Below are 141973 nucleotides of genomic sequence, written 5' to 3'. Positions count from 1 at the left end.
AAAGGGGAATCCCTAAAATGTCTCATAAAATAGATTTTAATTGTACACAGAGATAAATCATCAAATTAGATTACTCAGGGCACATCACAACATTAAGAAAACATAATGATGGTTTATACTATTAACAATTAAACATGTACCATCAGCTTGAAACCCACGCAGGTCACTCCGGCCTAGTTCTCAAGCCATACATGTGTGTTAGGTGGGTTATTCTATTTAAAAGAATCCTAAATACATGAAGTTTGATCGAAAACTAGGAGTTGCATAAGAATAGAATGGTATATACTTTTACGAGTCGTAAATGACTCACGCTGTTTGATTGAGTTTACATCCGGACGATTATTTTAAAGGACAACTTGCCTTTCTAGTATTGTTAGAATCAAACACTTTTGCTAATTAGTGTAATTAATTAAAGTCATCAGTAGAAGTTGCCATGTTTCGATACTTGGGCTGTAGTGACGTCACATTGCACACATTGGGCGGGCGCTTAAGTCGTGTGATAAGCGATATTGGCAACACAGAAATCAGAGCAAAACGGAACAAGAAAATCATGACTGTTTCAAAATACGCTGGCGAAGTTACGTCTGAGACCATAATGGTCTCAGGTTACGTAATAAATCGGATTAACTACCATAGCAATAGGTGAAAACAATAATATTTTGAACATATTGCGCCGCACGGGAACCAGCTCCTTTTGTTATAAGTCACACATGTGTGAAGTGGATAACCTCCATAGGAAAAACTAGCATTGCCCACTTAAATTTCGAGGATCCAGAGGATACATGCCTGAGAAAATATGTAATAATTAAAGAAATGGAGTTCAGACAAACTGGCATTATAAATAAAGGAGAGAATAAAAATCAGAACCGTTCGGATTCGAACCACTGACGATTACATGTCGTTCATAGGTCTGTCACACTACGACGGACTGGATCAACGTACATCACCGAATACAAACATATTTTATTCGGTGGAAAAATCACCAGTCCGGCAGAAGATTCGGTGGGATTTTGGGTCCGATTCCCGTTCGTCTCTCTATGCGTTGTGGCCGCTAATAATCCTGCAGGCGTCTTATATCCGATCGTTCAACGTCCGACAAATGACCGGATTTGGGGTCCGATTCCCGTTCGTTTCTCTATGCGTTGTGGCCGCTAATAATCCTGCAGGCGTCTTATATTCGATCGTTCAACGTCCGACAAATGACCGGATTTGGGGTCAACGTCCTACAAATGTCCGGATTTGGGGTCCGATTCCCGTTCGTCTCTCTATGCATTGTGGCCGCTAATAATCCTGCAGGCGTTTTATATTCAATCGTTCAACGTTCGACAAATGACCGGCGAATCCGTGGCATGTGGCACCAACAGGGACGTCCACCCTATCAGAAAAGTGGGGGAGGAGGGGTGTTTGAGAGGGTTTTTGACCCCTTAGAGGCAGTGACGTAGCAAGCACTTTTTCAGAGGGTGAACAAAGTGGGGAAAGACAACTTTTAAGGGGAAAACTTTGACGAAAATGGTCAAATATTGGCTAATAAGTACAAAAGGGCTACAAATCTGATATATCAGGGCAACCAGCGTCCGGGGGCAATAGACGTGAGAAACCTTTGGACAATGAAGGCCCAATTGAAGCCATTTGTCATTTTTGGATCAATTTTAGCACTATTATTGGGTACTATTTTAGTTTGAAACAGCCGCAAATTGGTGAAACGAAAGCCTAATTGAAGCCATTGAAAAGTTTTCACCATTATGATTATTGTATAATATAAACAATTATTTTAAAAATAACACGTGGATGTCCATAGCAGAAGCAAAAAGGAAGACTTGTCCATTTTTCAAAATGAAGGTGCAATTGAAACCATTTGCATGGGCACTGTAGGGCCTATTTACATTATTAGGCCTAGGCCTATTGTGTAGAAATTTAGTTTTAAAATGGAAAATTTGGAAAATTGTTTTTGGTGCATCATTTTTACACTATTATTGCCTTAAACAAAAAACAAAGAAGGCCCGAACTGAATTTGCAAAATTTAAAATGTTACACTGATCCACTGACATCACTTAGATAAGACTTCAGACTCGTAATTTCAGGTAATACATGCATGGATTGATATGTTAAAGTCAGTTATAGACCTAAGTCCGTCTTAATACTGATTTTTGTGACAAAATGTCACGGGCCCTACATATCGACGGGCCGGCAGTATTTTTTCACAGGCTTTTGGACTAAGGAACCACATTTAAGCACTGCCTATAATAATCACAGGCCTATACTTAGGCTTACTACTATCCTGGGCCTACTCAATAACGTACAATTTAACCTTTTCCATGTTTTCTCTTCTTTTTTTCTTTCTTGTCAATCACTAAAACTGGTAGGAATTTGATATTGCGTCCTCTACCCTTCAGAAAGTGCCCTCCTCAATACTACTTACATGCATGGTCCTACTAAATTACGTGCAATTTAACTTTTTCTCTTCTCTTCTCTCTTCAATTTTTCTCACTTTCTTTTCTTTTTTCTCTCCTTTCCCCCTTTTTTCTTCTTGTCAGTCACTAAAGTACTGGGGCAATATGATACTGCGTCACACACCCTTCAGAAAGTCCCCCCCCCCCCCATGATCGATGCACATGTTCGCCATAGGCCTACATCCGGCACAAGCGCCTGCGAAACCTTGCAAACACCTGCGGTATATAAACGAAAGAATAACGAACAAACCCAGGGTATTATACAGAACAGTACGAACACACATCGGACAACTTCCGAACATGTGTATTCGGCACACTCCGTTTCAAGTTTTGTGCATGCACAAAACTTGAAACGTATTGTCGACGGACTAAACAAACATCACCTAACACGAAACGCATTTGGCGGATAATAGCAGGACATATGAAGAACATAAAACGAACACTAACGGATTTGCTAAAATACCATCCGTTTTTATACGGAAGACCGATCCGGTGTAGTGTGACACTAACACGGTCTGGGTCAACGTACATCACCGAATGCAAAAATATGCTATCCGGTGGTGAAGGCCTCACAGGAACGTATTTGCAACGAACACGGGCCGAGTGCAACGAACAAAGAACAAACATGAACGAAAGGAGAACGAACAAACTCCGGCAATATGCAGCACCATACGAACACACATCGGATAAATACCGAACATGTGTATTCGGTACACTCCGTTTCAAGTTTTGTGCATGCACAAAACTTGCCGACGGACTTAACGAACATCACCTAACACGAAACGCATTTGGCGGATGATAGCAGGACATAAAAAGAACATAAAACGATCATTGACGAACAACAACGGATTTACTAAAATACCATCCGTTTCTTGTACGGAAGACCTATTCGGTGTAGTGTGACAGAAGCATCAGCTCACCATCACACGCCAAAAACAACTCATGGCGGATCTGCTGGCGAATTGAACATGTGATGATTTTATTCTCTCGTAAATGTCTCACGGCCAATGTAAATTAATTATAATTAGAGAGGGCGGCCTATCTGATGTGTCCTAGCAGGACATCAGTCAATATGAGACATAATGAGCTCCATTTCTTCGGCTTAAAATTGATAGAAACCCTTCCTGACCGTTATTACTAATATTGTTTTATTATAATTTGTGAAAGAATAAAAAGTTTATAATTATTTTACAGAAATCGTAGCTAGTTAAGCATGACTCTAAATTATGATAGTGCCAGTTCTGCATGTTTAAAATAGTCTGATATCATGGATATGGTAAATTAGGCCCATATACATGTAATTCCTGCAACATATCAATAAAAGACAACGAAAGCATGCAGCATTTTATATATTTTTTACTATTTTTATTTTTTTAAATTATTTTTTTGTCCACTTATTTAACTATTCAGATGATGTACATTACACCTTATATTTAAATTAATTAATGTAAAACACATTTCATTGGAAGTAAAAAGGTATACAAATATGTACCCATCTTTCTTTTCAATTGATAAACTGATCTATAGTGTAAAATTGAAAGTCATGAGCCCGGGGGCATGAGCTTCTGTCTGCTTCTACCATTTAGAGGTCTTATATAACACGCACATCCCATTTCCGAGGACCTCTGATCCTATAGAGAATGTGTTGTCATGACAAGATCGTGCAAGTCAAAAGTCAGCTATGACCACGGTTTTTGACTTTGACATAGAATTTGCATTTCGAAGACATTGTGTCTAGGTCCTCGGTGTGTCGTCCCGGTGTGTCGCTGTGCTGTTCAGTTGGAATCCTCGGAAGTAATTCTACGGTATACTCATTACACACCCACCCCCACCCCCAATACACGCCCACCACATGATATATACGCCCCTTGCATTGCTCATATTTCCTAGGACCTGAGAAATTACATTTTAGGAAGTCAAAAGCCCGGGTCAAAAGGTCCTGTTTTTCGGTGTGTTGTCACACCAAATGCCTACCGGTAATTGAAGGTATACCTTGATCAAGGGTGTAGTAGTTTATAGGACCTCGTATACGATTTGGAGGACATTTTAAGGTCCAGTGTAAACTGTTGTCATCCGCAAGTCCTCGGACGTTAAGTAATAGAGAGCCTGCGATTTCCAAACGTAGGTATTATAATACGCCCATGCATGTATTCGAAATTACTCTCATGTGACGGGATTTACACGGACGTATGATACGTACGTTTGGAAATCGCAAGCTCTCTATAATGCATACGCGTATAGGCACCCCACACGCACCGCTTTAACACCATCTCAAACTGATAAATTGTTTCGATCTGATTCCTGAAATAGCAGACAAAGTGCTTCAAAATATATATTTTCTATAAATAACTTATAAATATCATATAGGCTAAGCTAAGACTAAGAGACTTAAATTATTATTTAAACTTAAGATTTATACAAATCGTTTATAACTTATATAACGCTCCTCTTCTATTCATTCTCACTATTTCTTAGACATCATTTTGGCGAATTCTGTAAAAAAAAGTATAAAATGAATTAAACGTAGTAAGTGACTTTTTCATTTTAAGCCGTTTATCATGTTATCTACACCTGGAATTTGAAACAATTTGAAATGCATTTTACTGGATCAAAATAATATACATGTAATTTAACTTTCAATACGAAATTGTAATTTGGATTATAGTGTCCCTTCGTCTCTGTAAATGTTGAAAACTCAAACTCGTACTTAAACACTACCTAAAACCGAAACGGCCACAGGATTGCGCGCTGTTTTGAATGCTTGTATGGAACGAGGAGATTAACATTTAAAACTTGTACTGTATATACCTGCAAAATTAACTCTGCCATCTCCGTCAGTATCAGCTACCTTGATCATTTCATCTACCTCCTCATTGCTGCAGTTTTGTCCCATTTGTTTCATCACTTGCTTCAGCTCTTTGGCACTGATGGAATGAACAGAACGTTGATATTTGTAATCAAAGGGCTACACGGAGATGGGTCTTGAAATAAAACCCGTTTTTCTTTTTTTCTATTTCCAAAAGCTTAAAACAATCAACTCCAATACTCACCTGTCAATACATTCGCACGCAACCCCACACTTGCCAGCAAATACCAAACGCAACAAACAAACAAAACCCTGATTACCTAACAAGCAACATCCCCTACCTGATATATCCATTACCATCTTTGTCGAATGCCTTGAACGCTTCTTTCAAATTGTCTTCAGTGTTTTTACATCCCATCATGACCACGAATTCATCGAACTCAATTGTACCACTGCCTGCAAATCAATGGATGATTTTGTGAGTTAGGATCAAGTAGGTTATGATAATAAACATGGACAGGTAATACAGTGCGTAACGCATTATGTTTGATCCAGATTTCAGATTTAGGTTGAAACACTCACAGAAAATTGCATCACAATCGATATTTCTGAGGGAAAGAGAAGCACTTTTTATTATCGTTATGGATTATCATAGACCCTGTTCAATTCGGACATCATGCAGTTATTGTTGCCTACATGTATGCACACAACACAGGGGCACTCACAATAGGCAATTGACCCCTACTGGTAGCGCTGTGTTGTAGAATAGGAGATGAACTAGTTAGCGTCATATATCAAAAGTATAAAAGCTATGATTTTAGTACTTGCTCTAGTGTTTCAATTACTTATTCTTTTCAAAATATCTGAATTTTCAACCCGGTACAAGCTTTAATAACGGGGGACCATTCATTTGTTTGAGAAAGAAATCCTACCATCTATCCAAACTCCCGTGTTATTCCAATGCGCATTTTGTTTCACCAGGCCGCCCTGGCTTGGTCGCATTTGGAAGATGGGTGTCACGAAACCGTAATAGGTACAAATTTAGTACTTTTTGTCAATCAAGTATGGTTTATTATCTACATGTCAATCTTTAAATCATTAGCATAGTCCATAAAATAACATGGGACCGTCTTGATGATTAAATGACAGCAAACCAGTGACAAATACCCCAAAACTCGGTCAGTGGAGCTCCGCCCGTACATGTCAATAGCGTCATTATCGATTGTATTAGTCGACCGTAGCGGACAATTCGATCGCTCATTGGATTAATATTATCACGTGGTAATAAATTTGCATTGGACAATCGATTACTATAATGGTTTAGTACTGCATATCTTGGTTTATTCTTCACTAAGCGGGTTTATGGCTGGAAAGGTCACGGTGAATTTGCCGTGGACATAACTGCACTATGACATTTTTGTCATATTCTATTTCAGAGAGGTTGTCAAATTAGAGCGAGCGAGATATGATGGGACCAACGGACTCTTGAAGAAATAGCAGTGAAGTTCAACGAATTATAGGAAGGATGCATGGAATTACGCCACGATTCAAGTGTATGTATCCCTGTATTGTTCATAAATCCACTCTCTAGAAGATATGCTATATTCACGTGTGATAATACTCGTGTACAAAAATACATTTGATGATCTCCAGCAAGCAAGCAAGAAAGAAGGAAGTGAGGGTGGGACGAGGAAGAGGGAGGAGGTAGGAGGTAAGTATGGTAAGAGGGAGGAGGGAAAGAGATGGCGAGAGAAAGGATGAGTGAGAGGCTAGGGGAGGAAGAGGGAAAGATAAATAAGGAGCAGGAATACTTCAGAAAAGGGGAGACAGAGGGAGGGTGAGAAAGAGGGAGGGAGAGAGAGAGAGAGAGAGGGGGGAGGGAGAGAGAGAGCGAGAAAAAAGGTTAGAGAAAGGAAGATAAATAAATAAATAGATAAATAAATAAATAAATAAATAACTAAATAAATAAATAAATAAATAAATAAATAAATAAATAAATAAATAAATAAATAAATAAATAAATAAATAAATAAATAAATAAATAAATAAATTGACAAATATAGAAACACGCATTAAGGTTAGCAACTATTTTAAAATGTTGCGATTTGGTAGTTCACAAGAACTTGCGAATGGTAGTGAGCTTTGGCAAAAAATGCATTGATCATTTCATAGCGAGTGTATAGAAGAAAATTTCAAATATCAAACATATACCTTTGTAGGTCCTGTGGTTCTTGATTTATGATCTAAGGAGGGCTGAAACAACAACACTTTTGTAAAACGTACACCGTACATAACTCGTTAACAAGAAATCAAGCAAGTTTTCAAAGTATATGATTTGTAGAATGAACTTTTGCAAAACATCAAAGTGTTATTTTTCAATGATATATATTGATTTAGATAATGAAAATCGTTTTTGTTTTGGCTGCTTCGACACCAACAATACCTCTACGTCTACCCTAAAATTGCGGCGTAATTGTACAAAACAAACAACTAAGCAAAAATACATCTCACCGTCTTTATCTACTTCTGCAATCATGTCTTTCAAAATTTTCTCATCAGCAGGCTGACCCAGTTGCTTCATTACCGCTCCTAACTCACCAGTCGTAATCTTACCATTGCCATCTTTGTCAAACATGTCAAATGACTCTTTCAATTCTGTCAAAATAAATGATCCACATTATAATTAGCTCGAATCAATCTGGGTTATTAGAGATGTTGCAATTTTCCATACGATTTGCCCTTTGGCAGTCGTTCTTTCGCACGTCCACCCCCACGTACGCGTACATAGCCTACTACATGATGAGGCTGTACATCTCAATTCATGAGACTGCGCAACATTCGTCACATAAGGGCGACTGTCCAATTTTAAATGTCCCATTATGACCTTCGACCCCTCGTGGGAAAAATGAAACCAATTTTGTCACTTGAAGTGTACATGGTGTAAGGATGTCAATAAAACATTGGTTCCACTATAGATATAGCAATAAAACACCAAGCCTACCTTTTATTTGCTCTGGTGTAAGTTTGCTCCCAGCCTAGAAAAATAAAATAGAATTATAAATTTTTTATAAATATAATATATCTAAGGCCGGGATCTAATGTTATACGGTTAAGTTACATTTGTTAAACCACATTGTTAAAAACAATAAAGGGAAGTTTAAAGATCTAAACCAATCATAGTGCAGTTATACTGCACAGCAAACATGATTCGACCTTTGCAGTACTTAAACCTGGTTAACTGGAAATTATACAGCAAAATCAATCGATAAAGTCTAGCCCAGCCCGCGCCCATCCTCCACATTGAATGGTGGACTGCACTTGTGCCCAAATATGGCACTTGTCAATCAATAAACACCCACTTGAAATCCCCTGGCTCGCTCCACTGACCAAAGTTATGGACAGATATGAGAGTTGGTTTTGCTGTTATTTGTCACTTACATATCAGGGAGGTATGAACATTTGCAGATGCCCCACCTATACTCAGTTTTTAGCATACATGTAATATATACATTATTCTTGATTGACAGCAACTACAAAAAATATCCGTCAAGTGGTTTAGCTTTAATGCCCTTCGGAAGAGAGCGGTCCACACGTGAGTAAGTCACTAAAAGTTGCATTCGATTTACACAGGGAATTTTGCAGGCCATGCGTGCCCTGCCTTACTAAACATGCTAAAACACCAAAGTGCGAATATTTCCAAACATCTAAATTAGCAAAAAATTTAGGACATGTTACAAAACTATATTTTGTAGAATTTCAGGGAGTACAAACAATATTAGCCGGTTATTTTTCATACAGTGACGTTAAATAGGCAATGCCCTATACCTACAATATACACTGTTTGTAGATGTCACACGTCAGTGGTGAGAGGACTGTGTATTGTGTATAGGAAAATGAACAGTAACTGCAGTATGTGCTAATTTTAAAAGTACATACAGGGTGAGTCAAAAAGTGCCAGGGTGCGAAAAATTCATCTTTATTTTAGAAACAGGTTAAACTTTTTAGGTTTTGAAACGTTATATAAATAAAATATCCATTAGTAACCTTGTGTGAAAAAATGAAGTTAGTAGCATTTACCGTTCTGTTTTTATGACACATTTTATAGCGATACCCACATTTAATGTTTGTCCACGAGACCACTGCCATTTTCTTAACCATTGGCCCTGGTATAATTGTTTAAGTAGAAGAAACATTGTTTGTCATGTTTATTGTTATTTTTTTTACCTCTTCTTTAAAAATGTTCATTCTCTATAAAAGAAACATACAAATTTGTGGGCGGGTTTTTCAAATGTCGTAAGGAGATGCATGCAAATTAAAGTGGAGTGAATTATTACAAAATATCCAGTTAGTTGGACATACTGGGAATAGAAAAATTGGAGTCGGAGTCGGGGAAGGTAAGAAGGACTTAAGTAATGTTAGAAAGTTTGTTTGAACTGAAAACGGAATTGAAAGAACCTTGATTTAAGTAAAAATTAGTTTCAGATTTGGTGTCTTTATTGCGCATTGTGTGTTCTCATTCAAAATATATTGTGCCTCGTAGACAAAAAGTTAAAAGTCTAGCTCATAAAATTTTATTGAGTGTAGCATTTATCTACATTTTGAACAGTGGGAAAGTTCAACTTGGTTGTCACGTAAATATCGATTCTTTGACATATTGCACTTTTGACGATCAATGCAAACACTGCCATCGGAGGTCCCTGGTTCAACCATCTCTATTTCCACCTCCTGATTGCTCATACTTCCATCACGTCTTTACTTAAGGGCTGGGGTATGAACGTTTGGACAGTATTTATTGTGGGACATTAGAGCACATCAGACATATCGAATTGCATTTTGAATACGAAGAATGTCCTTCTGATATCAAATAATTTTGATTTTTTGAAATTCGCAATGTAATACACATTTTATGGCAAATCATTAAAATTGATATTTAACAGTACTCGAAGTAAACTTTATAAATCTGATGATTTATACTTAAAGTGTATGTAGGTGAGATGAAAAGCCGACCATCAATTGAAACATTTGACATTTCGTATTGAAGATATGGATTTTTTAAAAAAAACAAAAACAAAAAAATTAGGTCTTTTGGGGAAAAATCCATATCTTCAATATGAAAGGTCAAAATTTTCAATTGATCGTCGGCTTTTCCTCCCAGCTACATACACTTTAAGAATATATCATTAGATTTATATAATTTACTTCGAGGAATGTGAAAATATCAAATTTTAATAATTTGTCATAAAATTTGTATTATATCGTGAATTTCGAACAATTATTTGATATCAGAAAGACATTCCTCGTATTCAGAATGCAATTCGATATGTCTGATGTGCTCTCATGTCCCACAAAAAATACTGTCGAAAAACGCTCATTCCAGATCCCTTCACCCATGAAGACAAATCACTACTAGTAGATACACGTACCAAGCAAAGGGGAATTTAGTTGTTATTTACTTTTCAAAAAACACAACAAATCAATTTACATCAACCCAATTTACACATTTTCGCACGTTCGTGTGTATTTGACCTTTATTGTGAGAGCATGTTGGTGTCATGATTAGAAATTTGGCCCTGCCCTGGAAAATTCCCCAAAGTGCACAATCTGGTATGCCCACGCAGAATTTAGGAAGCTTAGGAGTACTATGAGCAATTGAGCATTGTATGCAGGCTATTGCCTTATAATCCTGGTAGACGTCTAGACCGGGGGAGGGGTCTCCCAGATTAAAGGTATACGGGAATGTGCCACGGCCGTTGTGGGGTACCTTTTCAGCGATTGTGGTATCGATGAGCTAGTTGAAATTAATGCGCCTAATTGGACGCATTTGGGCAAAAGTGCACATATAAAAATAGCCTTGGTCGAAGGCTTGGGGATTAAAGTCACACAAATCACATGATATAGGCCTATCCATTGCTATAGGCATACTTAGCATCCTCTCCAGTCTAACATCAATCGCACGCGCACTCACTGCACATTGATCACATCTACATCATGTACTTAGGGGCTGAGCAATAATTATGAGCCCCCGGGGGTAAAATTTCCCAACGGTCCGCCAAAAATCACTTCCCCCACTCTCGGCCTGCCAAAAATCGCTTGCCCCCCTCTCGGCCCACCAAAACATCTTTGCCCCCACCCTTTACACATGCCAAAAAATCAAGAAGGTTGGTCGTATGCAAAATGTGGGATATGCATTCGAAGTAGAATTTATTTCTGTGCAGTATGACACCTCATTTGTTGCAATGGTCCCAATTTGCAAACCTTAATACTGCATAGATATATGTTGCGAGCGCAGCGAGCAGGAAAATTTGCATATTAAAGCGTTCCTGTACTGTTTTCCTAAGCATTTTAGAGCGTTTTATTTAAAAGGCGCCAAATGAATGTGTGCCAAAATCGCTTGCCCCCCCTCTCGGCTGGCCAAAAACTGCTTGCCCCCTTTCGGCTCGCCAAAAATGTCTTGTCCTTTCGTGCCCCATAAGTTCTTATAACGATAGGTCGTACGCACAAACATTACATTTCTGGGATCTGTGGGACCAGACGCATAATTTAACATGTTTGAAAGTGTCATTGGAATAAAATTAATTTTTGCCCCCAGCACGATTGTATGGGGTGATTTGGGGGTCTTTTTGAGTGTCGCGTTCTCAAAATATTGCTTGGCAGAAAACAGATTCGAGGTCAGCATACCCAAATTAACAAAAATAAACAGGTTGCCAAATTTTAACGCAACTTGCCGCTAGGAACGTGATTTGTGCAAAATAGAACCAGTCTAATACTTCAGAATCAACAGTGTTCGTGGGCTAGCGCTAAAAATCATAGCTACGCCCATTTAATACGATTTTGACACAAGATAAAGCTCTGTACTTACCATTTTAATTTCAGATTCGATGCCTTAAAACTATCAAAAGCGCACTAGAGACGTGGAGAGTAGGTCTTCGATGAATGAAACTATTTATAAACTCAACTTGTTGCTATCTCTTGCCTTTTATCGTTCCAATATCTGTGATCGTAACCGAATTCACCCAGATTTGGAATGTGTAGGATGTTTGCATTGATTATTTAAGCTTATTTATGCAGTGATTATTTATTTTGCGATAACAATTTTCAAACAAAGAACAGCTTCAAATGACAGTTGAAATTATTAACTACTCTAATGACCATGATGACATTCCAGGATGGACCATTAATTGTACATTAATCATTCAACTCTTTACACACAATAATTAGTGATCAATTAATTCATAATATTGAAATTTAAAGGCGTAAAAATGCACGTTGCTTAACCTTTAACTTGCATGTCTTCATACAAAGTCGTGGGTTGCCATTCAACTGAGAAGAAAAGCCGAATCACGAATCAAATATGAAACGAATATTTAACACAGTTCCAGGGTCATAAATTCTTTTGCCAAAAGTTATTAACGGTTCAGTGGTTCGGCATATAGGTAATAATTGTTCTTATTTGAGGTGACGCTTTACCTACAGTCCTTTATTGACAAAAGTTTTATTCGATGTAAAATAATTAAACAAATTATGATACGCATCTGCGTGTACCATCTTTCATGTGCTTTAATATTTGCATGTTTATGGTGAAAAAAAAAGAAAACGGGGAAATCATTATTTTTGCACATACCTCAAGAAGTGCATTTAGTTTCCTTGGAGCCAACACATTTATTTATTTTTTTGACAGTCAAGTCAGCTCAATCAATAAGGCGTTCGACTATGGTGCGAAAGGTTGCGGGTTCGAATCCTGGCGATGGCTTAATTATGCTCTCATGGAAAAACTGAGTTAGCTTGAAATTCCCCTGGACAAGGAACTGCCAATTGTCTCGTTGTAACCCATACGAAACTCGAGGAACTGATCCTGGTTGCGAAGGCCAATTTGTGGAATGTGTAGGGTGTGCGCTCTTGAAGCTGCAGAGTCCCTGAGTTGTTGTTAATTGGTTTATGGAATGATGTGGGGTCGTAGTGGCCAGTGTAAAGTGTGCTGAGGCTTTTAATCACTATTAATCACTGCGCCTTTTTTCCTTTTTTTTTTTTTTTTTTAAATAAAGACACTTGTGTTTTTATAGGCCTACCTTCCGTTTAGCCTTTTTAGAGCGTTTTGTAAATGTAAATGTAAATGTGTGCTAAAATGGTTTTCCCCTTTCAGCTGGCCAAAACATAACCCTCATCGCCCCCCCCATTTTACTCTTCCCCGTCAGAGCTCAGAAATGCACAATCCTTATACTGATCAGGAAGTCGCCCGACCTGGATGACGAACAATTTTGGATTTGTCTACATATTATTGAAAATATTGTAAATCTTTTTAAATACTGACCGGTCAGCGGCACCTTAAAAACTTAAAAATTTAGGTCATTAGGTCAGTCTAAGCAAGTGATCTGAAAAGTTCGGAAAACAGTGAGTGGTCATAAAGCTAAGGCTTAATATTTGCATGTTTCTATGGTGAAAATGTAAACAAAAAAAAACCAAAAAACTAAATCGACACGAATTGTCACCGTATCATTTTGTTTATCAATACAAATAGTATAATCTATTACGCACATACAAACCCACGTCCCAACACAGGGGTGCGTGTGGAATGCACGAGAACAGATCACGACACCCGTATGTATATAGGTATACAGATCGGCTAGATGTGGTTAGTTCGGACGGTATTGAATTTGTCCGACAACCCAATATAACTTAGTTAAACTATATTTCTTACCAAAACCCTAAACCCTAATCCTAAATAAACTCCACCGTAATATTGACATTTAACCTGAGCCTTAATCCACCACTTCCTATTAAACACTAAACATTTGGGTTGTCCAATAATTTAATATGAGCCGGGGGGGGGGTAATATTTCCAAATGGCGTGCCAAAAATTGCTTGCCACCCCCTCTCGGCCTACCAAAATCGCTTGCCCCCCCCTGGGCCTGCCAAAAATCTTTGCCCCCTGACCATTATTCCAAGAAGGTTGGTCGTATGCAAAATGTGGGTATGCATTCGAAGTAGAATTTATTTCTGTGCATTATGATACCTCATTTGTTGCAATGGCTCCAATATTGTTGTCGCAGCGTACATTTAATTGAAGGGTAACCCAAAATTTGAAAGTTGCAGTAAAATCCTATTACCTTGTATTCAGTAGCCATTGACGAAAATCTGTTCAGCTCTCATTAGAATTAGATAATTATTTTTGTTTCATGCTCTTGGAGGGATCAAAACATGTGATAATCAATAACAATTGACGTAATGCATGTAATGTCGAATTGTAACATTAAGATACAATATTTTTTCTGACCAAAAAGGCCCTAAATGGTTTACAATTATTGCAAGTTGTTCTTTCAGTGGAAAAGTTATAATATTATTCAACATTTCCTGATTGGGAGGTGTTACCAACTGATGTAAACCTTTCCGCTTCTTGAGATCGTCTTGTCCCAAAAAAACCCCATTAAACTTGTCATGTTTTAATATGGGATTAGGGAAATAATGACAATGTGAATAATGATTTTTTTATTGATTATCACATGTTTTGACATCCTCCAAATTCACGAAACAAGAAGACTAATCCAATGAGAGCTGAAAACATTTCCTTGCATGGACACTGGATACAAGGCAATATGATTTTGCTGCAACTTTCAAATTTTGGGTTACTTTCAATTAAATGTACTGCGACATTAATATTGGGACCATTCCAACAAATGAGGGGTCATAATGCACAGAAATAAATTCTGCTTTGAATGCATATCCCACATTAGGCATACAATTAACCGTTTTGGAATAATGATCATTCATTAAGGGGGTACTACACCCCTCGATAAATTTGTATCTATTTTTGCATTTTTCTCAAAAACTAATAACACAGTGGTAACAAAAGTTATGTATATTATAGGCGGGATTATAGGGGCAAGGAATCCAATTACTACACTGGAATTTCAGTGACCCAAGACAAGTGGTTGGTTATTTATGATAAGAAATAAGGTACCGCTAGGATGTACCTCATTTCCTATCATATACTGAACCGCTTGTCTTGAGTCACTGAAATGTTAATGTAGTAATTGGATTCCTTGCCCCAATAATATACATAATTTGTGTTACCAGTTTGTTATTAATTTTTGAGAAAAATGCAAAAATTGCCACAAATTTACCACAGGGGTGTAGTACCCCCTTAAAGGGGAGTAATTACTTTTTGATAGATGTTTACTTTGAAAACTTGCTTGATTTATTGTTGATAAATGAGGCTAAAGGTGATGTGATTTCAGCCCTCTTTACAACATAACTCAAGAACCACAGGACCTATGGTATATTTTGTGATATTTGAATCCTCTACACGCTCGCTATGAAATGATTAATACAATTTTTACCAAAGCTCACTACCATTCGCAGGATGCTGCGAACAACTAAATCGCAGCAGCTGAAAATAAGCATATGTGTCTATTAACGAGTTGCTCTTACAAGAACAAATTTTTCGAGTAGTTTGTAAAACTTTTTCATTTTTTCTTTTTAACTTACGAAATATATGTTACCGTGAAAATTCGTTCTTGTCAGAGAAACTCGTGAATAGGCACATATGCTTATTGTGGAATTTTTACGGCATGAGTAATATAGGGATATTATATATAAGTATAGTTTATTTGGACCTTCCAACGAAGTGAGGTTAGCTCAATCAGGGATATCAGGTGAAACTACAATCCGGGACAAAGTTGTTGGATCACTTTTAGCATGTGCTTTGTAATTGACCTCCCTTAATTACCCCTATCAATGTTGAATCCTTGATTTCGTTTCTGATGTTGTACTCATCATTGACTGGGGGAAAGGGATTGGGGGATAGGTATTGGTTTAAGCTCTGCGTTACAAATAAACATGTTTCATAAGTGAATTCCATGGTGACTGTGAATCTTCAAAAACACCTTCTAATCTAACATATGTGACGTGTCATGTCAAAAGGAGACACTTTTGGGCAGGATCGTAAATGGAGAAATAGCCAAAAATCTGCTGGTGGGTGATTTTTTCACAATTTGGGTTTGTTGCTAATTTGTGATGTTATTAATGTTAAAAATATTGTCTGATAGTTTCAGACCGGAATGTAACTGGCATCTTGTATTTTTTGAGACATTTTTCAAGTTAATTCCCACTCTCAACATTGTCAATAATATTTTTCAATTTCCAATTTTATAATACCATAACTTCCGAACTCAATATCTTTGCTTAGGAATGTCCAAATTCATTTGGGAAAACGGCGTTGTGGAGCAAAATATCTCTATATTTAAGATATGTAAAAACCTCAAAATTCATAACCTGCCCAAAAGTGTCTCCTTTTGACATGACACGTCACACATTTTGTCCTGGATTGTAGGTATCGTCGGTCGGTGCCCTCAGAGGTCGGATTTCCCTGAGTGTACATAATGCGCCCACCCTGTTTCATCACTTTTTAAAACACAGTTCTGTAACCAATCCTGATTTTGGAGATAAGCAAGTAATGCAATAGAACATAATGTGATGTTATTCTTAGTTTTATTCCAAAATTTTGGTAAGAAACACGTTCTATATACATAAAGGCGAATAATACACCTTTGGTAAGAAGTCATGAGGCCTGTTTTTAAATAAGCCTACTGGTTTATACAATTCTACCTTTTTCAAAATCATCGGCAGACTGTTAAGTTTTAAGCTTATATGGTTACTATTGCATTCATTATATTCATGGTATTGGCAAAGGGAAAACGTCGAAATATTTGAAAAGTCTTGATGTTGAAAGCAAATACGTAGGCTATTATAATACCGCAGCCCCGACCAGGGGATAATAGTCTATGATCGCAATTAACGAATCTGTTGTCAATAGAATATATCATTGATCACCAAAGGGAGATTCAATGTCCAAAATATTCATGTCAATTTCCACCAAAATACTGATGTACAAAATAATTTTGCTGATGATGAGTACAAATATGGATCAGTCACGGGAACGGGGCATCTGTCCCTGCTCATGAAATCCTGCGCACGCCACTGGTTAAATCAAAACTGCAGATCTGAATGCTTCGAACGCTAGATATCTGAGCAATGAAATGGGGCTTTTTACTATATACTTTGGTATTTAACGTTGAAGTCCATTTCAATGGCAAACACTTAATCGCTGTCTGCAAGTCTTTGCTTTCATGGCCAATTCATTTTGATGTATGACATTGGATGCATTATTACAGTAATGGTAATCGAAGAAACGTCAAAATTGTCACTGGGATTTCGGTCTGTGTGGAATATGGAAGATCATCTTGTACACCACGTAACCATCATCTATTTATTTTGAAGTCATCATTGCCACAAACTCTACGAAAGAAAAGGAATATATTCGGTTATGATATAGTTATTTGTCAAGGAAGTATCACATTGATGCACTTTAATGCCTCTCCAGTGTAGTTGTCGCATCTATGTGGACAAGTTCTACTTTTGTGTAAGATAATTTCAGGAGTTGCCGGAACTAATCGTAAATATATTGTCCTTAGAAGCACTTAACTTTTCGTACAAATATGGAAATTCTTCGTACTTTTATGGCAATTTACATAGCCTTTTAGAACATTTTTACGGAATAGTTATAATCATGGCAAAATTACATCACACTAATGTGTTTGTACCAGCGATAAAAAGCACTGGACACATCAAATTTTTACCATTTTCAGAAATCCATAATAATTGTTGACCATGAAATCAACATGAAAATACAAAGAAAGAAACTTTGAAGGGTTGCTTCTGTTGTCCCGGTCTGTTCTAAGGAGGTCATATTTATTTTTTACTCGCAGTAGCTCGCAGTACTTACCCTCATAGTTGACTTGTCCATCGCCGTCTATATCGGCTTCGCGAATCATCTCATCTACCTCTTCTTCTGTCAATTTCTCACCTAAATTTGTCATTACATGTCGAAGTTCGGCAGAACTGTGATAAAAAAATTTAAAGAATATAAATAATCGTCAACACCGTCTACTATAGACGAATCTAATTTCACGCATTCCTACACCTCAATGCCAGCCATAGCCGTGACGGGGACCCAAACATCTCACCTAAAATGTGAAATGATGCGGCCTTGAAGGGTATTTTAAACTGCATTCTATCACCCGTGTTACACGTAGACAAAAGAATGGTGACAGTTTACAACACAAAAGAATCTAACATCGAATTTTAAGCGGTTTTAATCCACCCAATTCTGAAAATCAATGTTTGAACACGTGTCATGTGTTAAAAAACCGTTACATTTCTTTCATGTGTCCGAGGAGTTCATAGATAGTAATTTTGAACACCAGAGTTTAAAGGATTAGAACATGTTACACTAGTGTTCTGAGGTAATAACACCTGTGTTCTCTACATTAACACTAGTGTTCTCTAAATAAGTTGAACACGTGTCATGTGTTAAAAAACCGTTACATTAATGAACGCGTTCCATGTGTTCTGGCCAATTTACAGTGTGGGGTAAATAACCGTGACATCGATAATCGCGTTAAAAAAGTATACCATGTGTTTTTTAATCACACGATTTCTTCTTTAACCCCCGTTTTATAGATAATGATAATCATGTCGTTATTGATGAAGATTATATAGGACTACCAGCAGCTATTGGTTAGCGCCCAAGTCTATGAAAACGTATGCACATACTGATATTCTCTGAATCAAATTCTCGGCAGTGCCATTAATATCATTTTCTAGAAAAAGGAGTGTATGTGTTAACTGTACTGATTCAAGCGATGTGTCACTTAAATGCCACGTCCCTTCTTTGTCGTAAGACTAAACAAATGCTCAAACTGGACAACATCGACAAAGTTGTCAAGTATATACCAGGGTTGAATGTGCATCCTAAACTACCAAACCACTTTTTTAGCTTCCTTTTATGGTCCTATAACACATTCAAGATAAAATAATAAAAAACACAATAAAAATAATTCCCGGCACTCAGACCATATTCAAGGTCAAAGGCAACACAGTGGTCAAAGCACACCAAATTATTCCTCTCATTTCAAGAATTCAGAAAAAGTATAGTTCGACCTACCTGCGACATATCGTTCTTGGGATATAAGCCAAAAAGGTCAAGTCTTTGGGGGTGGTCAGTTTTTATGGCCACACAGGGGCCAAAATTAAAAATCTTCGATTTCAACAAAAATGGTCTCAAATTCTAAGTAGGGTTATTATATATATATATATTTAAATATTGGTTTAAAGAACAATATACACCATTATGTGTAAAAGTTTGCTGAAGAGAATGACAAAGTTGCTTTTTTTCACATGTTTATTTCAATATTTTGAAAAACGAGACGAATTTTCAAGAAATAAAAAAACCCGGCTCTAATATGAAAAGCTAACTGAATTTTTATACTCCGAACTGATTTTTCCGTATGTTGTCACAAACAATGTGGGACCAGAAAGTATATTTTTGTAATGTTTTTAAAAATTGTACATTTTTGTTTATATCCGACATTACCATAGGAATCCTCGACTCGTTTCCATTCCAAAAATGTAAATGTAAAATTTTTTTGACATAAACTTCAGAAATAATGAAGTTGGAAAAGGTCCATGTTCTCTCCCATTAAGGGATCATTAAAATATAAATAACAATACATATCGTATTCTTCTTTACGCAGAGCTTACTATGATTTAAAAAATGAAATAAAATATGAAAAGGTTGTCCGATGACCTCTCGGTCTTCAGTTGACAAGTGATTTCATAGGACTATTATACTCACCTAATGAAACCATTTCCATCTTTGTCAAATACTTTAAACGCTTCCCTGATTTCAAATTCTGAATCTGTGTCTTTCATCTTGCGAGCCATCATTGTTAAAAATTCAGGAAAATCTATTGTACCATTACCTATGCGGAAGTGAAATTTAGCAACATTAACTTGACTATCATGACTATGATCATAATAAAAAACAGGTGAAATTTGACGTCTACATTCGCATGATCTGACTGTGGTTTTGCTGAACCATGAAATGGTCTCAACCTATATTAGTCTTTCTCCTTCCTTACTTCCTTCCTTTCCGAAATGCAACGATTACCCCACCCGGGGGTGACACTCATTATAAGTCCCGGGTCAATACTCATAATCCTTTCATATCTCAAAATGCCGAGAAGGTATGACCCCCAGAGTGGTATCGAATGAAAGAGTAAAAAGTAAAAAAATTTAATAAAATAATTCCCCCACCGAGGCGATACTCTTCATCCGAGTCATCTGGGTCAATATTTATATTCTGGGTGGTGTTCATATCTCGAAATGCCAAGAAGATGTGACCCCCAAGTGGTGTCAAATGAAAGCGAAAGAGAAAAAAGTAAAGAATATAATAAAAATGGGGACACTCACATACGACCCGGGTCAATGTTCATATTTTGGATCCTTTTCGTATCTTGAAATGTCAAGACGGTATAACCCCCGAGTGTGAAATGAAAGAGAAAGAAGTAAAAGATATAATAAAATTAATTTCCCCAGCGGGGGGTCCTCTTAAGACCAGGGTCAAAATTCATATTTCATATTTTGGGTCCTATTCATATTTCGAAATGCCAAGAAGGTAATGACCCCGTGTGGTGTCAAATGAAAAAGAAAAAAAAATGGGTAAGGATAGTAAAATATTTCCCCCACAAGGGGTGACACCCGGGTAGATAAATATTCCTTTAAAAACCCGGGGCAATATTTATATTTTGGGTCTTTTATACTTTAAAAAATCACGAAAAAAAACCAAAGGTGTGACCCCTGAGTGGTGTCACATGAAAGAGGAAAAGTTCGAAATATGTGACAGTGGTATATCTCAATATACTGCCGAAACCCCATGGTTCAGCTATGGTGCGGTAACCGCTCTAGTTGTAATATAATTTGTACAGCGTGTCCCAAAAGTAACTTAACATTGTGAATTTGCCATATCTCAAATATTTCATACTTCATACCAGCATGGAGAACATATTCACATAGATTGATCTTTTAAAATTATTCTGATACCAAAAACAGCATTATTGATGACCCCTTGACCTTACTGTTGACCCATTCCATGTCAACTCCAGGGATGTGCACCGCAGCACCTCTTCAATTTTTTTCTTTTTCTGTGTGGTGGTAGATATTAATGAGAAAGTAAAATCCCGAAAATTTGAGCTTCGTACTCTATTCCGTTTTCCCGTGGCATCAATTTGAAATTTAGGGGTTTCAGCATAAAAATGTGTCGTAACGCGAAAGACGACGTTTGGAGGTCCATAAATGTATAAAGGGAACCCTTTACAACTTTGAAAAGTATGTATCCTGGGAAACTTATTTGTGTAGAATTCAAATCTGGCATCAGAAAACTTGTAACTCCTTTACTTTAAAAGATATAGGGCCCTCAAAATGCAACTTCGTCCATCCAGGACCAACTTTGGGGTCAGAACTCCAAAAGTAAAAATAATTTTATTGTCCATATTTTTTGCCAGTCAGAGCCCTTTGGTAGGACATTACTCTTATCCAATATTGAGCCTATTAGAATACTTTTAGCTGAGATATTACCCATGCAAAACCACAATTGTACATTTTTTGTACATTTTGACCCCCATGAAAACCAATGTCAGACAATTTGATCCACCATCAACTTCAGGTATGTTAAAAATATGTCCTTGGACAACATTTCTGAGAGATATTGGCTTGGGGTCTCGATGGCTTCAACACATTAGTTAGGTTTGCATTCTCCATAGACTTGTACATAAGTCATTATACATGCGAATCAAAAATGTGTACAACTCTATGGAGTAGGCTAACCTAACTAATGTGTTGAAGCCATATGTTGTCCAAGGACATATTTGCAACATACCTGAAGTTGATGGTGGATCAAATTGTCTGACATTGGTTTTCAGGGGGGTCAAAATGTACAAAAAATGTACAATTGTGGTTTTGCATGGGTAATATCTCAGCTAAAAGTATTCTAATAGGCTCAATATTGGATAAGAGTAATGTCCTACCAAAGGACTCTGACTGGCAAAAAAAATGGACAATAAAATTATTTTTATTTTTGGAGTTCTGACCCCCCAAAGTTGGTCCTGGATGGACGAAGTTGCATTTTGAGGGCCCTATATCTTTTAAAGTAAAGGAGTTACAAGTTTTCTGATGCCAGATTTGAATTCTACACAAATAAGTTTCCCAGGTTACATACTTTTCAAAGTTGTAAAGGGTTCTCTTTATACATTTATGGACCTCCAAACGTCGTCTTTCGCGTTACGACACATTTTTTATGCTGAAACCCCTAAATTTCAAATTGATGCCACGGGAAAACGAAATAGAGTACGAAGCTCAAATTTTCGGGATTTTACTTTCTCATCAATATCTACCACCACACAGAAAAAGAAAAAAATTGAAGAGGTGCTGCGGTGCACATCCCTGGAGTTGACATGGAATGGGTCTGTTCGACTGTACATATGTGGGTATCAAACCACAAAAGCAAGCTCATTATCCCGGCTCATTATGTTCTTTGTTCAAGCACATAAATGATGTGCTTCCCTGAACAATAGAGTTGGTTCACTCACTGCACACGTTACATTTAGGTATGAACATTCATGGATTACATGGCCTAGCGTAAGCGTGACTGCTGTTTTAGATTATAATTAGGATATATTGACAATATTAAACTTTACTTTAAAACAGTTGAAGTGAGGATGAATTTCCTATAGATCAACGGATTCAGATCGTATTTGCCGAGACAAAGTCGGACAAACTCACTCAAGCAAAGTTTAAGGAACATTTTAATGTAAATTATGCACCCATCCGAAATACAATCCAGCAACTAGTGCAGAAATTCCTATCAACTGGATCTGTTCATGATCTACCTCGGGCAGGACGTGGAAGAACAGGAAGATCGGCTACAAACATCAATGTCATAAGAAGAGCGGTGGCGAAAAGCCCAAGACGATTAATACGTCGACTTTCAACGTACCGCGTACAACTGTTCAACGAATCCTCAGAAAAGATCTTAAGCAGTTTCCATCATATAAAATCCAGATAAAACAGAAAATGAAGATTACGCATTGAAAACAAACAAACAAACAAACAAACAATCAAACAAACATACCAAAATTAAACAAAACTGATTTTAAAACGATAACATGTTATATCGTGTTATCAGGCCTCAAATGACGAGACTTATTTTGCGTTTATAAAAGTGGGTTTTACGGTACGGTAGATATATGTTAATGTCATGCCAAAGGGTCATGACCACATAGGCATGTTTGGTATCATAACATTTTTAAAAGAATTCTCTACATATTGTGCAATTTTTGTAACAACACTATTAACCCAACGCAAGTTATGGCAAATTCACAATGTTAAGATACTTTTGGGACACCCGGTACTTGTAAATGGTCGGTTGAAGCATTGATGTGTATGACCTGAGACTTCTGTATAATCATGTTTTTCTTTGATATCGGACAATTGCCATTTACATAAACATGTTAATATTGTCAAAGATGTCAAAATCAGATAAATTTCTGAGGACATTTTCTGAACTATTTTCCTCGTGAATTACATTTCATCAATAACAATATTTCTTACCCAAAATTTTCACCAAGACAAAGATAATGTGTATCTCCTTGCATTAAGGGGGTTCTACACCCCTGGCCAATTTTATGCCAAATTTTGCATTTTTCTCAAAAATTATAGCACATGATGACAAGTAAGATATGTATATTATAGGGCAAGGACTACAACTACTGTACTGAAAATTCAGCAACTCAAAGCAAGTAGTTATTGATTTATTGATCAAATATTGGTTTTCCCTCATTGTTGACTGTAACCCCACAACTGTTGTCTGTGCTGAAATAAAATTTAGAGTGCAGTAGTTGTAGTCCTTGCCCCTATAATATACATATCTTACTTGTCTCCAATGCGCTATAATTTTAAAGAAAAATGCAAAAATAGGTACACATTTGGGCAGGGGTGTAGTACCCCCTTAACTGGAATTAGATTTAACGTGTGTACGTCCTGTATCAAACAACACGATTTCTCTCTCAGGCAATTCTGGATATCTTTCAACTTCTTTTTAACCCTAGAACTAGTACTAGTACTGTATAACTATAAGTCTCCTCTACCCAGTGATACCAAAATAAGTACAAACATTCCCCATATGTGACCCCTCGGCACAACTGAGCCCTGAAGTCGCCAGTCATCATTTTTGAGATATTCAACCAAAATATTCTGCTTGAAATTAGCTTTAAAATGATGTATATCATGTCTATAGTACTTGACATTTAAGTAGTGAAAAATCAATAAAACAGTCAATAAATCCTTTGTTTCCTATTGTTTATTGTTAAGTTCGATGGAGCATATCTCAATAGTGGCACTGGCGACATCCGGGCTCAGTTGTGCCGAGGGTCACATATAATGTCGCTATGACGTCATAATGTGAGGGCGCCCATGCAAATTTGGGAAAATCTGGCTACGTACAAAAGTATAGGCAAAATTGATTTTCGGCAAAAATGTTTCCAAAAATGCGATTTTCACCGAATTTTCTCCTCTCCTAAATATAAAAGGAAATGACTATTTTCACCTAAGAAGTAAAAAGTCAGTAGCTCTTGAATTAATTTCACAAGAGCGAAATGAAAATCATTGGGGCCTCACCCCCTCTCTCTATGGTCATCTTTGATGGCCGGTCCTACCCCGGGGTAAGGAGCTGAGGTAAAAAATTTATCACTAAGATGAGCGCAAAGGGTGTATCTACGATTAGCTTAGGTCGTTTGGGCGTAAACGCGCGGTTAAAGTAACTTTAACTTGACAGTTTGACACGTGGTTTAGGCAATTACTGTATTTTCTGATGCTATATAGCAGACAATAATACGTCCTATATACGTCCTATATATGTTCCTATATATATGGAACAATCGTTTAAACCATGACTAAGTCTACATGTACATTTTTCACGTGGAAAAAAAATCTTACCATCAGCATCTACTTCATTAATCATATCCTGCAATTCTGCCTCGGTAGGATTTTGACCTAGCGATCTCATCACTGTACCTAACTCTTTAGTTGTAATTGTACCGTCGCCATCCTTATCAAAGAGGGAAAATGCCTCTTTAAATTCTAGAAAAGCAAAGAGAAATTTATTGTTTAAATCTTTAAGATGACTTTATTCAAATTTTACATATAGTGTCAATTCCATGGTATTTATGAACTTGTAGAGTTATATGTTATATACTTGATTTTTAAAACCTTTTCTCTCCAATTGGGTGGGGAGGGTGTTAATGGGAAAGATGTTAAATATACAACTAGCTGCTTCTTACCAGCAATTTGTTCTTCTGTCAGTTGGTCAGCCTGAAAGAAAATTAATTGTAATATTATTATTAGAAACTTACTTATAAAGAAGTTAACCAGCATTTTACATCTGACGGTATAAATCTGTCCAAACGCACAAATACGCACATACTCGTATGATACGCATTCATTTATAATGATTATGCAAATTATCTAAGTCATACATTTCTTGATTTTGTATGTATGTCCATGTTCATGAGTATTGTTTGATATGACCCCCACCCCCCCCCCCAGGTCGCCAGGCCTTCTGGGCACCTCTCAAATCACCTCTTACTTTCGATTGTGATTTTGATGCTTAAGAATGTGAATAAAGGATTATCTTATCTTATCTCATTTTATCTTATCTTATCTTATCTTATCTTATCTTATCTTATCTTATCTTATTCTTATCCTATCTTATCTTTTCTTATCTTATCTTATCCTATCTTATTCTTATCATATCTTATCATATCTTATCTGTTCTTATCTCATCTCATCTCATCTCATCTTATCTTATCTTATCTTATCTTATTTTTATCCTATCGTATCCTATCTTATCTTATCTTATCCTATCTTATCTAATCTTATCTCATCTTATCTTATTCTTATCCTATCTTATCTTTTCTTATCTTATCTTTTCTTATCTTATCTTATCTTATCTTATCTTATCTCATCTCATCTCATCTCATCTCATCTCATCTCATCTCATCTCATCTCATCTCATCTCATCTCATCTTATCTTATCTTATCTTATCTTATCTTATCTTATCTTATCTTATCTTATTCTTATCCTATCTTATCTTATCTTATTCTTATCATATCTTATCTTTTCTGATCTTATCTTATCTTATCTTATCCTATCTTATTCTTATCCTATCCTATCTTTTCTTATCTTATCTTATCTTATCCTATCTTATTCTTATCCTATCTTATCCTATCTTATCTTATCTTTTTATCTTATCTTATCTTATCCTATCTTATCTTATCTTATCTTATCTTATCTTATTCTTATCCTATCTTATCTTATCTTATCTTATCTTATCTTATCTTATCTTATCTTATCTTATCTCATCTCATCTCATCTCATCTTATCTTATCTTATCTTATCTCATTTTGTCTCATCTTATTATTATCCTATCTTATCTTATCTTATCTTATCTCATCTCATTTTATCTTATCTCATTTTATCTTATCTTATCTTATCTTATCTTATCTTATTATAGGCCTATATCTTATCTTATACGCACTATGCACCCCAATGCGCACAGATACAGATTAAAGAACCCTGAAATTATTAGAAAAATAAAGAAATTGGAACACAATACTATTTGTTTCAATCCCGGTTTCAATGCCTAAACAGTACAAAACAATGTACATGTATATATAGCATGCTGCATAACCAGTAAACTGCGACATGAAATCATACACTTAACATGCTTAATGCATGTAATGCACAAAAAGTAACAGGTGCAACGGTGCAAGAGCGTACATGGTTAATAATATTTGGATCTGAAAGGCTCCAAGATCTTGTGGAAATAATCATGCTACAATTGTTATGTAACAATTACTAAATGTACTTACCATTGTTGTAATAGAAAATTATACTTAGATTCCACAGGCAAAATGATAACGTTTCGAATGGTAACACGATTTGAAGAGGATATGTTTGAAAATAAAACCCACGTGAACGGAGGTGTCGGTTTTTGAACACATGACCGCACAGGACTTGTTTCTTAGTTTAATAATTTTGCATAAAACTGTTGATTTAATATATTCTACCAGTTGATCGATAAAGTGTTATTGAATGTTGGTAATCATCATGATCAACCAACCCGTGAATATAGATTATTAATTACTAATTAAGTACCAAATTCGCGTTTAGATTTAACATAGACAAAATTGATCAATATTGTGGTTGTTAAAAAATAATGTGGTACGTAAAAATCCTATAATTTTGGCATTGGATGTGCCTAGTAGTGCGTGTTCATTCAAGGTTAAGTTATTGTTTGTGACCAAAGATACTTTGTTGTGACTAAAACTTAAAGTATTGGTCTGTTTGCTGCTGCAATGCGTCTAAACTGCATATTCTATCCCACAAGTCCCTACCAAAATCGTTTAAGCGAATTAAAATTTAGGAATAAGTAAAATACCCGGTTAAAATTCCCAGGTTAAAATTAGCAAATACTGTCAAATGTTTTGCGCTTGCAAACAAACACAGTAGCGTAAAGCTAACGTAGCTATGGTGGTGCCATCCAACGCTCTGCAGGGTCTATTGTTCTATTGTTTCCGATTAGAACGCTGACATATTGGAAAATGTTGCCAATCAATATTCATGAGAGTATACATTCAACGTCCAGTTTTCGAAATTGGGTGTTTGGCAGGTGTGAAATACATCTGATTGGGCGTTTTAATTACGTAATGAATAAAGGCATTGACATCATCGCATGGCTGCCCAGTGCTGTTATGTGTTTAGTTATTGTATAGGCCTAATAATTATTATTAAAGTTATTCATCATTCCTTTCTTTTCCCTTCTCTGTACTTATTCTTTCCTGGGCCTACACTTTATCACTCCCTCGCTCTCCTTCTCCCTCTCACCCTCCCTCTCTCATTCCCATCATTTTCCTTATATTTCTATTTATCTACTTGTCTTTATTATATCTTTTTATTTCTCCCTTCCTCCAGCCCTCTCTCATTCTCCATATCCCCTCCTCCTCTCTTCCTCCCTCCTCCCCTCCTAAGACTTCTCACAGGGGTGAATCTGCTCCTCTCCAACCCCCTCCCCTCTTTGGGTACGCCACTATTTCTATACCAATCTCCTTCTTAAAATAAAATTAAATGGAAATTTCTTAAAAACAACCTTTAGGCCTATACTTATACTTACATGTATACGTATAGCGATTACCATTATAGTGTAATATAAATATGTGACACGGCAGCCTTCATACATTCTAATGTGTAATCGATCAGCAAAAGCATTCAATTTATTTAAATGAGGCGCCTAAATTCAGGTGGGTGGTAAAGATGATTGAATCGACAGCTAAAGCCTCCTCCATAGACCTCAGACCATGGAGGTATTATAAGATGGAGAGGAAATAGATTACGTAACGCATTGAAACCTTGTGCCGATTTGAAATCTGACAAGCTATTCATCGAAAGGTACCTTTTGTTTGGGACAAAGGGCTTCCGCTATTAAATCAGTAAGCTGACCCGACAGTGTATTAACGCTTTACCTAGCAGGCTACTGTCAATAAGTGATCAAATGAAAGTCGCGTGAAAGCGCTTAATGGAACGAAAAGTACCTATTGTTATACATAAACCCAAGGGTGTGATTGAGTAGCCGTAAGCACAAAAGGCACACATTAGCCGCTAATGCATATTTCGTTGTCACCCCACTGACATTAGGTGCTTCATTTAAATAAATTGAATGCGCTTGCTGAATGATTACGCATCAAGGCTGCCATGTGTCTGCATGTCAATAGTACAATAATGGTATTAAATAGCTACGTCCCGGGAGCTACGTATACATGTAACATATAATAAGTATACCGGTATAGGCCTATATAAAAGTTGTTTTACAAATTGAGATTTTATTTTATTTTATTTTAAGAAGGGAATATCATAATCAGTGGCGTACTGAAGGGGCAGCTCTTCTGTGAGAGGTCTTGGGAGGGGATGAGGGTGGAGGAGGGATATGAAGAATGAGAGGGACTGGAGGAAGAGAGAAAGAGGAAGAAATAAAGAGAAATAAATAAATAGACGTAAATAAATAGAAAGGTAAGGAAAATTATAGGAATGAGAGGGACAAACGTAAGAGGGGATGGAGAAGTAAAGGGAGATAAGAAGAGGGAGTGATACTTTAGCAAGTACAGAGAAAGGAAAAGAAATGAATGACAAATAAATGTAGGCCTTTTATAATAATTATTATAGAAACTATAGAACCCCCCACACACACACACATAGGCCTAACACTAACAGCACTATAGGCAGCCATTCGATGATGGCAATGCCTTTATGCGTTACGTAATTAAAACGCCCAGTCAGATGTATTTTACACCTGCAAAGCACAAGTCACCCAATTTCGAAAATTGGACGTTGAATGTACACTCTCATGAATATTGATTGGCAACATTTTCCAATATGTCAGCGCTCAAATCGGACACAATAGAACCATAGACCATTCAGTGCGTTGCCTCAGACCCACACAAGCACCCATTTGGGACACGTCAGGACAATGGTACCACTTTACACATGACTGCCCTTACACATGACTGTATTGTGGTCACTTATTGATACTCGCCTGTCGTGTAGAGCGTTAATATGATGCCGGATCAGTGACCAATTTAATGGCGGAACCCTTTGTTCGAAACAATGGTACCACTTTAATGAATAGCCTGTCGCAACTTCTAATCGGCATCAAACGAACAAAAGATTATATAATCTATTGCGACTCTATTTCTATTTAAAAGCTCTTTGGTGCCATCGATATTGCGGAATGAATATCATGAACTCGGAGACTGCTTGTGTCAAACTACTGTATCAAACAATATGTCCCCTAATGGCACATCAATATCCCTTCTCAATTCGTTGCAAGACCAAACAATGCTCAAAAGTGGATAACATTGCCAAAAGTGGTGATGTCTTAATAATAATAAATAATAATATTTATTCCGTAAGCTAGGGGGTCAAATTGTACCCAAACTTGCGGACAAGAAAGTTCATGAATTTCGGTACCCTTTTGCGCCAAAATACAGCTTTAAGCCAACGTGAACATTGGGTCATCGGTTATAATATTTTCCTAGCATATTGAGCTAACACTCCAGCTACATAGGATACTAATGGAAATATAATGATAAAATGTTCGTAATTTTTCGTCAGTTAATTTTTGCAGAACGTTTTGTTTAGGCAAACAGGATCACCTCTTCCACAGGTCAGTCTCTTACACAACTTAGACATACCACGGTTACCAACACACGCTTGATTGTACATTGAGTATCCTTGGCAAAAGTACCCCTCTCATCCATTATTGACCGTCGAAAGTTCATCGTAGTTTGTGATGCCTGTTACACATTGGAACTTCGCACTGTATATGATACTGAAGAGGTACTTTTATGCTCGCGCGATAGGCATGATAGGGGAAATTATTTTATTTTGATTTACAAATATGGGGCATACTATAAGATCGACAGTGGTGGAGACGAGCATATTTTGTTTCGATTTGAGACATTTGCGCGCGAAGAAAATTTTATATTTTCAGACAATTTTAGGTACCCCAAATCCGTGGCAAATCCCCGTATGCCTTCAACCAGGGAGTACCCACCCACCGGATTTGAGTCTTATGAACAATGACCAGGTGGTTGCATTAATTTGATTTACGGACACAATAGTACAAGGCGCTATGGGATATTCCTTCATTTAGCAGTCAGAATTAATAGGTAAATTTTCACGGGAAAATTTTCTGGACACGTGACACCCATGGGCGCAGACATATTAGCATTATGGAATGTGACCCCGAGCACAGCGGGTGTTCTTCCAATGTATTTGAATTGGAAGAATTCCTCCTTTGAAGCAAAATAAGTTACTTGTCGCAAGTTAATAATATTATGGTAAGAGTTTCCGTAGATAAATATTTTTTTCCGTAGATAGATATTTTTGAAATTACGTTTTGATGATATTGTGAAGAAATTAAGATAACATAATATTTAATAAATTTGCAATTGACTTGAGTAGTCCAACTAAGATCACTTTCTAAGGTGATACCAAGAAGTTTCATATTCTGAGTGACATCTAAAACAGATCCATTGAGAGTCAAAGGATTGAAAGAATGCTCCCTTCTCAAAAAAATGATGTGCATAATATGACATTTGGAAGGTTTTGGTATCATTGTATTTTCGGATGCAGCAGCATTGACCATGGTGGAAAAAATAATCGGACCAAATGTTGTGCCCTGAGGCACTCCCCCCGAAATAGATTGACATGTTGATGACCTACCTTTGATTCTAACAGATTGGGTGCGATTACACAAAAAGCTACTAATGACAGGAATAATACTTGGGCGAATACCTATATCAATTAACTTCTGAACAGCAATATTGTGGTTAATCCTGTCAAAGGCTTTAGTAAAGTCAACAGCACATAAGGTTGCATAATGGCCAGCCTCATCAATACCTTTAAGGACAGTGTCTACAACATCCACTAGATAGTGAGTAGTTGAGCTGTCCTTCACATTACCGTACTGCTGTTTATCAATGTGAGGGTAAAAGTCGACAATAGTCCACTCAGCCAGAAAGCTCTTAAAGATCTTACCGTTGAGGCGGGTAAGGCTGATAGGCCTTAGTTGGTCAAGGCTTTTTTGCATTAGGTGTTTTAGGTATCGGAGTTATTGATGAGGTTTTCCATACTGCTGGGAACACACCTTGGTTTAAACAACAATTAAATATGTGAGTTAATGGCTCAGTTAGTTCAAAAGCAAACTCCTTTGTGACACGCGATGGAATGCCAGCCGGATGCGTGGACTTGTTAGACTTAATGTTACGTAATTTGTTGTTAACTTCACCAGGTGATATGCGCGGCGGAGGTAGGGTAGGGTAGGGCAATAAGCGGACAGGTTCCTAAGATCAAGAGGGGGTAACTGGTTATAAATATCAGCAAAATGATTGTTGATTGCTTCAGCAATAATAGGAGGATCCTTTGAGATTCCATCGATCTCTATGGTCTTTGCAGTGGATTTTACTCCAGCTATGTTTTTAACATATTTGTGCCATTTACCTGGTTGGTTACAACGTAACCCATCGATGTTCTTATTGTAAAAGTTGGTTTTGCGTTGACTATCTCGCGTTGCACTTTATTACGTAACTGCTTATAGGTGTCCATATTCCCACACATATAGGCTTTCTGACGCTGGTTTATTAACCGCTTTATGGATTCAGTCAGCCAGGGTTTGCCATCCTTCCTGTGGTAGAAAATGTTTATCCCACGAAAATAATTATTGTCATCAATTTGAAATCCCAGCCTTCCCTGAAATAGAAATAATTTATGATCATTTTATTATAACTAAATTGAAAGTGAACGGTTTCCCGTCACGTAAAAGTGATAACTTCTAAACAAAGTGCGTTACCGTATCCGTCGGCAATTGATGCTTTCTCTCAAACAATACTATTGATCAGTGACAGCAGTAATTATAAAGTGGACTAATTCATCAGGATATAAAACAGCCTGTCTCTAATTGGATCATATATATCTGCATTGCAGTAAATAACTATCCCATCATCCTTCTGGACTATATCTATTAATAACATCGAAATTATTTGTGTGAAAACAGCTGGTAAATTATTCGATCTGTATACGAGATTTCAATATTCTATAAAAACAATTGGGTTTGGCTAATACAGGGACAAACATTCACACCAGTTTATACAAACACCAGGTTAAGCTGTTCCGAAGATAACTACCTGACTATTAAAATGCAAGTAACAATGGCAAGCATACAAAACAGATATCTATGAAACACCTTAGGGGGCTGTCATTTTCTTCGGAAGGGGGAGGTCATGAATATACTGGGGGGTCATAGAATTTTTAGACCGAATATAGGGGGAGGGGGGTTATAATTTTTAACACCCAAAATAGGGGGTGTTATAGAATTATTAAGGGCTGGTGACTCAAAATCTTGGCGCGCTGGGCGCGCATTCTTTTAATTCAACAATCAAAATGTGCGCACAATCTTTCGTTATATAATGCAAAATTTTTGCGCACTCCGCGCGCCTTCTTTGCACACACGATCAAATTTTAACGCACTCCGCACACTTTCTTCGCTCTAAAGTTTTGGTGCGCTCCTCACCTTAGTTCCGGCAATGAATAATTCGTTTTGAGTTTGTGTTGTTGGCCGGCATCCACTACTCAAAATATTGGCCAGCCCATCCATTATGACACGATATTGGATAGGCAAAAGACAAAATCCTATCATTTATTCTCTAAATTCATAACCTTATTAATATACGCAACAAGTGCGATCCAATCATAGATAATAACTTTTAAATACGCGGACGCAAATGTAGGTCATTGAAAAAGTATAATGACCGCGTCTCGTGACGTAGCTAAAAGCACGCTCTACAATGACCGCGTTACGTGACGTGTTACGCGTTCGAACAATTTACGCGGACGCTGGTCGCCGTATTTGGAAATCGCCTGATTGCGCGCTAGTATGATTGGTTGCTAGTGGCATTTCCCTTATGGGCTATTCGATTTTTTGCAGGGAAAACGAAAGATACAGTTAAAATGATCTTTTGTTTCAAATTTAAAACAAGAAAATGTGACGTAAATTAAATTTAAAAAGTGAAAAGTGACGGTTATGAATGAGGTTAATGACTTTGCATCAGTTATTTTTTGGGTATTGTGAAATATCTAAACATTGTGCTTTGGACCTCGGAATATCCCTCGGGGTTGCGCCTCTCGGGATATTCCTCGGTTCCAAAGCACAATGTTTAGATATTTCACAATACCCTCAAAAGAACTGATGCACAGTCATTAACCTCTAAACAATGCTCGGCGTTAAAATAGGATCCGAAACAATGACCTAACCCCTTAATATTATTAGCATGTTTTTGCCTGGGATTGTTTGGGTAGAAGTAATGTTTGCTCTTCGAAGCTCTTTTCTCTTCCGTATCGACAAGAATGGTATTGGTAAGCAACTGAAACTGAAACAACTGAATGACACTATTACAAGAGTAGATGCAAAATGGGTGTTGATCCTGAGTGCCGCAAAACGCCCGGATGTACAGTCATGACAGTTCTATTCATTATATTCTGGAATACGGGTATTTCGGCTGATGCTTTAATCGGAGTAATCACGAATAATGGCGCACGATGACTAATACCTTTCGGAGGCAAAATAATAACTTTACTTGAGTGGTTTTTATATCACCGCATGGCCAGTGATGGCTGCCAATTAACCACTGAACCAATCAGAAAAGATGTACTATGAGGTTGTCACCACAAACCGGCTGGAACCAAGACTACATCGCGTTTCCATTGTGCGTATACCTCCACGCACATGTTAGCGCCGCGTCAGGCAATGCAAATCGAAAACGGATTTAGGCCCTTGGACATGACACCCCAGTAAACACAAAACCTTTTCGACATCATTCGCAAAAGGTTCGCAAATATTTTAACATAAGTGTTGACAAAATATTGGGCAAAAATTGTTCGCAAAAAATAGCTTACAATAACATTTTGAAAACATTTCAAATATATTGTTGTAGTGTGCTTTCATACAAAACATTTTAAAACATTTTAATGACCTTTTTATAACCCGACATTTTTATGTTATTACAACGTTTTTACCTAAACCAAAACTCAAAATATAACTTGTTTAAAACGTTTTTCAAACGTTATTGTGTTTTCTGTGACCTTCCTCGAGAAAAATCTACGGGGTTTCGCTGATCTGGCCTCAGGGTCCAACGCCTTTGAATATTATTTAACGTAACACGCTCCCATTTCCCAGTCTGTAAATGCGCCCACCATGTATCAGTTCTGTATCCGCGAGAGAGAAACAAAATAACGTAATAACGTAACAATAGAACATAATGTGGTGTTATCTATGTCTTAGTTTTATTTCGAAATGGCGCAAAATCATCGGCATGGAAGATTCAGCTTTATGTGGTAACTACGGTAAGTGGTATTCATGGTGTTTGGCAAGAGGAAAACGTTGAAATACGGTATTCGAAAAGTCTTGATATTAAAGCAACACATGGTTCAGTACGAAATTACGATACTGCAGTTCACGAAGATGTCGTGAAAATAATGTATCATTGATCACCAATGGGAGATTCAATGGCCAACAAATTATCTTATTTCCAAAGACAATTTTGGCCACAACACTGACGTACAAAGTAATTTTACTAACAGAGTAATAAAATAAGGAGGACGCTGAAGAATACAGCTACAAATATGGATGGGTACCATACCAAACAGCAGTATCCAGAGATTTTGGATAGGATTCCACCATTAACCATGTACATTAAGTTTATCATGTTTATTGATTGAATGCGTATATTAAGGGCTCTGCTATGAAAGTATGGACATAAGAGCACGTCAGACATATCGAATTGCATTCTAAACACGAAGAATGTAATACAAATTTTATGACAAATTATTAAAATTTGATAAATTAAAATTTGTTTATATATAACAGTCCTCGAAGTAAACGTTTAATTAATCATCTAATGATATGTACTTAAATGGTATGTATGGATATAAAGCCGACGATCACTTGAAAAATTTGACCTTTCATATTGAAGATATACATTTTTCCCAAAAAGACATAATTTTAAAGAGTTTCATTTGTAGGATTGTTTCAAACGATTAATGATTTTTTGGTAGGCAAATCCAGTAAAATTGTACTCACTTTCTGAGCTTTCGATGACCGGTTATGTCATCTTGATCACAGATGTCCAGGCTCACTGCACTTCCCGCCGTGGGACTTGGTAGTCTCATTCCCACAGGTTCTTGATTGGTTTAGCAGCGAATCGTAGACGTGATCTAGAGAATACATCCCAATGTGGGAATGAGACTACCAAGTCCCACGGCGGGAAGTGCAGTGAGCCTGGACATCTGTGATCAAGATGACATAACCGGTCATCGAAAGCTCAGAAAGTGAGTACAATTTTACTGGATTTGCCTACCAAAAAATTATTAAAAGACATAATTGTTTCGGTGTTCTGGGGAATAAAATCTATATCTTCAATACGGAAGGTCAAAATTTTCAATTGTGCGTCGTGTTTTCATCCCAGCTACATACATTGTAAGTACATATCATTAGATTTATAACATTCTTCGTACTCAGAATGCAATTCGATATGTCTGATGTGCTTTCATGTCCCACACACAAAAAAACCCCTATCCAAACGCTCATACCAGAGCCCTTAAGCAGCTTACAAATTAAGAATATTAACTGTTCATGCTGAGGCTTGTGGATCAACGTCTAGACGTTGTGCCTGTGCGTAGCGCACTATAATCACTGCGCTTTTTTTTCTTCTTTTCATGTGGTTGACTGGTTGTGGCATCTTTTCACGTGTCACAATATTCGGTTTTATACCGAAAATGTTGTTACACATTAAATCTTGGCATTGAAGTATATGCCATCTGCGCCAGGAATTCATAAGTCGGCAATCTTGAAGCATATACCAGGAATACAATAGGTTCATCTGCTGCACCTGGACACCTGCACATCTGACATTTTTGACATTTTCGTGAAATTTGGCAGAATAAATAACTAGACAACACTCTTCATAGTTACAAATCTATTGATGTTGCTTAACTAGTGAGATAATTAATTACTAGTAATTAATTTCGTCGTATGTTCTTTATTTTAAATTATCCGTTTAACATAACGACATATCTGCATGCTTTAAGCTTTGAGCAATGAAATAGATCTTTTTACTATTTTGGCAGAGAACTAGAAAGTCCATGTCATCGGGCAAACATCAATGTCTACAATATCTTTTGAGCAATACATTTTGATGTATGATATTGATTAGTCTGTGCGGAATATGGAAGATCCTTTTATGTACACCACGTAACCATCATCTGTTTATTTGGAAGTCATCATTGACACGAACTCTGTAAAAGAAAGGAAATATAATTATATTCGGTTAAGATATGAGCGCGGTCTTCATGGTCTTGATATTGATGTGTTTTAATGCCCCTCCAATTAATTAATTAATTATCGCGTCTGTGTGGTCAAGCTGTATACCTTTATTTAACACTTAAGAATATGGAAAGTGTTCACATTCTTACGGTAATTTACCCAGTTTTATAGATTATTTTTATGGAATAGTTCCGTAATCATGGTAATATTACAGCATAAATATCAAAAGGAGACACTTTTGGACAGGTTATCAATTTTGAGGTTTTTACATTATCTTAAGTATAGCTAGATATGTTGCTCCACAACGCCGTTTTCCCGGAAATAGGACATTCCAAGCGAAGATATTGAGTTAGTAAGTTATGGTATTATAAAATTGGAAATTGAGATATCGGCCTTTAAAAATATTATTAACAATGTTGAGTGTAGGAATTACCTTGAAAAAGTCTCAAAAAATACAAGATGCCAGTTATATTCCGATCAGACAATATTTTAAACATTAATAACATCTCAAATTCGCAACAAACCCAAATTGTGTTTGTACCACATGATGCAGTCATGTCTACAGTAGAATTCACCACGACCTTTGCAGGACTTAAACCCCATTAAAAGCTATTAAACCAAGATAACACTCATTGAAAACAGCTCAACTGATTAAATCAGATCTTCTCTGGTTAAATGCACACAACACATGTGTCTGTTTTACCTGTGCGGTATCGCAATGAGCTGGTATTATAGTTTCAGTTGGGTAACCGATTATAAAGCATACGCAAGGTAACAATCACAGCAGCAGATAGGTGTATCCCATCATGCTCTGCTGTACCACAGTAGAACTGCACATGCCATAGAAAGTGTACACAGAAGCCCTCACTTCAACTTTCAATTACTCGCTTATATCAGAAGAGTTAAGACTTTTGTTTGAAAAAATATGATCTCCAAAGTATTGTGAAACTATCCATAGCTCTCAATATCGAAGCCGCTCTTACTTATGTTTTGTATGTATTTGCTATGGAGCAAGCAGATGCATGATGGGATACTCCTTTCAGCTGCTGTGGGTAACAATAGTATGTGGCCTTTGTTCACGAAATGAGACAATAGTCTGCTTATTGTTAACCAGCATTCTTGAAAATGGGCAACATAATGATTGTTGACTTAACACGGTTTGGAAATAATTTCTTCATATTTTTTGGTGTTATCTGTCGTTTACATATCCTTCCTAAAACACAAAAGTGCGAATACTTCCAAACACCTAAATTAGCTAAAAATTTAGGACATGTTACAAAACTATATTTTCTAGAATTTCAGTGAATACTTTAAATATTGGCCGGTTATTTTTCACACAGTGACGTTAACTAGGAAATATCATATACTTCTAACATACACTATTTGTAGAGGTCACGCGTCAATGGAAAGAGCACTGTGTATTGTGTATAGGAAAACGGACAGTAACTGCAGTATGATAGGATTTTAAGTACTCTCGACACATCCAAAATTTACCATTGTATTGTTGACCATGAAATCAGCATGAAAATGCCCCCCCCGGTTGAAGCATAGACAGTAGATAGTCTATGGTTGAATGTATACAGGGATGTACAACGGTTTGGTGGTACCTTTTATGGCAAGCTTTCGGTGTCATAACGTGCAGCTATGCCAGCTATAGCTACGCGCAGCTTATTTAAAGCTACGTGTATCGCAAGCCAGAAGGGTCAGAACGTTGGACTAGCTACGCGCAGCTTCTTTCTCGTTACGTGCAGCTTATTAACCAATCAGATTCGCGGTTTTAAACACGTGGAGCTGATGTAAACATCCTCTCTCACAAATATTACGTTGTTAATTTTTGTAAATGAAAATATCTGTAGTATATCAGCACAAAAATGGTATAGGTGCTATTAAAGTAATATCTGAACAGAATGATGATTGTTCTATATTTAGGGGGCTATCATTTTCTTCGGAAGGGGGTCCCAAATATAGGGGGTCATACTGTTTTAGAAAGAAAAATAAGGGGGAGGTGGTCATAATGACAAAATGTAGGGAGTCACAAGATGACTACAGATAATGTGTTTATTGTATTCAAAAAGACTGATTTCAATACAATTTTAGTCTGTTGGGGTAAGGTGTATCGGTGGTGGGAGCCGGGGGTCATAACATTTTTGATGCCGAAATAGTGAGGGCCGCAATTTTATTGACGCCGACTTTTTTAAAATTTAGGACCCCTCCCGTTCCGACGAAAATGATGACCCATTACTCTCTCCATATTTACACAGTGGTATGTGATAATGATATCGCTTTCCCTGCAATATCTTTACACAGCGCTTTACATCAGAAGTAGTTGTTGTTTGACCTTCATATCCCATGCACGGCTAATACAGCCCGAGTATTGCTATTAAACACGGTGTAAACCTGGAAACACTAAATAAATATGCTTTGTGTCATTTTAGCCAGGCATTAGCAACATGTTCTCTTGACACGTGCTGTGATTTGGCCTCCTTACCCGCTCGTTATCTATGCTAATTCCGTAAATTAATTACACGATATAATAATTGTGAAAGAGGATACCTAACACTATACCACGCGCAGCTAACGACCTAACCACGTGATTAAATTGACTATTTTGATTGGTCAAACAGCTGCACGTAGCTTTAAATAAGCTGCGCGTAGCCATCTCCACGTAATGAGCCGCTTAGCTTGCCATATACGTGCAGCTAAATGACCAATCAAAATCTTCCTTCTAATCACATAATTGAGTAGTTCGCTGCACGTGGCATAGTGCAACTTATCCTCTATCGCAAATATTACGGTGTTGATATAAGCAATAAAATGGTATAGGTGCTAAGTAATATTTGAACAGATTGTTCTATATTTACTCTGTCCATATTAACACAAGCTACAGCGGCATGTGACCTTCGCTGCAATATCTTTACACAGCGCTTTGCATCAGTAGTAGTTGTTGTTTGACCTTCAGATCCCCTGCTCTGCTTTATACGCTGTACCATAAGACACGGGGTAAACTTGCAAACACTCACTATATTGGATATGATTTATGTATCATTTTAGTCGGGCATTAGCAACATGTTCTCTTGGGACATGCTGTGATTCCTTACTCGTTCGTTAGCTAATTCCGTAAATTAATTACAAGATAATTAATGTGAAAGAGGATAGCTAATACTATACCACGCGCAGGTAAAAACCCAACCATGTGATTAAATGTATGACTTATTGGTAAAACGGCTGCACGTAGCTTTAAATAAGCTGCGCGTAAATACCTGCACGTTGTGACTCTAATGGCTTGCCATACCTTTTTGGTATATATATCGATGGGTGGGGTTTCAGTGAAGACTAATGCGCCCAATTGACACAAGTGCCCTTAAAAGCGACCAATTAGGGTGATTTGGGGGGTGTTTTTGGTTGAAAATTGGTATACTGATGGGTAGCAAAAACAGCAAAAAGTAGTTATAGATTAAGTCAGCAACAAGTTTTGAAGACCCCCCCGGGAAAATGCGTGGCGAAACAAACTTTAAAGGGTTGGTTCTGTAAACGGAGGTCATATAGGCTTATTTACTCGCAGTACTTACCCTCATAGTTGACTTGTCCATCGCCGTCTATATCGGCTTCGCGAATCATCTCATCTACCTCCTCGTCTGTCAACTTCTCACCTAAATTTGTCATTACATGTCGAAGTTCTGCAGCACTATCATAAAATGATATTAAAGATTGTTAAATAATCGTCTATACCGTCTATTACAAACGATTCTAATATTGGTACCCTTTAGCTGCAGATGGGGTAAATAGCCGTGACATCCATAAACACATGATTATAAAACGAAACCAAAAAGAATATCACAAGTGTTTTATATAAATCACATGATTTCCTTTTTGACCTCGTTTTTTTAACAAGTGATTATCGATGTCATCGCTATTTCATAATGAAAAGTTTTGGCTACAAAACGAAATGCATCTACGCACAGTGTCCACCTCGATACACCCGAGTACACTGATTTTTTCAAGCACAGCGAGTTTAGCCTCTACACAGTCTGTGTTTATACTACACGGTTGAGTGCATAGCATTAAAAGAGCTGTGTGAGATCTAGCTGGTGACTAGTGGAAAATACGCATCTGTGATCGGTTTTTTTTATTAAACAAAAGCTAACACTTCCCGCTAAAAATCCCTTTTTTTTCATTCCGTCAACAGATGACGCAAGTCAATGTTTATAGCAACGCGAATGTGAAAAATCAGTTGAAAACGACCTATTCAAGCACAATTTTTGACCAAGATGTAGGTTTTAAATGTCAAAACCTCAAGTGTTCCTTACAATATTTTTTCAAATTTTATGTCATTAAATGAAAGAGCACACTTATATTGTCCAGAATCCTAGCTTCATTTCAATGAGCAAAGGCCACATCTCTTTAAATTGCAAATCTTGTGCAAAAAGTTACTATTTTCGCCTGTTTTGTCATACGTTTGTAAATTGAATGAACTATGACTGTGCTAAAGAGGGCTTACAAGCTGATATGACCCAATCTACGGCTGAATTTTTTAAATTCGCGATACAATACAAAATTTATGGCAAAATATTAAAAATATAAGATATTTTTAACATTTAACAGTCCTTGAAGTAAACTTTCAAAATCTAATGATATTTATTTAAAGTGTTTGTAGCTGGGATGTATTTTGGGGGAAAAGTTGTCCGATAAACTGTTGGTCTTCGATCGCCAATGGTTTATTGCATAGGACTATTATACCTACCTAATGAAACCATTTCCATCTTTATCAAACACTCTAAACGCTTCCCTGATTTCCTCCTCTGAATCTGTTGATTTCATCTTGCGAGCCATCATTGTTAAAAATTCAGGAAAATCTATTGTACCGTTACCTGTGCATAAAACGAAAGGGAAATTAGACAACAACATTCTCCCTGATATTCTCGAGATGGTGATCATGTAAAAAATCCAAGTGCCATTACGTCTACATTGACGTGCGACTATGTTTGTTGTAATATCTTTGCCCTTGCAAATGATCAGTTGAAGCGGCGATGACCTAAGACTTCTATACGATTATGTTTGTCTTAGATAGGCCTACAGCATAATTACAGTTTACGTAATCATGGTATTTTTCGTCAAAGATGTCAATATGAGGATAATTTCTGACATTTTCCTCATGGCATATATTTCTTAACACCACAATGTATGATTTTGGTCACATTTAAATTTTGTTATCCTGACCCAAAATGCTGAAATAATATGTGACTATCCACCACAACTGAGCCCGGATGTCGCCAGTGCCACTATTGAGATATGCTCCATTGAACTTAAGAATAAACAATAGGAAACAAAGGATTTATTGACTGTTTTATTGATTTTTCACTACTTAAATGTTAAAAATTTTAAAAATTTCAAGCAAAATATTTTGGTTGAATATCTCAAAAATGATGATTGGCGACTTCAGGGCTCAGTTGTGCTGAATGGTCACATATTAGTAATACCTGCCTGTATGTCTGCAATCATAGATTGATACAATACCGGTCTTTTCAAAGATACTAATCTTACAGGTGCGAGTGATCAGCATGATAAGGTTCAATGCAGAGGTACCGCGTGTATCAGTGCAGCGCGGTAGATTAAAAAATTGTTTTCACCTATTGCTATGGTAGTTAATCCGATTATTACATAACTTTGCCAGAGTATAAATACCATTAGTATACACTGGCGAAGTTATGTAGTAATCGGATTAACTACCATATAGCAATAAGTTCAAATAATTTTTGAATATACCGCGCTGCACTGGTACGTTCACACGGTACCTATGCATTGAACCATATCGTATATATACCATACCGTATACAAGTTGTGTCTATATATGGAACAATCGTTTAAACCATGATTACTGGTACATCTTTCACGTCGAAAATCTTACCATCAGCATCTACTTCATTAATCATATCCTGCAGTTCTGCCTCAGTAGGATTTTGACCTAGCGATCTCATCACTGTACCTAACTCTTTAGTTGTAATGGTACCGTCGCCATCCTTATCAAAGAGGGAAAATGCCTCTTTAAATTCTAGAAAAGCAAAGAGAAATTTATACTTGCTTATATCTTTATTTTAGCTAGAGAAGATGATTATTTTTATTCAAATTTTACACATGTCAATTCCACCATGGTACATGTATTTATGAACTAGTGCTTTATATGTTATGCGTATTTGATTTTGGGTGGGGTGTTAAGGGGAAAGATAATTATACAACTAGTTGATTCTTACCAGCAATTTGTTCTTCTGTCAGTTGGTCAGCCTGGAAGAAATTAAATTGTAATATTATATAAATTAGAAACTTAATTATAAAGAGGTCGACCAGCAAGTTACATCTGACGGCATAAATCTGACCAAACGCACAAATCCCGGCACAAATACGCACATATGATACGCATTCATGTATGCATTTAAGTTGTTTAAATTATGCATTTCCTGATTTTGTATGTATCTCCATGTCAATTCACATACAGATTAAGAACCCTTCAAATTCTCAGAAAAACAAGAAATTGTAACACAATACCATTTATTTCAACGCTTAAGGGGGCACTACACCCCTGGCCAATTTTTTTCTTATTTTTGCATTTTTCTCAAAAATTATAGTGCATTGGTAACAAGTAAGATATGTATATTATAGGGGCAAGGACTACAACTACTGCACTAAAACATCAGCAACTCAAGGCAAGTACTTATTGATTTATTGATCAAATATTGGTTTTCCCTCATTTTTGACTGTAACTCCACAACTGTTGTCTGTGCTGAAATAAAATTTCCAGTATAGCAAATGTAGTCCTTGCCCCTATAATATACATGTCTTACTTGTCACCAATGCTCTATAATATTTGAGAAAAATGCAAAAATAGGCACAAAATTGGCCAGGGGTGTAGTAGCCCTTAACCAATACAAGCAATGATTTTGAATACGAGGATATCCTTCTGATATACAGTATAGCATACTGTATGACCATGATAACCGACAGGAAACCATACACTTACATTAATGCATGTAATGCACGAAAGCAACAGGTGCAAGAATACAGGGTTTTAACAGTTGAAAGGCTCCAAGATCTTCTGGAAAAAAATCAGTTATACATGTAACAATTACTAAATGTACTTACCATTTTTGTAATAGAATTTTATACTTATATTCCAAAATGAATGATAACACGATTTGAAGAGGATATGTGTGAAAATAAAACCCACGTGAACGGAGGTGTCGGTTCTCGAACACGTGACCACACAGGACTAGTTATTACTAGTATTACTTTAATAATTATAACTAAAAAATGTTGATTTTATATATTTCTAGCAGTGATCGATAAAGTGTTATTGAATGTTGGTAATCATCAACCAACCCGTAAATATAGATTGTTAATCCTGAGTACCAAATTCGCGTTTAGATTTAACATGTACACAAATTTATCAATATTGTGGTTGTTAAAAGTTAATGTGGTACGTAAAAATCCTATAATCTAAGTGTAATTTTCACTTTAATTGTCAGTTTACAATACGGTTTGGCGTTGAATGAAATTATGCAAGCTGCAAAATAGTATTGCTACCATTGATGTGCTTAGTAGTGCGTACTCATTCAAGGTTAAGTTATTGTTTGTGACTAAAAGTAAGGTTAGACTGGTAGCTATTGGTCTGTTCACTGCTGCAATGCGTCGAAAATTACTGTATATTCTATCCCACAAGTCCCTACCAAAATCGTTGAAGCGAATTAAAATTTAGGAATAAGTAAAATACCCGGTTAAATTAAAATTAGAAAATACTGTCAAAAGTTTTGTGCTTGCAAACTGAACTAAATTGAATTTAAAACCTGTATACACAGTAGCGTAAAGGCCCGGGCGGGCGGGGGGGTCACTCTCATTGTGGCCTGTACACCATCCGCGATAATAAAAACGCGTAAAAAGGGTAGTTTTTCGTGTGTAGGCACGATACGCGGGTATCGTGTTTAGAGTGTCAAAAACATGAAAAATTGGAAAAAGGGTAGCAAAATTGCAATTGCTTTTAAATACGCGGAAATGAAAGTTAGGGTATGAAATTTGATGCAAGGAATAAAATCCCTTTTTAGGGTGTGAAAACAGGCGCGTACGCGCGTGATACCTGTTTAGGGTATCGTTTTAGCCAAGGGTTAAATCCTTGTTTAGCCGGGGTGCTTTTCCAAAGTTAATTATCGCGGATGGTGTACAGTGTCATAATTTTAATTTCCATATCCAGCTTTAAAACATCCTCGCAAAGACCAAGATCGGAAAAAAATGCGGAATAAAGTATTCATGCCTTGTTCCTGGTATTCAACAGTTGGGTCCAAATATGTGATGCGATCAAGCAAAATCAGTCGGAACTCAGAAATATTAAACAGCATTTACAAAGCTGCATTTTACATAAAATCCCCATTGAAATTGAACAACCAGTTCCAACGATATTATGAGCAATTAAAGAGTTTCCAAAACAGCAGGAAACAAAAGGAAATATTTTCTTTGGCTATATCTCAAAATTATGTCCGAGTTCCGACTGATTTTGCTTGATCGCATCACATATGGACATTGCCAAACTCGGGGTTATTCATACGAGAGGGGGAGGGGTGAATAATTATCTACGCAGCTAAAATATAGTTACAAAAACAGCAGCATAAAAAACAACAAAATTAAACGTCATATTTGAGCCGGGGGGGGGGGGCCTTCCAAAACCTTGTATGGGGGGTGCCACGCAGACTTTTGGACACTGAATTTCTCTATACCACTGGTGATATATAGGCCAAGACCCGTGGCAAAGTGTCGCCGAGCCAGTGTTTGGCATGCGAGGGGTCTCGGGTTCGAATCCCACCCGGAGCAAACAACTTCTTTCTTTGTTTTCTCTCTTTATTCCTTCCTTCTTTCCCTTCCCGTCGCCAAAAAGCCCCTGGCGGGTTAGGGTTAGAATAGGATCCGAAACAATGACCTAACGCCTTAATATTTTTTTGGCCCGGGATTGTTTGCTCTTCGAATCGAGTGTACGTCGCGCGCGTAAATGATGCAGTGCCACGCACATACCCACGGGAAATGAAAAACAAAATAAGCAGTATAAATGAATACGGAAGCAAAGAAGTGAACGACGTCGAAAGAATTTCATTTTGTAAAGTATAAACAACATGAAACATTACAAGATACGCAGGGATTAGATTATGGAAGGGTGACGATGGTAAAACTCAACACTGCGTAACGCGTGTGTACCTATTGAACACGTTGAACCTCATTATACTCGGATATGCACACATTTTGAAATGTAATTTTTGCCCGGAATTTTTGTTATTTGTTTTGTCTAAATTCAAACTATATTAAAACCATCAAAGTATTCATCTTTGTTATTATTTTTGTTTTCCAAGGGTTCTGATTGGTTAATGAATTTCCATATAAAAAGGGTTTCAATTGGCTATGGGACCTCGTGACTGTGAATGGACTATTCCAGAAAATCAGTGCATAGAGGAGTAACTTTTCAAGAAAAGAAATGACTGGATATCCGAGTTTGCTTTCTGAAAACGACTGGAATTCCAGCTGCCAATGTTATTTAAAAAAGCTTGGAAATGCAATTAAATGAATTAACTTATCACAGAATTGTCTGATTTTGAACTATTTTTCTGCTGGAAAATATCCCGGGAAAATATATTTGGCTTCGGACACTTGAATCTGGACTTCCAACGATCATGACTAGACAAAAAGTCCGGAAATCCGAACTCCTCTATAGGGGGGGGGGCATCTATTTTCTGGAATAGCCCAATTAGGACGTGACTTTTGTAGCAGTGACACTAAACATTCAGGCGACATGCTACAGGGAAATAATCCCGCCAAAACATCAAAGTAATCTTTTCCCACAACTAAATATCATAGTCAGGAAATGAATGATGCATCTGGTAGCTTAGATCATAACTTTCATTATACTTAGTTACAATTATCCCAGAAAATTCTTGATTTGTTTTTACAGAGTCTTGAATTGTCGATGTTTTTGATCAAAAAACATCACTCGGTGTATTTTGAAACTCGAGGCATTAACTCTTCTCAAATTAGCCCAAATCATAATTTATTATATGCACGTGTAGCAAACACCAATGGGAATAATTGGACGTTGTTTGCGGAGCCTAAATTTGGTTTGATTTTATTTCACAATAATTCTAAGGTGAGAATTTTTACCTGACATTTCCTTTTTGGATTTCCAATTTAAATTCATTGATATGTGATATTTTGAATAAATAAAGAGTACGCTTACCTTTCTGCAACACTTCCCGGTATCATTAAGCATCTGCTGATAACCAACATTTTAGATGAAAACAGTCCCTTCCTATCATTTTTGAACAAAATATGGTTCAAAAGTACGTACACTACGCGTATATAATGGCACAGCGAGGTAATGAATTTACGGTGGGGTATCTATTGTAAGCTATTAGGCTTCCCGCAAGTGACAAGATGCGTCAAGCAGGTGCATACATAAGGGCGGTATATTCAAACGGCATTGTCTGGATCATTGAGTATAGATTGCGCACGTATACAGTAACACGGATGTGTGTGGTCCTCCCCAGGTTTTGACATGAATTACAAATGACGTCGTGAGTGACCCAGCGTTTTCATTTTATTATTACAAAATTAATCGTCGTTTATCACGAATCCTAAGAGTCGTACCAGTTCAATTCATCAAAATTAATTTGTATTAAATGAAAAACAAACAGACAAGTAGAGTCATATGTCTTTCTATGACTGTATTCCTACCAAAATCTGATTTTCAATACACTAGAAACGTGTTGATATGTATATCTTTGAAAATCGCCGAATGTTAACCACAGTCACCGTGGCACAGTAGGCATCTTTAGCATTCATAGTGCAATTGGCAGTGGTTCGAACCCTGGTGAAAATTTTTTAGTATTTTTTATTCTTTTTACTAATGCGCTGTGCCGTTTTTCAAACACGCCCCTGAATGAAATTGATGGGCAAGTACCCTTAATACACCGCCCAGATTTGTAGCTAACCGCAACTTGCGCAAAATGTACAATAATTACAATCGACGGATTTAGGCCCGTCGACAAGATGACATGTACCTTCCACTATAAAAATCTACGGGGTTTCGCTGATCTGGCCCCAGGGTCCAACGCCTTTGAATTTTAATTTAACGTAACACGCTTCCGTTTCCCAGACTGTAAATGCGCCCAGTTCTGTAGCTTTCTGTACACGCGGCTCGCGCCCGTGAATTCTTGAGAGAAACAAAATAACGTGATAACGTAACATTGGAACATAATGTGGTGTTATCTATGTCTTACTTTTATTTCGAGATTTTGGTAAAAAAACAACACGTATTATATACATAAAGACAAAAATAATACACAAAATAATCGGCATGGAAGATTAAGCTTGATGTGATAACTACGATACGCGGTATTCATGGTGTTTGGCAAGAGGAAAACGTTGAAATAAGTCAATTTACTAACAGAGTTTGTAAAAATAAGGAGGACGCTGAAGAATACAGCTATATTGATCGGTACCATACCAAACAGTGGTATCCAGTGATTTTGGATAAGACAAAGTGATACCACCATTAACGTGTACGTAAAGGTTATTGATTGAATTTGTATATTAAGTAACTTACAAATTAAGAATGACTGTTCATGTGGTTGTGTCATCTTTCCACGTGTCACAATATTCGGTTCTATCAAAGATACTCAATTGAGTATCTTTGGTTCTATTCAGAAATGTTGTTACACGATAAAGCGCGACCTTTGCTTTTGGCATTGAAGTATCTGCCATCCGCGCTAGGAATTCAGACTTAATTGTATCAGCGTTTCTTCATAAAGTCGGCTATCTTGAATGCATATACCAGGAATGCAATAGGTTCATCTGCTGCACCTTGACACCTGCACATCTGACATTTTTAAAATTTTCGTTAAATTTGGCAGAATAAATAACTAGACAACACTCTTTATAATTACCAAATCCTATCTATGGTGGTTGCTTAATCATGTTAATTTATAGTGAGATAATTAATTACTAGTAAATAATTTCGTCGTATGTACTTTATTTTAAATTCTCCGTTTAACATAACAACATTATGTACTTTATGGTGTCGTATCTGCATAAACAACGATATTTTAAGAGAACAGAGACAACTTAAAAAAATCATTTTCTTGAAATTTTTGTAAGATTTGTCTGATACGCCGTCATATGAAACGGACGTCGAAATCATCAGTAGCTGATTCAGGTGTACGTATTGTCATTTTGGTATTCCTGTCGTCGATTATGTGCTACTAAAGATTGTACCTTTAAGGTAGGCCTAAAAATTGTTTGATTGGCGTATTATAAAAAAAAATAAGGTAGGTAGGTAGGGACTTTTTTAAAATGTTTTTTAGTATTCAATGACATTCTTTGTGATAAAAAGTTACCAAAGTTACCAATGCAGCTTTTAAAGCTGTAAATTGCATTTGATAAAAGCCTTGGATCTTTATTACTTCTTCTTTTTTAAATTAAATTTTGTATTTCCTTTATTTTTATTTTTGTAAAAAAAAAAAGAAAAAGGAAAGTCTAGGGTCGGGCATAATTTTAGGGTAGGTCGGGTTACGCCAATCAAACTATTTTTTTAGGCCTTACTAGTAATTGTTTGAATTGGAAGAACACGGTTTTAGAATATGTTCAGCACTTAAATTAACAATAATTTTACAATTATAAACATCTGATACATAATTATATTTGAATCTATATTAAACTAGTTCTATATTTGAGATGTAGAAAGCACTCAAATTGCCGATATTTGCATGCTTTAAGCTTGAGCAATGAAATGGATCTTTTCACTACGTTGGTAGAGAACTTGAAAGTCCATGTCATCGGCAAACATTAATGTCTACAATATCTTTTGTCTCACGGGCAATACATTTTTGATGTATGATATTGGATATACATTATTACAGTACTGGGATATCGGTCTGTGTGGAATATGGAAGATCATCTTATGTACACCACGTATTAAACCATCGTCTGTTTATTTGGTAATCATCATTTTCGCGAACTCTGTAAAAGAAACGAAATTTAATTATATTCGGTTAAGATATGATCGTGGTCTTCATGGTCTTGATATTGATGTGCTTTAATGCCTCCCCAGTGTAATTATCGCGTCTGTGTGGCCAAGCTATCAGCCAAGCTATATACCTTTATTGAACATGTTTAAGGAAATCTCTAAAGATGCCAGAACTGTTCGTAAAAATAATCTATCATGTCCTTAGACAATGTTAGAAACACTTCACTTTCCCTAAGAATATGGAAAGTGTTCATATTCTTACGGTAATTTTACATAGTTTTATAGATTATTTCTATGGAATAGTTCCGCAATCATGGTAATATTACAGCATTAATGTATTTGTACTATAGGAGATAAAGTGCTCTCAACACATCCAAAATGTCAGGACTCCTAATAGGAGAAACCGCCCAACCTCTTAATCGCATGCAACAACATCGCAGAGCCAGCTCTTGTAAAACGACTCCGTAGTTTTTCTTCATCTGAAAGCCAGCGGACACCATTTTGACACCAAGGATGTCCGGATTTTAAATCGGGAGCAGCGGTGGTTTGAGCGTGGCGTGAAAGAGGCCATCTGGGTGAGGGCCGAGCAACCATCACTCAACCGTGGAGGAGGCGTCCGGGCCAAACTTTCACACGGCTGGGACAGAATCATAAAGGACATTCCTCGCCGATTGTCATCTATACCGGAAGTGTCCGGTACTCAAGGTCATTTGCATCATAACCCAGCTGAAAACTGAAGGTTTCAGACACAACCATATAATATTGTTGACCATGATATCAGCATGAAAATACCCCTCTCTCCCTGGTTGAATGTATACCGAGATGTGTCGCGGTTTGGGGGTAGGCCTACCTTTTTATGGCAAACTTTCGGTGTCATAACGTGTAGCTAGCTACGTGCAGCTAAATGACCCCTGTTCTATAAAGGCTGTAAATTGGATTTTGACTATTTTGACTTACAGCTAAACAATTAACCTAATTGTTTTAATTTATGATTGGTTTAGTCTCGAAAATACAGAGGTCATAGCGTAAAACCGCGTCTACAAACATATATAATGTATAGTGTTTTGATGAAAGTTTAATTAATACGAAACAAGCGTAAATATACCAATACAATAGATTGGTCTTACAATAATACTTGTTTGTATATTCTTGGATCTATAATTTATTTGCTCAAACTCCATAATGGCGCATGTAATAATTTAGCTTTCATCAGAAGCACTCTATATGCTTGTAGACGAGGTTTTACGGTATAGGCCTATTTACTCGAAGTATTTACCCTCATAGTTGATTTGTCCATCGCCGTCAATATCGGCTTCGCGAATCATCTCATCTACCTCCTCGTCTGTCAATTTCTCACCTAAATTTGTCATTACATGTCGAAGTTCTGCATTACTGTCATAAAATGATATTAAGGATTATTAAATAATTGTCTATACCGTCTACTACAGACGATTCTAATTGGTACCCTTCAGCTGTAGATGGGGTAAATAGCCGTGACATCTATAAACACATGATTATAAAAACGAAGCAAAAAAGAATATCATGAGTGTTTTTGATAAATGATAATCGATGCCATCGCTATTTCATATGAATAGGTTTGGCTACAAAACGATTCTCTTATAAATGCATCTACGCACAGTTTCCACCTCGATGCACCCGAGTACACAGATTTTTTTTCAAGCACATCGATTCTAGCGCAGCCTCTATACAGTCTGTGTTTATACTACAAGAGCATTATAAGAGCTGTGTGAGATCTAGCTGGTAACTAGTGGAAAATACGGCATCTGTGATTGGTTTTTGTCAAAATCCCGAATGTTCCCTTCATCCCATCAGAAAATTCTTTATATCAAACGAAAACTAACACTTACCGCTAAAAACCCTTTGTTCATTCCGTCAACGTTTATAGCAACGAGAATGTGAAAAATCAGTTGAAAACGACCTATTCAAGCACAATGTTTCTTGATGTAGGTCAAAACCTCAAGTAAGTCAAAACCTCAAGTGTTCCCTACAATATTTTTCAAATTTTATTTCATTAAATGGAAGAGCACACTTATAGTGTCCATAATAGCTTCATTTCAAATTGCAATGGCCAATTCTCTTTAAATTGCAAATCTTGTGAAAAAAGTTACTATTTTCGCCTGTTTTGTCATATGGTTGTAAATTCAATGAACTATGACTGTGCTAAAGAGCGCTGATTTTTTTAAATTCGCGATATAATACAAAATTTATGGCAAAATATTAAAAATATATGAGATTTTTAACATTTAACAGTCCTTGAAGTAAGCTTTTCAAATCTAATGATATTTATTTAAAGTGTTTGTAGCTGGGAGGAAAAGCCGAGCATTATTTGTAAATTTTGACCTTTCGTACTGAAGAAAACAATGTTAGGTCTTTGGGGGAAAAATTAAGTAAAAGTTGTCCGATAAACTGTTGGTCTTCGGTTGACAATGGTTCACTTCATAGGACTATCATACCTACCTAATGAAACCATTTCCATCTTTGTCAAATACCCTAAAGGCTTCCTTGATTTCGTCGTCTGAATCTTTCGTTTTCATCTTGCGAGCCATCATTGTTAAAAATTCAGGAAAATCTATTGTACCGTTAGCTGCGTATAATACAAAAGGGAAATTAGACGGCTACATTTTGTTGTTAAATGGTTTATGGAATGATGTGGGGCCGTAGTGGTCAGCGACAACCTGTAAAGTGTGCTGAGGCTTGTGGATCAACGTCTAGGCGTTGTGCATGTGCGTAGTGCACTATAATATTGATATTCTCGTGATGATGATCATGTAAAGATACAAGTGACATTTGACGTCTACATTGACGCCGCGTCTACGACTATCCCAGCAAACACAAAACGTTTTCGACATCATTCGCAAAAGGTTATAAAATGTTGTCAGAAAACGTTTAAATGTCGGGTTATATAAAGGGTATATTAAGGGTATAAAACGTTTTCATAACATTGAAAAACATTTTTGATAATCTACTGCCCAGCAAACACAAAATGTTTTACAGAAAACGTTTAAATGTCGGGTTATATAAAGGGTATAAAAACGTTTTAATAACATTCCAAAAACATTTTTGAAAACCTGACACATTCTAAACAGAATATTATTTTTGGGTTGAAAAATATTTTGCGAAAAATGTTAGCCCAAAATATTTGCAATGACGTTTTAAATACGTTTTATGAACTTTGTATAACCCGACATTTAAATGTTATTAAACCGTTTTGAAGGAAACATTTTAAGAACATTTCTGTGTTTGCTGGGGAAAATATTTTAACATAATGTTATTTAAGTGTTGACAAAATATTTGGCAAAAAATGTTTGCAAAAATAGTTTACAATAACATTTTAGAAACTTTTTTAGAAATATTGTTGTAGTGTGTTGTCATACAAAACGTTTAAAACGTTTTCATGACCTTTATATAACCCGACATTTCAATGTTATTAAAACGTTTTTACCTAAACTAAAAGCCAAAGTATAACTTATTTAAAACGTTTAAAAACGTTTTTGTGTTTGCTGGGATGTTTGATGTAATATTCTTTCCCGGTATTCTTTGCACTTGCTAATGGTCAGTTCAAGCGCTGATATGTATGACCTGGCCTATAGCATAATTACAATATACGTAAACAAAGATTACGTATTCTCAAAGATGTCAATATGAGGACAATTTCTGACATACTGACATTTTCCTCATGGCATATATATTTTATCACAGCAATATTTCTTAAAGCCACAATGTATAATTTTTGTTACATTTTAATTTTGTTATCCTGTACCCAAAATGCTGAAATAATATTACTAATACCTGTCATACCTGCCAAAAGAGTTTCTGTCCATTTTAAACTGAAATAACAAAGTAAAGTGAAATGAATCCCACTACAGTTTAACAAGGAGTTCTATGGGGAATTTAAAGTCATGTCCAAATTGTCCTGTTGACTAACAATAACAACACATTTGGCTGTTTCCATTTAGGTGTAGGTTGGTACATATGTAAACGTTACAAATATGACAAAAATCAGGTTTGAAAAAATAAACCAATATTTCATATTATAAGATCGTACATTTTGGTTTTGAACTTAACGTTTCATCAAAACAAGATAATGTGCACTTCAGGGATCACACCACTAAATCGGGTCCAACCCTTTCTGACTGGTGAATTAAGAACCAGTGTTTAATTCGCTGACCATACCAGATGCATTAAAATGAAAAAAAAAAAACAAGTTTGAAATAAAGGCTGTTATGCCAATTTTTGTTGTGCTCTGTGGATGTTTTTCACATTATCTGAGCATAAAAAGATGAAAAATACTACTACAATTCTGAAATTTTATGAAGGTTTTTTGGTTCCATGGAGCAACTGATGTCACAACATATAAGCACTGAGCTCTAGAGTTTGGTATGGTTTACATCATGTTCGATGCACAACTGCGAAAAATCTGCTGGTTCTAGGGTAGAATATATCATAAACTTTTCGGAAAATGGTTTCTTGGGTACCTTTTAACACATAAAAGAATAGAAACTTGACTTAGTGGTGTGATCCCTTCATTGTACAATATAATTTTATTGCATTGTTATGATGATACTTATTACGAATGTCCTTACATCAACTCGAATTCGACGTGTTCCGTCCTCTATCAACTTCCCATTTTCTATGTTAGTTAAATACCGAAAGCAACCTTAACTTGGTAGTTGGACATGTGGTTTCTGCAATTATGTTTACTTTTCTGATGCTATATAGCAGACAATATAATGTGGGTATACATTCCAAGTTGTGTCTATATCAGATATGGAACAATCGTTTAAACCATGATTACTTGTACATCTTTCACGTCGAAAACCTTACCATCAGCATCTACTTCATTAACCATATCCTGCAGTTCTGCCTCGGTAGGATTTTGACCTAGCGATCTCATCACTATACCTAACTCTTTAGTTGTAATGGTACCATCGCCATCCTTATCAAAGAGGGAAAATGCCTCTTTGAATTCTAGAAAGGCAAAGAGAAATTTTGTAATTGTTAGGGAAAATATTCTATGTTTTAGCTGTACTTCCAAGGTAACTCAGTCAAGATGGCTTGATTTAAACTTCACAATTGCATTCTATTTATGGACTAGGAGAGGTTATTATTTTGTTATACTCAAGTACTTATTTCAAGTGTTTCCTATTTTTTACTCTGATAATGGAATGGGGGTAGGGGGGTATTTGCAAGATATTAAATGTTATTTATACAGCTAACTGATTCTTACCCGCAATTTGTTCTTCTGTCAGTTGCAGGTCAGCCTGAAAGAAAGTGAATTGACATTATTAAGGGTAGACGAGGTATTCTTGGTCGAAGCAACCTAAAAAAAGATTTTCATTGTCTAGATCAATATATTATTGAAAATAAATGAACACCTTGATGTTTTGCAAACGTTCATTCTACAAATCGTATAGACCACTTGGCATGTGACGTCATTGCCCGGCAGTATGCGCGCGCATTATGACAATTTACATTGTTCTTTGCCCTGCAGTGTGCGTACGCATCGTAGTCTGCTAAGGGCATGTGCATTTTAAATCGCCCGCCACATTTCATACAATACAAGAAAGCCATTGAACAGTGTAGCGGCTCGTTCGAGCATATCGATAGACGAGTCCCTCGCCTTTGTTGATAAACAGTGGTGTCAAGTGATCTTTACTTTGCAAAATCACAACTAACAATTCTACTATAAACAGTCCTGATGACTTTGTTCAAGAAAGGATTTGTTTTAATGTCTTAACCAGAAAAGCACAGAAATCTATAACCGGCAGGAAATTATATCAATCAAACACTGTCATGGGCGAAAAAAGAAAACCAATTGTAACACGGAGCTCCCGTTTAAACAAACAAACAAACAAACAAACAAACACGCAAACAAACAAACAAACAAGCAAACATGTGACATGATTTGTTTCAACGTCTTAACCAGAAAAGCAATAGTCTATAAGTCTATAGTCTATATCTATCGAACACTGTCATTAATGCTGGTAGTGCATAAAAGCAACAGGTACAAGCGTACACGGTTAATCACGTTTAATATGAATCTACCAAGAAAACGAAAAACAAATCAGTAAAATTAGTAATAGACTTACCATTTTTGTAATAGAAAGTTATACTTATGTTCCACAGGCAAAATGATTATAATACGAACTGAAGATGATATGTGACTATGAAACTCACGTGAACAGAGGTGTCGGTTAATTTGACCACCTGACCACGGGCTCGTGTATTAGCTGAATATTTATGCATTAAAAACTGTTGATTTATTATATTCTGGTAGTTGTTATTGAATATTGTAACCATCAACAAAACGGTGAATATAGATATATAAATAAATCCGCTTTTAGACTAAAATGTGTCAATATTTTGGTTGTTGAAAATTAATGTCTAGAGTATTTTTCTAGAGTATAATTTTCACTGTAATTGTTAAATTACAATACGGTATGACATCACATGAAATTACTCAACCTACGTAGTATTGCTATCACGATGGATGTGCTTAATAGCGCGTAACCATTGAAGGTTAATAGTTCGGTTATTATTTGTGACCCGGAGTTTGTGACTAACATGTTGAACTTGAAGTAAACGGCTCAGACTGGTAGTAATTGGTCTGTTTGCTACTGCAGTGCGTCTGCAAGTACTGCATTTATATCCCATAAGTCCCCACCGAAGTCTTTGAAGCGAATCGAATTTAGGAATCAGTAAAACCAAAACAACCATGAAAAGTTTTGGGAATGTAAACGGAACTCAAGTTCATTGAAATTCAAACATACTTAGTTTATACAGTATCGCAAAGTAGTGATAAGAAATGTTGTAGTCAATATCGCGGATTATTTCAGGCGGTGGTGGATGCGATATCGCCATTTTGACGTCGCCATTGGCTTAACATATAATCATGAAATCTTCCCAAAATTTGTTATGTGGTGTCAAAGCAAAATCATCTTACTCTAAAACCGTTGGGGTACGATTAAGTACCCCGCTGTAAATGTTTTTTTTTTCAATTTATAACTGCTAACCGTCTATTTTGAATGTAGCTGTCAGCCTTGTATTTTCGCCAGCCTCGAACGTCACGTGTCACGTGTCCTATATACCGCCTGGATTATTTGCTCCACAGCGACGCCCTCAATTCTTTTTGAATTTCTGCTTTTTGCTCGATTGTAATGCTCCATGATGTACTAATATCCTAAAAATACTAAGCCTGAAGTGCCTTAATAATAGTCAAAAGATATTAAAAAGTTTTTATAAATAACCCCGAGATCAAAGTTGCGTTTAGCTCCGCTTAGACTTCTTCGTAGTCCACTTGCCCATTGTGCATACAATAAAATCACACAATCACAGTTTTATGCTATAACCAGCGGTCTTCTTGTTGGAGATCCTAGAGTTCTTGCAATGTTCTGGACGACTGATGTATATATCCTTATTCACTTGTCCTGCGAAAATCAGCGAATTCCATTGTATACTTGCGTTTATAAATATCGTTGCGTATGAAATACTCACACGAAAATGATGCTGATTTCTCCAATCACTTATCTTCTTGCGCTGCTTCTCCAAAAATATATCTCCTTGCGCTGCTTTCTCCAAATATGTATCTCCTTGCGCTGCTTTCTCCAAAAATGGTGTTTCTTTCACCAATCGTTCTTTCTCCAGGGAACAGGCTTCTTTAACACTGCTCCGCTGTATTTGACAGATGTGTTGTTTTTATAAACCCAGCAAACTCCAGCAATTCGACAGAAGAACTTTAATCCTTTGATGAGGAAGTGCACATTTGTGTACTCGAAATCTGCTTCAATTGCCGTGTTAATAAAAATTCCTTTAAAAAGGAACAGGGCGAACAAATGAGGAAGTGTCAAGATAAAGGTGTAGTAAGGAATCAAATTTGATTTAAAAAAATGAATAGGTTCTTGTCAATTATTAAAGTTTAAGCTACTTAGAACATAATTTGCACTTGAATGAAAACATCCATTAGTTCATTCTGTTGAATGCCAATAGTGAGTCTCCCCATATTTCTACTTTTCATGTTGCCCCGGTTATTCGTTAACGAAAGTATTTATACCTAAAAATAATTTCATGCTGACATCTACAAAATTTATTTATCAGTTGAACAAGTTCACCCTCTGCATAAAATTCTTTTATTTTGAACATGTTGAATGCCAATAATGTACCTCCCCATGCATTGTATTTCTACTTTTTATGTCACTCTGGTTATTAAAACTAGGCTAGTACTTTATTTTCCGTCTTAGAGATGTGGCGATCAACTATTAACTCAAAATCAAAATGAAAATAAAATCTTCTGAAAGTAATAAAATATCTATATTATAAAGAGTATACTATTAATGAAAAATTTAGGCCTAAAACGAATTAGACCTATAACAAATCAAACTCAAATAATTTATTTTCAAATTACATACCTTAAAATCTTCTGAAAGACAAACGGTTTTGTCTCAGCCATTTATTAATTTCTAGAATATGCCGCAAATACCACCTTAAGATCTATGCATGACGACATCATAATTCATCTCTATTAGATTTTCAGTGTATAAGCAAGTAGAAGTAATATCATCACTACAATATGCCCCCAAAACAGAACTCCCCCACCCAACATAATCGCAAATTGACACGACAGCTTCATTCCACTTCAAATTTAATATTTCATCCAAAACGGTCCTGTGATACACTTTCCCCAATCAAACACATTTGCATTTGATCATCTTCTACTCTTCCCTGAGTAGATCATTATAATATCAAATCTAAACACCATGCCATGGAATTCACCATATCACGTCCGAACTCACATGCGGGCGCCCCATCCCTTTTTCAAAGGAATTTTTATTTATTGTCATTGCATGTAGTAGGCCTATTTAATTATTTTACTGCTAGCAACATATGGCATTTATTGAACATTGACTTCAACGTATACAGCTGTATACCACCATACCAGGTTCAACCAAGTTAGCAGATAAAGGGGAACCAGTTATTGACTTTTCTCCTGGTAATTGGTCAATAAGCAAACACTCATGGCTCAGTGCTAAAGTAAATATATTTTCTCTTTATCGCCTGCCTAAGTTTCCCCATTTAAGGGATGGGGTATGAACGTTTGGACAGTATTCATTGTGGGACATTAGAGCACATCAGACATGTTGAATTGCATTCTAAATACGAAGAATGTCCTTTTGATATAAAATAATTTTGATTTTTTGAAATTCGCAAATGATGATTTTTACTTAAAGTGTATGTAGGTAAAATGAAAAAAGCCGACGATCAATTGAAAATTTTGACCTTTCGTATTGAAGATATGGATCTCTTTCCCAAAACACAAAAAATTAGGTCATTTTGGGAAAAAATCCATATTTTCAATATGTGACCAATACAGCACGAATGGGCCGTAAATGTCGTATTCAATTTGTATTCTGAGTTACAGTGTAAAATGAGCATGAAGGTCACCAAATTGAAATACCTCAATTTGGTGCTACATGCCTCATTTTACACTGTAACTCAGAATACAATTGAGGACATTTACGGCTCATTCGTGCTGTACGGTCACATATGATAGGTCAAAATTTTTCAATTGATCGCCTTTTCCTCCCAGCTACATACACTTTAAGAATATGTCATTAGATTTATAAAATTTACTTCGAGGACTGTTATATATCAAAAATATGAAAAATATCAAATTTTAATAATTTGTCATAAAATTTGTAGGCCTATTACATCGTGATTTCAAAAAATGAAAATTATTTGATATCAGAAAGACATTCTTCGTATTAGGAATGCAATTCCATGTCTGATATGTGCTCTCATGTCCCCCCAAAAAAAATACTACCGAAACGCCCATTCTAGATCCCTTAAGTACTCTCTTTAATTTACTCAAGGTTGTGTTTGTATAAATGATTCAGTTATATAAACACAGCCTCGTGAAAAGGTCATGTTGACATAAATTAATTGACTGTGTGGTTCATGGGTTAAAGTATCATTATCTGATTCTATACGCTATAGTAAAACAACAAGCACATGCAAGCAAGCAGTATTTTGCCAGTATCAATAAAACTATAATGAGGCTATTAATGTAGCCCAACTGTACGTACAATCTGGCAATACCGCTCAGTCTGAGAGAAATGAAAATATCTGTTGCAATTTTCTGATTTGCATAAAAGTAATGCTAGTTCATGGAAGTTGTAAAACAATTATTTCTTTTAATACAAACATATTCCTTGGTAAGACAACTTTATAGCACTGTTTGAATATCAACATGAAGTAGTAATGACAAATTTAAATGGACACTATCGCCTCTGTAGTTTCCTGATTACATAGACAGCACGAATATTTCATTTTTATTCTGAAACGCCGTGAAGAAGTAAGTAGTACAAAACCCAGCGCAATATGGGTCGAAAATAGCTCAATTATTGGCTATGTAAACTGGTTAAAATGTAGGCCTACTTCTTTTTTAAAGCACGAAGACCAACACACACATGTGGAGTTTTACAATCTCCCATGACATTCTGTAATCAGCAAACTCAAGCTGTCACATTTTTATACTCCCATTCTGTCACATTTACTTTCTAGGGGAATTTCCAAAATGATCTCCATTTCACAATCCAAGGGATTTTCCCAAGATTAATTATACACATTAACCTTTCACATTACATCACTTCCTGGGGGTTTTACTATGGTGCAATACACTGAACTGGGGATTTCCAAGTTCCAAACATAGATCTGACTTTGCTTACAATAATTTGAGGGGAATCCCAAAATGACTTTACAGACCAACTATTGCAAGTGCAAGGGGGTTTCCCATCTCATGAAACACTTTCAGCTTGTAAACAAAGCTAAATAATTTAATTACTCAGGGCACATCACAACTTTCCAAAGAACAGTTGGGCCAAGAATGACAATGATCAAGTGCTACAGCTTTACGTGTGATATTTGATATCATGCAACATTATGTTGAAGTTTTAAAAGAGTTAAAACTTCAGTGAACGGCTCTTTTCAGAGCCACCAAACATTTACATTAGCAGATCGGCAAAGTCTGCTTGCTCACTGTTGACAAGGGGCAGTCTCCAGTAAACGGCTCTTATCAGAGCCACCAAACCTTTTACATCAGCAGATGAGGCCAGATCTGCTTGTTCACTGTTGACAGGTGGCAGTCTTCAGTTAATGGCTCTTTTCAGAGACACCACTAGGCAAGGGGCGGCCTACACGTCTCATTATTATGTACTTTGTCCTGAAATCAGAGCTACTCCTGAGTCAAGCTTGACAGTTCTAAACGGCGAACCCGCTAAAAACTTACTAATTAATTGTTATGAACTCCCGCTGTAAAAGCCTTTAAACTTTGCATTACCATTTATTCCAAATAATATTAATGTTCGTAAGAAAACTTTTTAGCCATCTGAACTTCTTTATGCCGTAATTCTTTATGTAATTATTATATCAACATTAACGAAAACATATATTTACAGTACCGAGCATCATCCTATGTGCAAGCTCTAAATTCATTTTTAATATCGTGCAGCTTTACAAATTGGAACAAAACCTTATTAAATCTTATGCAAGGATTAGAAGAATGGAAATGAGTTCACCCGAACAAAATATAAACCCCATGTGCGCATTGTGTTGAATAACGTTTCTTTCAAACTTGGAATGAAGTGAATTGACCACGGCCCTGCATTTCTTAGATCGCCTTGATAAAAGTTCGAAGCCCTGTCGTCAACAGAGGGCAGTAAACTCGAGGTAAAGAATATCCATATCGCGCTAATGAGCTAGACAGTAACCGTAGAAAAAGCTCGTTTCTGGCGAAAATTGACAAGTAACTTGCACACATTTCTAGATACAGTTACTATAAGGTCGTGCGATGTATTCAAACCATTTGTTTACCATTTCTTTTTTAGGGAGCAATATTTATTTATCATGAATATTATTTTCATGTTCATGACATCATAATTACTCGCATTTTGTTCATTTTTAAATTTTGAAACATTTAACGCTCAAACGTCATACAAAATCAATCACATATATTTTTCTTTATTTCACCAGTGTCCTTGCCAAGATTGTAGCATCAGACCATTTGCTTTCTCTAGATACAGCCTTCATAAGTGTTAGGTCACTTCTGTACAATTCTTATAATTTGTTTCATGCATACAAATAGCGATGCACGTTTTTGTTGTGTTTTTGATGTCTTTGAGGTTTTCATGTCCGATTTTAACGATAAAGCATTATTCCATATAGAAAAACAATATGGCAAAACATACAACAGTTTGTAACATTCTCCATGAACTTGACCATCTGTGTTTGGACTGTGATGTAATTAATGTGTGTAATGAGATTTTCTCTTTTTGAATCATGATGCAGTCATGTCTACAGTAGAATTCATCTCGACCTTTGCAGGACTTAAACCCCATTAAAAGCTATTAAACCAAGATAACACTCATTGAAGCAGCTCAACTGATTAAATCAGATCTTCTCTGGTTGTGTACAAGTGTCTGTTTTCAATGTGCGACATCGCAATAAAGCTGGTATTACAGCTTCAGTTGGGTAACCGATTATAAAGGAAACGAAAGGAAACAATGGTATGTGTACCATTGTTCACGAAATGACACAAAGTCCTGCTTTTTGTTAACCAGCATTCTTCAAAATGAGCAACATAATGATTGTTGACTTAACACAGTTTGGAAATAATTTCTTCATATTTTTGGTGTTATCTGTCGTTTACATATCCTTCCTAAAACACAAAAGTGCGACCCTCTCCAAACATCTAAATTAGCTAAAAATTTAGGACATGTTACAAAACTTTATTTTCTAGAACCTATTTAGAATAATTTAAATGTAGCTTTTACCGTTTTTTGTGGCATCCTTCAGAAGTGAGCGGTCCGATACCAATATTTTCGGTCAAATCTCCATTCAATTAACACGGGGAGTTGGCTAGCTATGCCTTGCCCTCACTCATATTTTACAAAAGTGCGACCATTTCTGAACATCTAACCTAGCTGTAATTTTAGGTCATGTTAGAGAAATATATTTGCTAGGAGTTTTGGAGAATAAATAAAATATTGGCTGGTTATTTTTCACACAGTGATGTTAACTAGGCAAGTGTCCATTCTCCCAACATACATCATTTGTTGAGGTCACACGTCAATGGTGAGAGCACTGTGTATTGTGTATAGGAAAACGGACAGTAACTGCAGTATGTATTATTTTTCATCACAATTTCTCATCAAATTCATACATTTCTGGGTCAAACGTCAGGTAAAACACTTTGTGGTTTTGAAATTTGGTTTAGAAATAACGCTAATAAAATCATTTGGGTTGATCAAGCAGTCTCTTTTTATGATTTTCAAGGCATATTGCATTATGCATAAATGATGAATCTGCATGTACATAATTTTTCACTTCAGTAAGCTCATCTTTTGACCAACGTTCATTATTGATCACGGGTTACATTGTATGCGATTGACATCAAAGAACCACATGTGTATGAGCTTGTGCATTGAATTGAATTACACAATGGTTATTCAGGTTATTGATCGCTAGATGGAAGCGAACATGATACATATTACGTAGGATTCCATGCCTGTGCGGGATTTGAACCCTAGCGACCAGAACTATGAACACTTTGAAGTGTTAGCACCTTGCAGGGCAGTGTGACTCATGCGTTATGTAATCGCTAATTTCTTAGTCAACCGATTCAAGCAAAGTTAGAGTATAAGATTGACACCACTCGGGGGGGTCATACCTTCTTGGCATTTCAGATATGAGAAGGATCCAAAATATGAATATTGACCCGGGTCTTATGGTGAGTGTCACCCCCAGTGGCAAAATAAATTTTAATACGTTCTTTACTTCCTTCTCTTTCATTTGACACCACTCAGGGAGTTAAACCTTTTTGGCATTTCAAGATATGAGAAGGACCATGAGAGGCCCTGCATGCCTTTATCGATTGGCTCCAAACAAAGGATTTGAACCGGTGAAGAACACCGTAATCATGACGCAGTGCGGTCCATTCAATCAACCTACATGTATTTGATCGTAGTGCATTTGTTATGTGTGTGAGACGAACTGTCGCAATAGATTGCAGTCATGCTTTTGTTGAATGCATTTGAGTGCATATTTACAGAATGATACGTCATAATGCACAACCTCTATTCTTTACAGCTCAACTTACCGTACTTTGCCTACATTCGACCTTGAATGATTTTTGAGTTGACACATTCATGAAAATAACTATAGATACTTGACAAGACCATTAGTAGCCCAGTTCTGAACCTTTTCATTGATCATTCATAACAATAGGTATCTGATGGATCAGTGAAGATAAGAAGGGATTATAATATATCCGTAACCTTGATATTATAGTACATCTCGAGGAAAAAGTGCAATGGACATGTTTTCATTTTATGAAAATTGAGTATTTAACCCAAAAATGAAAATGGAACAATTTATTGGAAATCTGTTTTAACAGATTTTTTTGACATCTTTTTCTGCACTGTATTATACCTAAATTAAGAAATTTGATAAATATTCAAAGAAAATATAGGTCATACAAAAATTGTGATTTTTACACATTTTGGGGCAAAAAGGAAAAATAAGCAAAAATATCAAAATCTGTCTTACAGTTTCATTCATCAAGTCATTGTTATGACTGCTTAATTTCTAATAAAATATTGAAATTGTGAAAAATATAGGTATTTATTGATTTTCATGTTTTTTCTTGCAAATATGCTAATAATATTCAAATTATGAAATTGCAAAATAAAGTTTCTACATAGCATACATCTTTCAAGTATGATGTTCAAAATGACAGACATCAAAAAGAGATTCGATGAAATGTAAAGGTGTAGTAACAATTTTGAAATGGACTGTCTGGTTAGGCAAAGTATGGTAAGTTGAGCTGTACTTCTTTCTTTTTCATTTGACACCACTCGGGGCTCATGCCATCTTGGCATTTTGAGATATGAAAAGGACCCAATCACCCAAAATATTGACCCAAGGTCTATGAGACATGAGGAGCGATACCCGTGCAGGGAAAATTATTTTTTATTATTATTGTATTCTTTACTTTTTTCTCTTTCATTTGACACCTTCTTGGCATTTTTGAGATATGAAAAGGGCCCATATGAATATTGACCCGGGTCTCATGTTGAGTGCCACCCCGGGCGGGGAAATATTTTTATTATATTCTTTACTTTTCTCTTTAATATGACACCACTTGGAGGGTCAGACCTTCTTGGCATTTCGACATATGTCCATTTCAGACCAAATGGTTGGTCAGTGAGTAAGTAAGTAAGATACACTAATGTAGGCCGATACCATCTCATGGTTCAGCAAAAACTACTAAATCACTGGCAACGTGTGGCCTAAAATGTCACATGAATATCCCCTACCCGTTGCAAGATATATAAATAATGAGCATGATGAGTGACCAGAAATTAAAATATTAGATTTACACTTAGAAAAAGTGGAATTATTAGCTTTCGTACGGAGTAACGATTATCTACCTCTTTTTGAATGGATGCGACCCAGTACCGCTTGGGGTGGGGCTGGTCAGGGATTAATTTGAATAAAAGTTATTTATCCGGCAGCAGATTTTCCAAGAAATTTGCTAACGTGATCGTTGGTTAGCAGGGAAAAGGGGAAGATGGCTGTGAATTTACAGAATATTGTCTTATTTTAATAGTATATTTTCCCTGCTTTATTACTGGCCAACCTCAGATTTACCAGGTAAACAAAATATAAAAAAATACAATATAAACAATGGACCATAATGCGGCGTTATCTACATCTTTATTTTATTTCAAGATTTTGGTAAAGAAATACGTATAGGCCTACATAAAACTAAAAACTATACATAAAATCATCGGCATGGCGCACTGATGATAGAGTAAATAATACAGCTACAATATGGATCGGTACCAACTCAACAGTCCTATCCAGTGATTTTGGTTAAGACAAAGTGATACCACCATGTGCAAATAGTTAATTGATTGAATTCGTATAGTAAGCAACTTTGGCTTACAAGTTCAGAACGTATGTGGTTGTGTCATCGTTCCACTTTCACGAAACAAAAGCTATGATAAATGTGTTTAGCAGGATGAACGCATGTATTGATCAAAATATTTGGCGTTTATTACATTGAAGCGCGGCGTTTGCATTTGATTTCAAAGTATCGGCAATCCGCGTCAGCCTTACACTTTAGCATCAGTGTTTCTTCATAAGCCGGCCATCTGGAAGGAATGTACAAGGAAGAATAGGTTCACCTATTGCACCTGGACAAAATTCTACGATTATCATTAGTAGCTGATGTATATATTATCATTTTGGTATTGATGGCGTCGGCTGATTGTCTCCATAAGTTAATGTTTTGGAAGAACACGGTTTTAGACTTAATTTACAATAATTTTACAATATAAACATGAGCTACATATCGCTTCTATATTTGAGATGTCTAAAATGAAATTATATTTTAACCTCTCTAAATATGCCTACCGCAACTTTGAAGATCTGTATGCTTTGAGCGCTTGATATATGATATGCAGCGAAATGGGTCTTGACTTCTTTTGTAGAGAATTTGAAAGTCCATGTCATTGAGCCAAAATTTATCGCTCTCTGCAAAATCTTTTGTCTCATGGGCAATACATTTTAATGTATGATAGTGAACACATTATTATCGCTGGGAGTTCGGTCTGGGTGGAATATGGAAGATCATCTTATGTACACCACGTAACCATCATCTGTTTATTTTGTAGTCATCATTGCCACAAACTCTGCAAAAGAAAAGAAATAAGATATATAAGATATCTGTTCTTATTCAAGGAATTATCACAATGATAATTTAATCATGTTAATGCTATTGTCTCTCCAGTGTAGTTGTCGCATCAGTGTGGCCAATTTTATTTTCAGGAGTAGCTGGAGCTTTTGGTAAAGATTTTTTTATCAATGTCTATAAAAACAATATAGAAATTCTTTATATTCTTAAGACTGTTTACTTAGTTTATAGAATATTTTTACCGACTATTTCTATAATCATGGACAAATAAAAGCACAATCAGCAATAAAAAGCAGTCGGCACTTGTATATCATACAATCAGCATGACAATGTAATGAAACAAACTGTAAAGTGTTTGTAATGTCCAAAGGGAAGTCATTTTTATATTTACTCGGAATATTTACCGTCATAGTTGACTTGTCCATCGCCGTCTATATCGGCTTCGCGAATCATCTCATCTACCTCATCTTCTGTCAATTTCTCACCTAAATTTGTCATTACATGTCGAAGTTCTGCAGCGCTGTTATAAAATGACATTAAAGAAGATAAATAATCGTCAATGCCGTCTACCTACTATAGACCTTTCTTATTGGACCCGTCAGCCGTAGATGTGGTAAATAGTCATGACATCGATAATCACGTGATTATAAAAAGGTTAAAAAGGATGTCACGTGGTTTTTTTTTTATAGTAGCAACCCCAGCTCTCTTTCTGTAGAGACGCTGTATTTTGGGCTCTGTAGTTTTGATATTTTGCTAGCTTCCTTGGTTTAATTATTTGTTATGATTTGGTTAATTTTATGCTTGCTACCCACTTGTGCTTACTGCTTATGTCGACTTGTCTAGTCGGACTCCGCTGATGGCTCTCCACACAACTCTGTTCTGCATGCAGTTCCTAATGTCTTGTTTCTCTAGTCCAGTATCCTCGATTAGTTGCTTGATGTAGTCCTTCCGTGGTTGTCCTCTTGATCTTTTACCATGCGTAGGCTGCCACAGCAAAACTCTGGAAGCTGCCTCTGTTTCACTTCTGACACAATGTCCAGCAAATCTCAGCCTTTTTGTTTTCAGCCTTTCGGAGATTGGGGAGAGATTGCCGTACAGCTCCTTATTGGTGGTGTGCGACTGCCAGGCAACATTAAGTGCTTTTCTCAGTAGTCTTGTGTAACAACCATCAAGCGCCTTCTTAAACTTTGATGTAATTGTCCAGGTTTCTGCACCATACATCAGAACTGATTCGACTGTGGTGGTGAAAAGCTTGGTTTTAAGATTTCTAGGCAGGCTGCTCTTCCATATCTTGTTCATGCTGTTGCAGGCCCTCCATGCTTGGGCTTTCCTGATGTTAAAATCCTTTTCACTGCTGCCAATCCAAGCCCCAAGGTATTTGAAATCGTCTACTACTTCAAGCTCGCTTCCATCCAGTGTTCGGATTGGGGATGCAGCCATATTACAAACCATTGCCTTGGTTTTCTTGGCGTTCATGCTGAGACCGACTGTTAGTGCTGCAGTCTCAACAAGATGGAGTAGCTCTTCGGCATCCCTGAGATTGTCGGCCAATAGTGCTATGTCGTCAGCGAAGTCAAGGTCTGAAATTGTTTGCGGGCCTATCCTCCGACTTTTCCTTGTTTTTAGCGTGAGCCCTAGACGATCTTCATTCCCAAGTAGTGCTTTCCTGAGAGCGTAGTCGAGGACTGTTACAAATGGTTATCAAATGGTTAGAAATGGTGCAAGTGTGTCCCCCTGCAGTACTCCAGCCTGAATTATGAAGTCGTCGGTGATTCCATCTGGTGTGGTAACATGGGCAACCGTGTTCTCATAGGTGCTTCCAATAGCCGCCACAAGTTTCTCTGGTACTCCATATGCTCTTAGGATGTCTAGCATTTTCCTTCGATGGATGGTGTCAAATGCCTTTTTAAAATCGATGAAGACCAGTGCCGCTTGCAGATTGTTGTTGTTTATCTCTTCAATAATTCTTCTCAAGGCCAGTATTTGTGACACTGTTGACCTTCCAGGGCGGAAGCCATTTTGGTTCATTCGTAGTACAGGATCCAGGAAGGGACGAATTCTGTTGAGTAGTAGTCTGTTGTAGGTCTTTGCCACTATGGATGATAAACAGATGCCTCTGTAATTCCTTCCCTCTCTGAGATCACCGCTTTTTTGTAACCAGATTCAATCATTTCCTGTATATCTATTTTGTCCCTGAGAAAGGGCAGTTTATCTGCTCGAAATGTCGGTTGTATTAATATTTAACCAACTTTGTCTACTATCCCTGTGGTTTTGGATTTTTAGTGCTGTAACAGTGCACACCATCATGGTTTACATACTGTATTAGTTTTTATCTTGTCTTTGTCTTGTTCCTCACACCAAGGTGGTATACCTGGCTCGAATCTTTCTATTTAAGCTTATTTACCCCATCACCAGCTGAAACGTGCCACTCAGAAAAATCGTCCAAAGCTTAGGGGCTGGGCAATAATTATGAACCCTGCTAGGGGAGGGTAAAATGGGGGGGGGGGGGGGCGGGGGGGCAAGGATTTTATGAAAAGCTCGACAAGCTAAGAGGGGGAACAAGCCAATTTTGCTACGTCAAGGGAGCAAACGCACATATTTGTGGGCACGCTCTAAACAGGAAAACAGTATGGAAGCGGTCAAAGATGCACATTTTCCTGTTCGCTACGCTCGCATTATATATCTAGACCATTTAAGGTTTCCATATTATTTATTAGGTTGACAGATATTTTGCATGATCCTGGTAGAAGGTAAAGATAACGAGGGAACTAGAGGGGGAAAGGAATTCTTGGCAAGTCGGAGGATGGGAATCAATTTTGGCAAGCTGTTTGCAAATTTTGCCCGGGGTTCATAACTCATATTGTACAGCCCCTTAATCTATCATTCTGATGGTCATGACAATTCTCTGATTTTACCGTCAATTAAATTATTGCTTCACTTTCGATACATTAAAATATAAGTGATCATTAAAGTATAAATACAAATGCATTATCGTATACTTCTCAGAGCTTACGAGGATTTAAATATGAAAATGTGAAAAGGTCCGATCTTGTCCGATGACCTCTCGGTCTTTAGTTGACAAGTGATTTCATAGGACTATTATACTCACCTAATGTAACCATTTCCATCTTTATCAAACACTCTAAACGCTTCCCTGATTTCCTCCTCTGAATCTGTGTCTTTCATCTTACGAGCCATCATTGTTAAAAATTCAGGAAAATCTATTGTACCATTACCTGTGTATACAAACGAAAGTGAAATTTGACGACTATACATTTTCCATGACATTCTCGTGATAATGATCATGTAAAAACACGAATAACATGTCATTGTAATATTCATTGTACTTGCAAATGGTCAGTTGAAGCACTGGTGTGTATGACACCCGGGTATGACATAAAACTTCTATATAAATATATTTTGTCTTAGATAGAGCACATTCAGGCCTACCATTTACATAAACATGTTATTGTTGTAAAATATGTCAACATGAGGTCAATCCTGGTGTTTTTCTCTGAACTATTGTCCTCATGGCATACTAGTATGTATTTCATCGATATGCTAGCAATAATATAATTACACGGTCCTAGTTAATAAGACGTACAATATGTACGGCCTGTAGCAAACAACACGATTTCTCTCTCGGCAGTTTGTCCTGGTGAATTTCTTTCAACTTCCATTCTTTCTATGTAAAGTACTGAAAGCAAGCTTAACTTGGGGGTTGGACGCGCACTTTCTGCAATAATGATGTTCACTCTTCTGATGCTATATAGCAACAAACAAAATAATATAATTAACTGTTTAAAACAATGACTACAAGGTCTTACCATCAGCATCTACTTCATTAATCATATCCTGTAGTTCCGACTCAGTAGGATTTTGACCTAGCGATCTCATCACTGTACCTAACTCTTTAGTTGTAATGGTACCGTCGCCATCCTTATCAAAGAGAGAAAATGCCTCTTTGAATTCTAGAAAAGCAAATAGAAATGTTTGTTTCGGAAAAACTTGTGTTATCTTTGTTTAGGCTGTACTTACAAATGTTTATTCATTGATGACTTTATTCAATTTTACACGATCTTTATGGACAAGGAAAGCTACAACTAGCTGATTCTTACCAGCAATTTGTTCTTCTGTAAGTTGATCAGCCTGAAAAAAAATTAAATTTCCATTGTTATGATTAGAAACTTTAACCCTAATATAACGAGGGATTGTACCAACCCCCTCTAAGATTTTTTATCCGTCATAAAAAACGCACACGTTCACGCCAGAACGACCTAAGCTAATCGTAGATCCATCCTTTGCGCTCATTTTAGTGGGTGGGTGGGTGGTTGGTGAGGCCCACCATTGGTTTCTATAGTAAAATCAATGATTTTCATTTCACTCTTGTAAAATTATTTCAGGAGTTACTGACTTTTTACTTGTTAGTTAGGTTGAAATATTATATTGAGGGGAAAATTTGGTGAAAATCGCATTTTTGTAGATTTTTTAGTCGAAAATCAATTTTGCCCATACTTTTGTACATAGCCAGAATTCCCCTAATTTGCATGGTCGCCCTCACATTATGACATCATATCGACATTATGTGGGGAATGTTTCTACTTATTTTGGTATCAATGGATAGAGAAGACCCATAGCTATTGCAACAACCACCCTCTTAATAGTCCGTGTTACAAAATATGGCTCAGTAGTTCTAGGGTTAAAAGCCTTGTAAGGAGGTTGGCTGTTAACCAGCAATTACATCAGACGGTATGATAAAAATGAAGTCTATCACAAAGCACAAATATGCACAATATATTTGAATTATCAAATAACAAAACAAAAACAAATTGTAACCTGATATGATTTGTTACAACGTCTTAACCAGTAAAGCACAATATATAATCTATAAGCCCAGGAAATTATATATATCATACAGTCACTATCATTAAGGCAAGTAATGCACAAAAGCAACAGGTGCAAGCGTAAACGGCTAATAACAGTTTATAACAGGAAAAAATACATCTAAAAATACTAATGTACTTACCATTTTTGTGATAGAAAATTTACTTATATTCCACAGGCAAAATGGTTACGTTTTGAATGATAACACGATTTGAAATGGATACGTGTGAAAATAAAACACACGTGAACACGTGACCACATAAGACTCAATTATTAGCTTAATATTTATGCATAAAAACTGTTGATTTACTATATTCTGCCAATTGATCGATAACGTGATATTGATTATTGGTAATCATCAACCAGGCCGTGAATATAGATATTAATACCGAGTACTAAATTCGCTTTTGGGTTTAATTTAGAAACAAAAGATCAATATTTGGGTTGTTGGAAATTAATATGGTACGTAAAAATCCTATAATTAAAGTGCAATTTTCACTTTAATTGTCACATTACAATATGGTTTGGTATTGAATGAAATATTTAACCTACGAATTATGGATGTCCCTTATAATAGCATATGCTCATTCAAGGTTAGGATATTGTTTGTGACTAAACATGCTAATAGTATTATGGCTTAGTATGGTAGCCATTGGTTTATTTGCCACTGCAATGCGCCTGCAATTACCGCACTTCTATCCCATAAGTCAGTGTCGAAATCGATGAAGAGAATCGGAATTTAACCTATTTATAAAATCAACTAGGGAAAATAGCAAAATACCGCAACAAAATTTGCGTTTGCTAAGGGAACTTCAGTGGAATCGGGCATTCTGAAGTTGTAGCTGCTTTATTTACTGAAAACGGTCGGCCCTTTATTTTAATATTTGGGGCCATGTGGCCGATAATGTGACCTATGGAGCTCATGTACATACGTTATTATACGGAAGTAACTAAGGGCCACGTGAGTTCGCTTTGTAACGCAAGAAGTCAGGATCTTGTGATCACAAATCCCGATTTCTTGTGTTCCTGACTTAGCGAGTTTGAAATAAAGAGATAGTAAAGATTTTGAGAGTGGATTAAGCACTTCCTTTCTCTTGACTGACCTAAAGCCTGACAATAAAATGGGAATGGCCTTCATTTCATATAGGCAAGCATGCTTATATAGACTTTTTAGCCTGGTCTGAGCAGTTTGTTTGAGCCTGGTCCCACCAGGACCCAAGCGTGTCTCCACACGGAGCGACCTTTTAAACAAACAAACAAACATCTGGGGGCAAAATTGACAAAAGGAACTTCTACGTGTCAAGGCTAATACGTTTGCCAAATATGAGCCCTGTCGGTGTTTAAATTTGCATTCAAGAAATATATCGGGCAACAATTAAACCAAACATTATTTAATAAATATTGTAAATAACATGACATTTCTCACGCATGATAGTTGGTGTAGGTTTACTTTTCAACAAAATCTAACCTGGCAATGAGACCCCTTAAAGAGATCATTGGTATTAAATAAATTAAATTAGGATCGATCCCCCGCAATTCGGTTTGTCCCCAATGCTAATCTCACGTGTCCAGCATAGGAATGAGGAATTTCAGTGGAGGATTCACGTTGGCGCCCCCAACCACCACCACACCCTAGAGCTCCCGTCCACAAATGGTACATTGCGCATTGTGAACATGGCAAACTATTATATAATTATTTTCTGAATCCTTAATATTCTATGACCAGATAATTTTGGAAAGAAAAAGGTTTTTTATACACCAACATTTATACATACAGATAAAACAATTTTTGGTGCTCCATAGAATTAAGAAAGACTGATGAATATCCGTTTGTGGTGATAACAAGATCAGATATGCAAACATGACAGCTCCGCCCAATGGTAACTGAATGTCGTAACACTGAAATAAAATGCGATGTCAATCTTTCAATTCCGGGTTCACACACATTCACAATGTTAATTGATAATGCTCTTTAAACTTTCAATTCCGGGAAGCATTCACGAGCAATCAACGTTTTGTTTTTCTACTTGATACATTATAGTCCCAGCAATTTTTAGAGCTTAGAGCTATCGGTTTTAGAATTACCTATCACATTATTATATTTTCAAATTACAACCAAAAAGGGTATACACAAATCCGGGAAGCGTTTACTGTATTTAGCCCTCTATTGACGGAAACGCAGATGTACCAGAGCGGGAGATTTCATTCGTAATTCAGTCATACAGTTAGGACGCTGGACTACCGATTGTTATTGTTCTGCAAGGCTCACTCAGTCATTTAATAAGGCATTTGGTATTCAAATGAACAAAATTTTGAGTTACACCTTTTCAGTGTAAAATTTTTTTTTCTCGGCCAAATGAAAAGCAATAATTTTCATTTTTTCAGTAAATGTCAGGAAAAACTGTAATGCTTGATACTGTATTTTGTATTTTTCAAATCTTAGTGTTAAACTTAGTCGTGAAATTCAGTCATTTAGTGTAAGATTTTCGATTTTGATAGGCTTCAACTCTGCCCGCGAGCCTTTTTTGGATCAATCTTTTAGCTTTTCAAAGTAATATAGTTCGCTAAAGAAGGATTTTTCCCAACTTTCTAACGCACATCACCGTGAGCGATATATCATAGTTTTGTCAGAATTTCCGTTTTGATTCCATAATTTTTGACTACCAGCTGAAAAATTTTCAAATCCACGCGTGAAATCTTAGGCTAATACTAACATTGTGGATCGATATCTCTGGGTGTCTGGCAGTGTTGCCAGAACTTCAATATAGCAAAGAAATTACCTAGTGTTTCAATTGTCATGAAGGTTACTGGGTATAGTGCCTTTTGTTTGTGTTTGTTTGAAATTGCTTAAACCCACCGAAAGTCATAATGAAGCAGCCAAAACAATACAAGGTTAAACATGGAAGTTTATAACAACCTATTATAATGACCTAAAGGAAAAATCATTTATGGCAACAATGAGCCTTGCATTGTAAGTCATGGTTAAAATGTGTTGAGTACCCACCCCACCCCCATAGGCCTACATAATATTACATACCGGTACCTTATGCCTACATTTAGAAAGCGCTAAATTATGACAAATAGGCCAATACAAACCCGAACTCAAGTCTGAAGGGTGTAATGAAAATGCCAACCCGCGATGGGGGGGGGGGGGGTGTCATTCAAAATTCACCTGGAGATAGGAGGGACAGAAAATTAAAATCCCCTCTAATAACACGCGAATTTTTCTAGGTTTGGACAGTGGATTTTCCCAAGGACCTCATCCTAGGTAAATAAACAAACAAACAAACAGACAAAATGGTTTTCATAATCATGGAATCCATAGCCCCTATAAATTGAAATTGCAGGCTATCACGGGAGCAAATTTCCAAAATTCACCTCATTTACCAGAATTGGGGATTTGGGCTACCAAATCGCTGGTCAGGCAATCCTGGTTTTCAATGGAAAAGGGACCTGGTTGACAACAATTGAAATATCGATTATTTCTGCTGGTTGTTCTCGAGATAAAGTACTGAGTTTGACATTTTCGGAGCACGAAGGGAAAAAGGGTAAAATAAAAACGGAAATTCTGACAAAACTATAATATATAGACCCACACGATGTGCTTTTCAGAGGTGGGAAATATCTTTCTTTAGCAAACTATATTAGTTTGAGACGGTTAAAAAATGAATTCCGTAAAAAGCTCACGGGCGAACTAAAGGCCTATAAAAATCAAAAATATCACACTAAAAGACAAAATATGATGCTTGAATTTTAACACCAGGATTTTTAAAAAAATGTATATCCAAGCACCAAGTTTTTAACTGACATTACTGAAGAAAAAAAAAATATTGCTTTATATTTGACCGAGAAAATAAATTTCATAGCAAAAGGTGTATCTCTGAATTGTGCTGATTTTAACATGTATCGATCGACTTTTAGCGCGACTATGCATTTCTAAAGAATTGGTAGTCCCGCGTCCTAACTGCATAGTGTATTGAAAATCACTGTTGTGTACAATTAAATAATGGATGGAACCATGGAGCTATTAAAGATGGAGAAGAAATAGATTACGTAACGCATTCAAACCTTGTGCCGATTTGAAATCTGACAAGCTATTCATCGAAAGGTACCTTTTGTTTGGGACAAAGGGCTTCCGCCATTAAATCGGTAAGCTGACCCGACAGTGTATTAACGCTTTACCTAGCAGGCTACTGTCAATAAGTGATCAAATGAAAGTCTCGTGAAAGCGCTTACTGGAACGAAAAGTACCTTTTGTTACCATAACACACAAGGGTGTGATTGAGTAGCCGTAAGCACAAAAGGCACACATTAGCCGCTGATGTATAGTTCGTTGTCACCCCACTGACATTAGGTGCTTCATTTAAATAAATTGAATGCGCTTGCTGATGATTACACATCAAGGCTGCCATGTCTGCAAGTCTATAGTACTGTACAGGGTGTCCCAGAATGATTTATACCGGGAAAGATGGGTTTTTTTAGGTATGAACAGCATGTTTATTGGTCATATTGTTTTGCATTTTAAGTTCTACATATATTTAGCTTTCTCAGATTTTTAGATTTTAAAAATTGGACGTTTCTAGTAGAAGTTAGAGAGGATTGCGTAAAAATGGTGAATTCCAAATTTTAACAAAGCAACATATTTTGAAAATCTGTAAAATTAGTAACCGTCCAGCACAAAGTTATTTGGAAAATGTTATGCAGTATATTGTTGTGTCCTGTTCTTACTTCTAATAAATAGTCGATATCTATCGTTTATTTATGATCTTACGAAGCAATCCTTGTATGGAATAAAGGATTTGCTATGCTTGAGTGACCTTTAACTATTCTTTCTTTGGCGGCAGTTTTGAATTGTTGCGGTGTGTGAGTTTCATCAATTGAAATGCCGGCAGAGATGGATTTTTCATAAAAGTATAGAGAAGGTTCGTCCTTAGTGTCACAGCTAGCATGCATTTATGTCCACAGTATATTGACAAGCCCACAGCTACGTCAGAGGATGATTTAAGGAAGCCCCATCATGCACTGTAAAAGTGTTATCACGCGAGTTTCAACTGCCACTTTACTTCTCAAATCCCATTGAATTCTGTGCAAAAGACGTTGTTTTAGAATTGTATGTGTGTCATTATTACTTGGTCGATTTCAGAACAAAAGTGATGTATGCACGACGGATAATTCACACCTTCTGTAGATATCATAAAATGTGAAATCGACCGACATTTTGAATGTGTTTTTATTGTAAATATATCAGTCCAAATTCAAATTTAACCATACACGTGTATGCAGTGGCTGTGGTGTCATGTTCACTTACACAGCTGTGCTAACCGCTAGTTGACTCCAGTGGGGTGCTGGGAAGTGGTTAAATCATCCTCTGCAGCTACGTGACGAAGAAGATTACTGTGGAGGATCCTTGAGGAAGTTACATCCTCTGTAATAATGACATTTTTGGGTAAAGATTGGGGTAAAAATCAACCTAAATATCATATCAAGAATTATTTAGCATTGTAAGCTTTACATCTGTGCCAAATTTGGTGTATTTCCTATAAAAGGATATATGATTTCTCCAATATATTGCACAGTGCGGCTGGACGATGGTGGTAAAGGATCCATGTGTTATGATGCCTTTGCACTGTAAATTACACACATGCAGTTTTCATCCATTTTCAGTAATAGCAATATCACGCAAAAACGAATCAAGCTATTTCCATGAAAGTCACAGAATAAGTAGGAGACATATGTAGCATTGTATTGCACTTATCAAGATTAGATACACTGTTTACTATATATTTTTGATATTTTGTTCAAACACGGTGTAAATCATTCTGGGACACCTTGTATAATGGTAATAGCTACGTAGGCCTATACATGTAACATATAATAAGTATACCGATACAGGCCTATATAAAAGTTGTTTCACAAATTGACATTTTATTTGATTTTATTTTAAGAAGGAGAATGTCATAAACAGTGGCGTACTGAAGGGGACAGTTCTTCTGTGAGAGGTCTTGGGAGGGGATGAGGGTGGAGGAGGGGATATGAAGAATGAGAGGGGATTGGAGAGAAAGAGGAAGAAATAAAAGATAAATAAATAAATAGACGTAAATAAATAGAAAGGTAAGGAAAATGATAGGAATGAGAGGGGACAAAACGTAAGAGGGGATGGAGAAGGGAAGGGAGATAAGAAGAGGGAGTGATACTTTAGCAAGGAAAGAATAAGTACAGGGAAAGGAAAAGAAAGGAATGACAAATAAATGTAGGCCTTATAATAATTATTATAGAAACTAAACACAACCCCCCCCCACACACACTAGGCCTAACACTAACATCACTATAGGCAGCCATTCGATGATGTCAATGCCTTTATGCGTTACGTATTTAAAACGCCCAGTCAGATGTATTTTACACCTGCCAAGCACAAGTCACTCAATTTCGAGAATTGGACGTTGAATGTACACTCTCATGAATATTGATTGGCAACATTTTCCAATATGTCAGCGCTGAAATCGGACACAATAGAACAATAGACCATTCAGTGCGTTGGATGGAACCGCCAACCTCGGGACACCGCAGTTTAACATCGGGGACACCGCAGTAATGGCGAGGTCGGACAAGTGTATACATTCACTCTACAACATAATACTTTGTGGTCGTTAGGGACAGGTCGTACCCATAACAATTGCGTGGGCGCGAAAATACTAGTGACCAAATTGAGAGAAGCGAAATGAGTGTCTCACGGTGTGTGTTACAGGGGCCGTTGAAGGGGTCTAGGGGCGGTGGCCCCTGTAGCTCCTACCATACTGCAGTTACTGTCCGTTTTCCTATACACAATACACAGTGCTCTTTCCCATTGACGCGTGACCTTTACAAATAGCCCTACGTTAACAGTATGGGGATATGACTAGTTAACGTCGCTGTGTGAAAAATAACCTGCCAATATTAAAAGTACTCTTCTAAAGTTCTAGAAAATATAGTTTTTAACATGTCCTAAATTTTTAGCTAATTTAGATGTTTGGAAATATTCGTACTTCGGTGTTTTAGTTAATGTTATAGGTAATAGTACATTGCCTAGTTAACTTCGCTGTGTGAAAAATAACCGGCCAATATTAAAAGTACTCTTCTAAAATTCTAGACAATATAGTTTTGTAACATGTCCTAAATTTTTAGCTAATTTAGGTGTTTGGAGAGGGTCGTACTTTTGTGTTTTAGGAAGGACATGTAAACGACAGATAACACCAAAAATATGAAGAAATTATTTCCAAACCGTGTTAAGTCAAAAATCATTATGTTGCTCATTTTCAAGAATGCTGGTTTACAAAAGCACGCCATTGTCTGATTTCGTGAACAAAGCCACACATAACATTGTTTCCTTTCGTTTCCTTTATAATCGGTTACCCAACTGAAGCTATGAATACCAGCTTTATTGCGATATCGCACATGAAAACAGTCACTTGTGCACAACCAGAGAAGATCCGATTTAATCAGTTGAGCTGTTTCAATGAGTGTTATCTTGGTTTAATAGCTTTTAATGGGGTTAAGTCCTGCAAAGGTCGAGATGAATTCTACTGTAGACATGACTGCATCATGCATTTTAGCTCAAGTCCGGACTCAATTATCCATTCACTCATTCAAATAATCATCATGCAACAGTGGTTATATTTATAAAGATTCAAGTAGGTTACATCACCATAAAGACATATTGGTTAAAATCCAAAAATGTCCAACGCTAATTTCCGCCCAACATCAGCCACAACACTGTAGCTCACTGTTGTACAAGCAAAGTAAATTTTACTAACAGACTAATGAAATAAGACGCTGTTGATGGAGTAAAAAATACAACTACAATATGGATCGGTACCATGACCCGGACGCTTAAATTCTTTCTGCAACCATAATGGGCCGCAATATATCACTAACCGCATCGTCCGAGGCAAGGTTCATTATTGTCAGGGTTAGGGGTTAGGGTTAGGGTCTTAGGGTTAGGGTTAGGGTTAGGGTTAGGGGTTAGGGTTAGGGTTAGGGTTAGGGTTAGGGTTAGGGTTAGGGTTTAGGGTTAGGGTTAGGGTTAGGGTTAGGGTTAGGGTTAGGGTTAGGGTAAGGGTTAGGGTTAGGGTTAGGGTTAGGGTTAGGATTAGGGTTAGGGTTAGGGTTAGGGTTAGGGTTAGGGATTAGGGTTAGGGTTAGGATTATATTCGTATTTATTAGTACTAATATACTAGTAATAGTATATTGTGTGTATGCACTTTATTCCGTAATCAATAAGTATCATAAACAAACACCTTTCTGGCACAACGAATCATAGCACAGTCGTGTAGGCATTAGACTATGGATACATAGGTTGTGGGTTCGAACCCCAGGTAAACCTTTGTATAATTTTAATTCTATCGATTTCTATTTATTTTATTAAGTAAGAGGAAATAATAATGGTAATAAACTCGTGTTATATCTAGCCTCATAGGCCTATAATTATATGTATGTACTACGTGTTATCGCATTGCGGCCCATTATGGTTGCAGAAAGAAATAACGCGACCCGGACGCGATAATTTTTTTCGTACATCATATTTGTAACGCATACGTGTAAAATCAGTTGATATTTACAGAAAATCTTATTTTTTTTAGTGAGGTTTGCTTTATTCTGTGTTTGAATATGATAAACGGGGGGAAAAATCAAAATTTACAAATATGATGTACGAAAACAATAATCGCGACCCGGACGCAACAGCTCTTTGCAGTGATTTTGGCTCATGATGCAGTCATGTCTACAGTAGAATTCAATTCGACCTTTGCAGGACTTAAACCCCATTAAAAGCTATTAAACCAAGATAACACTCATTGAAAACAGCTCAACTGATTAAATCATATCTTCTCTGGTTAAATACACACATCATATGTTTCTGCTTTTACACGTACAATGGAGCAATGCGCTGGGATTATAGTTTCAGTTGGGTGAACGATTATAAAGCGAGCGCTAGAGAACAATTGTGTGTGGTCTTTGTTTACGAAATGAGACAATACGTGCTTATTGTTAACCAGCGTTCTTGAAAATGAGAAACATGGTGGTTTGCAGACTTAACACGGTTTGGAAATAGTTTCTTCATATTTTTTGGTGTTATCTGTCGTTTACATATCCTTCCTAAAACACCAAAGTGCGAGTATTTCCAAACATCTAAATTAGCTAAAAATTTAGGACATGTTACAAAACTATATTGTCTAGAATTTTAGTAGAGTACTTTTAATATTGGCCGGTTATTTTTCACACAGCGACGTTAACTAGGCAATGTACTATTAACTATAACATTAACTAAAACACCAAAGTGCGAATATTTCCAAACATCTAAATTAGCTAAAAATTTAGGACATGTTACAAAACTATATTTTCTAGAACTTTAGAAGAGTACTTTTAATATTGGCCGGTTATTTTTCACACAGCGACGTTAACTAGGCATATCCCCATAGATATCCCCATACTTTTAACGTAGGATAAAAGATATCCCCATACTTTTAACGTAGGCTATTTGTAGAGGTCACGCGTCAATGGGAAAGAGCACTGTGTATTATGTATAGGAAAACGGACAGTAACTGCAGTATGTAAAACAATGTGATACAACCGTTGACATGATTAACATGTGCAAATAAAATGTTTATTAAGCAACTTTGGCTTACAAGTTCAGAATTCAGTTGTGTCATCTTTATACTTGTAGGAAACGAAGCTACGAAAAGGCGTTCAGCAGGATAAACGCATAATGTTTGGTCAAAGTATCCGCCATCTGCGTCAGCTTTCATTCATTCATTTATTTATTTCCACAATTCACATTAAAATAACAAAATACACAATAAAATATCATAACATCTAAATACCATCAAAGAATCATGAAGGAGATGGCCGAAAGGCCAGAGGTAGAAAAGTTACCACTCAGAAAACACACAAAAAAAAAAAACAGCGAAAAAATCCAATATACTGAACAAAAACCAAAAAAAATACAATGCCCGGCAATTAATCATATTTTGAAATTAAGTGTGTTTTGTACACGTTCCGGAAATGTTTCACTGAATACGATTTTTTTGCAATTTTTGCAATGAATTCCATAATATACTCTGCTAATTTTAGATAAGTTATAGTTATTAGCGTTTCTTGTTTGGTAATCATGAATTATAGATCGCATGGTAAATACTGTACTTGTACATAAAAACTCCCAATTCTAATATATAGGTGACATTGTTTTCTAAAATGTTATATTTTACAAACAAGGGGGCTGTGTGACTTCTATATTGACTATTGGCTACTGACTGTCCTTTAATCGCCCATTTTTGAAGTTTCAAAATTGTATCCAAATATGTTTTGCACGTGTTTCCCCAAATTAATATTCCATAGTTCAAATAAATAAGGTTGAATAAAGGTACAATACAGAGTATAAAGAATGCGATCTGGTACAAAGAATTTGAGTTTGTTCATTACACCAATATTCCAAGTACTCCCAGAAATTTGGTATTATCTACCCTCTCTAGAATTAGAACGATATCGTCTAAAATTATCTTAACATCTACATTATAGTCAGTTGTTGTTGAAACAGTTTTGTTCCAATTCGTGGAAGTCATATGTGGTGCTCCCAGTATTATATAGCCCTAATTGGTTGTACTAGCATTTACTGATAATTTGTTTGCTTTGAACCAATTACTGACATCCTTTAGTTCATTGTTCATTAATATATCTGTTTGTGAGTAGAGTATTGTAGTATCGTCTGCAAACAGAATACAGAATAAAGCTTTTAAAGATGTGTTAACAATATCATTTATATAAATGACATAATTGACATAATTAATGTTTCATCAAATGTCGACCATATTGAACAATGTATCAGGAATGATTCACATACTGCACCTGGATAACATATTCCACGCATATTATTAGTAACGGATACAGGCGGTGTATGTATTGTTATGTTGGGATTCAGATCTTCGATTAAGGGCTAGGGTGGCGCCGGCTGATTGTCACTATAAGAGTATGGTTTTAGAATATGTACACAGCAATTGCATTTACAATAATTTTACATTATAAACATGTCCTATATGTATTGCTTCTATATTTCAGATGTCTAAAATGAATTATATCTTAACCTCTCTACTATGTCTGGTAGACTTAAAGATGAAATCAAATTGCAGATCTGCATTATGCTTTGAGTGCATGATATCTGATGAGCAACGAAATGGGTCTTTTTTCACGGCAGTGAAATGATGCCACTTGCCCCAACATCTCATATGCACAGTTTATCCCTTACATATCATGTGTCTTGAATAGCTTGTAGCCCATCAACCCGGTGTGGTTAAGAGTCTAGGAAATAATTCATAATATCTCATACCCTAGTTTGTATGCCTTTATCTAATCCTGCCACACACGACAGGGACTAAATTATCCCTTAAATTTTGTAATGAGTTGTTGAGTGTAGTAATTGACTAGCCTTTTTTTTATAAACAAGTTTGTAATTGGCTAATAGCCATCACATGATGACAATTGTATTATACACATAACTGATTGGTTAATCAAAGCTAGGTAGACAGGTCATGGCCAACATATTGAATGTTTACTTTGTGATTAGGTATATCTGTATTGAAAACTACACAATGGGCGATTTACTTCAGAAAACTACATGGCACAAAACTAAGTCCATTATCTATAGTTAATTGAATGTTTATTCACTCTTGTAATAACCCAGCAATGTGTGTATAAACCTGTATAATATATTTTCTAATTAAAGAAATGGAGTTCTGTTACAAAATATTAATTGGTGTTAAGTATGAGACAAATATCAGCAAGACCAAGACTAGCTGATAATTTGTTTACTTTAGTGATATGCATCTTGCATCTGTATAGAAAATTATAATTTATATTCAACAAATTTAAGATATTGCCAACATGCAATAATAGTGGACATTTTGATACAATTTTCTTCGTAGTTATAGCCAAATTTGTTTCCTGTGGGTGCCTTTAAAAAATTGTCTTCCCGAGTCAAGACAAGTCATTATTTATTGTCGTATTAAAGTGCAAAGTAGGTTAGATATGAATATTAAATGTTAGACCAAAGTAGCTCAAAGTACTATCTGAGATTATATACCTCATATAAAGATTCCTGTCATCTGATTGGTTGAAAGTGCAGTCATTGAATTAACTATGCCCGCAAAATGAACTATGGACCGGTCTATGGAAATGAACTATGGACCGGTCACGTGCGTCACGATCAAACTGCGCGTTTTTCCCAGCGTAAATGATATTACGCACGCGTTAATGTTTTCACCCGCTATAATTACGCAGAAAGCGCAGATTGTAATCTGTGTGCCGTTCGCATTGAAACTATTAATTTCTCTTCCCAAAATCGATTCTTTTAACCAAACAGATGACAAGAATCTTAAGATTTGGTATATAAAACAAATATTGACTGCTTTTTATTCGGGGCATGGTTAAAATTATAGGCCCGCTCAAAACCATGACTATGCCACTCGGCTACGCCTCGGGGCATAGTCAATTTTTTGAGATCGCCTTGGGCCTATAATTTTAACCATGCCCCTCATAGCAGTCAATATTTGTATACTATATAATAATCACAGGTATAATAGTCTCAGGTACTATACACCTGATCCGTGACTTGTCTTTTTTTGAAGACAACTTCTTGTTACTACTTTACTTGAGAAATTGAAGTCCATGTAATTAAGCAAACATCGGTAGCTGTCTACAAAATCTTTTGTCTCATATTGGCAACACATTTGATGCTTGATATTGGATACATTATTACAGTAATGGAAGAAACATTGTCGGGTCTGTGTGGAATATGGAAGATCATCTTATGTACACCACGTATTAAACCATAATCTGTTTATTTTGAAGTCATCATTTGCACGAACTCTGTAAAGGAAAATAAAAATTATATTCAGTTAAAATATGAGACCAGTTGAGACCAGTTATCTTCTCGCATCTGCTTTGGCAATTTAGTTGTACTTTTATTGAAGAAAAATTCCTGAGTTGCCAGATTGTTCGTAAAGATATTCTTTCATGTCTGTAGAAAATTAAAGAATATAGAAATTCATCACATTATTTATACGGCTATTTACATAGCTTTATAGAATAGTTTAACGGAATAGTTCAGTAATCATGGTAAAATTACAGCACAAACGTGTTTGCTCCAGGGATAAACAGCATTTGACATTTCCATAAGGTACCATTTTTAATAAATTCCATAATTGTTGGCTATGAAATCAGAATAAATAAAATAAAATTTAATGTGTTGATTATGTCCTATGGGCGGTCATTTTTATATTTACTCGGAATATTTACCGTCATAGTTGACTTGTCCATCGCCGTCTATATCGGCTTCGCGAATCATCTCATCTACCTCCTCGTCTGTCAATTTCTCACCTAAATTTGTCATTACATGTCGAAGTTCTGCAGCACTGTTATAATAAAATGACATTAAAGAAGATAATAAAAACTATTGGGGCCCTTTAGCCTTAGATGGGGTTAAATAGCTGTGACATCGATAATCATGTGATTATAAAATGAGGTCAAAAAGGTGTTTTTTTTTATAAGCACATGATTTCCTTTTTTGACCTCGTTTTTTATCATCGATGTCAATCCTATCCTATCTACGGCTAAACATGCCATTAAAAAAAATCGTCCAAAGCGTAGGGGCTGTGAAATAATTATGAATCCCTGCTTGGGGAGGGTAAAATTGGGAGGAGGAAAAGAATTTTTTGACAAGTCGAGAGAGGGAACAAGCAATTTTAGCACGTCAAAAAGGAGGGTAAGCACACATTTGTGGGGCACCTGTTACGTAAAACCGCTGGAGTAAAACGCTCTGAACAGGAAAACAGTACGGAAACGTTCAAAATATGTAAATTTTCCTGCTCACTACACTCGCATCATATAGACCACTTTAGTCTTGAATATTGGGTTCCAAGAAATTTGGCATGCTATATCGAGATTTGGATCAAGCAATTCTTGGCAGGCCAAGAGGGAGAAGGAGGGGGAAGCAATTTTGACACATCGTTTGAAAACTTTATCTTGGGGCTTATCATTTAAATTACACAGCCCCTTATTTGTGAGTAGTCTAAGAGTTTATTTCGATACATTAAAGGATCATTCAACATGTTCAAATGTAAATAAAAATAGCTTTTGAGGGTTTAAAAATTGAAATAAATGTGAAAACATTGCCCGATAACAACTCGGCCTTCGATTGACAATGGTTGACTTCGTAGGACTCTGCATAGGATTATACTCACCTGATGAAACCATTTCCATCTTTATCAAATACTCTAAACGCTTCCCTGATTTCCTCCTCTGAATCTGATTCTTTCATCTTGCGACCCATCATTGTTAAAAATTCAGGAAAATCTATTGTACCATTACCTGTATATACAAAAGAAAGTGAAATTAGACAACTATATTCTCCTTAACATTTAAAACACAAATGACCACACGGGTATGTTCCCCGGAAAGACCCCCGTTTTAGATTTCGCAGCTTTGAAAAAAACCCTATATTCAGATATTTGAAGAAAATAGAGCTCCGAAAGACCCTTGATTTTTAAATTTTCAGCTCTAAAAGACCCCCAAATTGCTCATTCCTCATATTCCAAAGGATCCCCTTTCACCGGTACGTCGTCAGCTCCCAAAGACCCACCACCTCAAAATTCCGAGGAACATACCCACCGAATTTTTGATGTGCCCCCAGGATCATTCTCCTGTAAACTGAGACTCTCTAGATTATGATCATGTCAAAAATACAAGTGACATTTGACCTCTTTATTCTCGCGACTATTCTTTTTACTTGGAAATGGTCAGTTGAAGCGTTGATATGTATGACCTGAGACTTCTGTATATTATTTGGTTTTGATATCGCACAATTACCATTAACATAAACATGTTGTTATTGTCAAAGATGTCTATATGAGGTCAATTTCCATAGGACATTTTCTGAACTATTTTCCTCATGGCATATTATAGCAATGATATATTTACACGGCCCTTGCATTAACTGGAATTAGACGTTAAATATATAATTATGTCCTGTATCAAACAATCTGGCAATCTGGCAATCTGTTTCGGGTGGATTTCTTTCAACTTGCCTTATTTATATCGGGATTTCTATGTGGTGAAAACAACCTTAACTTAGTAGTTGGACGCGTGGCTTCTACCATTACGTTCTTCTTCTGATGCTACATAGCAAATAGCTGTTTTTCATAATTTCATATAATATAATTAATGTGGATATACGTTTCATCAGGATGCAAGGTGTTTACTACATGTACATTTTTCACGTGGAAAAAGGTCTTACCATCAGCATCTACTTCATTAATCATATCCTGTAGTTCTGCCTCAGTAGGATTTTGACCTAGCGATCTCATCACTGTGCCTAATTCTTTAGTTGTAATGGTACCGTCGCCATCCTTATCAAAGAGGAAAACGCCTCTTTAAATTCTAAAAAGGAAATAAAATGTAATCTAATTGTTTAGAAAATATCTTATTATCTTTGTTTTAGCTGTACTTACACTGTTACAAATAACTTCAGGTTTACTCAGTCAATATGACTGTATCAAAGTTTTACATAACGGGTCAATTACATGGTATTTATGGACTAGTAGAACTTACTGTTATACACTTGATATAAAGTGTTTCCAATGTTTTGCTTTATGGAAGAGGGACAAGATCTTAAATGTTAAATATACAACTAGCTGCTTCTTACCAGCAATTTGTTCTTCTGTCAGTTTGTCAGTCTGAAAAAACATTATTAGAAACTTTAAAGAGTTGTAAGCAAGTTGGTTGTTAACTAGCATCTACATGAGACAGTATATAAGATGATGAGTAATTGTTAAATTCTGATGGTGTTATTTGATAATCAGAATGAAAACTTATCTTGATCATGCATTTCCTAATTTTATGTGCAGGCTTTACGTATTTGATTATGTCCAAGTTCCAGTTAATGTATTGTCCAGGTGTATTGTGTGGTGCAAATGCCCAGTCGCTGTTGATGTTTAAGAACGTGTGTAAAGGTTTACATGATTTATCTTATCTTATACGGAGATCCACGCCCACAATCTTACCCCACAGCCACCCTACTCTCCCCTGTACACCACCACAAGCCCCACACTTACCCCAAGGCGGCGTAATAATACAGATAAAAACTCTGAATATTATGCTGCAAAACTGATAAGAAATTATCAGAAAAAGAAAACAAATTGTTTCATTGTCTTAACCAGTAGTCTATAACCGGTAGGAAATTATATTTATCATACACTATCATTAATGCATGTAGTGCACAAAAGCAACAGGTGCAAGCGTAAACGGTTAATAACACTTTAATCTCCAAGATCTTGCAAAAAAACGAAAAGAAACAAATCACACTACGACAATAATTAGCCTATAGCCTACATGTAATGAATACTAAATGTACTTACCATTTTTGTGATAGCAAATTATACTTTTATTCCACAAGCAAAATGATAACGTTTTGAATGATAACACGATATGAAGAGGATATGTGTGAAAATAAAACACGCGTGAACGGAGGTGTCGCTTGTTGGTCACGTGACCTCTTAGGACTCGCGACTCATTTATTAGTATAATAATTATGCATAAAAACTGTTGATTTATTATATTCTTCCAGTTGTTCGATAACGTGTTATTGAATATCGGTAATAATCAAGAAACCCGTGAAAAATTAATACCGAGTACAAAATTCGCTTTTAGATTTAGCATAGACAAAATACATCAATATTGTGGTTGTTGAAAATTAATGTGGTACGTAAAAATCCTGTAATTAAACAATAAATTTCACTTTAATCGTTAGATTACAATGCGGTTTGGCATTGAATGAAATTATCCAATCTATGGATGTGCTTTATAATAGCGCGTACTCATTCAAGTTTAGGTTATTGGTTGTGACTAAACATGTTATTAGTACCCAGCAAACACAAAACGTTTTCGACATCATTCGCAGAAGGTTAGAAAAGGTTGCCAGAAAATGTTTATATGTCGGGTTATATAAAGAGCATATATAACGTTTACATAACATTAAAAAATATTTTTGATTAACTGAATAAAAATTTTCAAACATAATGTTATTCATGTGTTGACAAAATTGGTATTTGTTTTCGAAAAATATTTTACAAAATATTTGTTATTTGTTTTCAAAAAATATTTTACAATAATAACATTTCAAAATAATTTTAATTATATTGTTGCAGTGAATTTTCATACAAAACGTTTTAAAGCGTTTTCAGGATTTTGATATAACCTGACATTTAATGTCATTAAAATGTTTTTAACAAAATCAAAACCCAAAGTGCAACCTGTTTAAAATGTTAAAAAGGGTTTTTGTTTGCTGGGCATATGGCTTAGACTGGTAGCTACTGCAATACGCCTGCTGAAAAATAGCACACACATGTTTTGCACCTTGTAAGCGGAACTTGGAATTCAAACATTCTGAAAATAAAGCTGCTTCAATACTGAAAATAAAACTGGCCGCCACATTGTTTTAGCATTTGGGCCCTGGGGTCAATCATTTGACCTTTAGAGCTCATGTACAGGTAATAAAACTTCCATGTTCCCCCTGACAAATCTTTGAATATATCATACATTTCCAACCGATTAATTTGACCATGTTTTAAAAGTTGTGGTAAACCATCCTTTACAGCTCAAAAGTCATCCATCTGTGGTTAATGTTTGAATAACTAGAGTACCTGCAGCTGTGAGGGTACTGTAGCTGTACATGAGAGCACCACCAGATGCTGTTTGACCCCCAATGACCCCTTATGACCTCTGACCCTAGATGACCTTGGCTTGATCCCCTTTGACCTTTGATGACCTTAGTTTTATTTGATACATCCGTTTGAAATTTAGAAATCGTTTTCAGCTATGAATGCTGGGAAGACATTGCAGTCCTCACAGGGAGTGGTGAAATCTTCCTGTTCCTGTCATATTGAGAATTCGTTATACCATATTTAAGCCCTCGTATCAAGGATTCCACCCACCAAGTTTGAGCCCGATCGGACAAAGTTTGAAATTGAACCCCTCCATAATGACCTTTGACCTCGGTTGACCTCAATTTTCATTTCGGGCATATATTCCCCTCGCATCAAGGATTCCACCCACCAAGCGGACAAAATTTGAAATTTGACCCCTCCGTAATGACCTTTGACCTCGGTTGACCTCGATTTTATTTCGGGCATATATTCCCCTCGTATCAAGGATTCCACCCACCAAGTTTGAGTCCGACCAGACAAAGTTTGAAATTTGACCCCCTCCGTAATGACCTTTGACCTCGGTTAACCTCAATTTTATTTCGGGCATATACTCGCCTCGTATCAAGGATTCCACCTACCAAGTTTGGGCCCGATCGGAAAAAGTTGAAATTTTGACCTTTGACCTTGACCTCCGATGACCTTTCAAACCACCCCATAAACGTGGAATGCCCGATATCTATCTATATCCGAAATATCGGAGCGATGCGTCGAAGCGCGGCGAAACGCATTGCCGGACAGACAGACACACAGAGCTTATTATTTTATTAGTATAGACTAGTGCGCCTGTTGCTGTAATAGCCCTTTAGCTATTAGGGGGTATGTGGGCACTTATTGGGGTATGTGGGCGCTTATTGGGGTAGGGGCGCTTATAGAAATCATTTTCAGCAATGAATGCTGGGAAGACACTATAGCATATTTGCAGCAATGCATTCTGGGTAGACATTTACAGTGCATTTCAAATTGGGCATGTAGCCAAAAGCTGAATTGAATCTATGAATGAATGACCTTGTTCACCTGCTTGGGCAGCTTGAAACTTGTTGTAGATTGTCTAGTGGATTCTTTTTATCCATGTGCACTTGCTGCTTTGTATCCACGTGGGGTATTTTCCCCCATGACCTTTGACCTTGACCTCCGATGACCTTCGAAACTACCCGGTAAACAGGGCACGCCCGGTACGCATCTATGTCTGAAATATCGGAACCATGCGTCGAAGCGCGGCGGAACGCATAGCCGGACAGACGGACACACAGACATCTAACGGCTATTATTTTAGTAGTATAGATAAATCAATATTTTTCGAAAGGATTTTTTATTAACATTTAAGATAGTTGTTAGAACTACACATTCGTGCACATACATTTATGCTATTTCATATTACAAGCAGTTAAACAAAATTTGACCATGTTGCAGTAACTCATCTACACTCACATTTTTCACATTTTTGATATATATATATAACAGTCCTCGAAGTAAATTTTATAAATCTAATGATACATTCTTAAAGTGTATGTAGCTGGGAGAAAAAGCCGGCGATCAATTGAAAATTTTGACCTTTCATATTGAAGATATGGATTTTTCCCCCAAAAGACCAATTTTTGATCGTCGGCTTTTCATCCCACCTACATACACTTTAAGTATAAATCATCAGATTTATAAAGTTTACTTCGAGTACTGTTAAATATCAAAAATATCAATTTTAATCATTTGCCATAAAATGTGTATTACATTGCGAATTTCAAAAATCAAAATTATTTGATATCAGAAGGACATTCTTCGTATTCAGAATGCAAATCGATATGTCTAATGTGCTCTAATGTCCCACAATAAATACTGTCCAAACGTTCATACCCCATCCCTTAACACAAAACATTAATGCATTTATTTTTAGCCAAATATGGGTAAAACTTACATATTCATGAGCACTTTCAAGTCATAATAGCCCATTAACTACATTGATTATTGTTAAAAACAATAAGACACAAAGACAATATAACTTATATAATAACGAAAACCGTGTGTCCGGTTGCCTCAAAGAAAAGGCATGTTGATCAGCATACTTTGTTCGGACTTTGTTCTACATGTAGCAAACACAAAACGTTTTCGACATAATTCGCAAAAGGTTATAAAAGGTTGTCAGAACACGTTGAAATGTCGGGTTATATAAAGGGTATATTAAGGGTATAAATGTTTTCATAACATTAAAAAACATTCTTTGATAATCTACTGCCCAGCAAAAACAAAATGTTTTACAGAAAACGCATCCTTCACAACTTCACACCGTCTTCCTCTCTGTACTTCTTCAAAACTGCACACATGTCGGTGTGAAAGTAGACTCGTCGCCAGTCCTACGATACACCGTATAGTATGAAAGGTCCTACAAGGTTTGCATTGGATCGATCAATTGCAATCCCTCGCTGCCTGGACTCTTTGCACGACATATCGGGGACATATCCATTTTGGAATTCATCACATAGTTTATGCGCAAAATCCCCGACCAAAACGTGCATGTCCACCCTTCTAATCGATTGGAATATTGTTTTGAACCAGATTTACCAACCACTGAAACGTAGCCGTCAGAGTAGCCGGAGGCTGCCATGACGAACACTACACTGGTTTGGTACAGGCGGATGTGAGTTCATAAGGGCAATGTCGGGGAATATAGGTCACAATTGATGGGGAGAGATGAGGTCCGACCAGGTCCGACTGTCCTCGAACAAAAACCAAACAAACCCGAGATAGCGCTAGGACGTGGCCAAAACTTTACATGATCCTCCGCTAGCTTGACTTCCTTGCATCCAAGCCTGTTTCCCATTGCCTAAGTTAAAGTTACCCATCCGACACTTGGAGGTTTGGGTTGAGTTGCCCGCGAACAAATACTATGCCAGCTCTGCGGGCCTTGCCGGACCCGATGTGGGATCATAGTCCATGAAGCCAAGAGGTTACCACATACACTCCCCGTTAGCTTTGAGTTGATACAATAGAGAGCTTGCGATTTCCAAACTCCATGATCTTGCGTCCGTCTGTCTATTCAAAATCACTCTCCTGTATCAAAGTCAGGTCGCGTATTTAGCCAGTTTTGAAGATTTTGCACGTACGAAATGAAGACAGTCAAGGATAATGAACATACGAAGGGAGTTTTTAACTATTAATATTGTGACATGTCATGTCAAAACCAGACACTTTTGGGCAGGATCGTAAATGGAGAAATAGCCAAAAATCTGCCGGTGGGTGTTTTTTTCACAATTTGGGTTTGTTGCTAATTTGTGATGTTATCAATGTTAAAAATATTGTCTGATAGTTTCAGACCGGAATATAACCAGCATCTTGTATTTGTTGAGACATTGTCAATAATATTTTTAAAGGCCGATATCTCAATTTCCAATTTTAGAATACCATAACTTCCGAACTCAATATCCGATTTCATTGGGGAAAACGTCGTTGTGGAGCAAAATATTTCTATATTTAAGATATGTAAAAACCTCAAAATTTATAACCTGCCCAAAAGTGTCTGCTTTTGACATGACACGTCACATATGATCCTTTTTGTTTGGAAGATATCATTATAATAAAGCAACATTAAGGTGTGAAAATTTGACTTCACTCATTACCACGGTTAATACATAGAAATTGTCCATTGAAATGCATCTAAGATTGGCCTAGTTGGACTAAATTATAATTCTGTTCAACTGGCCTTACTTTTTTAGATGGCTACAGAATCACGTCGTATCCATGACGCAACATCAATCCTACTGATCTTGAATTGGCTCTGTATTTTTGCCTTGTGACGTCACGGTGGTAGATGTGACGTAACACTGGAGACGTCGAGGAATTTTCCTGATGGAAACATATTTACTGTTTTGATTCTTAAATCAGCCTTAGGTACTTGCGGATACAAGGATTGAACTTTCTACAAAGCCTTGAAACCACGGAGGATCCATCACCATTTACACAAGCTTCCACCACCTCTACGAGCACTCGCAAGTTTGGTATCACTATCCCGTATGTCTCAGTTGTCTCTGAGAAGTTAAAGAGGATCTTTGGACAACACAGGTCCCAGTCTCACTAAAACCGTGTAATACTCTAAGACAGAAGTTCACCCCAAGAACCAGATATCTTTACACAATCAAAGCAATATTGTTTATGCGATCACTTGCCAGGAGTCGGACTGTGGAAACTACTACAGAGAGACAAAACAACCTCTCCACAAGTGGATGCACCAACAGTTTCACAGTCACAGTCAACGCGGCCAATCACAACTTATTGAGCTCGACAAAGAACATAGGTGGTACGAAAGAGGGGTGAAAGAAGCAATACATCATGCAGTTATTGTTAACTACATGTATGCACACAACACAGGGGCACTTACAATAGGCAATTGAACCCTACTGGTAGCGCTGTGTTGTAGCTATAGGGGATGAACTAGTTAGCGTCATACATCAAAAAGTATAAAAGCTATGATTTTAGTACTTGCTCTATGTTTCAATTACTTATTCTTTTCAACCCGGTACAAGCTTTAATAACGGGGGAACATACATTTTATGAAAAAGAAATCCTACCATCTATCCAAACTCGCCGTGTTATTCCAATGCACATTTTGCTTCACCGGGCAGCCATGTTTTGGTCGTATTTGGAAGATTGGTGTTATAAAACCGTAATAGGTACAAATTTAGTACTTTCTGTCAATCAAGTATGGCTTATTTTCTACATGTCAATAACGGTGGTCCGCCTTGATGAGTAAATGACAGCAAACAGCTGCAAAGCAGTGAAAAATACCCCAAAACTCGGTCAGTGGAGCTCCGCTCGTACATGTCAATAGCGTCATTATCGATTGGATTAGTCGTCCATAGCGGACAATTTGGTCGCCCATTGGATTAATATTATCATGTGGTAATAAATTTGCATTGGACAATAGATTACTATATAATGGTTTAGTACTGCATATATCGGTTTAATCTTCAATAAGTGGGTTTATGGCTGGAAAGGTCACGGTGAATTGGCCGTGGACGTAACTGCACTATGATATGTTCGCAGGGAGGAACTAACTTTGAATCGAGGATGGGGACTACGCCACAACTTGTCCAAGAGTTATGAACCAACAGTCAAGAAAATTCCTCGACGACTCCAGTGTGACGTCACTTCTACCACCGTGACGTCACATATGGAAAGGTTTGGCTACAAAACGATTCTCTTATAAACATGATAAACGTATCTATGCACAGTTTCCTCCTCGTCACACCTGAGCACACAGCAAAGTTAATCTGCAATGCCTTGTCTATACACAGGCTGTGTTTACACTACAAGGTTGAGTGCATAGCATCGTAAGAGCTGTGCGAGCTTCTAGCTGATGACTAGTGGAATATACGGTATCTATGATAGGTTTTTTGTCAAAAACCCATGTATTCCCTTCATCCAATCACAAGTTTTTTTTATATCGAACGAAAACTAACATTTCCCGCTGAAAGAACTTCTTCATTACGTCAACAATTCAATGTTTGTTTATAGGAAAACGAATGTGGTAAATCTGTTAAATAATGAACCATTCAAGCACAATTTTTGACCAAAATGTAGGTTTTAAAAGTCAAAACCACCAGTGATCCTTACAATATTTTTCAAATTTTATGTCATTAATTAAAAGAGCACACTTATATTGTGCATAAACGAGCTTCATTCCAATGGCCAATTCTCTTTCGCCATACGGTTGTAAATTCAATGAACCATGTCTTTGCTCCAAGGAGGCTTAGAAATTGATATGCTGTAGAGATACTGTAGCCATCTAAAAGAGTAAGTTCAGTTGAACAGAATTATAATTTAGTCCAACTATATCTACCAGGATGATTGAAAATATTCATAAATTCCTGTGAGATTGCGCATGGCCGTATAGAAAATTAAATTGTGATTTGCCTTTTTGATACAAACGCACTGTGTATACGCAAGTTCCACGTTGAGTGCCCCCTGATAAAAATGAAAGAGAAAATCAGGAGGCCAAAGAAAACGAAAAGGGGCAAGGAGCCCCTTTTTTACCAAAATTCAGCCCGATCATGGGCCAAAATAATGTGAGATACAAAATTTTTGAGCGCTGACCAAAAACAGCTGCATGGCTACGCCCCCCTGATCATGATCAAGTTCAATATTATGATGAGTCCTTATCGGAAACTTGACGTTCTGCTTCAGATTATGTAAAAGTCATTTTTTCCAAGCCACCATGCACCATGCAACCTTTATCAAAAAACATTTAGAAGTGGATTCCCAGCTATCATTTTGGCAAATTCTGCATAAGAAAAAGTATCAATAAAACACTATAGTCATTTTATATATATTATAAATTTCATATGGTAATTTTATATATATATTATAAATTTCATTGATAATTTTTAATTACTCAAATAGGTTTTTTAGCAGGTGTGTGAACCGATTGACAGTCTAATCTCCTTCGTACAACATCAAAAATATGATTAAGTAATTTTAAAGCCTGAGATATGTTTCCTTTTAATGGTATACTATAAACACACACACACTCCCCCACACCCCCACCCACGCGAAAAAAAAGGGGAAAAATGAAAATCTGATTACTGCTTGTAAATGATATATACTTTTAAGGAATCCTTAATATTAATATTACTATACCATTATAACTAATCTTCCCATCTCCGTCACTATCTGCTTCTGCGATCATTTCTTCTGACACAATTGCTATTTCATCAGAGAACCCTTTTCCAAGTACTTTTTTTAGTGACTGTTTTATCTCCTTTTTACTGAAAAAGGAAAAACAAAACCAATCACACTTTAAGAAGGTAAATGATTTCTCACGACTTACTTTGTGCAGGTTGGTGGCTTGTGACCAGCATCCACTGGCCTAAAATGCTGACTGATTATGGGTTTGAAACACATTAATTAACATAAGGGACCGTTCACAAACACATGTTAGGGGGGCCTGATGCGAAAGAATTTTCGGCCCCCCCTTTCAGATCTCAATTTCAGCCCCCCCCCCGTTTTTGACATGAAAATTATGGGTCAACCCCATGGAAAATCATATTAATTCAATTTTCCCGGGTCAAAAAATTTAAGGGCCCCCTAACAAGTGTTTGTGAACGGTCCCTAATCAGACATGCATTAAATGTATGTAAGTTGGCTTCCTATTTGACGATTGGCCCCTCAATATAAATAATTGAAAATAAAACGTGCTAGCTGAATCTCACACCGACCTATAATACTCCACCTAATGACGTACACCCCTGACCCACACACCCCGGTCACATAACCACCTCACATCCACTTTCACACATAAACAAACACAAATTTAATAACACAATCATAAACAAATCAAAATGTTAATTTATCAAATACTATTGAAAAATATTTCAATTAGTCAATATTTATAAGAGAGCATCCTTTACCTGACTTTGCCATCGCCATTCTTGTCATAAAATTTAAAAGCGGCAAGCAATTGTGGGTTTATGAGCAAACTGTTATCTTCCGGTTGTTCTTTCAATTGCATTTTCATCAGTTCAAGGAATTCATAGAAATCGAGTGTACCACTACCTGCAAATCATGCAATGTTTTTAATGAGTCAAAACTATAATATGTGATTTGTATTAAGAAAAATCGACACAATCGACGTACTTAACAGGAAGTGGTCAAAGATAATGAGTCCAGATAAGTCAACCAAAAGTGGTCAAAGGTCAACCAGAAGTGATCGTCTGAAAGGATGTGCCCCACTCCCTGAGAAGTTTTTCAAAATAAAGCCCCTCTCCCAACAAGACCAATTCAATCAAAATATTGTACACATTTTAACATAATCATTGGTTTAAATACAGCACATACCTCAAAATGTGAGGCTAATACTTGCTCTAAATCAAACAACATGTGATGGCGATTTTATGATTTTATGATTAAGTTTGCCTAAAGGGGTGTGTGGGTGTGGGTGTGTGTGTGTGTGGGGGGGGGTGTGTGGGAGGAGGTGGCCCTCAATTTCTGTTATGCCCTTGCAATCTCCCACCTCGAGTTATGCCCATGTGTGATTGTACAAGCAATCAAAGAAGATATCTCACCGTCTTTATCTACCGACGCAATCATATCTTTCAGTTGTTTCTTATCAGGATTCTGACCCACTTGCTTCAACACTGCTCCTAACTCTTTAGCTGTTACCTTACCATCGCCATTCTTGTCGATGAGTAAAAATTTCTGTTCGATTTCTGTCCAAAAAAATGTTTCGAATTAATCTAATTAATTAATTAATCAATTAATTAATTAATTAATTAATTAATTAATTAATTAATTTATTTATTTATTTATTAGTATTATGGTTATGGTGATGTTGCTGAGGAAAACATACTTTCGCGCTATACACGGTACGGAGCCGCTCTGTCACGAATAACTTAGTTCTTAATTCCAAATATTACTTTTTCCCAAATGTTTGGTGAAAGAAAATTTAGATAAGTTTCCAAAGTTTAAAACATAATAAGGTTCGTTACAAATTTAATAACAAAGCATTCACAAATTAAAGATACGTGGTCTGATTTTTCATGTTCTCTTTTCTATAATAACACCGTATAGATTGAGGCCTACTATTAAAACCTACCATTTGCAAAGTTTCAGTTGCATTGCTGCAGTGGTTTTGATATGAGAAACAGAACGTGTATAACAATGCCCCATAGGACAGTACATACACTTCCGGTGTGGTAACCACAAATCACTACGTTTTTGTTCACAACATTTAAGGGATCTGGAATGAACGTTTATGGCGTTTCGACAGTATTTTTTGTGGGACATGAGAGCACCTCAGACGTATCGAATTGCATTCTGAATACGAAGCATGTCTTTCTGATATCAAATAATTTTCATTTTTGAAATTCACGATATAACACAAATTTTATGACAAATTATTAAAATTTGATATTTTTCAAATATTTGATATATAACAGTCCTCGAAGTAAATTTTTATAAATCTAATGATATATTCTTAAAGTGTATGTAGCTGGGAGGAAAAGCCGACGATCAATTGAAAATTTTGACCTTTTATATTGAAGATATGGATTTTTTCCCAAAAGACCTATTTTTTTTTTTGGTGTTTTGGGAAAAAATCCATATCTTCAATACGAAAGGTCAAAATTTTCAATTGATCGTCGGCTTTTCATCCCACCTACATACACTTTAAGTATAAATCATCAGATTTATAAAGTTTACTGTTAAATACTGTTAAATATCAAAAATATCAATTTTAATGATTTGCCATAAAATGTGTATTACATTGCGAATTTCAAAAATCAAAATTATTTGATATCAGAAGGACATTCTTCGTATTCAGAATGCAATTCGATATGTCTAATGTGTTCTAATGCCCCACAATAAATACTGTCCAAACGTTCATACCCCAGCCCTTAAGCGAAACATATTTCGGGCGTTGTATATCAGTGGGGTAATGAGAAAAATATGAGCTTTGTTCTGATACCAAAATCTTGGTTTTGATGAGTAAAAATTGGGGATGAGGCTGTCGATCGGGTCATGGACCTTTAAAATGTTGGAAGTAAACCGGAATCAAACAGCAGTGGCGTGTTCTGTTACCAAAACACGGACTTGATGCGACAATGTACAATAGCGTAATGGTGGGTGACCAATAAACCATTAGGCCTTTTATAGCTTTTTATACCTTATATCATGGACCGGTACATTAAACTGAAGACATATCAGCTTTTGGAGGGGAAACGCCATCAAAGCTATGGGGCAGAATTTCAAATTCTGGAACATACCGTTCTTAAAATTATTTATGAAACGTTCCTTTTGGTTGATTTTCACAACGTGTAACTTATCTCTCGCAACACGCTATGACCACGCGAGATGACCATAATGGATTTCCATACAAGTATATTCCGGGTCTGATAAGTTATCAGTTCATGAATATCGGTCCGAGTTATCGTTGGTTGACGAGAGAGCACGACTTAGCTTCCTGCATTATTATGTTTCAGAATCCTGCTTCCTATACCTCTCTACACAGTTGAAAACACCAACATTATATTTTTTGAGTCAACTAATCTGATATTTTGTCCGCACTGTATATATGTAGGCGTGCGGAGACTCTTTTTATGCCCATTCATCTGTAAAAAATGTCCTTGAGCACATGAAATAGGGAAATAACAAAAAGCAAGCCTCCGAATCTCAGTTTGAAAGCTATGGAGTATAAACTGTTTTATTTGCATAATAAGGAACCACTTCAATAAGAGCCAACGCCTTTTATATCAGTTTAGTCGATAGCTGGCAGTATAGTTGATATTAGACGCATTGTGCGTCCAATTTTATCACACATTTACACTCTAATTCCCGTTATTTTTGAAATTACCAGTATATAGAGTGTCCATATTATGTCCGGCACTATATACTAGCTCTCTAATATGCCTCCCTCCCATACGTCTGGAGGCATATCACAGTGCAGTTATGTCCACGGCAAATTCACATATTTCATACTGCAGTTACGGTTACTGTCCGTTTTCCTATACACAATACACAGTGCTCTCACCATTGACGCGTGACCTCTACAAATAGTGTATGTTAGAAGTATAGGCCATTGCCTAGTTAACGTCACTGTGTGAAAAATAACCGGCCAATATTTAAAGTATTCTCTGAAATTCTAGAAAATATAGTTTTGTAACATGTCTTTTAAGAAGTTTTTAGCTAATTTAGGTGTTTGGAAATATTCGCACTTTGGTGTTTTAGGAAGGATATGTAAACGACAGATAACACCAAAAAATATGAAGAAATTATTTCCAAACCGTGTTAAGTCTACAACCATTATGTTTCTCATTTTCAAGAATGCTGGTTAACAATATGCACACTATTGTCTTATTTCGTAAACAAAGGCTCACAGAGTATTGTTACCTTGCGTTTGCTTTATAATCGGTTACCCAACTGAAACTATAATACCAGCTCATTGCAATACCGCACAGGTAAAACAGAAACATGTGTAGTGTGGATTTAACCAGAGAAGATCTGATTTAATATAGTTGAGCTGTTTTCAATTAGTGTTATCTTGGTTTAATAGCTTTTAATGGGTCCTGCAAAGGTCGTGGTGAATTCTACTGTAGACATGACTGCATTATGTCCAGCCAAAAAACCCGCTTAGTGAAGATTAAACCGAGATATGTAGTACTAAACCATTATAGTAATCGATTGTCCAATGCAAATTTATTACCACGTGATAATATTAATCCAATGAGCGATCGAATTATCCGCTACGGTCTACTAATCCAATCGATAATGACGCTATTGACATATACGGGCGGAGCTCCACTGACCGAGTTTTGGGGTATTTTTCACTGGTTTGCTGTCATTTACTCATCAAGGCGGTCCCCCGTTATTATAAGGACTATGCTAATGATTTATAGATTGACATGTAGAGAATAAACCATACTTGATTGACAGAAAGTACTAATTTTGTTTGTACCTATTACGGTTTCGTGACACCAATCTTCCAAATACGACCAAGCTAGGGCGGCCCGGTGAAGCAAAATGTGCATTGGAATAACACGGGAGTTTGGATAGATGGTAGGATTTCTTTCTCCCCCGTTATTAAAGCTTGTACCGGGTTGAAAATTCAGATATTTTGAAAAGAATAAGTAATTGAAACATAGAGCAAGTACTAAAATCTACCGCTACCAGTAGGGGTCAATTGCCTGTTGTTAGTGCCCCTGTGTTGTGTGCATACATGTAGGCAACAATAACTGCATGATGTTAGAGGACCAACTATTGACACTCTATACAGGGTGTCCCAGAAAAAATTACCGAGTGAATAAAATTGATCGTAAGTCGAGAAATGGACATCAGAATAAAAAAATTTAAAAATGTAGAGCATAGCCTATTTCATTGTGCGTAATACGAACATTTTATTAGATTCGGTTGACTGGTTGCGAAGAAAGAAACGATTACATAATGCTCACATTAATGCAGTTCATTCCAAGTTTGATTAACAGGCGCTTTTTTATACTCGCTCACCGCTTCCTAAAGTTGTGTATCTCATTTAGTCCGCATTATCTATTTTGTATCCGACGGTGTTATGTTATTCGTGCTTTCACTGAAGATGAATAACAGTTTGTCCGAGAAAACTTTGCTCTGGCAACTGGAAGTTTTCCAACTTTAATTCTTTAGGTTGTGCCAATATGTTATATTTGCACAACCTAAGAACATGTTCCAAAGAACATTTGAGCCAAGAATGACAATGAATCGACGATCAAGTGCTTACACTTTACGTGTAATTTTTGATACCATTTTAATGTTGAAGTTAAAAAAAAATTAAACATTATATTACAATTCCTTGGAAATATTCCAAAGACATTAATGTGTGTTGCAATTTTTTAAGCTAGCTGGAATTCTTTATGCAATAATTCTTTATGCAACATTTATATTATCAACATAAACGAAAAAAAGAAGATGTGATGATAACAATATACTAAGTATACAAACAGTTTTAACATGCTTAAAGGGGGTAACCCTATTGGTTTAGGATATCGAATGTCTACAAACATGCATCCTGTATCCATGTAAAATAAACGAGAACATTTTAGCGTAGATGTGAATAATGTGAATTGCATTATGGTCCCACATCATGCCCGAGTATTAATCCCGACCCGGTATGTCGTACAGTGCCCCGATTTCATAGAAGTGAAATTCCAGTCTACCCATAATTCATAGAGGGGAAATTTCGCCACAAATATACTGTTTTTCACAATTTTTTCGGAAATGCATCGGATATTTGAACGTCAAATTTCAGGATGGTAATGAGAAACATATGATCGATTATATGATATACCAGATTCAACCCATCGTTGGACAAATCCATGCTGCCGGTCAATCGTCTTTAGCGTGATGCATGATCGCCCGATAATCTGAATTTGTTTGAAAAACGTCCAACGATGGGTTGAATATGCTATAACAAAAACTCATCAACAATGAGAAAACTGTTGATCAGGTAACGGACCTTTAACTGTACTCCACCCAATAGTAGGAGCTGAATGTCATAACACTAAAACTAATATGAATCATGATACGATGTCAAACTTTCAATTCCGGGTTCACACACAATCACAAGGTTACTTGATAATGTTCTTTATTAAGCTTTCAAGTCCGGGTAGCATGCACAAACAATCAACGTTTTTTAAACTTGATTAGTCCTACCAAACAGCTGACAGTTTTAGAATTGTACATATCATGCTTAATTTCACACTGAAACATATACATAAAATGAAGCGTTTATGTCCAAAAGGCAATAAATCCACTTTGTACACTCTGAGAATTTTTTTCTTTTTTAAAATAAGGATGTTGCACTTCTTTGATTAAGTTGATATCTGCCCTATGAAAGATACTGAATTTTATAATAATGTTGAAGTTAAATAACCGGCTTGGGTTCATTCTGTTATTTTCACTGTATTTTCTGTGTATTACTTTATTTTCGGAAACAAGTGGATATGTTGCCTTTTGGAAAAAACACCTTTGACCAATTGTCAGAAAACGATTACCAGAAAATCTTTATTTCAAATAATAGCACCCATGTTTCAAATGGCCATTTTATTTTGGAAAACACCTCTCGAAAACTAGTGCTTAATTAACATTTTGTGCAAATTTGTTTAAACAATTCGATGCCGTTCTTTTTATGGACCTTTTTTTATTTTACATGTAAAGTACATGGAGAATAATAGTAGAGAAGGCTGGAAAGGGCGCTATAGCCTTATTTTAGGCCGTTTTAGGCACTTTAAAAAATGCTCATAAAAAGTACCGCATCAAATTGTGTAACAAAATTCGCATCGAATGCTACTTGACCAAGTACAAATATAATTAAATAGGCCTACTTCTGGAGAGGGTCAACGAACTTTTGCCGCTTTAACATCAGTTGGCCTGACCAAGGAGGTAATAGATTACGTAACGCATATTGTTCCTTTGTGCCTATTTGAGTTTCCGAAACGCTATTCATCGAGAGGTACATTTAGTTCGAGACAAAGGGCTTCCGCCATTAAATCGGTAACTGTCCTGACAGCGTATTAACGCTATAATAGGCATGCTACTGTCCTCGCTTAGGGTAGTTTTTTTTTTAAATTACCCAATTAACGGCCATTAGTGGTGAAATATTTATCGAGTTATTCGGCACAAAAGAGTGGTTTCTGAGCGATTTTACACATTAGATTAAAGAAAATTCGGAGCCGATTTCAAAAGCGCCTTGAATAGCCGATCATCATCACTAAATGACACTCATACATACACGCGCAATGTCTATCCTTGTTTAAGACAAATTTCAAGCCAATTCCTCGTTTAGGGTGTTTTTTTAAATATATATCACCTTGTAGGGGACATTTCAAACTAATTCCTCGCTTAGGATGTTTTAACTTGAGTAAAATCCTCGTTGAGGGTTAGTTTGTCAAAATTTCGACATCCTCGCTGAAGGTCATTTTTGAAGGCAATTCACACGGATGCTTACAACTTTTACACATGAGTGCCCCCCGGGCTTGTTAACCTTGATTTTTATTCAAAATCAAACGTATGCTGTATTAAAGTAAACATAAGACCCGGACATCACTACATGTCAAAGAGCACAATCCAGCTTCGGAACCCAGACTAGCAATACGTACGCACGTTTTGAACGCCGTATAAACACACGGTCCACGCAGCACGTATGGAACATCGCATTTGGAAAGTAATAAAACATTTTAGCAGTCTTCCGTTGTGAATATTTGGTGACTATACTGGATCATGATCAAGTTCAATATTATGTCCTTGTTGGAAACTTGACGTTCTGCTTCAAATTATGTATAAGTCATTTTCCCTGAACCACCATGCACCATGCAACCTTTAATCCCAGCAAACACAAAAACGATATATTTTGGGTTTTGGTTAGGTAAAAACGTTTTAATAACATTATTATATAACCCGTTTTCTGTAAAACATTTGTGTTTGCTGTGCAGTAAATTACCAACAAATGTTATTTAAAACGTTTTGTGTTTGCTGGGATAGTAATAGATTATATTTTAAGATTTATATCTGGATTCTCAGCCTGTAGCATTTGGACGAATTCTGTAAAAGAAAAAGTATCAATAAAACACTATAGTCATTTTATATATATAATTATAAATTTCATTTTGGAATGATAATTTTTAATTAGTGAAATTATAACAGGTTTTTAGCAGGTGTGTGACCCGATTGACAGTCTAATCTCCCTCATACAATACCCAAAATATGATTAACTAATTTTAAAGCCCGAGATATGTTTCCTTTTTCCTATGAACATACACACACGCGCGAAAAAAAGGAAATGAAAATCTGGTTACTGCATGTAAATAACATATACTTTTAAGGAATATGATTAATATCTTCAAGATTACTATACCATTATAATCAATCTTGCCATCCCCGTCAGTGTCTGCCTTTGCGATCAAATCCTCTGCCATGAGTGCTATGGGACCAGACCAACCTTTTCCAAGCGTATCTTTTAGTACCTGCTTTATTTCCTTTTTACTGAAAAAGCAAAAACAAAACAAGAACACTTTATATCGAGAAGGTACAAATTTAACAAAGTTCTCACGACTTACTTTATGTAGGTTGGAGGTTTGTGACTAGCATCCACTGGTCTTCAATGCTGGATGATGTTGGGTTTGAAACACTCATACTGCAGTTACTTTCCGTTTTCCTATACACAATACACAGTGCTCTTTCCCATTGACGCGTGACCTCTACAAATAGCCCTACGTTAAAAGTATGGGGATATGCCTAGTTAACGTCGCTGTGTGAAAAATAACCGGCCAATATTAAAAGTACTCTTCTAAAGTTCTAGAAAATATAGTTTTGTAACATGTCCTAAATTTTTAGCTAATTTAGATGTTTGGAAATATGCGTACTTTGGTGTTTTAGTTAATGTTATAGGTAATAGTACATTGCCTAGTTAACGTCGCTGTGTGAAAAATAACCGGCCAATATTAAAAGTACTCTTCTAAAATTCTAGACAATATAGTTTTGTAACATGTCCTAAATTTTTAGCTAATTTAGGTGTTTGGAGAGGGTCGCACTTTTGTGTTTTTGGAAGGATATGTAAACGACAGATAACACCAAAAATATGAAGAAATTATTTCCAAACCGTGTTAAGTCAACAATCATTATGTTGCTCATTTTCAAGAATGCTGGTTTACAAAAAGCAGGCCATTGTCTCATTTCGTGAACAAAGGTACACATACCATTGTTTCCTTTCGTTTCCTTTATAATCGGTTACCCAACTGAAGCTATAATACCAGCTTTATTGCGATATCGCACATGAAAACAGACACATGTGCACAACCAGAGAAGATCCGATTTAATCAGTTGAGCTGTTTCAATGAGTGTTATCTTGGTTTAATAGCTTTTAATGGGGTTTAAGTCCTGCAAAGGTCGAGATGAATTCTACTGTAGACATGACTGCATCATGTTTAATTCGTCGGCTGCATTCCATAGTGGCATATAGTGATTTTTTATCATTTTTTTTTTGGCACATATGGTTTTAATGATCAAGTCCCATCAGTCAAAATTAGCTAATTAGTAATTAAATGTAAACAATTAAAAATAAAACGTATCTCAAGCTACTTATCTCACATCTACCTATAATACTACCACCCACCTAATGACATTGACATACACGCACCCAACGTACACCCCTGACCATGATGCTGACCCAACCACCCCGGCCACATACCCCACACAACCACATCATCCCCACTTTCACACATAAACAAACTCAAATTTTATAATACAATCATAAACAAATGAAATTGTTAAATACTCGAGAGGGTAATGATGCCTTTATAAGTAACATTCTAGAATATTAAGAAGAAAGAAAACTATTTCAATTGGTCAATTGATAAGAGAGTATCCTTTACCTGACTTTGCCATCGCCATTCTTGTCGAAAACTTTAAATGCGGCGAGAAAATCTGGGTTTATGAGCAAACTGTTATCTTGCGGTGGTTCTTTCAATTGCTTTGTCATCAGTTCAAGGAATTCATAGAAATCGAGTGTACCACTACCTGCAAATCATGCAATGTTTTTAATGAGTCAAAACTATAATATGTGATTTGCATTAAGAAAAAAAAAAAGTCTTGAACCAAAACTGGTAAGGGGGTGTCTGCAAAGGATGTGCCCCACCCCCTGAGAAGTTTCAAATGTTTTCAAAATAAAGGCTAATGGCTCGTATTTGCTATAAATCAAACAACATGTGATGGTGATCTTATGACTAAATTTGCCTAAATGGGTGTGTGTGTGGAAGTGGGTGGCCCTCAATTCCAGTTATGCCCCTGCAATCCTCCCACCTCGAGTTATGTGTGATTATACAAGCAATCAAAGAAGATATCTCACCGTCTTTATCTACCGACGCAATCATGTCTTTCAGTTGTTTCTTATCGGGATTCTGGCCCACTTGCTTCAGCACTGCTCCTAACTCTTTTGCTGTTATCTTACCATCGCCATTCTTGTCGATGAGTAAAAATTCCTGTTTGATTTTTGCTATCGGAAGGGAAAGTAGAAACAACATATCAATTTGTAAGCGCTCTTTAGCAAAGTCATACGGTAGTTAGTTCATTAAATTTACAACCGTATAACAAAACAAGCGAAAAAGGTAACTTTTTGCACAAGATTTGCAATTTAAAGATAACTGGACATTGCTCATTGAAACTATATAAGTGTGCTCTTTCATTTAATGACATGAAACTTGAAAAATATTGTAAGGAACATTAGAGATTTTGAAAGCTTTTAAAACCTACATTTTGGTCAAGTATTGGTCTTGGATAGGTTGTTTTCAACATATTTACCACATTCGCCTTGCTATAACATTGAATTGCGTTATCTTACAATGGCATTTTAAAATCCATCTTTTTAAATTGTTGTAATTTTATTTATTTTTCTTTGTACTGTTTTATGTATGCATGTGGGGGGTGTGTATGTGTGTATAAACATTGAATTGCGTTATCTGTTGATGACGTAATGAAAAAGTGTTTTTAGGGGGCAGTATTAGCTTTCGTTCGACATAAAACATTTTTTGATTGGATATAGGGAACACTTGAGGTTTTGACAAAAACAAATCTCAGATTGTATAGTATAAAGACAGGCTGCGTAGATGCTAGACTCGCTGTGCTTGGAAATATCTGTGTATTCGGATGTATCCGAGGTGGAAACTGTGCGTAGATGCATTTATAATAGAATCGTTTCTGTAGTCAAACCTTTTCATATGAAAAGGAGAGAAGATAAAGAAGTCACTTGGTACCAAGGGATTCGATCCTAAGGCCGGTATGCACAAAACAACTCAGACCATGTGTAACTTTACACCTGGTCAAAACAATAAAGCAAAGTGTAGCAACTTGTTTGTTTGTGTCAGAGTACAAAATAATGCACCTCCGGATTATTTTCCCGGCGCAAATAGTGAGATCATCCAGAGCCAAACTATTTTGCACTCCATAAGTGACAGCTAGTAACAAGCCAAGCAAGCATAGTGAAGTCGGCACTCTTTGTTGTACTTCATTGTTTAGACCAAGCGCGTATTATTAGTGGTGCTCGGTGAGACCATAGGGTCTATGGTGAGACCAAGTTTAAAGCTGGTCTAACTTGTTTTGTGCATACGCCACGCCGTTGGCGTGCCAAGCAGACGATCACAGACCTGTAGCCACGGGGTTTCGCTGTCCCGGCCAGCGATTCTGTGCGTGTATCTGACTTGGTTGCAGGGCTAATTTCGCCAGTACCGGTGCGATTTGGGGACTGCTCTATAATCCGAAGGTTCTAAAATCCGAAGGTTCTTTAGTCCGAAGGTTCGCTAGTCCGAACACGTGTTCATAGCATTCGTTAGTCCGAATTTTAAAGAGGTTCTCTAGTCCGAAAAAAATTGAAAAGAGGTTCTTTATTCCGACGGTTCTTTATTTCGAAAGTTCTATAGTCCGAATTTTAAAAACGGTTCTCTAGTCCGAATATGAAAATAGTCTCTATAGTCCGATTTTTAAAAAGGGTTCTATAGTCCGAATATAGAAATAGGCTCTATAATCCGAATTCAAAAAAGGGTTCTCTAGTCCGAAATTGTAAAACGGTTCTATAGTCCGAAACGGATACCGTGTTCTTTAGTCCGAATCAGTAAAAAGGTTCTATAGTCCGAATTTTTAAAACATTAACATATACTGCGCCCTCTAGCTAGATAATACTAAAGCAGAGTCTATGGCAAACGGGTTATGACGCTACTGCTATTAAAAGGGCGCACACCACCAAATCACGATGAAATGACGATGTAATGTAGATGGATTCCGGTAAAAACTAAAATATTTTGGCCTTTCTGTGGAAAAAAGAGAGGCATGTTATAGCTTAAATAAATATTTGAGACCTACACATGAACTTGGATCGCCCAACAAGTTGCATAACACAATTTTTTAATAAAGTAGGCCGTCGGATTGAAAAATGGCCAGAAACGGGTTTTCAGGGTCTACCCTGAACGGATCGAAAATGAAAAACGGATACAAATGAAGAAAATATCACCAGAATAAAGGTGAACGTTAATGTATGCTACGAAAAATATCCAGAGAAACCAACCATGTTGAACTTCAGCGGATTTGTATTTAACAAGTGATGATTTGACACTGAAACAAATGATAAAAATAAAATTCGGACTATAGAACCCGTTTACCAATTCGGACTAAAGAACACGGTATCCGTTTCGGACTATAGAACCGTTTTGCAATTTCGGACTATAGAACCTTTTTTTCAAATTCGGACTATAGAGCCTATTTTCATATTCGGACTAGAGAACCGCTTTTAAAATTCGGATTAAAGAACCTCTTTTAATATTCGGATTAGGGAACCTTTTTTTAATTTCGGACTATAGAACCTTCGAAATAAAGAACCGTCGGAATAAAGAACCTTCGTAATAAAGAACCGTCGGATTAAAGAACCTTCGGACTAAAGAACCGTCGGACTAAAGAACCTTCGGACTATAGAGCTTCCACCTGTGATTTGACGTCAACAGAAATTGGCAAAATTTATCCTGCAACCAGTTTTACATGCGAGACCATATCTTCAAAACATTTTTATCAAATGAGTTTTCTGCAAATTCGCACCGGTACTGGTTAATTGAACACGCGCACTGCTCACTCAATAAAGAGTTTTATTTTACCTTCGTCCGTTTGTGGCTCAATTTTACTGGTTTTTTTTTAATATAATTGTTTTTGTGTTAAATATGACACATGTTTCTTACAGGAAATTTTCTGAGAATACACACATCGCTTTTGGCAGAAATCTTCTGATTATTACTCAAATATAGAAAATTGATCCATATGGGACGTACATGGTCGGCGCCCGCACGAAAATAGCGAAATTGGTCCTGCAACCATTTATTTTTACATTGGAGATCATAATTTATAAAAATATCATAGTGAGATCAGCACGCGCATTGCAGACAAACGGACACAATAAAGGCTTGTCATTGGTTGAAACGCCATGCCGCTTGCCGCAGCGGCAAGCGGCAGGAAAGTATGCTGGAGGCTATATAGCGAAGAAAATATAAAAACACTGAATGAAGGTTGAAAACACATTCGTATCACCACATTCGCTTGAACCCTCTTTTTATGGAACACATTGCATAATAATATAGTCATGTTAATAATAATAACAGCGCTAGTGAGTTATCATGGTGACAGAGCGGCTCCGTGTGTAGCGCGAAAGTATGTTTTCCTCAGCAACATCACCATAACCATAATACTACCGTACCAAATTCAACAAAACCAGTGCGCATGCATGGATCCCAAGTGATACCATGACGCAGTCACCCTAAGTCAGATACACGTACAGAATCGCTGGCCGGGACAGCGAAACCCCGTGGCTACCCGCTTTTTATGGGACACACAGTACAATATTAGTAACATTAGGGACTACACCCATTGTGATGTGTCCTCAGTAATTGTATTTGATGATATATCTTTGTTTACAATTAAAATCTATTTCACGAGATATTTTAGGGATTCCCTTTCTTGCATCAACTTGATCAAAAACAAATTGAATTATCTAATTTTGGATCATATGGGAATTCCCCTGAGATTGTAAAGTGAAGATGACATCATGTGGATTCAGGAAGCGATGTCCTGCTTCCTGAAGATATTGTGTGAAAGGTGGAAATAGCACCAATTTGGGAGAAAGCAGCGCAAGGAGTTAATTTTGGAGAAAGCAGTGCAAGGAGTTAAGTTTGGAGAAAGCAGCGCAAGGATTTAAGCGTTTGGAGAACAGGCAAGGAAATAAGAGTTAATGCCATTTTTGTGTGAAGATTTTATTCGCAAGGATATTTATCAATGCAAGTGTACAATGGATTTAGCTGATTTTCACAGGACAAGTGAATAAGGATATACATCAGCCGTCCAGGACAAGAGAAGTTAGCAAAACTAGGTGACAAATACTCATCAAGTTTCTCCTCAAAGTCAAAGCCAGGTTTTGATGTTACAAAGTATGTAAAGCTTGTGCCTAAATTCAAAGAGAAAGAAGTTGACGAATACTTTCAACATTTTGAAAAGGTAGTTACAAATTTGAAATAGCCTTAAGATCATTGGACCCTACTTTTAAAAAGTAGTTTTGTGGGGAAGGCCAGGGAGACTTGCTCAGCTCTACTAATAGAGAAGTGTAATAATTATGAAGAAGTCAAACAGGCAGTCCTGAAGGCCTGTGAACTGGTGCCTGAAGCATACAGACTAAAGTTCAGAGATTCAAGAAAGCATGTAGATCAAACTCATGTAGAATTTGCAAGAGTAAAAGAACAAAAGTTTGTCATGTGGCTTGGTTCAGCCATAACCAACCTAGAGCAAATCAGGGTGGTACACAAGAAGGAAAATCTCAGTCTAATTCACAGCATAGTGCTGGTGGTAGAGGGACCCCATGGAGTTCAGGTACCAAACCAACAAGTGGGACTGGATTTAAATCTCAATTAATTTGCAATTTCTGTAAGAAAACAGGACATAAAGTGACCACTTGTCGAACCTTAAAATCCAAACAAGACGCACAGAAACAGCAGCAAACAGCTAGTAATGCTAGATGTGCAGTTAGAGTCAAAGAAACAAGCCAGTCAAATCAAGAAACAAGAATTCCCACAAAAGGGAGGTGAGACAGACAAGGTGTGTGAAGAATTTGAACCATTTGTGTTAGAGGGAGCGGTATCACTTGGTGATAATGGTAGTCCAAAGCCCATTCAGATTGTGCGAGATACATGTTGTGCACGGTCTATGATTCTGGAAGGAACTTTGCCCTTTAATGAAGGGTATTGGGATGGAAATACTTAATGTACCTCTCCACAAAATTAACTTGACATCTGACTTAGTTTCTGGTCCTGTAACCATAGGAGTTAGACATGAATTACCAGTCAAAGGAGTGTCCATGTTGCTAGGAAATGACTTGACAGTGGGAAGGTTTTTCCAGACCCAATAGTTACAGATAAGCCCTGTTTAGTCCCATGGCAGACATTTCTGGTGGCCCACTCTCAGAAAAGATGTTTCTGAATATTGCAAAACATGTCAGATATGCCAAGTAGTAGGGAAGCCAAATCAGAAAATACCTCCTGCTCCATTGAAGCCAATTCCAGCCTTTGATGAACCATTTAGTAGGGTTATTATTGATTGTGTTATAGGCCCCTTACCAAAGACTAAGTCGGGTAATCAATACCTTCTGACAAGTATGTGAGCGTCAACACGCTTTCCTGAAACCATACCCTTGAGAAATATTAAAACAGTGACAATGGTGAAAGCTTTAACCAAGTTCTTCACATTTGTGTGGCTCCCCAAGTCCATACAGTCAGACCAAGGATCAAACTTTACTTCTGGAGTATTTCAGCAGGTCATGTATCAATTAGGTATAGATCAGTATACCTCAAGTGGTTACCATCCAGAATCACAAGGTGCACTAGAAAGGTTCCACCAAACTTTGAAAAACATGATCAGGACATACTGTTTGGAACTGGGATGAGGGAGTACACTTGTTATTGTTTGCTGCTTGGGAAGCTGTTCAGGAAACTTGAGAAATCAGATATCAATTTATTGGATTATGTCTGCAATTTTAACACCATCCATACAGACACCTTTTAAATAATAAACACATGAGCCCAAGTTATACCTCTAGTCTCTAAAGTTGATGCGGGTCACTACTTTAGATGGATTTCCGTAGTTTTAAAATGTTATACTTTAAGCAGTCCTTACCTATTATTATTTGCGTCCAGTGAAGTTCGTCCGCCTAGAAAACAAAATCGTATACGTTTTTAGTATGACTTCTGGACTAAATATTACGCACTAAAAGCTAAAATATTAACAAGAATATTATGTATTTTTTAAACATGCGGACGCGTGTTTGCACGCACACCCCAACACGCCGCAACCCACACGCGCACATACACCGTCGCACCCCGCCAACAGCTATACGCCACAACCTCACAATTACGCCCACTCAACACCCCACACACAATTACCTGTGGACTCTTTTAAGGTTACACGAAGAAACGTATAAAAAACGTATAAAAGACGTATAAAGTTGTTCTCTAAAACCGCGTTTTCTCAGCAATCAAATATCGCAGTGAGTCAAATGTTGGTGCATGGATGTATCTTAACATTATTTTTGTGTGTTTATACAAATTTTTAGAATCCGTTTGAAAATCCTTCGTTTAAATCATTTTGACGCACCACAAGATCAAAAACACGTTCCATGCAGTTTTTTTTCAAATATTCGCTCCGTATAAAACTACGCCGAGTGATTGTTTTCTCCTTTTTTGTATTGTACTACAAATCGACCAAAGAAACAATGTTGCCATGGGGAAGAACCAAAAACAGTACCGATTAAATTTTATTAGCCCGTTTTGGGGAACAATTTTTGAGAATCTTGTAGCACACAACACTGTTATGTTACATTATCGATATCTAGATTGTGGAACATTAATTTTGATTTCTAACTGCCTACATTATTTCTCAAAAGTATGTCGATTCCTTTACCATTTGAATTTCACTCCAAATTTAAGCTACTTTTGCAAAAATCGAGGTTTTTCGCCATCGATACCTCCGACATTTACAGCGGTGATGAGATTGTTTATCATAAGAGCCTGGTATGCACTATTCCATAATAGTCAGTTTGAGATCAATCGATTTCACAGATCACTCAGTAGCTCAATTGGTTAGCGCGCTGGTTAGTTAATACTATAGTTTTGAGCTGGAAAACTTTGGTACGTGTTCGAGTCCCTACCATTCCATCCATTTTATTTTATTTTTCTCTCACTTTTTTTCATTTTTCTTGTTCGTTTCTTTCTTTCTGACTGCAGCGATTGATTGTTTTGCCCGGTTTTTTTTTTTATATAATTCAGGAATATTTAGGCTATACTAGTCTAATAGGCGCGGCCTATGAATCCCGGGCTATGAATATATTTTTACAAATTAGATTAACAAAATATTGGTTGTTTGTTTTGTTACTGTTGTTGTAGTTATTGTTGTAGGCCTATATATTGCATAATCAGGGTATAAATAGGCATACTAGGCCTATTATAGCCTATAGAAGCATTGATTTATTTCACGACAGATATCATCCAGGATAATTTTAAAAATTGAACATTTAGAAAATCCAAAGGCAAATTGCCGAAAAGGCTGCCCACAATCACACCCCCCCCCCATCAGCCCATATGGTCCTATCATGGTCGCCCCTTCCCTACCCCTGCAACATATAGGATGACTCACGAGCCGCGGTTTGTCCGTGGCCCCTAGTTCAGATTGATACACTATTGTACGAGTGAGTTCATTCTTTTCTGCATGGCTGTGTCCATTATTAACTTACGCCCCTCTGGAATCAAGCCTTGAAAATCAATTGTATTTAACCTTAAAGCCTTAATGTACGATCTTTTTTAATCTTTAGATTTTTCTTTTTTTCTTCCAAAATGATAATATGCAATCATTATGAAAGTTCCCAATAAATTTGGACGTGAAAAACATTGGGAATTCACAAAGAAACAACATCATAAACGTAAAAAATTACTCAACATTGAGCTCATATTGATAAATATTACCCAACATTGAGAGTCATATCTATTAAAATGAGCTCAATGTTGGGAATTATTTACTCAATTTGAGTAATGTTTTACTCATTTTGTTGAGCTGTGACCTTTTTACTCAAGTTGAGTAAAATATTTCTAAGAGTGCACCGGACACACCATACCGTAAAGATTCGCCTAATGGCGCACTTGGGCTCCATTGCATACAGGAAAATTTCATGTGCAAATAGGGAGTTCCCTCCTCTGAAATCCCAACAAGAATTAATGTTCCGTGTCTTTATTCGCTGGTGGGAATTTTACGGGAAAACTGGATTGTTGAGCTTATTGTACATAGATTTTTGACCACCCTGTATCTACATAATTGAAGTACTTGACCGCTAAAAGTTCCATATGGCTAGGTGGGCAATTAAGTTAACTATATTAAACATGTGTCAAAACTTTACATTATCAATGTACGTTGAGAGGTGATACCCCTAACTGAATTGATATTTTCATTCTTATTTTGCTTGTTACACCCTGTCTATTATATGGGTCACCCTGTATAATTACGCCCATTGTATGGTTTCTGAAATCGTCTGAGTATATGCTCTCAGAATGTATACTTTTATTGGGTTCTAATGTAAACTTTTGAAGTTATAGTACCAAACCTGTAAAAGCATGTGATTTGTTTGAAAAATACACATGCAACGTAACTGGTGCCCAACATAAAATACATGACCTTATATGTCAAGGAAGCCCATAGCGCCATTAGGCGAACCTTTACGGCATGCTACTGTTTACATACAAGGGGATACCCTTTCATCCTACCCTAACCAACGTGGTCATTGGCTTAACAGGGCATTTCGTGATCAACAGTCTCACCCCTCCCCCACTTTCTTCAAAAAAAGATGAGATTTTTAAACATAATGTTTATGTACAATAAAGTTCTTGTAGATTAATTCGTTCAGCAAAAAAATTTGAATTAGGTTCTGGTACACCAGAACAAAATACATCACTAGCCTATGGAGCAGTAACGCCTAAATCGAAACCAACTGGAATTTTGGGAATAAGCTTTTTTCGTGGATATCTACTGACGATTGCCATTAAAGGAGGATGCTAGGATCACAAAATACTCCTTTAAACGCCGGTTTACGTGCTGCTTTACATTTTGCTGATTCCTTCAATCGTAGACGTAGTCGGGTTGGAGACGTATCCACATTTAGATGGTAAAAAGTCAGATTAACCTGCAAGTCTTTACAAACGCGCACACACCCCTCTCCGACACATACACCATACAACACATACCCCCACCACATTATAGCTTAATATCAAAAAGAAACACACACACGACGCTGCGGCACAACTTTGCGTTTTCCGCTGTTACAAAAATGTGCCGCTGTGTTCGCTATGTTATACAACGGCAAAACGTACCCAAAGTGTCAAATTATTTACTGGCTCTAGAAGTGTCTGGAAAAACTATATTAATTAAAATACAAATAAACTTGCATTTTACTATATGTGTACATGCATGCCATATCCTGATCATGGCTATTACATTTTGAAATTAAAGTTTGAACTTACCATTTTCGATTTCGATTCGATGCTTATAAATGCAAAAACGCAGATGTGTTTTGAAAATAATGTGCTGTTACTACAGGTCTATTTAACTGAGGATTGGAAATGATATTCTTCAACACAGACTTGAATATCTATTGTATTACTTCATTCAAAGGTTATTATCATTGGTTAAAATAGGTTCACGTGACCAAAAGTAAAACAGCTATGCCCAGTGCTAATCATGACTTAATCCGGGTATCTACTTTCTATACGCGATAGCCTCTGATCTACATTCGTTGTCCTTAAAAAAAAAGCAAGACTTAATTCGATATAATCAAAAGGTTCTTAATTCCAAATATTACTTTTTCCCAAATGTTCGGTGAGAGAAAAATTTTTAAAAAAAAGTCTCGAAAGTCTTAAAACTAATAAGGTTCGTTACGAAATTTAATAACTTGCAGAGCATTCGCAAATTAAAGAGACGTGGTCTGATTTTCATGTTCTGTTTGCTATATAATTATAACACCGTACATATTGAGGCCTACCATTAAAACCTATTGCTGCAGCGGTTTTGATATGAGAGACAGAAACGTGTATAACAATGCGCCATAGGATATTACATACACTTTTGATGTGGTAACCACAGATCACTACGTTTTTGTCCATAACATCTGAGCGAAACTTATTTCGGGCGTTATATTTCACTGGGGTAATGAGAATTATGAGCTTTGTTCTGATACCAAAATCTCAGTTTTGATGAATAAAAATGGGGGATGAGGCTGTCGATCGATGGACCTTTAAAATGTTGGACGCAAAGCGACAAAAACCGGAATCAAACAGCAATGGCGTGTTCTGTTTCCAAAACACGGACTTGATGCGACATTATTGACTTTATTATTATAATTTTTGTTAAATGTACAATGGCGTAATGGTGGGTGACCTATGCTTTAATGGTATCACATAGATGTTGTTGGCGGAGGCCAACCATTAGGCCTTTTATACCTTATATCATGGTACGGTACATTAAACTGAAGGCATATCAGCTTCTGGAGGGGAAACGCCATCAAAGCTATGGGGTAGAATTTCAAATTCTGGAACATACCGTTTTAAAATTATTTGTGAAATGTTACACGACTCAGCTTCCTGCATTATTATGTTTTCAGAATCCTGCTTCCTCTCTAAACAGTTGAAAACACCAACATTACATTTTTTGAGTCAACTAATCTGATATTTTGTCCGCACTGTATACATGTAGGCGTGCGGAGACTCTTTTTATGCCCATTCATCTGTAAAAAATGTCCTTGAGCACATGAAATAGGGAAATAACAAAAAGCAAGCCTCCTAATCTCAGTGTGAAAGCTATGGAACATAAACTGTTTCATTTGCATAACAAGGAACCACTTCAATAAGAGCCAACGCCCTTTATATCAGTTAGTTGATATTATACGCATTTCATACTGCAGTTACTGTCCGTTTTCCTATACACAATACACAGTGCTCTCACCATTGACGCGTGACCTCTACAAATGATGTATGTTGGAAGAATGGGCACTTGCCTAGTTAACATCACTGTGTGAAAAATAACCAGCCAATATTTAACTTATTCTCCAAACTTCTAGCAAATATATTTCTCTAACATGACCTAAAATTACAGCTAGGTTAGATGTTCAGAAATAGTCGCACTTTTGTAAAATATGAGTGAGGGCATTCAGGGCAAGGCATAGCTAGCCAACTCCCCGTGTTATTTGAATGGAGATTTGACCGAAAATATTGGTATCGGACCGCTCACTTCTGAAGGATGCCACAAAAAAACGGTACAAACTACATTTAAACTATTCTCTGGCAATCATCATGATGAGTTTCTTATATAGTATGCCGAAATTGGGTAATGTAGGTGATTGACAAAGGGTCGTACTTTTGTGTTTTAGGAAGGATATGTAAACGACAGATAACGCAAAAAATATGAAGAAATTATTTCCAAACCGTGTTAAGTCAACAATCATTATGTTGCTCATTTTCAAGAATGGTGGTTAACAAAAAGCAGGCCATTGTCTCATTTCGTGAACAAAGGTCTATATACCATTGTTTCCTTGCGTTTCCTTTATAATTGGTTACCCAACTGAAGCTGTATTATAGCAGCTCATTGCTATATCGCACATATAAAACAGACACATGTGCACAGCCAGAGAAGATCCGATTTAATCAGTTGAGCTGTTTCAATGAGTGTTATCTTGGTTTAATAGCTTTTAATGGGGTTTAAGTCCTGCAAAGGTCGAGGTGAATTCTACTGTAGACATGACTGCATCATGTTGCGTCCAATTTCATCACACACTTAGACTCCAATCCCCGTAAGTTGTGAAATTGTGAAATTACCAGTATATGGAGTGTTCATAATAGGTCAGGCGCTATATACTATAATAGCTCTCTATAAATATGCCTCCCTCCCATACCTCTAACACGGTAAAATAGCGTCTGGTGGCATATTAGAGAGCTAGTATACAGCGCCGGATCAACTATTGACACTCTATAATATACTAGCTCTCTAATATGCCTTCAGACGCAAATTCATACCTGCCCTGCGTGTGAGAAAAGGGGATTTCTTTTGAGGGATAAGCAAAGCTAAAAGAGGAGCTCTACACGCAAGACATATTTTTGCCTGCAAAAGTCCAAACTATGCCTCCAAAAGTCCAAACTAATGTGCCTCCAAAAGTTTAAACTAATATGGTGAATTGCTGCAGTAGACATTTTGGAGGGTACTAATTTGGACTCTCTATAATAGCTCTGTAATGTGCCTCCCTCCCATACCTTTAACACGCTAAGATTGCGTCAGGATGCATATTAGAGAGCTAGTATACAGAGTGTCTATAGTAGGTTTAACACGTTAAAATAGCGTCTGAAGGCATATTAGAGAGCTAGCGCCGGACCAACTATCAACACCCTATATACATGATATACTGGTAATTTCAAATATGTATGACAAGAGAAAGTCGGTTTTAACATAATCTTAGCAATTTATGAAAGAATATGGTTTATATACATCAACTGACACATGCACCAGTGAAAACACGGATCATTTCAGGTTCTACACTATCATATTGTTTTACCAGTTTTAAGTGCTCCATAGATGAAAGACTGATGCATATCCGTTTGTGATGATAAAACATAGATATGCAAACAGTTTCAAAGGGTGTAATCTGTAATCCTATTGGTTTGGATATCGAATGTCTTACTTACATTACTTACTATTACGGAACGTTCGATCGTACAGTGCCCCGATTTCATAGAAGTGAAATTCCAGTCTACCCATAATTCCCAAGGGAGCGAAATTTCGATAAAGTGGTAACCACAAATATACTATTTTTTCACGAGTTTTTCGGAAATGCATCGGATATTTGAACGTCAAATTTCAGGATGGTAATGAGAAACATATGATCGATTATGATATAGCAGATTAAACCCATCGTTGGACGTTTTCCCAACAAATCCATTATCCAGGCTGCCGGTCTTTAGCGTGATGCATGATCGCCGGTAATCTGAATTTGTTTGAAAAATGTCCAATGATGGGTTGTATATGCTATAACAAAAATTCATCAACAATGAGAAAACTGTCGACCGGGTAACGGACCTTTAACTGTACTCCACCCAATAGTAGGAACTGAATGTCATAACACTAAAACTAATAGGGTATGAATCATAATTAGTTTTATCATAATATGATGTCAAACTTTCAATTCCGGGTTCACTCCGGGTTCACACACAATCACAATGTTACTTGATAATGCTCTTTATTAAAGGTCATATATATTGATCGGACTACATCATATCATTGGCAAGCTAATATTATTAGGACAATGAAAATGACTCCTTTTTTGAGAAAATAAGACGTTACGATGTTTCTGGAAAACAGAAACTGAATTTAGAACCATTTGAATGGATTGAATAAGTTAAGCCAGAGGATGATTTAAGCACTTCCCAGCAAGTCTTGCGGTTAGCACAGCTGTGTGAGTGAACATGACACCACTGCCCGCCCACTGCATACACACGTGCATGTTTAAATTTGAATTTGGACAGATATATTTACAATAAAAACACCTTCTAAAAGTTGGTCGATTTCACATTTTATGTAATGTACAGAAGGTGTGAATTATCCTTCATGCATACATCACTTTAGATCTGAAATCGACCAAGTAATGACGACACACGGGCAATTCTAAAACAACATCTTTTGCACAGAGTTCAATGGGATTTGAAAAGTAAAGTGGCAGTTGAAACTCAAGTGAGAACACTTTTACAGTGCATGATGGGGCTTCCTTAAATCATCCTCTGAAGTTAAGCTAAATACACTGAGCAAAATAGTTTTTGTTTGAAGGAAATCGGACATACGGTTGTCAAGATATGCATGTTTTTAGTTTCTTTGTATTCTATTGTTTTTGCCAATATATTGATGAAGTTAATGAGGAAAATTGGCAAAATGTGCTCATGAATATTCATGTTTGCCAATATTATACCAATATCTTATGAATAAACCTTCATACTACTTTTATTTTATATGATTTTGACATGAAACTTTGCCAATGTGTTTCTATGGCCTAAAACATTACCATGTGATTTTCCCGCCCATCTAATTTGCATATTTGCATAATTAATTAGCATTATACTTAAGGCTAATTAATTATGCAAATATGCAAATTAAATTTGCGGGAAAATCACATGTTAAAGGTTTAGGTCATAGAGACACATTGGCAAAGTTTCAGGTCAAAATTTAAAGGTAAAAGTAGTATGAAGGTTTATTCATAAAATATTGGGAAAATATTGGCAAAAATTAATATTAATGAGCACATTTTGCCAATTTTCTTCATTAACTTCATCAATATATTGGCAAAAACAATAGAATACAAAGAATCTTTCAACAGCAATATCTCAAAAACTGTTTGTCCGATTTGGCTCAAATTTTGGAATTAAGATTATTTTGCATATCTCTCTGCAACAAGTCTATTTTAATCTCAATCAGAGCAACTTGATTTTGCCTTTCTTACCACCTTAAAATTGATATTCCACAGAAACCAACTTAAGCGATGAGTTCCTTCGAACGAGACAGATTTGACCTAGAAAAAGGTGGACGTCATGAAATAAGATGTGCCTGCTTTGAGAGAAGGGACTATAAACATTCTTAATGCACACAACGTATACTTTTGTTGTTGTCAGAAAAAACCTCTGAATTAAGTATTACAAATTTAATGGTTTTTAAACATATGGATAAAATCAGCCGCTTCTTTTTTTATATATTAGTAAATTGTAATATTACAATTCATATGTATATCGATATCATGAGAGGACTAAAAATAAACAAAATATTTTGAGCTTAGAATTTCAGCGTGATCAATCTCAGACTAGTATATAAACCGTGTTAAGTCCACAAACTCATGTATCTGATTTCCCTGTGCGATATTGCAATACTATAGGTATTATAGTTTTAGTTGGATTAAATATTACAAAGCAAACGCACAGTAACAATACTTTGCCAAATGAGAACAATAGTCTGCATATTGTTATGCAGCATTGTTATGGTAAATAATAGTACAACTCATTGTTGCTAATGTCAAACTTGTCAAAGTGATTGTGATTGTATCACACAAGTAAATGAGAGCATGAGTCATGAAGAGTCATTAACAAATCGTTGATGTGTGTACGGAATGGCATACATAAAATGATTCTCATGGCAGTATTCTGGAGTTTTTGAAGCCTATTTATATTAGTATCAGTACAACTACTCCAGACAACCATTCCATAATCAAAGTGAGGAAGTACCAATGTCATATAAATCGTGATAAGGGAACTCTTTGGCACAAATGGCTTAAAAAATGGGTTTAATAAAGGAAAGTGTGTGGTTTATATTACATGGCAGAATGCTTATTAACATTATACATACCTGTGTGCTTTATTTTGTATTATCTTACTAGTGGTAATCTCATTCCAACATTGTTGTCTTTGTATATGATTCAAAAAACCACCCAAGTCCAGCATTTAAAATGAACCCCACGAAGTCCCTGAAATGCTAATTGTCATACCTAATACATTTCAGCAATGAATGTGTTACAAGTGGACTTTTATACATACTGGATTTCAATGAATGTGTTACAAGACTCAAATCATGGAATTGGGTGGTTCTTTCATACATGCTATTTTTCACATACTCAATAGACACAGAGGATGAATTTGAGTTGTTCTTTCATACATGACAGGTCTATGTATAGCAACAATTTCCCATGCTTATCTCAATTTGGCCAAAGTATGGACTTGGGTGTGTTTTGTATTCATATATTCAGTTTTTTAACGAGCTTTTCCAATATCTTTGATCAAACCGGAAGAATGGAGATGGGCCTATAATTTGAAAAATCGTCTTTATCACCACTCTTGAAAATTAGAGAAACCTTAGCAATTTTGAGATCATTAGGAACTTTACCTTGTTTAATACATAAGTTAAAAATATTACAACATATACACACACCGACAGCTTTAAGTTGAAACAATAGAGAGCTTGCGGTTTCCAAACGCCGTGATCGTACGCCCGTCTCCCTTCGTATGTTGATTATCCTTAACTATCTTTATTATATTCGTTATTAATTCGGCAGAGTGACGAATCGAGAATTTTGAGCAAATTGATATTTGTATGCTTGTGATTATGTTTCAGGTTATCTTTTATTTCCACCAAAAATTAATGATAAATCTTACTCCCCGACGTAGATATAGAAATTTTGATTTGGACGAATCGCGCCTAAGTGCGATTAATGAATTCGGCAAAGAGACGAATTGAATACTTAACAGTACAAATCAGGTGTATCTATAGCATTGTATAGCTTGAAACCCGAATTTTCTATATTAAATTTCCTATACTAATATATTTAATACCAACGTATAGCTGTAGGTGTCCTCTATCCAGTCATACCAAAATAAGTACAAACATTCCCCACATGATATCGCTACATGGCTTAATAATGTGATTGCGCCCCCGTGAAACTGGAAAATCCCAGAAAATCATACGCAAAATATAGGCTAAAATTGTTAAAACACGTTTTTAGGGGATATATCGATTGTTTAAAAACACGCGAGTATTGCAAATAAATCGTGTACATTCACTTCTATAATATACATTTCAAATTAGTGCTTACGAATGTTCTAAATTTTTAAAAGACCAATGAAATGGTACCAATATTATCAAAAGCCGTTTACTCAGAACAGCAATTTTGCGTATTCGGTACTCTGCCGTGTTCATAACGATAATGTTAAATGGACAAATTCATAGCATTTTAAATGTTGTCTCCACGTTCATTTCGTACGTGCGAAATCTTCAAAACTGGCTAAATACGCGATCTCACTTCGATACAGAAGAGTGATTTTGAATAGATAAGTTTAAACTATTAAAATGATCATTTTTGTTTGTAAGATATCATTATAATAAAGCAACATTGAATCGTGAACATTTGACTTCATTCATACCCACGTTCCATATGTACAGATTGTCCATTAGAAATGCATGTGAGATAATGGCCGTATAGAAAATTAGATTGCGATATGCCTTTTTGATACAAACGCACGGTCCACGCTGAAATTGACATTTTGTACGGCGTCGCGACGTTTTATGCAACGCGCCTAATTTTCACCCAAAACAAATCACATTTTGAAAGTAAAGTTAAACCAGGGGCCACTTTGAAAAGCAAAACGAAGATCCGCGCGGATCCGTGATTAGGGTCTCAAAGCACTAGTTTTACTAGGTTTTTTTTTAAAAGAATGATCCTCGCTTAGGGTAGCTTTTTAAATTACCCAATTAACGGCCATTAGTGGTGACATATTTATCAAGTTATTCGGCACAAAAGAGTGGTTTCTGAGCGATTTTACACAGTAGATTAAAGAAAATTCGGAGCCGATTTCAAAAGCGCTTTGAATAGCCGATCATCATCACTGAATGACACTCATACCGACACGCGTAATGTTTATCCTTGTTTAAGACAAATTTCAAGCCAATTCCTCGCTTAGGGTGTTTTTTTAAATATATCTCCTTGTTTAGGGGAAAATTTCAAACTAATTCCTCGCTTAGGATGTTTTAATTTGAGTAAAATCCTCGTTGAGGGTTAGTTATTATTTTGTCAAAATGTCGACATCCTCGCTTAAGGTCATTTTTGAAAGGCAATTCACACGATGCTTACAACTTTTACACATGAGTGCCCCCCGGGCTTGCCATCCTTGATTTTTATTCAAAATCAAACGTATGCTGTATTAAAGTAAACATAATACCCGGACATCACTACATGTCAAGGAGCACAATCCAGCTTGGAACCGAGTCTAGCAATACGTACGCACGTTTTGAACGCCGTATATAAACGCACGGTCCACGTAGCACGTATGGAACATCGCAATCTCTCCCAATAATAACTTTGGAAAGTAATAAAACATTTTAGCAGTCTTCCGTTGTGATTATTTGGCGATTATACTGGATCATGATCAAGTTCAATATTATGATGAGTCCTTATCGGAAATTGACGTTCTGCTTCAGATCTTGTCTTTTTTCCAAGCCACCATGCACCATGCAAGCTTAGCAATAAATTAAAGACTTACAAGTGGATTCCCAGCCAGCATTCGGGCGAATTCTGTGTAAGAAAAAGTATCAATAAGTCACCATAGTCATTTTATATATATTTCATTTTGGAATGAAAAATTTGTATTACTCAAATTATGACAGGTTTTTTAGCAGGTGTGTGAACCGATTGACAGTCTAATCTACCTCATAAAACATCAAAAAATATGATTTACTAATTTTAAAGCCTGAGATGTGCTTCTTTTTAATGGTACACTACAAACACACACACACACGCGCGAAAAAAAAAAAATTAAAATCTGATTACTACATGTACATAATATATACTTCGGAATATGATTAATATCTTCAATATTAATATTACTATACCATTATAATTAACCTTCCCATCTCCGTCAGTATCTGCCACTGCGATCATGTCCTCTGCCATGAGTGCTATCTCATCAGAGAACCCTTTTCCAAGCATATCTTTTAGTACCTGTTTTATCTCCTTTTTACTGAAAAAGCAAAAATACTTTATTTCAAGAAGATAAAAGATTTAACCAAGTTCCCACGACTTACGAGGTTGGTGGCCTGCGACCAGCATACACTGGTCTTCAATGCTGACTGATATTGGGTTTGAAACACTTTAATTAACATAATCATACATGGAAATTTAAGTTTGCTTCCTATTTACCGATTGCCCCTAAATATAAATAATTGAAAATAAAACGTATCTCAAGCTAGCTGAATCTCACACCTGCTTATAATACTCCACCTAATGACATTGAGATACACGCACCCAACGTACCCCCCTGATCCACACACCCTGGTCATACCCCACACAACCACCCCACATCCACTTTCACACTCAAACAATGAAACCGAAACAAACACAAATTTAATAATACAATCATAAACAAATCAAAATGTTAATCTATTAAATACCTGAAACGGCGATGATGCTTTATAAATAACATTCTAGTAATATTAAGAAGAAAGAAAACTATTTCAATTGGTCAATTTATAATAGAGATGAATCCTTTACCTGACTTTGCCATCGCCATTCTTGTCATAAACTTTAAATGCGGCAAGAACATCTGGGTTTATGATCAAACTATTATCTTGCGGTTGTTCTTTCACTTGCTTTATAATCAGGTTAACGAATTCATTGAAGTCGAGTGTACCACTACCTGCAAATCATGCAATGTTTTTAATGAGTTAAAGTTATAATATGTGATTTGCATTAAGAAAATTTTAGTTTTCACTGATCACATTGCCCCCTTTTAATTTCGAGTCAAACAAATGATGTAAAATGAGGAAAATTGCTAATTCATTCCTCCTCGACACCTTTCCCCATTTTCTCCTCAAGATCGTCCGATATCTCCGTATAAACTTCTTCATCTTGGAGACACGCGTGGCTTCGTAGAAACGTACTGTACTTATCGAAAAAGTCGTGTTTGACAGCCCATATGGTCTTCAGGTAGGGATTTTTCCTCGTCATCTCCTGATCATGCCATCGTTGATGTACTTTCGTATTTTTCCCTCATCAAGTCTTCCGTAGCGTCTTTAGCTCTGAGCCCGGGCTTCTGAGTCCTTATCGTCGGAATCCTCCTCCTCCCCCTCCTCTTCTTCTCGTTCTTCGGGGTGTACGTGTTGCTTGTGTCTCTCAAGCTCGTACTTGCGACAGAGGTCAACCGGAACTGGTCAGGGGGGTGTCTGAAAGGATGTGCCCCACCTTATGAAAAGTTTCAAATGTTTTCAAAATAAAGCCCTCCCCATTAAGGCCATATCAATCAAATGTACACATTTTAAACATTATCATTGGTTACAGCACATACTTCAAAATGTGAGGCTAATAGCACATGCTTGCTCTAAGTTAATTGGTGATTTTATGAGTTTTATCATGTTTATGATTACATATGCCTAAAGGGGTGTGTGGGGGGTGGCCCTCAATTTCAATTATGCCCCCTGCAATCCTCCATCTCGATTTATGCCTATGTGTGACTTTACAAGCAAACAAAGAAGACATCTAAGACATCTCACCGTCAGTATCTACCGACGCAATCATATCTTTCAGTTGTTTCTTATTAGGATCCTCGCCCACTTGCTTCAACACTGCTCCTAACTCTTTAGCCGTTATCTTACCATCGCCATTCTTGTCGATGAGTAAAAATTCCTTTTTGATTGCTGTCCAAAAAAGGTTTCGAATTAATCTAAACATTCAAAATTTTACGGCTAGGCCTATACAAGTTGATTATTGCTTTGAATCTTATTTTAATCACCGAGCACTATGCGGTTATACAAAGTCAAACATTACAAAATTAATGCGCTAGGTTTTAAACTATTCTATCTGCCACATGAGCTATTACTGAGGGTGAATGTGTATTTAAAGATGCTGAATACGCAGTAAAGGTTAGTGAACTTGCTTTCATTGAGTTAAGAGTCAGCTTATTTTGCTCTGAGCTCGTCCTGTTTGCTACTGAGTTCTTTAGACCTGGTCTAAACAATAAAGTAAAACCAAGTGTACCAACTTCACCTGGTTTGTTTGTGTCATTTTATGCACCTCCGGATTATTTTCCAGGCGCAAATAGTCAGATAATCCAGAGCCAAACTATTTTGCACTCCATAAGTGACAGCTAGTAACAAGCCAAGTAAGCATAGTGAAGTCGGTACTCTTTGTTGTACTTCATTGTTTTGACCAAGCGAGTATTGTTAGTGGTGCTCTCACATCCCTGGTCAGACCAAGTTTAAATTTGTTTTGTGCATACGCCCCCAGCGTTGGCGTGCCAAGCAGACGACCACAGACCTGTAGCCACGGGTTTCGCTGTCCCGACCAGCGATTCCGTGCCTGTATATGACTTAGGGTGATTGCGTCATGGTATCACTTGGGATCCATGCATGCGCACTGGTTTTCCGTGTTGGATTCTGTTGAATTTGGCAGTATTAGGTTATGGTGATGTTGCTGAGGAAAACATACTTTCGCGCTACACACGGAGCCGCTCTGTTATTATTACTAACATAACTAAATTTATATTACTATACAGTGTGTTCCATAAAAAGAGGGTTCAAACGAATGTGGTGATATCAATGTGTTTTCAACCACCATTCAGTTTTTTTTTCTTTTTTTTCCGCTATAACTTGCTGGAAACAAGAATTCATATGTTTAAACGTTTTTATAAATATGATCTCCAATGTAAAAATAAATGGTTGCAGGACCGATTTTACCATTTTCGTGCAGGCTCCGACCACGTATGGGTCAATTTTCTATACTTTATTAAAAATCAGAACATTTCTGCCAAAAGCGATGTATGTATTGTTGCCAGTACCGGAGCGATTTGACGTCAATAGATATTGGCAAAATTTATCCTGCAACCATTTTTACATTCGAGACCATATCTTCAAAACAGTTTTATCAAATGAGTTTTCTGCAAATTATAGATAAACATGTGGCTTTCACATTGTATACGGAATAATTGTGGGCAACCCATGTTAAAATGTCAGCACATTCGTTGGAACCCGCTTTTTATGGGACACACAGTACAATATTACTACCATTAGGGCCTACACCCATCCATACAGACACCTTTTAAATAATAAACAAATGAGCCCCGGTTATACCTCTAGTCTCTAAAGTTGATGCGGGTCACTACTTTAGATGGATTTCTGTAGTTTTAAAATATTATACTTTAAGCAGTCCTTACCATTTAACATTTGCGACCAGCGAAAGTCATCCGCCTAGAAAACGAAATCGCACACTTTATGTTAGTATGACTTATAAATACTACGCACTAAAAGCTAATATTATTGCTATGTATTTTTTTAACATGTGGACGCGTGTTTGCACGCACACCCTAACACGGCGGAACACACACGCGCACATACACCATCGCACCCCCGCCCACAGCTAACACGCCACCCCCCACACACAATCACGCCCACTCAACACCCCACACACAATTACCTGTGGACTTTTTGGACCAGAAAATACCCAACCAAGCTTGGACTTAAAGGAACGAAACGAACTGCCCAACTAAGGACACCCACCGGACACACTATACCGTAACGATTCGCCTAATGGCGCACTTGGGCTCCTTTCCATTCAGGTAAATTTTATGTGCAAGTAGAGAGTTTTCTCCTCTGAAATCAAAACAAGAATTATGTTCCGTGCCTTTAATTGCTGGTGGGAATCCTACGGGAGGGCACTTTTAGGTTGTGCCTAAAATTCCACTTATGTCAAGGAAGCCCACGGCGCCATTTGGCGAACCTTTACGGTATGCTATTGTTTACAAACATGGGGATACCCTTACACCCTATTCTAACCAACGTGGATTGGCTTAAAAGGGCATTTCGTGATCCACAACCCCACCCCCAGACTTTTCTCAAAAGAAGCTAAGATTTTTATACCACTGGAAACGTCTGACTACATAATGTTTATGAACAAAACAAATTCTTGCAGATTAATTCGTTCAGCAAAAATATCGCCAAATTTGAATTACGTTCTGGTACACCAGAACAAAATTACATTACTAGCCTATGGAGCAGTGTAATACACATAATCATGCATAACACGCAATCGCTAAAATCAAAATCAACGGAAATTTTGGGAATAAGCTTTTTTCGTGGATATCTACTGACAAATGCCGGATCAGATGCTAGGATCACAAAATACTCCTTTAAACGGCGATTTACTCGCTGGTTTACATTTTGGCTGATTCTCTCAATCGTGGACGTCGGTTGGAAGTGTATCCACATTTAGGTGGTAAAAAGTCAGATAAACCTGCAGGTCTTTACAAACGCACCCCTACTCCCTCTACCACACATACACTCCACCACCACCACCCCCCACACACACACACCCACACACCTTTCAAATACCCACATTATAGCTTACTATCAAAAAAGCAAAACACACAACTTTGCGTTTTCCGCTGTTACAAAAATGTGTCGCTGTGTTCTTTATGTTAGATTACGTCAGATTATTTACAGGCCCTGTAATTTCCCGAAAAATCCCATCAATTAAAATACAAGTAAACTTTGTGAAATTAAAGTGTGAACTTACCATTTTCAATTTTCAATTCGATGCCTATCAATGCAAAAACACAGAGGTGTTTTGAAAATAATGTGCTGTTACTACAAGTCTAGAATCAACTATGATATCCTTCAACACAGACTTGAATATTTATTGTATTACTTCATTAAAATGTTATTTTCCATTGGTTAAAATAGGTTCACGTGACCAAAAGTAAAACAGCTATGCCCAGTGCTAATCATGACTTAATCCGGGTATCTACTTTCTACACGCGATAACCTATAATATATGTTCGTTGTTCTTCAAATAAAACAAGGCTCAATTCGATATAATCCAAAGGTTCTTAATTCCAAATTAATTACTTTTTCCAAAATGCTCGGTGAGAGAAAAATTAGATAATATTGGAAAGTCTTAAAACTAATAAGGTTCGTTACGAAATTTAATAACTTGCAGAGCATTCGCAAATCAAAGAGACGTGGTCTGATTTTTCATGTTCTGTTTTCTATAATAACACCGTATAGATTGAGGCCTACTATTAAAACCTATCATTTCCAAATTTTCAGTTGCATTGCTGCAGCGGTTATGATATGAGAAGCTGTACGTGTATAACAACACGCCATAGGATATTACATACACCTTTGATGTGGTAACCACAGATCACTACGTTTTTGTCCATAACATTTAAGCGAAACATATTTCGGGCGTTATATTTCACTGGGGTAATGAGAAAAAATGTGACCTTTGTTCTGATATCAAAATCTCAGTTTTGATGAATAAAAATGCGGGATGACGCTGTCGATCGGGTCTTTGACCTTAAAAATGTTGGACGCAAAGCGACCAAAATCAACACCGGAATCAAACAGCAATGGCGTGTTCTGTTACCAAAACACACGACATTATTAACTTTATTATTTATAATTTTTTTTAAATGTACAATAGCGTAATGGTGGGTGATCAATAATATGTTTTAGTGATATCACATAGATGTTGTTGGTGGAGGCCAACCATTAGGCCTTTTATACCTTATATCATGGACCGCTACATTAAACTTAAGACATACCAGCTTTTGGAGGGGAAACGCTATTAAACTATTGGGGTAAAATTTCAAATTCTGGAACATATCGTTCTTATAATTATTTGCTCTACACTATTAATCTGTTTAAAACATGCTCAGAGCATTTTCAAAATGCCTCATAAAGGCTCCTAAACCACACATATCGGAATGTTACACAAACTACCTGAAAACAAACAAATTTGTCGGAGGCCGGACTTAGTAGTGATTGTGACCTCGAACAAAGTTTCGGTCTACACACGAAGCGCGAGCCCACCGGCGAGAGCCCCAGGGACAAGCTTAAGGGTACCTTGTTGGGGTCCCGGTGGTTAAGCCCCGGAAGATCTAAGTTTTTATATGACAACCCCTTTCATGAACTAAAAAATCACATGTGACTGTGACCATCCTATTTTCTCCTGTCCCAAATAAGGAATGATCCCTAATTCTTGTTGAAACAGTAGAGAGCTTGCGATTTCCAAACGCCGTGATCGTACGCGCGTCTCCCTTCGTATGTTGATTATCCTTGATTGTCTTTAATACATTGTTAAATGAACTATTTTTTTTTCCATTTTTAAAGTTGTCTCCACGTTCATTTGGTACGTGCAAAATCTTCAAAACCGGCTAAATAAGCGATCTCATTTCGATACAGGAGAATGGTTTTGGAATAGATAAGTTTAAACTATTGAACCTTTTTGTTTGTATATAAGATATCATTATAATAAAGCAACATTGAGGCGTGAAAATTTGACTTCATGCATACTCACGGTTCATATGTACAGAGTGTCCATTGAAATGCATGTGAGATTGGCCGAATAGAAAAATAGATTGCGATTTGCCTTTTTTATACAAACGCGCGGTATATATGCACGGTCCACGTCGAAATTGACATTTTGTACGGCGTCACGACGGTTCATGCAACGCGCCTAATTTTCACCACAAAAAATCTCACTTTGAAAGTAAAGTCATAATATTGGTCCTTAATCTACGTTTGTTTTTTGGCAACCATAATATAAGGAAAGCACTGAGATACAAATAAATTTAAGCAGCTTGTTAACCTTGATTTTTATTCAACATCAAACGTATGCTGTACTGAAGTAAATAAGAAGATCCGGACATCACTACATGTCAAGTGCTTCGCCCTGTATTCCTTCGTAACAAAAGGAGCACAATTCAGCTTGGAACCGAGTCTAGCAATATGTACGCACGTTTTGAACGCCGTATAAACGCACGGTCCACGTAGCACGTATGGAACATCGCAATCTCTCTGAAGAATAACTTTCGAACGTAATGAAACATTTTAGCAGTCTTCCGTTGTAATTATTTGGTGATTACATTGTATCATGATCAAGTTCAATATTCTGATGAATCCTTACAGGAAACTCGATGTTCTGCTTTTCCACCTTGCACCATGCAACCATAGCAAGATTATATATTAAGATTTATAACTGGATTCCCAGCCACCATTTTATAACTGGAGTCGTAGCCACCATTTGGGCGAATTCTGTATAAGCAAAAGTATCAATAAAACAGTCATTTTATATATATTATAAATTTCATTTTGGAATGATAATTGTTAATTATTCAAATTATAACAGGTTTATAGCAGGTATGTGAACCGATTGATAGTCTAATCTCCTTGTACAACATCAAAATATGATTAACTAATTTTAAAGCCTGAGATACAGGGTGTCCCAGAAAAAATTACAGAGTGAATAAAATAGTACGTAAGTCGAGGACTAGATATCAGAATTAAACAAATTAAAATGTTGCGCAGAGCCTATTTTACTGTGCAGCACATACGAAAATTTTATTTGATTCGCTTTAGTGGTTGCGAAGAAATTAACAATTACATAATGCGCGCATAAATGCAGTTCAATCCAAGTTTGATCAAAAGGTGTTTTTCTCATACTCGCTCACCGCTTCCTAAAGTTTGTGTATCTCATTAAATTTAGTCCTTCTAATCTATTTTACAATTCGACGGTGTTATGTTATTCATGCTTTCACTGAAGAAGAATAACATTTTGTTCTTTAATTCTTTAGGTTGTGCAAATATGTTATATTTTAACTTTCCAAAGAACATTTGAGTCAAGAATGACAATGAACAAGTGCTAACAGTTTTACGTGTGAGTTTTGATACCATTCAACATTAATGTTGAAGTTTTAAAAGATTTAAACTTTGCATTACAATTTCTTGGAAATATTCCAAAAACATTAATGTGTGTGAGAATTCTTTTAAGCCAGATGTAATTCTTTATGCAATAAATTCTTTATGCAACATTTATATCAACATTAACGAAAAAATACCGAGCATCATTTTACATGCAAGCTTTCATTTTCAATATCGTGCAAGTTTTCAAATTGGAACAAACCCTAATTAAATGTTTTGCAAGAAATAAATTATTTAAAAATAATGGAAAGAATTTCACGGTACAAAATATGAAGTCCATTGACAGTTAACCACTAGTGCGCATTGTGTTGAATGGTCTTTCTTTTAAACTTGGAATGAAGTGAATTGAATGGTGCGTTAGGTAATTGCTAATTTCTTCGCAATCAGTCAACCGATTCCAGTAAAATAAACGTATAAGATGCAGATTAAAATGGGCTACACACTAAGTTTGAGATTGTTAGATTCCGATGTCTAGTTCTTACGTCCAAATTCATTTGCCCGATAATTTTGTATGGGACACCCTGTATGTTTACTTTTGATAGTACACTATGAACATACACATACGCGCGAAAAAAAGTCTGGTTGCATGTAAATAATATATACTTTTAAGGAATATGATTAATAGCTTCAAGATTAATTTTACTATACCATTATAATCAATCTTCCCATCCTCGTCAGTGTCTGCCTTTGCGATCAATTCCTCTGCCATGCGTGCTATGTGAGCAGACCACTTTTTTTCAGGCATATCTTTTTTGAGTACCTGTTTTATCTCCTTTTTACTGAAAAAGCAAACACAACACAAAAACACTTAATATCGAGAAGGTACAAATTTAACAAAGTTCTCACGACTTACTTTGTGGAGGTTTGTGGCTTGCGACCATCATCCACTGGTCTTCAATGCTGGCCGGTGTTGGGTTTGAAACACTTTAATTAACATAATCTTACATGGAAAAATAAGTTTTCTTCCTAATTGGCGATTGCCCCCTAAATATAAATAATTAAAAATAAAACGTTTCTCAAGCTACGTACTGAATCTCACATCTACCTATAATACTACCACCTATATGACCCACCCACCCCGCCACACACCCCACACAACCACCCCACCCCACTTTCACACACACACGCACCCCCCCCCACACACACCCCCACCCACCCACAAAAACCCACATATTTAATAACACAATCATAAACAAATCTAAATGTTAATCTATTAAATACTCGAAAGGGCGATGATGCTTTTATAAATAACATTCTAGTAATATTAAGAAGAAAGAAAAATATTTCAATTAGTCAATTTATATAAGATCGAGCATCCTTTACCTGATTTTGCCATCGCCATTCTTGTCGAAAACTTTAAATGCGGCGAGCAAATCTGGGTTTATGAGCAAACTATTATCTTGTGGAAGTTCTTTCAATTGCTTTTTCATCAGTTCAAGGAATTCATTGAAATCGAGTGTACCACTACCTGTAAATCATGCAATGTTTTATTGAGTTAAAGCTATAATATGTGATTTGCATTAAGAAAATCCCAGGGTTAAGGTTAGCAACTATTTTAAACTGTTGCGATTTGGCAGTTCGCATCATCTTGCGAATGGTAGTGAGCTTTGTCAAAAATGGCATTGATCATTTCATAGCAAGTGTGTAGAAGAATTTAAATATCACAGATATACTTTTGTAGTTCCTGTGGTTTTTGATTTATGTTGTAAAGTGTGCTGAAACAACAACACTTTTGTAGTAAGACGTACATAACTCATTAACAACAATAAATCAAGCAAGTTTTCAAAGTATATGATTTATAGAATGAACTTTCGCAAAACATCAAAGTGTTATTTTTCAATAATATATTGATTCAGATAATGAAAATCGATTTTCTTTTGGCTGCTTCGACCAACAATTCGCCAGCGAAGTGTTTCGTGTAATCCAATTATCACTATGCCAACTGGATCACGCTTTTGAGTTCTGCACCACTTTTGAGTTTTGTACCCACTCTTGTATCTAGGGTCTTTGATATTGATCAATCAAATTGATCGTGTATAGGCCGCATATATAAGAGCAAATATTGAGGACGTTCAAATACATGCACACGTTACTGCAGCTGCATCAACCCGACTTGAATATTTTTGTTAATATTTTGTGATTGTGCCATTTCAATTGTGCATATTTTAACACTACCAATGGTTATAGCACACACCTCAAAACGTAAGGCTAAAAAAAGCTTGCTCTAAATCAAACAACATGTGAAGGTGATTTTATTATTACAGTTGGCTAAATGTGTGGGGGGGGGGGGTGTGTGGGGGGGTGTGGGGGGTTGACCCTCAATTTCAATTATTCCCCCTGCAATCCCCCACCTCTATTTATGCCCATGTGTGACTTTACAAACAAATAAAGAAGACATCTCACCGTCAGCATCTACCGACGCAATCATGTCTTTCAGTTGTTTCTTATCAGGATTCTGACCCACTTGCTTCAACACTGCTCCTAACTCTTTAGTCGTTATCTTACCATCGCCATTCTTGTCGATGAGTAAAAATTCCTTTTCAATTTCTGTCCAAAAATAGTTTCGAATTAATCTAAACATTCTAAATATAAATATAATAATAATAATAATGATAATAATAATTTATTCTTATATAGCGCATTACATCAAAGACCACAAGGCGCTTTACAATTAAAACATGTGTACGTAAAAACAAAATTGAATTATAAATATACATCATTAAGAAATAAGAAAAAAAATGAAATGAGGCACACGATGAACATTGCACAAAAGGGATTGAACGGAAAAAATACATGCAAAATGAGCAAAGAAACAACTAAGCGAATGTTCAAAGTTACGGCATAAGCAAAATAAGTTTAACCAAGCAACAATTTTGTATAAACAACGGCAATATACTGCAAACAAATATCAAACAGAAGATGAAATTAGAATCATAAAACACAATTTTTTTTAAAGCCAAACTGTACACTACATATACAACACGTGAGTAGAAAACAAAAAATTAAAAAGAAGTATACAGCGAAGCAATCAATTCAATGCAATATCAAAAATGGCAGAACAGAGTATCAAATGGAATATGAAAAATTTCAAACAAATGGATACTTTTAACGCAAACAATACCAAAGTGGCGAAGCAAACATATTTACACCAGGTATAATACTCAAATGAAAAGAGCAATCACGAGAACAACCAAGAAAATAACTTGAGTTATACGAGGTGTAGGCAAAATATTATGCGAAACATATTGCACACCATTTTTAACATAATTAATAACCAAAATTGCACAATTATTAATAATACAATAATATCAAAATATCAACAAACAATACGAAAGTGGCGAAGCAAATATATCTACATCAGGTATAATGCTCAAATGAAAAGAGCAAGACACATCACGAGAGCAACCAAGAAAAATAACTTATAAGAGGTGTAGACAAAATAATATGCGAAACATATCGCATATTTTTTTAACATAATTGATAACAAAAATTGCATAATAAATAATAATACAATAATATCAAAATATCAACAAACAATACCAAAGTGGCGAAGCAAACATATCTACACCAGGTATAATGCTCAAATGAAAAGAGCAAGACGCGTCACGAGAGCAACCAAGAAAGAAACTTGAGTTATACGAGGTGTAGACGAAATATTATGCGAAACATATTGCACACTTTTTTAAACATAATTAATAACAAAAATCGCATAATAATTCAAAATACAATAATATCAAAATACGATGTAATAGTTCAGACAATAAGTGTACAAAATCCAAATGATGAAAAATTCGCGAGTAACACGAAGTTACACGAAGCACAGAAAATGATGGTCATGCCAACTTGATGCAGAACATTGACGTTATTAACTAGAGGAGAGGTTAAGCAGTTCACTCCAGTTAATTCAGAATAATATTGCAAAAAATAAACAGAAGCAGATGGAATGATAAAGGCTAGGCTAGGCCTATATACGTTGGTTCATTATGCGAATCATTATGATTCAATCATACAAAGTCATACATTACGAAATGAATGCGCTGGGTTTTAAAATAATCCTATCTGCCACGTGAACTATTGGTGAGTGTGTATGTAAACGTATTTTGTATTTTCTAAAGTTGATCCGGATCGCTACTTTAGATGGTGTTCTGAAGTTTTAAAATAATATACCATAGACAGTCCTTACCTGCTATTTGCAACAAGCTAAGTTCGTCCGCCTAGAAAACGAAATTGTACACGTTATATTAGTATGACTAGGCCAACATTTTTTGTTTGCTTGCCCTCCACCGACCGACCCAAAACTGGCCAAAATCAGGGTCGGCCCTTTAAAAAAAATTGTTTTTGATTTTAGTTTTAAATTTTATTGGTTATTTATTGCTGTTTCTGTGCATAAATTTCATTTCAAAACATTTCATAACTGTCCATTCCTGCATCCATGTTTCCAATAAACTTTGTGGCTTATGCCTGTAAGTATTTAAATCACCAGAATCGAATCTATTTTTATGGTGTGTCATGCGTAATTGCGTATTGACGGTCTGAAGTATTGATTTATCTTTCCACATTACCAGTGTTCATTGTCAAGGCCTATAGTATTGTGTCATTCAAAAAATTTAAAATATATATAAAATAATGAAAAAAATTCCGACTTACCGACCCACCCCAAAAATCCCACTGGAAGGCAAGCAAACAATTTTTTTTTACCCTTATGTAATTTCTTTTTTACCCTTATGTATTTCTTTTTAAACATGTGGACGCGTGTTTGCACGCTCATCTCAACACCCCACAACTCACACGCGTACACTCCTTTGGACACGCACCTCCGCCAACGACTAACACGCCACACCCCCACAACTCCACCCCCTATTACATTTTGAAATTTAAGTTTGAACTTACCATTTTCAATATTCGATTCGATACTTGTAAATGCAAAAACGCAGATGTGTTTTGAAAATAATGTGCTGTTAATACAGGTCTATTTAAATGAAGATTGAAAATAAAAATAAACTATGACATCCTTGAATATCTATTGTATTACTTCATTAAAAGGTGTGTTTTTCATTGGTTAAAATTGGATCACGTGACCAAAAGTAAAACAACTATGTCCTGTTACTAATCATGACTTGATCTGGGTATCTACTTTCTATACGCGATAACATCTGCTCGTTGATTTTCAAATAAAACAAGGTTTAATTCGACAATCCAAATGTTCATAATTCCAAATATTCGGTCAGCCAAAAATTAGAGATAAGGTTCGAAAGTCTAACTAATAAAGTTCGTTACGAAATTTAATAGCTTGCAAAGCATTCACAAATTAAATGTTGGACGTAAAGGGACCGAAACCAACACCGGAATCAAACAGTAATGACGTGTTCTGTTATCAAAATACGTACATGATGCGACATTGTTAACTTTATTATTTATATATTTTTTAATGTACAATGGCGTAATGGTGGATGGCCTGTAGTGGTATTCTTTAGTGTTATCACATAGATGTTGTTGGCGGAGGCCAACCATTAGGTCTTTTATACCTTATATCATGGTACGGTACACCAAACTGTACGCATATCCGAAGTAGCTTTTAGTTGGGAAACGCCATCAAAGCTATTTGGTAGAATTTCAAATTCTGGGACACGCCGTTCTTAAATTTATTTGTGAAACGTTCCTTTGGGTTGAGTAAGATTTGATCTTTCCCTAGAGAGTCCTTTTGAGAGGGCTGAGCTTTCGCAACTCTAGCGAGTGCCATCTTCAGACCAACTAAATAAACATGATGATGCGCCTTATATAGACGAATCCAAATACACGCATTCCTACACCTGACTAGCAGCCTTTAGTTGGGTCCCCGTCGGCTGCAATGCATCCAAAATGTGAAATGATTCGGCCTTGGCGGAAATTTTAAACTGCATTCCATCACCCGTTTTACACCTTCCGCGAAAACACAGGTAGACAAAGGAATGATTTAAGTTTACAACACAATAGGGGGCCTACAGTTCCAACAGTTGTGCAAATAAAAGCCGCCTTACACCTAGATAAGGTCGAGGAAGGTTAATAGAATACAATAGAGATAATTCCGCAGGTAATCCCGTCGCATCTATTCATTTTTTTTTGTTTTTTTTGTAGACAGCTGATTTTATTAAAAGTTTCTTACTACATAATACTGCCACTAATCAGTGACCTTAATGTACATTTACATGCATTTGATTAATGACATAGGCATTAACAGAGAGTTATAAGAGGATTGGAAAAAAGCAACACTTTAAATAAAAACTAATCAATGCAGAGCAAAAAGGGAAACAGAGCACCAAAATGTAGCGAATAGAGCCCAATGTTGACAACTACTGGATTACGACTCAAATTTAGTAGGCCTATCAAACACACAATCAACACTGAGCTCCACCGGTCTCACCCGCTGTCCCGCTCCCCCTCACTCAACATTAAGCAGTTTTTACTATTTTTTTTAAACTTAAGAGTGAAGCGAGTTTACAATGGTTAAAATACACAGGGATTAGATTTTTATCATGCCATTAACAGTTGCCAGGATTGCCACCTTTTATTAAACTTTTGTAACTGTAAGCTACATTTTGCTTGGTATTTCAAAACATTGTAATAACATTTAACTTCCCTTTTTAAAACATCGAAATTTGGTCGTTTTTCTGTCATCTTTACTCTATACAAATGAAGTTTTGCAATAGTCAAAATCAGTGTTAAAATAAAATCGTGTGTTGATCCAAAAAGAATTAATTGAGGGGTCATAGCTAGATCTATATTAAGCTTCTCTTTTATCCAATCTTTAAAGTTATCCCAAAAGTTTCCAGGAATAGTGCAATCCACAAAGAGATGCTTGATTGTTTCCGGATTTGTCTTACAAAATGTACATAAGTCATCATTTCTCGTGTTCATTTTCAACAACAAAGTGTTTGTGCCTATGATACTCTGATTAATTCTATATTGAAACCATCTCATTTTAATATCAGTAGAAAATTTAAAATTTAAGGTACATATTTTTTTTTTTTTTTTTTTGTCCATTCCAAATTCCGTTTGCTACTTACTCATTTTATTCTTCATCTTTGATCCAATAGAAATATCATAGAACACTTTGCACCCTTTTCGTTGCTTAAAAGTAATTCCATATTATATGGCTGAAAAGGCGAGGCTAGTTTGGAGCCTATAGTGCCATTGTAATTAAAGTTTGATTGAATTGCCCTGACAATACCATTGTATTCCAAGAAATTGGTCTTCACTTTATAAAGTTTTGTAAATTCTGCACTAGACAAAAAAGATCCGTTTACTTTTAAAAGATCATTTATAAACAGCACACTCCTTTTCTTCCAATGGGCATAACAAACTGATTTACCACCAATCTTTATTTTATCGTTCCACCACAAGTATTGTTTTGCAATACGATTGAAATCAGATTATTATAATTTACAATGTTTATAAGCGAGGACCAAGAAAGCAGAGTATCATACCAGAACTTGTTATCGATCATGTTTTTCATGTCATTAAAACGATTCATACCAAAGCAACAAATATCATCACTTATTACATTCAAACAAAAACGAAATAGCTTAACCCATTTTTGATCACCACAGGCAACTCTCCGAATCCAATTTACCTTTAGAGCATTTATATGCATTTCTACATTTGGCATCTTTACTCCACCATTTTCATAATTTTGTATAAATTGGCTTCTTTTTACTCTGTCTGGCTTGCCGTTCCAAATATATTTATATATCTCATCATTTACCGTTTTGATAAACTCCTTGCTTGGGTTTGGTAGCATTTGAGCAATGTAACTTATTTTTGGCAAAGCCAGTGATTTCACAACTACAATCCGTCCCAACACAGTTAAATTTCTTTTTTTCCAACTTGATAACATTTTTCTTATCAAAAGAAGTGCATTATCATAATTATCATTTACCATTTGAGCAAGGTTTGTACTAAAAGAAATTCCTAGAAAATCAAAGCCACCATTGAAATTCCATTTTATTCTTAAATTGTTACTAATTTTAGTATTTCTGAATTTCTGAGACCCAATCCAAACTGCAACCGTTTTATCTATATTAATTTTTAAACCAGACATCTCATAAAATGATTGCGATGTTTTAAAGGCACTTTCCAGTGATTTTTCTGTACCATCTAGTATTAATGTAGTGTCATCTGCATACTGCGAAATTTTAAAATTTATGTCATTTATGCAAATTCCTGTTATATCCTTATTTTGTCTTATCATGGAAGCTAATACCTCCGCACATAAAACAAAGACATATGGTGAGAGAGGATCGCCTTGTCTACAACTGCGCTGAATTTGGAATGGTTTAGATATATTTCCATTTATGATTACAGAAGAGGATGCATTTTTATACAAAGCTCTAAACCATTTGCAAATGTCTGATCCGAAATTAAATGCCCTTAAAGTTTTAAGAATAAAATCATGTGAGACCGTGTCAAAAGCTTTTTCAAAATCTATCAGTAAAAGCATCCCAGGAATTTCTTTAACTTCTGTATAGCTCAACAAATCATAAATAAGGCGAATACTTTCACCAATGAATCTATTCGGGACAAAACCTGTTTGGTCCTCCGAAATTAAATATGGCAAAACCGATTTTATGCAGTTTGCAATACAGGCAGAGGCCAATTTATATGATACATTTAGAAGTGATATAGGCCTCCAGTTTTTTAAGAACTGGCGGGGCTTATCTGCTTTCGGCAGAAGAGTAACATGACCCCTTTTTGGGTGGGTGCGGCGTGCCGCACCCACCCTGTATTCTCTGACTATTGACCTACTTTTTCACATGCCGCAGTGTTGAGAAAATATTCGTGCCGGTTATATCCCAAACACCAACAGAGGTGATAGTTTACGGCGAGTTTTGTAATTATTACTTGATTTTAATATGTAAGTAATACGATAAAGTCGTCATAGGCAGTAATGTGTTTGTATTAAAAGAAATAACAAAAATAATTATTTAAGTAATAGAAATACTAT

The 141973-nt window shown here is 36.4% G+C and overlaps 6 protein-coding genes and 1 long non-coding RNA gene across 8 annotated transcripts in view; all 7 read right to left on the bottom strand.

Annotated features, from left to right (window-relative positions):
- Positions 1-27313, bottom strand: part of LOC140155542 (calmodulin-alpha) — a 45159-nt gene extending 17846 nt beyond the window's left edge. Inside the window, exons 1-6 of one of the 2 annotated variants that reach the window (XM_072178431.1) lie at positions 27076-27303; positions 25485-25515; positions 25141-25284; positions 19946-20072; positions 18035-18150; positions 16676-17547 (exon numbers count right to left, since the gene is read on the bottom strand). In XM_072178431.1, coding sequence (XP_072034532.1) covers positions 17519-17547; positions 18035-18150; positions 19946-20072; positions 25141-25284; positions 25485-25515; positions 27076-27078 — 450 coding nt within the window. In that variant the 5' untranslated portion in view covers positions 27079-27303 and the 3' untranslated portion in view covers positions 16676-17518. Of the gene's footprint in view, positions 1-16675; positions 17548-18034; positions 18151-19945; positions 20073-25140; positions 25285-25484; positions 25516-27075 lie in introns of those variants that run through there. The other variant, XM_072178423.1, reaches the window with a different exon arrangement.
- On the bottom strand, positions 4012-12318 carry LOC140155556 (calmodulin, flagellar-like). Its single transcript, XM_072178442.1, has 6 exons — positions 12116-12318; positions 8258-8291; positions 7768-7911; positions 5598-5712; positions 5259-5374; positions 4012-4943 (listed from the first exon to the last, which is right to left on the bottom strand). The coding sequence occupies exons 1-6, from the start codon at positions 12116-12118 to the stop codon at positions 4915-4917; spliced, it is 441 nt and encodes a 146-aa protein (XP_072034543.1). The 5' UTR covers positions 12119-12318; the 3' UTR covers positions 4012-4914.
- Positions 27314-35076: 7763 nt separating the features above from the next.
- LOC140155526 (uncharacterized) lies at positions 35077-88290 on the bottom strand. The gene is given in 17 exon segments (XM_072178406.1): positions 35077-37108; positions 40706-40821; positions 41878-42004; positions 43042-43185; positions 43385-43415; positions 50809-50818; positions 52648-52786; positions 55027-55170; positions 67357-67472; positions 70062-70188; positions 70780-70923; positions 85157-85272; positions 86101-86227; positions 87153-87278; positions 87281-87295; positions 87561-87591; positions 88273-88290. Coding segments are annotated over 17 exon segments (1602 nt in total). The 5' UTR covers positions 88276-88290; the 3' UTR covers positions 35077-37022.
- Positions 88291-95261: 6971 nt separating this feature from the next.
- LOC140163842 (neo-calmodulin-like) lies at positions 95262-106515 on the bottom strand. The gene is made up of 6 exons (XM_072187160.1): positions 106502-106515; positions 104981-105108; positions 97668-97811; positions 97014-97158; positions 96244-96371; positions 95262-95392 (listed from the first exon to the last, which is right to left on the bottom strand). The coding sequence occupies exons 1-6, from the start codon at positions 106513-106515 to the stop codon at positions 95262-95264; spliced, it is 690 nt and encodes a 229-aa protein (XP_072043261.1).
- A 62-nt stretch (positions 106516-106577) lies between these two features.
- LOC140155534 (uncharacterized) lies at positions 106578-112847 on the bottom strand. Its single transcript, XR_011859395.1, has 3 exons — positions 112813-112847; positions 106970-107116; positions 106578-106641 (listed from the first exon to the last, which is right to left on the bottom strand). It is a non-coding gene; the product is annotated as an uncharacterized lncRNA (long non-coding RNA).
- An 11933-nt stretch (positions 112848-124780) lies between these two features.
- On the bottom strand, positions 124781-132236 carry LOC140163833 (neo-calmodulin-like). Its single transcript, XM_072187150.1, has 5 exons — positions 132200-132236; positions 126790-126933; positions 125792-125936; positions 125147-125261; positions 124781-124816 (listed from the first exon to the last, which is right to left on the bottom strand). The coding sequence occupies exons 1-5, from the start codon at positions 132234-132236 to the stop codon at positions 124781-124783; spliced, it is 477 nt and encodes a 158-aa protein (XP_072043251.1).
- On the bottom strand, positions 132223-138392 carry LOC140163824 (uncharacterized). The gene is made up of 6 exons (XM_072187141.1): positions 138381-138392; positions 137177-137207; positions 135397-135540; positions 134317-134461; positions 133642-133772; positions 132223-132327 (listed from the first exon to the last, which is right to left on the bottom strand). Exons 1-6 carry the CDS (start codon positions 138390-138392, stop codon positions 132266-132268), a joined length of 525 nt encoding a protein of 174 aa, XP_072043242.1. The 3' UTR covers positions 132223-132265.
- Between the last annotated feature and the right edge of the window lie 3581 nt (positions 138393-141973).

Source organism: Amphiura filiformis, chromosome 1 (genome assembly GCF_039555335.1).
Source record: "Amphiura filiformis chromosome 1, Afil_fr2py, whole genome shotgun sequence".
Classification (NCBI taxonomy): Eukaryota; Metazoa; Echinodermata; class Ophiuroidea; order Amphilepidida; family Amphiuridae; genus Amphiura; species Amphiura filiformis.
This window is presented reverse-complemented; position numbering and strand designations above follow the sequence as displayed.

Excerpts from the sequence above, each read along its gene's own strand:
- LOC140155556 (XM_072178442.1), bottom strand. Across the intron at positions 7,912-8,257 it reads TACACCAGAGCAAATAAAAG|AATTGAAAGAGTCATTTGAC; the intron begins GTAGGCTTGGTG and ends TTATTTTGACAG. Across the intron at positions 4,944-5,258 it reads TGGCAGAGTTAATTTTGCAG|AATTCGCCAAAATGATGTCT; the intron begins GTATATACAGTA and ends TTTTTTTTACAG.
- LOC140163842 (XM_072187160.1), bottom strand. Across the intron at positions 97,812-104,980 it reads TGGCAAGATTGATTATAATG|AAATCGAACAGAAATTTTTA; the intron begins GTATAGTAATCT and ends TTTTTTGGACAG. Across the intron at positions 95,393-96,243 it reads TGGGAAGATTAGTTATAATG|ATGGCTACAGTATCTCTACA; the intron begins GTATAGTAATAT and ends TTACTCTTTTAG.
- LOC140163833 (XM_072187150.1), bottom strand. The coding sequence starts at position 132,236 with ATGGTGCAAGGTGGAAAAGCAGAACATCGAGTTTCCT. Across the intron at positions 126,934-132,199 it reads AGCAGAACATCGAGTTTCCT|CAATCAAAAAGGAATTTTTA; the intron begins GTAAGGATTCAT and ends TTTTTTGGACAG. Across the intron at positions 124,817-125,146 it reads ATACTGACGGAGATGGGAAG|AATTCGCCCGAATGCTGGCT; the intron begins GTTAATTATAAT and ends TTTCTTACACAG.
- LOC140163824 (XM_072187141.1), bottom strand. Across the intron at positions 133,773-134,316 it reads AATGGCGATGGCAAAATCAG|TAAAAAGGAGATAAAACAGG; the intron begins GTAAAGGATGCT and ends TTGCTTTTTCAG. Across the intron at positions 132,328-133,641 it reads TGGGAAGATTGATTATAATG|AATTCGCCCAAATGGTGGCT; the intron begins GTATAGTAAAAT and ends TTGCTTATACAG.